This window comes from Leucopleurus acutus, assembly GCF_964270905.1.
Source record: "Leucopleurus acutus genome assembly, chromosome: 15".
NCBI classification, from domain to species: domain Eukaryota; kingdom Metazoa; phylum Chordata; class Mammalia; order Artiodactyla; family Delphinidae; genus Leucopleurus; species Leucopleurus acutus.
Genome location: NC_139157.1, coordinates 12,518,306 through 12,662,484, shown reverse-complemented (window position 1 = coordinate 12,662,484; position 144,179 = coordinate 12,518,306). Strand labels below are relative to the sequence as shown.

The 144,179-nt window shown below is 42.7% G+C and overlaps 1 protein-coding gene across 4 annotated transcripts; it reads right to left on the bottom strand.

Annotated features, from left to right (window-relative positions):
- Window positions 1–23,415: 23,415 nt before the first annotated feature.
- Window positions 23,416–125,194, bottom strand: CNKSR3 (CNKSR family member 3). Of its 4 annotated transcripts, none has more exons than XM_082855281.1 (13): window positions 124,671–125,194; window positions 60,024–60,203; window positions 53,107–53,309; window positions 52,507–52,594; window positions 47,188–47,229; window positions 44,337–44,456; window positions 42,276–42,335; window positions 37,645–37,713; window positions 37,257–37,403; window positions 31,634–31,758; window positions 28,516–28,721; window positions 27,942–28,031; window positions 23,416–25,033 (listed from the first exon to the last, which is right to left on the bottom strand). In XM_082855281.1, exons 2-13 carry the CDS (start codon window positions 60,147–60,149, stop codon window positions 24,735–24,737), a joined length of 1,575 nt encoding a protein of 524 aa, XP_082711407.1. In that variant the 5' UTR covers window positions 60,150–60,203; window positions 124,671–125,194; the 3' UTR covers window positions 23,416–24,734. The 4 variants fall into 4 exon arrangements, with proteins under 4 accessions (XP_082711407.1, XP_082711406.1, XP_082711408.1 ...); XM_082855280.1 differs by having other exon boundaries at window positions 60,040–60,197; XM_082855282.1 differs by having other exon boundaries at window positions 23,416–24,945; window positions 60,040–60,203; window positions 124,671–125,193.
- Between the last annotated feature and the right edge of the window lie 18,985 nt (window positions 125,195–144,179).

The window sequence follows — 144,179 nt, the reverse complement described above, 5'->3', positions numbered from 1 at the left end:
GAGATTACAGCTGCTATGGCCATCTTGCTGGACTGAGAATGGAGCCAACACAACAGAAAAAATAGTTGAAAGATAGAAAGAAGCAAGAGTCCCGAAGGCTTTGTTCAAACACCCAAATTCAGCTATACTTGAAAAGTATACCTCTAGGCCCAGCACTGTCCAACAGAATTTCCTGCAAAGATAGAAATGTTTCATGATTTGCACTGTCCAATATGGCAGCCACTAGATACACCATGACTATTGAAATGTGACTCGTGCAACCAAGGAGTTGATAGAGACGGTGCATTATTAACAGATGGGAAAATGCAAATAAAGAAGAAGCATCTCGGGGAGTTCCCTGGTGGCCTAGTGGTTAGGATTCTGGGCTTCCACTGCCATGGCTGTGTTTCAATCCCGGGTCTGGGAACAGAGATTCCACAAGCTGTGTGGCCAAAGAAAGAAGAAGAAGCATCTCAACTAAATTCACAGAATTGGTGGCAGAGTCAAACTAGTAGCCAGGTCTCCTAGAATCTATTCCTGTGCTCTGAATATATGAGCTGAGACTTGCAGTCATTAATTAACGAGGCAGTAATGAGGAACTAAAAAATAAGATCTTTATTTGGTGTGTGGATTTCTGACCATCTCCTTTCTGTTTTTCATTGGTTGTAGTCACTGGCACCAAATCTAAACAACAGTCTTTGGAGCTAAATTATCTCTAATTATGATGAATATAAACTAATTGGTCTTATTATGTTTTCACCCCTAAAATTGGTATGCCAAATGTTTCTTAGGATGTGGTTAGGGATCCTGTTGAGAAAACTTTAAATAATTCTGATTCCATATTCTAACTCCTAGTTTACATCAAATACTTCTGACATTTAAAATTACAGGATGGAAAATGTGATTCTTGAAAAAAATAGTTCTGGAATAGCCTCTCGAAGCTACTTGGAAGGACCTGATGCAAAGGGCTGCTAATGGTGTACTAAAGGTCCCTAGTATCGGAATCACAACATGTTCATTTTCCCTTTTATGCAGGCACTGTCCATTATCTTTTGCCTTTTGCCTTTCTCTTATTTGGGTCTATTTAGAGATTTTTTAAATATTTATAATAATATTGTGGTGTATTTAGATTATAATTCTTGGTAAAATGCCAGCCCTCAGTTTTGTTTGAGACAGAACTGGTAACTCAGGACATATCTGAAGCCCAAATTATTCACCAATGACCTCTCAATGATTATGCTGTTACGGCCTCAAATATGTCCTAAATGGGTACGCAAGCTGCAAGGAAATCTAGGTAGCCGCAAAACTTGAAACGAACTAAAATATAGCTGAGTTTGTTTTTTGTTTTTGTTTTTGTTTTTTGATGTGGCATTTCGGATTTACATTTTTGCAGACCCAAGTAAAGTGGAGAAGATTTTCACATGTTGATAATAATCGGGGGAAAAAAATGAACATCAGAGCCAAACCAGGAAGATTTAGGGCCAAGGCTGCACCAGCCAGAGAGCAGAGAAGCAGGAGAAATCCCAAAGAGACTGGACTCTGGAAAGACTATTTTCCCCTACAAGTGGGGCAGAAGAACACCCAGGACCTAACGTCATTCAACTCTCAAGTTAATTGTCAGCAATTTCTATAATGAAATCCCCCGTAGAAAAGTTCTTCCGTTTATCATCAACAGCCTTGCTATGGGACGGATCTAACCCTGTTTTCCTACAGAGTTGCCTGTGGCTCTAAGCTCTGCATTTCAAGGAGAAAAGAATTCCAGAGCACCTTCCTGAAGGCTCACTGCTCTTAGCCTTACATGACCCCTGGGCTGTGCTGCTCTGACATCCTTCCAGAGAGCAAAAAGGGAGGGAGGAGGAACCAGATGCATGGTTAAGCTCATAAAACACACCCCAAGCATCACCACTGAGCAAGAGACTGAACTGTTCCCACCAAAGGCTGTGCGAGCTCCCCAGATCTGTGAGGCCAACGGCAAACGGCCCGCCTGCAGGGTGGTCCAAGCATCTCTCACTGGAATCCTCATGTCTTGCTTCTGACGGGAGTTTACAGAGAGCCCTTGCAGGCACTGGAAGAAGGAAAACAAAGCCTGAAAACCCTGGCTCTGTTTGAAAGACTGAGTCCAAACTAAGATTATAACTAAAAGGCCATGACTGGAAGCAAAATGCATTTAGAGATAAGTTAACACGAAGTTGAATGTGGAATTCGAGATCAGATCAGTAAGCTTCACCTCAGTTTTTGAAATTAAGAGCATGGGGGGGGGTGGGAAATGCTATTGGGATCATTTTTGACCCAGAGAAAGAGAAAGAAGAAGACTGGGGAGAAATGGTGTCAGAGATTAATTAACTTATTAGCAGTGATAGCATTTTGCAAATAAACTTAAAATTTTATATTAGGATAATATAGGTGGCTTTATTGTATGATTGTCCTTATCAAAAATTAAGAAATAAAACACATCCAAATATTGCAACCTTATATACAGATAGTCCACACTTTGTATAGTTCCAATATGCATGAATTTCAGTTACTATCGTTTAAACAACACCAGACATGCAACAACGTGGTGCAAACGGCAGTTACCGAAGTGTATTAACTGTGAGCAACTGCATAAACTATAAACTTCGCTGCTAGCCTTTCAGTCCCCTAATCACTACGTAAATAGCAGGCGCACATCAAGATCAGTGTCCAAAGATGGACAAACATGTAATAGCAAAAAGTGCAGCAAAGAAATAAAAAGAAATAACGCTGGAAGTCAATTTCCAACCAAATGTAAATGGGTTAGGGCCAAAGAAGGCAAGCAACTATTCCTGATAAAGTCTTTTACAAAGAAATAAAATGCTTTCAGTCTCAATCTTTCTAACATTTGAAATTACCAGGTACTAAATATATATATCAGTTTTACTAGTGTTTCATTTCCCTATACATTTATAACTGACAGAAAGGGAGCATTTGAGGTTTTGACAAAAAAGTTTAAAAGTCACAGAAGAATTGTACCTTTGCCCATTGATTATTAAGATCACTTTGCAAGGTGTCGGTCTGCATGATCGTACTCATGGTCCTGCACTACTGTGCAAAGCAAGAACTGTCTACTCTATTTTAAATGGGAATGTAAATTCCGCTTTTCGCTCAAGACACTGATACGTATGCTCTTGATGAGAATTCCCAAGGCGACATCACCTCCTGCCTACCATGCATTGCCATGCGTCCCCCCCAAAAAGAGAAAATAAATGGTCATCACCCTTCCTCCAGATTAACATACACACTATTAAACTGAAAATCAGTGCTGTTTTTCAGGGATCATCATTCTTATTTCACATATAAAGAAAACTATTTCAGTAACCACCCCCTTGGTGATTCTCGGCAATTCAAAGACAGATTTCTAAAACCTTGGGTTCTCCCCACACCAAGCATCTTTCCCCATAAAAAGCTGAGTGTACCTGGAGCGTAGTTGCCATCTTCAGGCCAGTTTTCAGCCTCAAAACAAGGGATATGCAGGAGTGTCTCCCCTCAGTCTAGTCTCACATATTACATTTTGCACATATTCTACTTCTATCCTGAATTACCAGCTACTCACTAGAAAGCCTCCTTCTCTGGCAGCCCTGATATTCACAGAGTCATTTCCCCTCTAGAATGCCTGCCCCGCCCCCCCAGTGTCTGACTGCCTAACTCAGTGACCTGTTTATGTTTATAGCCTTAGTCTCTGCCACAGCCTATCAAATAGTAGGTGCTCAGTAAAAGCAGTTTTGAATAAATGAATGAATGACTGAATCCTCAAGTCTCATCTCAGACAACACCTCCTTTAAGAAGCCTTCCCCTCCTCTACCATGTGGACCTCGGACCAGGCCCCTCACCTCTGCAGCTCATACTTCTCTTTGTTCTCAACAACGCTTTGTTATCTTTCAAAAGTAAGTTGCAATCATTGCCCTTCTTTAAAGAAAACAAACCTCTCCTGTGTCCTCAGTATCTCAGATAAAGTTCAAACTCCTTCGCTGACTGACGTTCGTTTATTCCATCCTTTCACTCAACGAGGATATATTAATCGTTGGGTGTGTTACGAACAGGTTAAGGGCGCTCTTCTCAGAGTCAGCTGTTTGCACTGACAGATACACAAACAGATCATTATGGCACAATGCAGGGAGTGCCGTGGCAGAGATGTGCACAGGATATTTTAAAAGCAGAGGGGAGGGGCACCTAATCCATCTTGAGAATGAATGGGAAAGAAAGGTTTTTTCCTGAGAAGGCCATTGCTTGTACTCTCTTAAGGATGCATAAGAATCCACCCACCAAAGAAAGGTGAAGAGGGAAGGGGGCGAGGCATACTCTGTTTTCATAAACTTAATATATCAGGATACTTAATACACCAGGAGACGACACCCGAGCAGCGGAGAGAGAACCTCACCCCTTCTTACAGCTTGGGAGCACTCCATTATGTGGATGCACTGTAGCTTGTTCAACCAGCCCTCTGCTGATGGGCATTAATGACATTTCTACTTCTGTTATCTGCTATCATAAATAATGCTGCAATGAACGGCGCGGTATCTATTTGCTGCTTTTTGTGTTTTTACCCGTTGTAACTTTGGAATCAATTCTTAGAAGTGCGATTGCTAGGCTTCCCTGGTGGCGCAGTGGCTACGAATCCTCCTGCCAATGCAGGAGACACGGGTTCGAGCCCTGGTCCCGGAAGATCCCACATGCCGCAGAGCAACTAAGCCCGTGCGCCACAACTACTGAGCCTGCACTCTAGAGCCCGGGAGCCACAACTACTGAAGCCCGCGCGCCTGGAGCCCGTGCTCTGCAACAAGAGAAGCCACCGCAAGGAGAAGCCTGCGCACCACCTCAAAGAGTAGCCCCCGCTTGCCGCAACTAGAGGAAGCCCACGCGCAGCAACGAAGACCCAACGCAGCCATAAATAAATAAATAAATTTCAAAAAAAAAAAGAAGTGCGATTGCTGGACCAAAGGGTGAATGCAGGTGTAATTATGCTCAATATTGCCAAATAAACGCATGGGGGTTGTGTCATGTTGCATTCTCATTAGCAATGTATGAGACCAAAAGGCGATTCATAGAAAGATATTTTGAAAGGTGATGTAAAAATTCTGGCCTCAGAACTGTATTCTAGCAGCCTCCATGGGAAAGGGCAGAGTTAAAAACTGAAAAGCACTGGGAAGTCAGAGCTGTGGAGGCTTAATCATAAAATCAGAAGGTTTATTTAAATGGAAACAAGATGCAGAAGAATAAACAAGGCTTCTGACTACCCTTTGTCCTGCAAAAGAACAAAACAAATACCCAACCTGCCCTGAAAACCATGGGGAAGTGATAACCTATCTATCAAGCGAGAGCTAGTGGAAGGAATTAATAGACATTACCCATTATTAGTAATCCAACCTTCCTCTGTTCCCCAACTCCATTTTTCTATCAAGTGAATCTAACAACTACAAACGTTTTCTGTCCTAGAAGTTTTCAAGGTCTTCACCCTCGATGAGGGAGCGCTGTCATCCTCGTCCCTTCTCCTCCCAGACCCTGGAGTCCTCATTTTCCTTGGGAGGGACCTAGTCAGGGCAGCAGCACTTTAAAGCTTGGCAATTTGAACTGCATGGCTGGACTCCTATCCCTGATCTTACTCTGCTGAACTCCTAAATCTATCTTCTGGGTTCTTGGTTTGTGGGGACAGGTAAGGAAGGGAGATTGTGTTGTCTTATTTATTCATTTTCCTATATTTGGTTTAAATAAAAATGCTACATATATATATGCAAATTCTATGTAACTAATGATGCAAATACAAACACAATGCATGCCGCAATTTAAGAACTAGACTATCACAATATCCTTGAAGCTACCTGTGTGTTCTTGCTTGATCCTATCTGTCTCCTTTCTTTCCTTCTTGCCTCTGCCAAAGAGGATGTGTGTTTGCATTTGCTGAGAGTTGGGTGACTACTGGGCCACCTTTGCCTCCTATGAGTCCTACTGGTGAGACTCTGTATTATTTGGACAAGGCTTTGGCTCCACCTCTCAGGACTGATGTAAGAGTTTGCCCTCAGGAACACTTTCGTGTCCCTTGCCGTCATTCTGAGCTCACTGGTAGAGGTCCCGTGCATTTACAAATCCAGCAATGCCTTATAAAATATCTTCACGGTGATGAATGCAAGATTTATTTGTAGTGTAGCAGGAGGGTTCCTCATAGTAGCTAGCAGGCCAAACTACTCTGAGTAGAAGTCTGTGGTTTCATAATTCTAGCCTCTGGTCTTGTGATAGTATCACTCTTCCTTGCTATACTATAAGGAAGGATTACAACAAATCCTATTTCAAATGCTACTACCCCTTAAGAGTTTTATTATCTACAACAGTTTCAAATAGTTGATAGTGGTTACCTGACATTCTGTCTTGAAGGCCTTGAGATTTTTTTTCTAAACTCTTCAGGAATGCATGCTCAACTTCTACTGTGAGTAGGCATGCGATGAGTGACAGCCTAACAAGAACTTAGCCTGGACAGCCCAAGTTCCAACCTCTGCATTTTTCAGATGAATGTATGTTTCTTGGTATTTCACTCTTCAGGGATTAGTCCTTGATTACCTAGATCTACCCTCAGAGCCCTGCTGGTTAATAAGATTGTAGGAATTTGAAAAACAAACATCTTCTCTCCCTACCCTATTTCTTACCTCATCCTTCACTCATTCAAGTGAGTGCTGTAACTCATGAACTACTTACAAAGTGGACTCCTCAAACTGAAAGGCCTCGCATTGCCTTGATTTTAAATCCTGGTAAAAAGTACGCAACCAAAAAACACTTTTACCTGAGCTTGTGCTTCATCTCGGGCCCTATTCTGATCATTCTTAATGACTAATTCTAATTCCTAGTTAATAATCATCGCTTGGTATCTGTTATCTATTGCTGTGTAGCAAATCCTGTAAAATTGAACAGTTTGGAGAAGCAATAAACATTTATTTTCTGACCCCGTTTATGTTAGTCAGAAATTGCGGGATGATCAGCTGAGGGACCGCAGATTTCTTATGGGGTTTTACTGTCAGGGTGTCGGCTGGGGCTGCCGTCATCTGAAGACTTGACTGATCACAGGATCCACCTCCAAGCTGGCTCACTCACGTGGCGGGTGACTCAGTGCTAAGTGCTGCAGGGAAACTCACTTTCTCAGCACGTGGTCCTCTCCGTAAAAGGACTGCTTGAGTGTCCTCACAACATGGCAGCTGGCTTCCCTCAGGATGAGTGATCCAAGAGAGAACAAGGTGGAAGCCTCCACACCTCCCATGACCTACCTCAAAAGTCACATGCTGTCCTTTCCACAGTATCACCATTGGTATCACAAGTCCTCTCTATTCAGTGTGGGAGGGAATGACACAGGGGGTTGAACACTTGGAAATGGAGATCATTGGAGGTCTTCCTTAGGCTGCCTACTAAGCCTGGCAAATCGTTTTCCTTTGAAAGGGATGTAAAGCCAAAGATCCCCAAAGCCTGAAGGTTGATAGTTTGTAAGCTACTCCAACGTGCTGAATAAAGAGCAGGAAGTGAACTTCTACATTTCCTGTGCAGACGATGATGATTTCACATTTTTGCAAGAAATCTCCTATCTTTGGGGTTTATCACCTACATCTTTCTTGAGATTCCAAAAATGAAATGACATTTCACGACTAAAGATCAAGAAGCAGCCAGGCTGATAGAAACAATGGGGTACGGCAGAAAGTTGTTACTGGAAGGTTCCTAAGTATGCCTCCCGAGAGTCTTTTTGGTTCGTTATTTTTCCACATAATAATAAGCTCCATTTAATGGAAAAACGTCTTGCCCTTCTACTCCGGACGGTAAGTGTCATCTTAATGAATAATGGCAGACTCCATTTCTTTGCTTTGCTTTGCTTTCGGGAATGCTTGATATGATATCACCTGCAGAGTTTCCGGAATCTCCTTACAATCTTCTAAGGAGGCGGGAAGTCATAAGTCTAATTGTAAAACCATGGTAGCCTTGTCACTACTAGGTTAGCAAGCCAGAAAGCTGACAAAGTTCAACAAAGCAGTGGTTATAAAATATTTATATATAACTTTAATTGCCAAACCTCTGAAGAACTGGTGGGTCTTTCCACAAGGCACGTCAACATCACAAAGTCATCTCTTCTAAGCGCCCTCTTCCTCCTGAATAATCAAATTCAAGAGATGTTTATAAGAGAATCAACCACCAGAATGTGCCTGACATTTTTCTAGACTTCCAGGAGACAATAAGAAAGCTAAGATCCTGCCCTTCGGCAACTAGTGCATCCCTGTTCAGTGCCGGAAACTTCTCTGACCTCGCGGTGGGTTTTCATCATGTCCTCTCCCCATTATCAACTTGCAGGAAGACACAGAAGCTGGTGATACAGGAATTCAAGGAGGAAGCCTCTGCCTTACTCTTTTCCTTCTTCATCCCCCCCACTCCCCTCAGTTTTCCTGGGAACAGCACACCTGGAGAGGGCAGCCACCTAGCTCTAGGAATGATCTTCCCTCCAAATTTTAGATGTTTGGAATCTCCTTCTGTTTAAATCTTCCCCAAATCTGCTCAACATGGACTGTGAGCCTGCCCAGGCATTACTTTCAGATTTTAGACTTTTCATCGTGTCAGCGTCGTGGTTTTATGATATAATAGCATCCGGAAGCAAAGCTCAGCCCCTGGTGATTTACACAGGACGGGTGGGTCCAGGGCTCCCCCAAAGCCTTGACTGCAAGGAAAACTGCCCAAGTGACAGAGAATGACAAGCTTCCAAGGAAAGGAGAGTAGGAGTGCCAAGAGCAATGGCTTTTTCAACTAGACTCTAGAGGTTACATACATCCTAGGAACTTTCTTCTTTTCTAGAGGAAGAAAATGTAATCCTACCCCATCCAAACTAAAGACTCACTCAAACGCATAATCCTATTTATACGCATGAACTTCCTTTTTCTTATCTATCAGAATCCTTTGAAAAGAAAACGGCACAATGCAAAGGCAGCTAGGTTTATGGAGGAGAGCCCTGAGTCTATTCCATCTTGAAATATCTAAATTTCTTAAAGACAACATCTTCCTTTTTTTGAGATATAATCGACATATACCCTTATATTAGTTTCAGGCGTACAACGTAATGAGTCGGTATTTGTATGCATTTTGAAATCATCAGTAAGTCTAGTTAACACTAGTTAACTAGTAAGTCTAGTTAACACTCATCACCACACATAGATACAACATTTTTTTTTCTCAAGAACGTTTTTTTGTCTCGAGGACTTTTAAGATCTACTTTCTTAGCACTTTTAAATATGCAACATGGTATTATTAACTGTAGCCGCCATGATGTATATTACATCCCAGGATTTATTTATCTTGTAATTGGAAATGTGTGCCTTTTGACCCCCTTCACCCCTTTTGCTCACCCCCCCACCTTCCACCTCTAGCAACCACCAATCAGTTCTTTGCATTTATGAGCTTGGGTTTTGTTTTTGTTTTTGTTTTTTGCAGATTCCACATATAAGTGAGATCATGCAGTATTGGCCAAAGACATCTTTCTACATTACAGATTAGCAATCCCCAAACCTTCCATTTAAAAGTAATTTTAAGGCACGTATGGATTACATAAATGCAAAGATTCATACGAAATTATTAGCATTCTGCCCTCCTGTGTCCCTCCTCCCTAACAAAGAGCATGTGTTTCTGACACCATCCTTCCACCTGTCCATCCCCAGGATCAAAAACGGTAACAGCCATCCCCCGAAATCCAAAGGCAAGTTTCCCCGGTAGAGTGCTTCACTTTTGAAATCAGACTAAGTCCGACTGAATTATTAAAAATGTATTTACCCCTGTAGAATTGCCCTGTGAGTGTATCAAATGCTTTTTGTTTGTCCCGTCAGAGTTACCCTTCACGCCCTCGAACATCCCCCCTCCCCCCACCCTTGTTTTGGGCCAAGGATACTGCCCTCCATGGACACCCCATCAACGGGGCTCTTCAGCCCCTGGCTTCTGGTTGGGTCCTGCCAAGTGGCGGGTACTCACAGAAGGAGAGAAAGGTCAGAACACATATTCCCTCCTCTCTCTCTCTCTCTCTCTCTCTCTCTCTCTTCCTCCCTCCCTTCCTCCCTCTCCCTTCCCACCACCTCCTCTGCATTACCAGTGATCTTCTACCAAAGATCATGGCTACGGAAGGGCATCCCCTCCCCTCTCCAACTGCCACATTCTCCCTGGGTTCCCTGGACCTTTCCCTCCCCTAACCAGCCATCCTTCTTGCTGATCCTGGGATGCTTCACCACCCCTTGTGGAATCTCTACATCTCCTGACACTTTTGTAAACAGCCCGTTCATGAGACTCTCATTAGGGTCCCCTGTGAGGATGCCATGTGTTTCCTTCAATGACCATGACCAGTACTGTGCGCGACTGGCTTTTTTAGCCTTCGTATCAATATATCAAGTATTCCACTCTTTTCCAAATGAAAGTAAATTAGAAAAGAATAAGCCAACCACAGGGTGCACAACTTTACATAACTAAGAAAATAATTTAGGCACTGCTGCAAAGAAAATTAAAGAAAGCTGTTTCACTGTGCGCATTATTTAATCAAGGCAATAGGAAAGGAATGTTAAGAAAAGCTGGAATGTTTGTCAAGTTCAGGGTCCCTGATACCATAGATTGCTGCCTGTTGCAGCCACATGAGGAATTCACAATGGAGGTGAACATGCACATGCAACAATTTTTCCACTTTTAATGAAACATAAGAAACTGGCAAGCCTTAGAAGTTAGAAACGTATGTATTTAATTATTTTGTTAGGCTTTATTTAATAAGAAAGGTTTTCTATAATCAAATGTATTGTACATTATTTTTTAACATTTGAAATAATAGCTTATGAATAAAACTGGTCAAAGACTTAATAGTTGAATTTTTACTGGAGATTTGATTCCTTCTGTCTTCAAAATAGGTTTAAATTAGCTTTTCAAAATAGCCAGCTAATTTCCTGGATGTAAGGAAGAGTAAGGGATTCTCAGAATTGAAAAGCAGCCTCTATTCTCTTTTGTACAGAAAAACAAACACTCGGGAACACAGAATTGAATTAATCATAATTTAGTCTTTGATTCTTTATACATCATCGTTACCATCATTGGTCCATGCTTGTCCTTCTTTTACGTTTTAAATTTCATTTAAAAAATAATAAATGAATACCTACAGACCCACTATCCTAACCAAGGACTGGAATATTCCCGATTAGTCAAAAATCCAACTCACCTGGCTTCCCGGGTCCACGGTCCAGGGCAGATCAGCGCAGGGCATCTCCTTGACCACCGAGCATGCAGCCGGACCAACCTCCTGCATATCCAGCTCCTCCTGCCTTTTGCGGACTCAGGTGAAAAGCTACACTGCACAGCACGGGCGCTGGCATTTTGACCAGCCATCAAAGAGGCTAGGTGACGTGAAAAAGTACAGGGACTTTAACTTCTCATGGGCTGCCCTGACCTGGAAGATAAATCTCCCCTTCAGCTCCCTCCTTAGAGCGCCCAGAGGAGCCCCACTGAGTGGAACACCACTGCCCAGAGACCCACTCTGTGTCTTCCTGGCTCCTCTCTGAAGTGACGGTGGATGAGGCCATGCATCTCTCTGGGTCTTAGTCTTCTCAGGATGCTGTAACCAAGTCCCACAGACTGTGTTGCTTAAAAAGCAGAAATTTATTGTCTCACAGTTCTGGAAACTAGAAGTCTGAGATCAGGGTGTCAGCATGGTTGGTTTTTACTGAGGTCTGTCTCCTTGGCTTGTAGATGGCCGTCTTCTCCCTGTGTCTTCACATGGTCCTTCCTCTGTGCACACACACGTCTGTGTCCAAATTCCCTCTTATAAGGACACCATACTGAATTAAGGCCCATCCTAAAGACCTCATTACTTCTTTGAAGATCTTATCTCCAAATATGGTTACATTCTGAGATACTGGGGTTAGGACTTCAACACATGAATTTGTGGGGGATACAATTCAGCCCATAACACCATGTACCACTTCACATCTTCTTTTGCTTTACGTCTCTTTTTTTCTCATTCTAGTTGCCCTGAGTTTTAACTTGCAGATAAAGCATCAATACTTTTATCCTTGACTCTGGTGAGAACTGGACTAATACAAGAATCCATTACATACATCTACCTGTGGATTCCTCCCTTTCTTATGCTCTTGTCACCCCGCCGGTCATCAACATCCTGAACTGGGTGTTTTCATCCCCTTTCTTTTCTCTTTTCACTTACATGTTGTGTCTAGATGATATTTCCTTCAGTTTCACCTGTTTTAGATGTTTAAAGAGTGTTACACTACATGCTGCCTTGTGGTACTTACTTTTCCTGCTCAACATTACATTAATAAAACCCATCTCTTTGATGCGAACAGCTATAATTCATTCATTTTTCACTGGCTGCAGATTATTCCATTTTAAGAATAAACCATAGTATAAACATTATTTTGCTGATGGACATTAGGTTGTGTTGTGCAAACAAAGGCAGATGGCCAAGGAGCACAAGCAGGCCTTTTAGAGACTATGGGCTGGGGACCCTCAGGAAAAGCAGCAGCAGGAGTGCAGCTCCTGTTGTCAGTTTCATCGAGGGCAGTAGATGGAAGGTCAACAGAGCCCAATCTCAGACTCTGGGACAGAGTCACTAGACCTGTGGGGATTTCAAGCTGCATCTTTAAGGAAGCAGCAGGCCCTCCCCTGGCATGATCAGGGGTCGCGATTGCAGCTGAGTGACACTGCCAACCAGCAGCAGGAGTTGCTTCTTTAGCATCCATGGTCGGGAACAACCAGCCCTTTCCTCCCCTGGTAGCACCAGGAAAGTAGGTTCTAAGCCTTGCATTTGATCAGATTTTATTGCCCTAAATGATGGGTCATAGCCAGTTTCCATGGAGCTCTGCAGGAGCCCAACTCCTTTACTGGGATAACAGCTGATAGGGTATCAGTCTTTGACATGTTAGCATTTACATCTCAGGTAGTTACCATTTTATTCTCCAGAATATATTCCCAGGAGTGAAACTGCTGGGTCACATGGTATGAATATTCAGGGCTAATTCAATCTCACACCAGCCAATGCATGTGAGGTCCCACTGATCCTCTGAGTACACCCTCCCAGTATTTTTCAGTTACTTCATTTCTGGTGATCAATTAGGTATGGAAGAATACCTCCCTGTGGTTTTGATTTCGATTTCTCTGATGACTAATGAGTAGCTTTTCATGTGCATATGGACCATTTGTGGGTTTTTTGTGTGAAATGCTTTTTGCTCCTTTTTGTACTGGTTTATCTTTCTCTAACCAACCTGTAAGAATTATTTATATATTCTTGATGATTATCTTTAAGATTTGTTATTCTTCCTCAATTTGTAGCCTTCCTTTTATTTCCTTTACAGTGTGTTTTGATGAACAGTTCTTAGCTTTAATGTAATTGAATTTATCAATCATCTTTTTAGTTGGCCTTTTTATTGTCTTGTATAAGAAATTCTTCCCAATTCCAATATCATAAAAATATATAAACCTCAAAATGAAGCATGAACCAAGAATAAGTCATAATGGAAATTAAAAATTAGTTGGAATTGAACGATAATGAAAACACTACATACCAAACCTTGTGAAATATGGCAAAAGTAATGTTTTGGGGGAAATTTATAGCCTTAAGTGCTAATATTAGACAAGAAAAATTATATATTAATGAACTAAGTATCCAACTTAGAGAACATGGCAGAGACCATTAGCCCTCACCAATATCCCTTTCCCAACCTCCCTTGCAGTTAAGGTGGCCATGATCGTCATTTCTAGGCCAAGTTGGTTAACTATTCAGTTTCACTTTCTCATATCTCACACCCCAACCTACCAGATGGATAATGCCAGGGTAAGCTTGAAGCCCCAAGTTGGAGAAACCAGAAATAGGAGTGTGGCCTGCGTCCCTGAGTCACTGGTTGGAGCAGGGCCATCGTACAGTGTTGTCCATCCTGGAACACCCACAGTGGACTTTGCATGTGGAAAATGTAAACTCTTAGTGCGTTAAGTCACTGAGATACTGGGGTTGTTACAGCATGAGCCTAAAACAAGAAGTTTAAAAAAAAAAAAAAAAAGAATAACCCCAAAGGAAATAAAGGAGAAAAGGAAAGAGCAGAGATCAATGCAATGGAAAACAAAGAAGCAGACTCAACAGAGGGAGAGCTGTTCTTTCCTGAGCCTTAGAAAAGCCATCAGGTAACTGCCCAACTCTGGTCTTGGTCTCCTTGTCAAATGTGTTTTCATCTCTCCACACTGTTCCAAAGAACACATTGAGAGCCCACATATATAAATCTGAATAGGCTGGATTATTTGTTTCTTATTCTTCTGATTGCCAAATTGCTGTATTTTCTCAAGGCAGGAAGCGAAAAGGTTGGAGATGGACTGAGCATAGATAGCAAATCTGGGGAACAGGGGTGACTGGGGTTTGAGTGGCATCAGGAAAACACAAAGGCAAAAGAGCAGAGCAAGAGGCCAAAAGTCAGAGACTGAAGGTGAAAAAGGGCAAGAGGAAGAAAAGCAAGCAGAGCCGGAAGCAGGGTTTCCTGGAGCACGCAGGGCAAAGGCTCCCCTGCGATGAGAAAAGACACAAACAGAATAGGTATTGTCATTTGAGTGCACCAAGTATTTTCCACCGCCAAGAAGAGGATCCAATCCTATTTCCCACATTTTCAGCTAATTCTACAAGAGCTCTTTTGATAAAAGTACAATACATGGCTGTATTTATTGCAAAATGCAGCCCCACAGAGACCCAGTAATCATCATCATTAACTTCAATTTGCAGTTTACTTAATCATCTGATATTTCTTCCTTTTAATCTTTTATTACTTGTTGAACTACATCCTAGTTGAATGTCTCCTGCTACTTGTCATCTTTGTGGAGAGTCGGATTCCTGGGGGAGCAGAGTTTCTGCTTGTTTTCATACATCAACAAAGCAGAATTCCACAGACTCATGTGAGCCCAATGTAGCCTCAAGCAAAGGACATTATTTTAAAACTAGACTTATATCTCACACAGTATCAGCAGCATTGTTTGTTGTCTCTAAAACACAGCAACAATATTCTCGGTAGTTCCTTCACTTGGATGAAGGTTCTTAATAATATTTCACTGTCTGGTCAACAGCTTTAGTATTTATACACTTGGTTTTCTCAGGTCCAAACTACTTCTCCTTCAGCCAAACGTCATACAACTGGAATTGTCCTCCATCTTGCTTAACTTTATAGGAACGTCCTTTTGCCAGTACTCCCCACTATTAATTTTCCTATGGCTAATTTAAAACTGCCTGTATGATTCTTAAATGAGTCCTTTGTAGACTTTGGAAAGTGCTTACATTCTCAGCAGTTACTGTAACCCTGTAACCAAAGAAGCTACGGTTGACAGCCAAGGTTTATTCTTGCTATAAATATGATTGAGTTCTGACACCTGGTATAATGTTTTTCTTTAACATGTGAGCCAATGTAATGAAATTCTATATGTAGTTGTCCGCAAAAAAAACCTTAATATAAAATCTTTTTTTCTCACATAAAAACTTTAATAATCTTTTTCAATTTTCTCCTGACTGCAAGGTCATTAATTTTACCATCTAGTTACTTCAATAATATTGACTCTCCCTACCATGTGAGTTATACAGACCCTGCTTTAGAAAGGTTCATAATCCAAGCTGGAGAGCCAAACATCTAACAAGATGAGTCAGTGCTATAGAAAAACTGCAGAGACTAATGAATTCTGTCCAGAGGAAGGTCAAGGAGGGTCTCATAGGGACGACCTCGGAAGTCCTGTTGGTGACTGGATCTAGGATGAGTCCATCCTCTGGTTAAGAAGCCAGAACTCAGGGCTAAGTCAGGGGCCTAAGGAAGAGCATTAGCTAAAATTAACTAGTTGTTAGTTAATTAAAACTAACACACAAACCCAACCTTACACCTTGATAATTTGTATTTTATGTTGTCTAAAGAGTATAATTCAATTAACTTCCTTGAATACCCTCTAAGGGGGGGTTCAATGACATTCCTTCCTTGAGGAGAAATCTGAAAAAAAGCAGTAGCACTTCCAAGTAAAATACAGTGTTCTAAACAAGATTGGCTTAAATATTTTTCCATTTATTAAACTGTCATAAGAGCTAAAAAGAGAAGCAACTATTGAAAGGTCTAGGTTAATTTCTTTTCTTCTCTAAAAATCAGGTTCTAGGGTTTTTGTTCTGTTTTTTTGTTTGTTTGTTTTGTGGGCTTTTTTCTTTTGTTTTCTTAATTGCTCGTCTGAGCTAAATACCCTTGGCATTGCCATGAGCATTATAATGTAAAACTGCCACTCTAGTCATTCACCCACGATTGTCTTCCCTTTTTCCTAGGAATTAAACAGATTATTTCCTAGGAAATAAACATAAGTAGGATCCAATTTGAGGGTCTTCTTTGGGTGTTCAGTGAAGTGGGGGAGAGGTCCACAGAGGCAAACAGTTATTACAAAATATAACTGTGACACGCGGCACAGAACAGAATTGAGTTTTGCTAGAAAGTAAAAAGAAGAAACAAATATGATCTCTGTCCTTGGGGCATTTGTAATCCACTAGGTTGAATCACACTGACTGCTGACTATGCAGGTTTTTTATTTCAATACGTCCAAATATTCACAAATTCATACGATTCTGCTTAACAGATGAGAAAGACAAACACAAAAGTTCAAGCAGGGAAGGGCGCTGCTGTGTGTGTATTAGCTAAGCATCCTTGGTCTGTGTGCTCGCAGTCTACACGGCATGTGTCCAGATGGTTGAAAGTCAGGCAAAACTCAGTAAACCAAATGAAAGCTGAGCCTAACAACCATTTTCTAGTTCCCTTTGTCCCTCTCATAGAACCTCTTTCCCTTTTTCTCCCTGGACCTACCAAAGCATTAGTTGGGAGCACCATCAGAGGACAATCCTTTCCAGCTTCTGCAAAGGCAACACAATCTATTAGTTTTATATGTATGAAAGAGTTCCTTTTCTGGAGAATTTCCAACACAGAAACCATTTTACATGATTCCTTTTTTTTCTAGTCTTATTGAAACAGGAGTGAAGGGGGCAGGGCACCACCTCTGAAAGAATGACATAGCCCGAGGACATGACATAAACGGATTAGAACCAAATGGGTCCAAGATGGCGGACAAGTCAACTTCCACTAGATCTTGAGCCTCAGTATCGGCTCACTGTAACACTCTAGCAAGCTAAATGACACATCCACAGGCGCCATGACAGCTGAAGACCCACCAGAAGGATCAAAAAGTGGGCGGTGGCCCACTTCCTGGAAATCCCCGCCCCTTCTGGAAATAGCTGGAATACTCCTCCCACCCTTTAGCCTATGAAATCACCCACCCCTATAAAAACTGACAACCCCATACCCTGGTGCCTTTCTCACCTTCTGGGATGGCCCACACTCAGTGGAGTGTGTCTCTCTCTAAACAAATCCACTTCTTACCTATCGCTTTGTCTCTCACTGAATTCTTTCTGTGATGAGACATCAAGAACCTGAGCTTCATTAAGTCCTGAGACCAAGTGTGTGATCTCAGTCGGAAGATCATGGGTTTTGGCCGGGTTCGAGTCCCGGCCACGTGGGTTCAAGTTCCAATCTGAGGCGCACGGTTTCAATATGAAACACAGAAGTAAGTTTGGGGGTACCACTTCGAACCAGGGACGGGAGGCAAAAGTCATTCAGCCAAGTAGGCGATGGGGAAGTGCTCAGATTTCTTTTGTTTCCATACATGATTCTGTTGAAAGTTGGGGGATTAAAGAGGGAAAATATGCTGCTGATGAATCAAGCCAATATTAAAATAATGCTCTATTATTCTGAGTGTGTCCAATCATAGACTTTTATCATTTTTGGGTTCTGATTCAGCCAAAACTTCTTTGTACCAGTAAACTTTGTACCAGTAAAAGCCACATTTCCAGGCTATGGACTACACAGCCGCCTTCTGACAGTGTGGCCGTGGCATTATCTTGCTGGTGATGGACGAAAGCCTACTGGCCACCTCTGAATGCTTTATTTACTAAAGGTTAAGACGGAGCAAACACTGCTACTAGAGTGTTCCAGCAAGAGTCAACATCTCCTCAGTGCTGGCCGCTGGACTACCCTACAGGCCTTACAAAATTGTCTCATTTAATCCCCAGAAGCCTATGAATGAGATTCTATTATTATCCCCATTTCATAGATAACCGGGGAGCAAAGCGATAAGTAACTTGTTTCAAGTCACAGAGCTTGTGAGACAGCTGGATTATCGAACTTCAAAAGCTGAGCCCTCCACTGCTTCTAACTACTGGATGCATTTCCCAAAGGCAGAGACTTCTAAAGGAGTACGAATCTCTGAAATCCCTCCATTCTTATCCTGACAGGGCCTCAGCTGGAATGACAGAGAAGGTATATATGAGTGAGAAAAGAGAACCCCACACCCACGAAATTCAAAGGACAATTTCTTACTTCGGGCACCATATTACTTCATATTGAACTGCATTTTTAAAGTCTTTTCTCTTTAAGAGAAATCAAAATGTTCAGACTGAGATATGTCAAAATGCTGAAGGATCATCTTAAAGTCCAGTCTTTGTCACCCAAAAAGCAAAGTTAAATGGGAAATCTTTTCTACTGGGTCTAGTCAGTGGAAGCACAAGGAAAACAACGGGTTTTTTTCCCTAATGTTCTCTCCTTTTAAATCATTCCTTCACAGACATTTGAGTGTTTACAATGCTCCAGGCGAGGAGAAAGAAAATGATGAGACTATCAACATCCCTGGACTTGAGGGGTGATGTAGCCCTTCTTCTTTTTAAAATACCTTTGAGGTTTATTTCTTAATTTTCTCCTATAGCTTCAGTTTCAAAACTTTTCAGAGAAACAGGAAGCTTGGGAAAGGAGAGCATGTGTAATCTTCAGCTGCAAGCATGACAATGTAGGCCCGGGCTGGGAACTGTCTTCCTCTGCGCAGTGACTCCAGGGCCGTCCGATCCAGGAGAAACATTGGAAAGGTCAGCTTTGTGTTCTCTTTAATCCAGTTTTTAATCAATAGAGTTTTAAATACTCACCTTCCAGGTGATTAGCAAGAATATATCAAAAAAATACACAAGCAGGGTAGCTCCAAAGGTGAATAAAATCAAATGTCATTGGCCAACCCCAAAAGCGGCCCTACCAAATGGAGTTTTTTCATTTTCAAGGTGCCCACCTTCCATATAATCTCCAAGGAAGTAGCAGGCAGAAGTCGCATCCCAAAGGAAATGATGCAGTGATTCTCTCCATAAGAGTGGGAGCAAAGACAGTTATGAAGACAGTTGCACTGAGGTCAGGAGATGGGAGAATCTGATTAAAGCCAGTCACTGGGAAAATAACATGAGTACAGATACAGACCCTAAGAAGGACATGACAGGTACACTTTCTATAACCTTGTCTATTGCATTGACAATTATGCTCTCACCGGGCATTCTATTTTGACTTTCCAGTATATTCATAATATATTACAAGAAGTCATTCTAAACAATTCATTTGAATGATGTTCAGTTTTAAAATATGAGCTTGAAAAAACACACACACCTACTCAAATGCCCTGCTAAGATGCTGTGTCTTCAATAATCTTGAATTACCTGCACCTCCTGGCTAACGGTTCCATTACTCTGACAGCTGAAATAACATGTTCATGGCTTACGTGAGCCTTGGATGTTTGGGGTTAGGAAAAGAATGGGCAGGTTGTGCATGTGTTTTCTAAATTAACTCGACTCTGCGTTTGTCAACAGCACTACAAGGTTCAATCACATGGATGGTACCGGGGGTGGCGGCGGGGTGTTGGGGGAGCAGGCACACTTGGAAGGTGCTACTTGACTGGGTGCCACTGTCATGAGAAGCCAGGTGTCACCCCTTGTAATGTAAAGGAATCAAATAATTTAATCTTTTAAGACAGATTTGATGAATCCATTCTACCTTGAAAGAGATAAACTGGTACATAAACTGGTACATAAAGAGATAAACTGGTACATAAAACATAAAACTGGCACATAAAGAGATAAACTGGTACACATAGCACAGGGAGATCAGCTCTGTGCTTTGTGACCACCTAGAGGGGTGGGATAGGGAGGGTGGGAGGGAGACACAAGAGGGAGGAGATATGGGGATATATGTATATGTATAGCTGATTCACTTTGTTATACAGCAGAAACTAACACACCATTGTAAAGCAATTATACTCCAAGAAAGATGTTTAAAAAAAAAATTGGTACATAAAGGACAAAAAGTTAAAAAAAAAAAAAGAGTGGGAGCAAAATGTGACCCACTTCTCTGTAAGGACTAACCACAGATTCAATAGGTAGAAACATCCAAATTAGGCCTGCATGGCCATCCCATTTATGCCTCTGGTGGCAAAAAAGCAACATACTTGTGTCAAAGACATTTACTTACACCAGCTCTTTGGCAGATGAAAAGTTAAGAGTAAATACCTCTTAGAGTTTTCTGAGGGCTAATAAACTGAAACTTGGGAATACTGATGGTCTTTGGGCCAGAGGGGGCAACAAACAACTGCTTGACTTTCAGGTGGAAAAACAAAAACGAAAACAACCCTCACAAAACAGATTCTAAAACTTCCGGTGTGGTGGGGAGAGAACTGAGGAGACAGAAGTAAAGATAGAAAATTGACAAATATATAACGTGAAGACTGGAACTCGACTCAAAGATGAAACAGCATTTCTTTTAAATCACTTGTTCTCAAAGGGATGGTACTGCCCCTTAGATGTGGTTTTGGAACTGTAAGGGCTTTTGAGGTGCTAATGATAGGACGGCCACTATCTACATTCAGCAGATGGAACACGGATGCTACACAAGTTCTACAGGTTAGACCCCTCCCAGCAAGAAACCGTCCCCCATCAGCACAACTATCAATTGCCCGATGAAATATTCATGTAGATGGAAAGCCAGTCTAGAATTATCTGAGTTTAGTTGAAAATTAGAATCTAATTTTGTTTTATATATAAACATACAGGGAACCTCTAGCCCAGTTTTAATATGCATTGGATTTTTCAGGAATGCAATTATTCTATAAACTGAGGGAAAGTGTACAGCAAAGTGATGATGAACAAGGTTGCCAGAGCTAGACTGCTTTGATTTTAATCCCAGCTCTGCCCTACCAGCCCTGTGCTCTCATATGTAAAATGGGAATCACAGTGGCACCCGCCTCATAAAGTTGTCAGGTAAGTATTTAGAACAATCCAGGCGCCCAGTAAACACTATATGGATGTAACTGTTACAGAATTCTGTTTTGTCTAGAACCTGATCAAGAACTGGCCACATGTTAAGAAAAGGGAACTCTCGTACAATGGTGGTGGGAATATAGATTGGTGCAGCCACTGTGGAAAACAGTATGGAGGTTTCTCAAAAAACTAAGAATTAGAGCTACCATATGGCCCAGCAATTCCACTCCTGTGTATACATCCAAAAAAACCATAAACACTAATTCAAAAAGATACAAGCACCCCAATGTTCATAGCAGCATTATTTACAATTGTCAAGGTATAGAAGCAACCTAGGCGTCCTTCAACAGATGAATGGACAAAGAAGATGTGCAATACATACATATATATATATATATATATATATATATATATATATATATATGGAATACTATTCAGCCATAAAAAAGAATGACATTTTGTTATTTGTGGCCACATGGATGGATCTGGAGGGCTTTATGCTAAGTGAAATAAGTCAGACAGAGAAAGACAAATACTGTATGATATCATGTATATGTTGAATCTAAAAAAATACAACCAGTGAATAAAGCAAAAAAGAAGCAGACTCACAGATATAGAGAAGAAACTAGTAGTTATCAGTGGGGAGAGGGAAAGGAGAAGGGGCAGGATAGGGGTAGGGGAAAAAAAGGATTATTATGGGATTATATGAAATCACGTGTGTGAAACTTTTAAAAATTGTAAAGCGCTATAGAATTTAAAGAATTGTTCGTTCAATTAAGAAAAAAAGAATTGGCCCCATTTTAGAAAATTGCATTGCTGACATCAATCCCATTTCTGATGTTGAGTTGCCAGCACAGCAGGCCTGTGTAGCTGCCACAGGCCTGGTGATTTTATGTACAGATACAAGTGTGTGCTTTGTTACATGATTTCATACATCTTGTAATGTAATCATGCTAGAGCATTTACATATTAAAATAATGATTTCATTACAAAATATTTATATGTGTATATTTGTTTATATTCAGTTAGGACATTATATTGATGGGGATGTATAGGAGTCAGTTATAGTACCTATTTCATTTTGGAACAGCAAATAGGGATGATGTTCTTATGTATGAAAGAAAGTTTTATCATCCATGAATTTCATTTGATGACTGTAGTGATATTATAAAATATTTACTATACAAAAGGGTTAGTGTTGAGTTGGGTCTGGTAGTAATCAAAAATCACTGTTTTAAAGGATCATGTCAAAAAGTGTCATTCTACATCTTCATATGTTCACACATGTCTACCATTAAACCTGGATTAATACTGAGGCCAGCAGTTTCCATTAATTTCTAAGAAATTAGTATTAAACTATTAATTATATATGTCAACAGTAAAGATACATAGAAACTTCTTTAAGCAGCAATCTATTTCTCAAACCCATTTCAGGAGAAAATCCCAAATAAAAAAAAAAATGAAGTGGTGGAGGCTGACTGAAGGTAGAGAACCCAGAAACTTCTGTGGCCTCCCCTTAGGACTTCAGGGAACAGTCTGAGAAACACTGATTGGGCACAGTTACTGTACTTGAGTTGGGCACTGAAAATTCATCTGAGGATGGCCATTTGATCACAAAGGACATTTACTCCACAGAAAGGGGGCTGACCTCCAGCTAAGACCCCCAAAACCACTAAACTCATTACTCAGGGGATCTGGAGAGTGAGAGGAAGAGTGAGAGGAAGAGTTGCCACCCCATTTTCTGGGCCACGCTAACAGTCAAAGGGCGAGGGCTGGCTCTCCCCCGCTTTCCATAGTCCCTTCTAGTCATCAGTGCCCTGTTACCAGACTTCCCCGCCCCTGCTCTGCCCTTACACTGTATTGTCAAGCACCCAATGAATCACGCATTCCAAGTCTCTTCTCTCCTCCACTGGCCAAACCCCTTTTCATTCCCCATGAAACAACTGTATCTTCACTGCAGTTCCCTTGGGGGTTGGTTGACAGGAAAACAGCCTGACTGAATTCATTCACACTAATATGCGAGCGGTTGCCAGCTCCCTTAACCCCACCAGAGGCTTTTTTTTTTTAATATTTTGCCCGCAACGCGCAGCACGTGGGATCTTTGTTCCCCGACCAGAGATTGAACCTGCACCCCCTACATTGGAAGCATGGAGTCTTAACCACTGGACCGCCTGGGAAGTCCCACCAGAGGCATTTTAAAAGGAAGATGTTAACTCCAAGCAATCTCCAATTTCAGGGGTGAGGGGAAGATATTTTTGAATAGGAGATACCAGCTTTGCCCAGAGATATAGCTCAGAAAATTCTCCAAATGTAATTTTACTTTACACACGGTCCCTCAACGCCCCCATTTCTAATCCATAAAATCCTAAAATGGTTGGGAGGGTTTATTTTGTTTTTTTAACAATAGTGCCCGCAGTGGCAACAGCCAAGGTGGTCACTGGTAAACCTGAAAACATTTTGAACACTTTTTTCGTTAGCTTCATGTAGGACACAAAACAGAAATATATCAATTACATGTGACTAAGAGTAAGAAAAATATACAACTATATTTAAAACACTTAAATTAACAAGATAGTACTTTTCCATTCTAGCAAAATATCATACATTCAGTTTAAACAAGAGTTAATATCCAGACACACTTTTCCAAAATACCTGATGCTAGTTGAAAATGAGTGACCGTGAGATCTTCCAAGAGATTTCTAATTAGCAAAATGTGTACAGTTTTGAAGAACTGTCCATTCTTTTCTAGAAGATAGTCATTGAACAGGTCAAAATGCAAACTGATGTCTCTCTCATAAACCTAAGTATGGTTGTTTCATTTTTCTCAATGATACTTTGGCTGTCAGCAAATCTTATAGCTTCTTTTCCCTTAAAGACAATAATATACAACACCCTTCACAAATAACCATAAACGTCTTTGTGTGTAGTAAGCCCTATCTAAACATTTTCACGTGTTTCTGTATTAACTGACTTACACTGAGACTGTTATGAAAAGGGCATTAACTAAGTGTAACTGGCCTACACTCAAACCTCTGCTCTGAAAGAGCATCAGATGCTTCCCACGTGTCATTTCAAAGTCAAAGCTGCTACACTTACACATGTGGCATGGAGCTTGAAAGATCAAAACAAAACTGCTTTCTCCACTGGCTTTTTCAGGTGAAGAGGTTGGACCAAAAACCAACACATCTGTGTGACACTGGCCACGAACTGTAGTCCCACCCCCCTAAAAAGAACAATGGCCCAGATACTCATAATGACGATAACATTCCTGGCCAAGGCTCTGGTTTAGGGAGTGTGTCTCCGTGTTCTGACTCTCAAGGAAGCAAAAAGAAAAAGCGGACTCTCCCCATTTCTCTCCTTTGGCCTCCATAAACCAGCGTCTAAGATTCTCTGGATTTGTTCCCATCCAATGATTTCAAAATTCCAAGTGCAGTATACAACTTAAAAAAAAAAAAAAAGAAGAAGAAAAAAGAAAACCCACGAAATCGCATAAGGTTGCTGCATAATACTGTGGATGAAAATCAAAACAAGTTGCTGATTGAGGACGCAAGGCACTTGGTAGCAGGAGACAGGGAGGGTCCCGGGAACGCAGGCCTCAGTGAGTCAACAGTTTCAGGCGAGTAAACCAGCTGACCAGCAGGGACGGTTCTGGAGAAGAGGACTTGGCTGCTGAGGAGCTGGCTTTCTTTTTGGTCCCTTCCTCCGAGAATGGAATCGTGGCGCTGCTGTGGAGATCTGAGCTGATGTAGCACCTGCTGCCTCGGATGTAGTCGGCACCTCGGACCAGCTGCCTCTCGGTCGTGGGCCTTGAGAAACGGTACGGGGGGGATGACCTTTCTTCGGTGATCGGAGAGATCCGCTCATTACTGAAATACCGGCAAAGGCCGTCCTCACCTGTTTTCAGACAAAGTCCACAAGTAGTTCGTTAAAATACCCATCCTCTGCATGGCGCTGCCTCTGAAGGTGGCAGCACACCCTGCCCTCCTCCCAGGGATGGGCTACCAGGCCCCCCAGGCGGCCAGGCTCACACCACTGGGTGCTGAGAAAGCAGAAACGGAAGAGGTAGGTGCACACTTCGGGCTGCTTTTCCATCTGAGAGGTAACACAGGGGCAGAGCAGAATCAGAGGGCCCGCACTTCTTTTTTTTTTTTTTTTTTTTTTGCGGTACGCGGGCCTCTCACTGCTGTGGCCTCTCCCGTTGTGGAGCACAGGCTCCGGACGCGCAGGCTCAGCGGCCATGGCTCACGGGCCCAGCCGCTCCACGGCATGTGGGATCTTCCCGGACCGGGGCACGAACCCGTGTCCCCTGCATCGGCAGGCGGACTCTCAACCACTGCGCCACCAGGGAAGCCCTTTTTTTTTTTTTCCCGCACTTCTTAATCAGTGTAGAATTTTCATGATTTCACTTGAAATCAAAAAACCAAAGAGAAAATCTTATAATTCTATCAGTCCTTCCGCATCTGTCCCTGCTCAATGCCTGCAGCCCAGAGCACGTGCCCCTGGAACGGTGGTTCTTATTCGCGAGCATCCCTAAGGAGCATTTAGGAGGTGGGATGCCTTTGGGTATCACTCTGAATGCAGGGCAGGCACTCTTCACCTTTAATGGATGGGGTTCAAAGATTTTAATGCTCTGCAAGGCTTGGGACATTTCTGGAGAAGGAAGAATGATCCCACCCTAAAAGCCAGTAGACCCCCTGGGATGGGGGCAGGGGGGTAAGAAACTGAATAGAAACATAAAATGCAGGGCACCCTGGCAACATGTAGCATTCTTTTGACTCAGAAATTCCACTTTTAAAAACGGATGAAGAACTACGTACAAGATGCTTATTGAAGCAATATTAACAATTGGGGGGGAAAACGCAGATAACCTAAATGCTCAACCATAGCAGACTGAATGAAGAGGTGCTATTGCCATAAGATGGATTACTAATGCAGCTATTACCAAAAATACACCTGTTAACGTTCCCCTTTCATAGTATTACTGAATATCTATCTATTCCATTTTGCACATTTTTCTAAGCGTATAATACGTAAATATAGGAACAACTAGAAGATACACAAAACATTCAGAGTGATGATTTCTAGGTTGGGGAAGCAGATTACAGATTAGTTTTCTCGTACCTTCTAGAGGTTTTCCAACAATTTGTTTTGTTTCTGTAATCAAAGGGGAAAAGTTACGTTAAAAAGTGCCCACTGTCAAAAAGCCACATTTTGTAGGAGTCTATTTATATGAAATGCCTTGAAAAAGTAAATCCAGAGACAGAAAGTAGATTTTCAGGGCTTCCCTGGTGGCTCAGTAGTTAAGAATCCGCCTGCCAATGCAGGGGACGTGGGTTTGAGCCCTGGTCCAGGAAGATCCCACATCCCACATGCTGCAAAGCAACTAAGCCTGTGTGCCACAATGACTGAACCCACGTGCCACAACTCCTGAAGCCCACGTGCCTAGAGCCCGCGCTCCGCGACAAGAGAAGCCACCAAAATGAGAAGCCCGCGCACTGCAACGAAGACCCAACGCAGCCAAAAATAAACACATTTATTTAAAAAAAAAAAAAAAGATGACTATGAAAGTTAAAAAAAAAAAAAAAGAAAGTAGATTTTTGGTTGCCAGGAGCTGAAGGAGGAGGGAATGAGGAATGACTGCTTACAGGCGTTTTTTGTTGAAATGATAGAATATTCTGGAATTAGCACAACTCTATGAATATACTAAAAACCACTGAATCGTACATTTTAACAGGGTGAGCTTTATGGTATGCGAGTTGTCTCTCAAAAAAGCTGTTATTTTTTTTAATTGCCCATTATGCAGGTACCTTTCTTTCTAAAATGATAACACCAGAAAAAATGTAGAAGGTGGGATGGAGGTCAAGTATCTTTCCATTTTCCTGATCTCACACTCCCCACCCCTACACCCCATATCTCAACCTTAAACGAAATAAAAGTCTAAATTGGGGACTTCAAATGCTAAAAAGAATGGCAAAGAAGATGTGGACATTTCTCAATCTAAACAAAGAACTGCCCTGCCCCCTGCTGTCTGCTCCACAGCTTTTCTTGTCAACTAAGGGTATTTTGGACCTTGGAAGGCAACCTCTCCCTTTTCCAATTTAGTGTAATCCAGGTGATTTGGGTACTTAGGTGACAAACTTTACCAAGTCGCAGGGAGAAGTCAGGGGTTGATCACTTTGGAAGTTAGGCCTCCAGAACTTTTCTCTTCTTCCTTTTACAATCTAAGGCCTACTGTTCTCTAACTTTTCACCAGCTCTTTGTTTCAGTGCCACAAAAGCAATGTTACGATGTCCTGACAATCGAACGTAATCTGGCCAAAAATAAGACTATAAACATTTTCCTCAAAAGACCAGTGCTATCACCTGTAACTTTGATTACAGGGTAAATTAAACACAAGTTTCTTTTCCAATAGTAGTTACTCTCTAACTCAAGAAGGATTGGGGGAGAAAAACACCCATGTCTGTTGGTCAAAAATCAAACAGGTTCTAATAATAACAGTCATAAAATTGACGATGAGATTGTTTAACGAATAGTGTATTTCTGTGTGTTTAGAAATTGGACCATCAGTGTCTACAGCCTTTTTAAAGCACACAATACTGTTTAGGAGATTTACAATCACTACCTAGGAATATATATTTCTGCCATTCTACACGTAGATAGGACCTTAGAGGCCTTCAGCAACCCCTGATTTTGCAGATGAGAAGATGATTTTATGGTCATTAGAGCACAAAAGGGCTGAAATGAGGGTCTGGGCTTTGGACTCCAGGTTTGGTGTTTTTCAGTTTGCTTAAATTAAACTTACTTTTCCTCCCATGACTTCGAGGTCTAGCAAAAGGGTCCACAATCCCCATCCAGCTCGCATCCGCAGGCATGGACAAAGGCCGGGGCTTGCCTTCAGAGGGAGGGGAAGGAAAAGGAAAAGCTGACAGTTTTTGGACTTTAGAGAATCCTTCCCTTTATTTAGAACTAGACCCTCCCCCACCCTGACATCACACTCACTTCAGCATAAGCAAAATAACACAGTTTAAAAATAAGAAAAGTATTTTAAGGCACTGTATTTCCACAGCAAACCATTAGGACAGAGGCATGCTGGACTTGCGTCTGTGGGTCCATGGAGCAAAGCGGCTCCAAGTTAAAATGCAGGCACTGAAAGTTGGAACTGTAACATGATCTCACCCCGCTGGGCTTGCATGCCAGGCAGTGTAATGACTCAACAAGCCTTAGCTTTAGAAAGATGAACAAAGGTCTCATACTTAGAATTTCATTGAGGTTTATGTTTTCCTTGGATTACCCTTCAAGTCTGCCGAATTCATCCAACAGTTCCAAATAAGGAAGGGGGAGGGGAAGAGAAACAAAACAAACACTCAGCAACGTACCATAGGATGGTGTTTTCTCTCTCATTTTTGTGGGCAGAATATTGGTTTCCACGGAATACCCTGGCAATGGATCGGAATCAGCGATGGTAAATCTCCGTCTCCGGCTTTCCTGGTCCAGGAAGGAATTGGGGGACTCAGAACCCTTAGGGCCAGGCTGTGGCTGTTTACATTTACTGAATCCGTAAACGGAACTCCCATTCTCTTCCCTGCAAGATAGAGGGCAATAATTACGTTGCTTACGAAGATCCTCTCACACTGAAGAATTATAGGATACATTCTGCTTCTGGCACACGGAAGAAAACAAATCCTCCTCTCCCTGTGGAGGAAAAAGCAACACTTTTTCAATCACAGTTGCTTCTCAAATACACAGAGATCCTATTAAATAAGAGTAAATACCATGATCCTACTAACTAAGAGAAAATGAGACTTTTTTTCATAGTTGTTTAAGGGATACACATATATCTTGAAGAGCTAGCTCTGGTTTTCCTGTACATCTGTCCTAGAGTTGAATCTCCTCCTTACTACAGATACCACAAGTGAAGGTATGATCTATTGAACCTTTTTTCTCATGCCAGGAGTAGTCTCTTTGCCAAGATCCAGCAAAGAAGACACTTGATGTGCAATGGCAGTTGTCAGGTTTGGAAATGATGTCAAAGATTACAAAGGGGCCTTTAGAGTGGCCAATGGAAAATGTCTATTTTCTAAACAAAGTACAGAAACCAGCAAAAATTGGACCGCTGCTTGCAACTTCGTTCTTTCTAAATGTCAGCTTATAATAAAACTTAAAATTAATTTTAGTTGAGTCCAGATTACCAGCTGGTTAAATTTTTGGCACTGAGTAAATTCCATTAGGGGCTCATTGCAAAACTACTCGATAAACCCAGAATCCACTGAGTTCAAAAACAGTCTAAGGATCAGCCTTGCCTATTGGTGTTCCCAGTGAGCCTGCTGCCTGCATACCCTTTCCCCACCACGAATCTATCTCCTTCTATACTTTTAAACCTGGCATATAACTTCCCCATTCACAAAGCTTTCATGACTCACCACTTGTTCTCTGTGACCATTTGCACATTTCATTCCTAATAAAAGATGCTTCAGTGACTTCCCTGGTGGTCCAGTGGTAAAGAACCCACCTTCCGATGCAGGGGATGCGGGTTCCACCCCTGGTCAGGGAACTAAGATCTCACATGCCGCGGGGCAACTAAGCCCCCGCGCCGCAACTACTGAGCTCGCGCGCCTCGACTAGAGAGGCTGCGTGCTGCAAACTACAGAGCCCACATGCTCTGGAGCCTGTGCGCCACAACTAGTGAGAGAAAACCCGCACGCCACAACTAGAGAGAAGCCCGCGTTGCAACGAAAGATCCCGCATGCTTCAACGAAGATCCCGCATGCCACAGATCCACTAAGACCCGACACAGCCAAAACTAAATAAGTAAATAATAAATTTTTAAAAAATAAAATAAAATATCCTTCATTAATGGCGTGCGTGTGCCCACGTGTTTCCCCCAGTAGAATCAAAGCACCAGATCCCTTTCACTTTTACTACGTACGTACCCTTCTTCTTACCACAGCTCCTGTGACCCCTCACTGAGACCCAGACAAGAATATTCAGGATTAGGGGAGTCGGGGCCATCCTCCCTACAGCCTACAGTTTCTGATAGAACAGTCCACACACTGGTTTGTTCTATCAGTGAAACCCTCTGCTCTCTATGTGCAAAAGCAACAACTCCTTGTAATTTTAAACACAATTTAGACCTCGTGACCACAGGACTCTGGTCTGTGAATACAGGGAAGAGCCTGGTCTACCAACCAGAAAGCCCCTGATCACTGCAGCCACTGCTCTACATGCTATAATAACTTCTGGGCAAACCAAGACTCAAGGAAGAGGAAAATGACATTAAGTTTTCTTTGTGCCCAGGAAAGAAACACAGCAGAAGCGAAGAGCACAGCTTCAAACAAAAACAAACAAATGAAAAAGTCCACCCTGAAGTGAAAAAGCACTGTAAGTTCAGTCCAAACTGTGCCTTATGAAATATTACAGCATGATTAAGTATTTCTCAATTTATTCTTGAACAGTTGACTAAGATATTGGCAGTTCTCTGGGGGCAAGAACTACATCTGTTTTGCATAAGATGGTAAATCAGGCCCAACTCTCAGTAAATGTATGTTTCGTAAATGAGGCAGATTCTCTACTTTTACCAGCATATGTAAATATGTAAGATGATATAAATAAGCCTATATTTTCATACCTTAATCATCCCCTATATAACATCTAGCATAACCGTCCTCATTTTACCATAAACATTTAAGATAGCCATTAAGAAAGTAACGATCCTGAAGAATTTATAATAGACACACACACATAAACACACGTGGCCACGCAAATACAGCCCATCCACACCTATTTTCACATTTTTTAAGTCCTACGGAGAACACAACCCTCTCAGCAAAATAAAACTGTAACTTTAATCAATCTCACAGAAATATTTATTATCTTCTGCCCCAGAGATAAATGTACCGTGTAGTTAATGAAACTTCGATGGCCAGTGAAGAATTAGAACAATGCAGTCCCCGAGAGCACATGCTTTAATCAGCCCCCTCCCCATCATACTGGCTGGCTTCAAGGCCCATAAAACTAGATCTGTTCCTACACTTCCCCCTAAAGGATCACACTTCCCCTACCCCTGGTTTCATTGAGGTATAATCGACATATAACACTGTATTCATTTCAGAGGTGCAACGTAATGATTTACGTATGTACGGCAAAACAATCATCGCATGTGGTTACCAATTCTTGCTTTCCTGTGATGAGCACTTTTAAGATCTACTCCCTCCGCAACTTTGAAAGATACACAACATTGTTAACAACAGTCACCACGCTGTACATTACACCCCCAGGACTTCGCCTGTAACTGGAAGTCTGTCCTTTTCGACCCCCTTCACCTATTCCCCAACGCCCACGCCCAGGGCGATACTTTTTGACGGTGGATTCAAGACTCATCCCCAACACACTGGAGTGTCAGCAGCGTCTCCTCTCGAGATACTTGTGGTCTTCACACCACCACTAGCACCTCCACGCAAGGAGACGTGCACACCACAGAAATGGGCACCGACATACCGGGGGGAGTAGGGAACGGTCGGTGGAGGAGGGATATAAAGATCCAGGATGGCTGGCTTCTCCTTCTTCAGTGAGGCATCCATCGTGCTGTCCGGGGACTGAGTGGTTGTGGGCGGAGGCGAGGTCTGAAAGGGAGTTAAGTGTAAAAGCATGAACGTTACCTCGGAGATCGTTCTCCCCAAAACCAACACCAGCCCCTGGGTAAACAGGGGCCCAGGTCATTTGTGTGTCTGCAGCTACTGGAAACATCCAACGTGTATTCTGCTTTGAGACACTCAAAATGTACCGAGAGTTTTTTTGTTTTGTTTTTTTTAAAGTATGGTTGATTTACAATGTTGTGTTAGTTTCAGGTGTACAGCAAAGTGATACAGTTGTGTGTGTGTGTGTGTGTGTGTGTGTGTGTGTATACACATATTCTTTTTCAGATGCTTTTCTATTAAAGGTTATTATAAGGTATTGAATATAGTTCCCTGTGCTATACAATAGGACCTTTTTATTTATTTATTTATTTTTTTGCGGTACGCGGGCCTCTCACTGTTGTGGCCTCTCCCGTTGCGGAGCACAGGCTCCGGACACGCAGCCCCAGCGGCCATGGCTCACGGGCCCAGCCGCTCCGTGGCATGTGGGATCTTCCTGGACCGGGGCACGAACCCGCGTCCCCTGCATCAGCAGGCGGACTCTCAACTACTGGGCCACCAGGGAAGCCCGGACCTTTTTATTTTATATATAGTAGTGTGTATCTGTTAATCCCAAACTCCTAATTTATCCCTCCCTCCCTCCCCACTTTGGTAACCATAAGTTTGTTTTCTGTCTGTGAGATTGTTTCTGTTTTGTAAATAAGTTCATTTGTATCATTTTTTAGATTCCACGAACGAGTGGTACCATATGGTATTTGTCTCTGACTTACTTCACTTAGTATGATAATCTCTAGGTACTTCCATGTTGTTACAAATGGCATTATTTCATTCTTTTTTATGGCTGAGTGGTATTCTATTGTATATATTATACAAACCATTTACCAAGAGCTCTGAAAGCCTAGGTGCATAGTGAAAGAAAGGCAGAGGCCCAGGAGCCAGGTGTCAGGCAGGTTAGAATTCCAGCTCTGAGCAAATCACTTAAACTCCCAAGTCTTAGTTTTCTCCTCTGAAAAACAGCCATACTGACAGTGCCTCTCACGTAGGGCTGCAGTGAGGACAGAATGAGTTAGTTCACACTAATTACTAACAATGCTACCACTCCCTAGGAGTATGGGCTCGGAATTCGGACTGCCTGGGTGCAATCTTGGTTATACCTCTGATTAGGTGTGTATCTTCCAGGCAAATCACTCAACTTCTCTGTGCCTCTTCTATAGAATGGGAATAAACAGGGACAAAGATAGTAGCAACACAGGGTAGCTGTGAGAATTAGGTAATGTAATACATGTAACGGGCTTAGCACAGGGCTCGTCGCACAGTAAGTACCCAACCTTATGCTGTCTAATTTAGTATTATACACATACACACAAGTTAATTTTTCAAATTTAAAATCCACACAGCTTTTAAAAAATATTTTAAAATCTTGTGTGAGACCTTCAATCCTATCTCTTCTACAATCTAACAGCAATGACTGGCCTTTTCTAGTTGGTAAAGGAACAGCAAGAAAGTGAGTCAGGGCACGAAGATGTTGGGTGAAGGCCAGTGGGAGGCAGCAAGTGAGGACAGTGCTAGACCCCGGGGAGTAATAAAAGGACACCTACGCCCCATCTAGCCCAGGTGGTGATGGATGGAAGACCCCCTATCTCCTGGAAGTGAGAGTGGGAATGGGAGTCTAAGGGTTGGGAGGACGGGAGTAGCCAGTGCTCACAGAAAGACAGCCCCATTTTGGGGAGAGATGCCGAGGCCCAGAGAAACCGTCTCCCAGAGCGTACACCACAGTCTGTCAACTCTCCGAACTATATAATTGATCCACATCTCATTCTGACAATCTTGGACAATGTCTGAAAACATGGGGCCAGGAGGCCAGGAGGCCAGGCCCTCAACAAATAGAAACAGAAGAAAATTGGAGCATTTCCATAGAACAGGCATTTTCCGAAAACTCCAACACTGATGGTTACTTCTAAACAAATAACCCTTGTTTACCATGATTGTGGCCTAAAAACAGAGCGATGAACAGCTTTTCAGTGACCACATGAATGATGTGGACAAGAACTAAAGACGCTCCCTCCCAGCAGAGGTGGGCACCCAGGCATACAGACCCCTGAAGAATGACACACAGGGCAACAGCCAGGGCGGGGGCTAAGAAACTATACGCAGTACTGGTCTACCAGAGTTCATGTTCTGAAAATATCCTGGACACATCACCAGATGCCTAATAGCTAAGCTGTAAAACGGGCTCTGCATCTTGACGGTTTTTCCTCCCTGGGTCAGAAGCAAAGCTAGGTGTCTCACGCCTCACCTTCACCTCTTCCCGCAAATTACACAGTTAGTGGAACCGGGCAGGAAGGTAGACAAAACCAAAGAAAAAGGAAGCATGCCCCTTCTTAAGTGAGTTTCCATAGGTCAAGGAACTAACTCTAGCCTATACTTAGATATCATTTTCACTTCCCTTCTGAACACATCCACCTGAATTTTCCTGTCACTTCAAGCTCAGTGATGCCCAGAAGACCTGTCATCTCTGCCTCCCAGATGGCTCTTTCCTGACATTCTAATTTTTGTCACTGGTATTGCCACCCAGGTTCACTGCCACGTTTCACATCTGCTTCTTCCTTGCCTTGCCTACCTTCCTCACCCCTACCCCAAAACCTCTGCTGTCACCATGAGTAATTAGGAGTGAGATTCAGAAATACCAAATACTTAGCTGAGGTCCCACAGCTAAGATGTGGCAGAGGTGGGATTTGAACTCAAGGAGTTCAGCTCCAGGGCCCCTTCCCGTCCACTATGCTGTGCTGCTTTGTGGGTCCTCTTGATGCTTCTTCCAAATGGCCTCTTGCATTAGTCTTTCCCTAGAATTGCCCCGTCCTAGCCTCGCCCGGAACAACATTACCCATCACCTACACGTGTAACAGCTCCCAACTGGTGTTTCTTGTGTGTAGGTAGTATCATGGGCTAAACTGTGTCCCCCAAACCCCCAGTAGCTCAGAATGTGACTGGACTTTGGAGATAGGATTTTTAAAGACATGTTTAATTTAAAATGAGGGGGCTTCCCTGGTGGCGCAGTGGTTGAGAGTCCACCTGCCGATGCAGGGGACATGGGTTCGTGCCCCGGTCTGGGAAGATCCCACATGCCGCGGAGCAGCTGGGCCCGTGAGCCATGGCCGCTGAGCCTGCGCGTCCGGAGCCTGTGCTCCACAATGGGAGAGGCCACAACAGTGAGAGGCCCGCGTACCGCAAAATAAATAAATAAATAAAATGAGGTCATGTGGGAATTCTCTGGTGGTCCAGCGGTTAAGAATCTGCACTTTCACTGCAGGGGGCGCAGGTTTGATCCCTGGGTCAGGCAACTAAGATCCCACATGCCACATAGCACGCATCCCCCCCGCAAAAAATTAAATAAATAAAAATTAAAAATTAAAAAAATAATACGAGGTCATATGGGTGGGCCTTAATCCAGTATGACTGGTGTCCCTATAAGAAGAGGAGAGGACACAGACACACAGAGGAAAGACAACGTGAAGACAGGGAGAAGACGGTCATCTGCAAGCCAAGGAGAGAGACCTTAGAAGAAGCTAACCTTGATCTGAGACTTCTAGCCTCCAGACTTTTGAAGGAATAAACTTTTGTTTCGGTCACCCAGTCGTTGGTACTTTGTTACAGTGGCCCTAGCAAACTGATGCAAATATTAGTGTAAAAATCAACTGTCAACCTGTTGACAAAAATTACCTGTGAGATGAAGTCCACACTCCTTAGCCTGGGACTCTATACCCACCCATCCAGCTCAGTCCACTGGTCCAGCTTTCTCTCCCACCCTCTGCCCCAAAGAGTCTGGTCTACTTATTCTTACAGGAGCGCTGTGGTGTCTACCCAGAGCCCTGGGTCAGTCAGTGAACCCGGCTACTGTGAGCGTTTGTTACGAAAAGCTCACGGCTGCCCCCTTCTCTGGAAAACTGCCCTCAGCGGACAGCTGCCACCCCTGAGTACAGCTACCAGTGCCCGTGCTGTGTGGTTACACCTGGGTAACAGGCCAAGACTAGACTTTACCTGAGACAGCATCTGCTGGCTTAGCCTCCTTATTCTGCCTCCCTCCCTCCCGGACAAGTTTTACCTAAAGCACAGGCACTAAATCGCTTTCACAAGAATGTCTGTCACACACTCTGCTTCTAGGAAACCTTGTCTGGGCACCGCCCTTCCCTGATGGCAGCACATCCTCGGTTGGTGGGCGTGTGTCTGAAGAACAGCGTTCCTCTCCTCCACCAAACAGCCTCCCATCTGCCTCCCAAATCCCACCTAGTTTTCCAGGCTCCAAAGGGCTCCCACCTCCTCAGGAGGAGGCTCCTTCACCTACCTGTCCATACCCACCGCCCCTTCTTCAGAACCTAACATTTACGCCCCTGCACCAAGGAGCTGACAGAGTTGCTGTGTGGCAAGCACTCCATCAACCATCAGTGAAGACCTCTTCGATGTTACTTAACACACTCTGAGAATCCCAAAACTATTGAAAGATGGTGCCCCTTATACTGAGCGATGCAAACAGAAGCAGCTGGGGTGCGACTGATAATGTTCCATTATTATCTAAAAAGTGAACTTAATTACGTGCCCCTTCCTGGCTCCACCCTCCACATCCTGGTCTTTACTTTTATATGCCTCCACACCCCTAAGGTACACACATAGGCATACTTCCAGTGCCGTATGCATCACGAAGTGTCCAAATTGATGGCTTGAGACCACTGCTGTTCCTTCCATTTGAAGATGTACAATAAAATCACAGAAAGTTACATATAAATGGCAAATCTCAATCTTATGAAAGGGCACTGAAATGTGATTGCTTTTCATTCATGATTTAGGAATTAAACACTAAGAACCGATGACATAAGGAAGAGGTTGCTCAGGGTGCATGGTCCAGCCAGGTGCAGGCAGTAAGGAGTACACTGTGTGTAGAGAATTTAAATAATAAAACTCACTAAAGACCAGTGTGCTTTTTATTATCACCCAAGACTGCCAAATCTAAACAACGGAGTGATGCAGCTCCCCGCTGGGTGGGCTGTTCTCACAGTCTACACCCCTGGCTTTTTAAACCATGCTGAGGGCTCAACCCCACGCGGTCTCTCTAAGATCAGCGGTCAAACGGGATTCCTTTATGCGAGCACGTGTTTGCAACGAGAGAGGAAAAGGACCAGAAGGAACTTTCTGTAGTGCTGGCAGCCACTCGCCACCAAGTGGCTACCAAGCACTGAAATGTGGCCGCTGAGACCGAGGAACTGAAGCTTTCATTTTAATTGTTGAAATAGACACTGGTGGCTAGTGGCGGCCATACTGTTCAATGCAACTCCAGCATGGCTATTTTCATATAAGTAAGATTATAGGATGATTATCCATGCACAAGCTCCTGAAACCAATCAAAGTGTAGTCTTTCTTTTTGGAGACAAATCGGATACTGGACATTGTTCTTGCGCCGATGTCAGAGGAAAGATTTCAACCAGTGACAGTACCTGGACCAGAGGCGGCTTCCATCGTAGGTTTTTCAGGGGGGCGGGAGTGAAGCTGAAGGAACTCGTGGGCCGCTTCTTAAGCAGTAACACAACTCCTGTAGGATTCTCTCTCAACTTTCTCACCAGATTTTTTAGCTGCCATCCCACCTTCAAGGAAAGAAAATGAGGAGAGCACACTTGCTCATGAATAACGAAAACTCAAACCCCTATGAATTTATCTCAAGGAAATCAGCTATGAGCAAACAGGTAGACACAAATCTGTTCATCCTGGCACTGCTTAAAATTATGGAAAATTGGATATAAATTGAAAACTTTTTAAATGCATGCAAAACGGTTTAGAAGTTCTAGAGGGGAATGTGAAGTCGGAAGTCTCAATGAACAAACTCACCACAGTTTGCTGATTGACCTGAATCACTTCATCACCGGCGTGAATCTTCTGAGATCTGTCTGCAGGAGACTGTTAGAAAAAAACAGAGAGAGACCTGTCATATTTTTTAAACCTAATTCTTTCTGCTTCTATTTCTTCTCCCTTCTTTTTTCTACAGAAAACGAGCAATGGAAATATAATCTTCTCAGGAAACGTTACACAGTGTACTTGAGTTCCCTCAAAGTACACAGCCTGTAGAACTTGGCATTGGGTACTGGTGTTCTCTCTTCTATTAGCAGTTTGGTATAACAGATAATCTGTCAGTTGGAACAGCCAAGGTTCATCTAACCTATCGTGAAGAGTGGGACGCACTGTCCACATAATGGGCTGATCAAAGCCATTGGTTCATCTAAAATGAGACTTACCTACATCTCTATCAAAATTAATCTTGTAAAAGCCAACCAACTGCTTAACGTGGACCAACTGCTTAATGTGTAAAGATCATCATGTACCTCTGTCCTACTGTTTCCCTTTAAGCAATTATTAAAACGAAATCTTACTTTTCCTTAAACTTGTTTTGCATGTTATCATAATGCTATTAACATAGAAAGATAGCGACCATAGAAAATATTTCTTTAGAGAAAATTTAAATTTTTGCATTTTCAGGTGGAATTCTAAGTGCATGTGTGGTCACAGTATCAAAACAAAGTCCAGGCTTTGTTTCTCTCAAATAATAGTTTGCTACAAATTTGCAAATATTGATACAAATATATATACATCCACATATGTGTGTACAGACAGATAAAGAGATGTAACCTGTCTGTCAAATATTTTCCCATAGTTTCTGGTTCACTGAATCAAACTGAACTCTTTATGTTTAAGGTATTTCAGGTGATTTTAAAAAATGGTTAGAAAAAATTCTGCCAACAACCTTTACCTAAGCCTAAGATATCATTAGGTTTATTTTATGGAGTTTTGAGAACACTGAGATTCAGTGTTAAATAACTTACTATGTGTCCAGTGTTATGGACACATAGTAAGTGAAAGATGCAGAATGTAATTTTATGCTTATTATGTGGTTTTTAAAATTAAAATAGTACCTTAAAACTTTTCCCCTGACAAATTATATGTTGAAGTGATTATTTCATCTTAAAAGGAATCTGTGCCATAATTTCATCTCAAATTTTTTTCTCTCACTAATATATTTTTCAGACTTAAACATTCTGGCATTTAGTTGTACGTGAAATTTGAAAAATATTTTAGAATAAGAGTAATGTCTAATCCTTCCTAGAAGTATAAGTTTATTATTATTTAATTGCAAAAACAACAAATGCATGGAATAAAATAAAACAGAACTATGTAAAAAAAAAGATATTTCCTATGATCAAAAGAGAAAGAAAGGATCAAACTTTAATTTCAAATTATAATCAAATGTTATCTAAGTCAGAGTGTTTTATTTTGTGACTTACATAGCTGACTGAATCTTCAATTTACAACCATCCTTTAAAAATAGCATCTTTGAACACAGTGATGGGGACAGCAACTAAACTCAAGACACCCTTGCTGAATTTTCTCACTCAGCTGTTGTGGTAGGCTCAACAAAGAAATGAGCAAGTTAAAAAAAAAAAAAAAGAGAGAGAGGGAAAAAAAAAGAAAGGAAATGAGCAAATAGTGTTAAACTGTAGAAACAGTCTCTTTGATTTACCTAGGGCCAACGTAAGGCATAGGTAACTGTAACAGTTATTTTTGAAAGCATTTAACCTGCTACCATAACAACCAGCAGTGCCTCACCTGAGAGACTAGCATCGTGGGTACCACAGGGAGATGGCTTGTCTCAAATCTCTTTCTACTGAAGCACTTCTTAAACAAACGAATGTATCAAAGCTCCTTTTTGCCCCTGGTGTCAGATGCCTAACCCATGGTTACAGATCAACTTTAGTAAGTCGGATCGTAATCAGTCCAGTCCAGTTAATCTTCCTGGGCTGGAGATTCTTCTCAGGTAGCTTCACTTTCTAAAAGATGGCCCTGAGGCCAGGAAGTCCCTGTTTATAGATATGCAATCTAAAAAACAAGCCCCGGTGTCCTGAACTGACTTCCCTTCCTAAGGATCCTCTCCCATTCATTTCTCAAATATCCTACCAAGTGATTAAGAGTTGTGCTTGGCAGAACACTGGTAAAGAGAGAGCCTGATAACCAAAATTCTCCCTGGGGCAGTAGCTCTTGCCTATCTTCACCATGTGCCGGACTACTGGAAAATGATGCTTGTTCTGGTTTGCTGCAGAAGAGTGATGACCTGGAGAAGAGTGCATCCATTCTTCAGAGGCTCACCTACTTCCCAACTCATTTTGGGGGTGGGGGATAGGAGTACGGATGAGGTCCTATCAAGACGTCTGCCAAGGTCTTGAACAACATCAAAAAAGAAGATAGAGAATCACTAGATCTTGTTAGTCTCACCTTGGAATGATCCTGGCTGCTCAGGTAACCTCCAAAAAAACCCAGAAAAAGTGGACAGGAGGCCTGAGATGACCTGCTGGCATTGCTTCAGCCAGGAGTCCAAGATAGAGGGAATGCAGTTTGGGAATTCTGTCCACGACCACCCCCCAACACTAGACTTGCATTAAAACATTCTGACTTAGGGTCGCTTAAGTCAGAGCGACCTTAAGTGATAGCCAGAAAGCTGTCCTGGAGCTGGCATTTTTCTACTGTCATTTAAGTGTAAAATGTCCAGCATTAAGTGTAACCTATCCAGCCCAAGCCCTCGAGAAGTGGACTCTTACCTAACTTCCCACTTTCATCGACAAGAATTAGAAAGTATCTGGCATATTCCAGACACACAATGAACACAAGGTGATTGACTGAAAGAATGAGGGACATTTTAAAGTGGATTACCGGATGGAAAAAGACAAGTTTTCCCTTTTTTGATCTTTAACAAGATGGAAACCACCTCTCTCTAGGATGACTTGTTTACCATCCTGTACAGAAGCGGTAGGATCGACCACATCCAGGTGAACCCTGAATCTCTCACCCAGTCCTATATGATCTGGTAGGGATTCTACAGAATGTATCATTTGACATTTCATTTGATTCAAAGGCAGTTTTGTTTAGTTATCGCATCCTTAAAAGTGGCGGCGGGGGGCAGAGGGGGGAGGTGAGGGAGAGCGGCAGACAGTGAAAGGAAGAAATCTGTGCGCCTTCTGCTAATACTATTATAGTGTTCTACATGTTCTTCCGAGATTGAAATTGATTCAAAGACCCGATTGAGTCTGGGACTGCACAGGTCTGGTTGTTAATGCAATCACCAAATTGCTAGACACAAAACTTTAACTCTTTTAAAAACTGAAATGACATTCACCATTCTTTTGAATCTATCCAGCCCCCGCCCCCGCAAAATGTACTGAGTGGTACATGACTCTGTTCTCATTGTGGTTCAGCTAAAATATATAAAGTCTCTGATAAGGATAAGGGAGGATCATTTGTTGTGATTTTTTTTTCTTTTGCACCATCCCCAGCCTATAAGGAGAACGTTCTGTGCCATTATTGCCTATTAGGTCATGCGGTATAAAAATTCCCAGTGGTCTCAGTGTATTCTCAGTAGAGCTCAACAAAGAATGCTTAAAGACACTACCATCCTCTATTCATTCATCTCCCAGAACTGCACAATCAATTTATAACTCATTGACTGCCTTAAGCGATGCCACTTTTTTCTTATTACAAAAATCAAGTGTGTGTCACAAACCCTCATCAAAGATCATGCTATTTTATTTTATCAACAGACCTAGCAGCTGAAGCTCAAACTCCGATACATATTTCCACCAGATTAGAAAAGTAGTTGCTAAGTCTCTTGTTTCTTGAATTACTTCCTCTTGCCTTAATTGATTAAATAGTAACTAATTCCATAGACACATGCTTCTTTTCCACAGATGCAGGGAAGCTTTTCAGACATTTCTAGCTTCATATCAGTGTCGTTCAAAAGCTAGCCATACTGTAGGTTGCATAAAGAAAGTATTCAATTAGCTCTACTTTTCACAAATTCAAAATGTTTGAGGGGCTAAAGAAAAACCTTTCATGTAGCAGAATTTTCAAAAGGAAGATAACAGGGTACAAAGTCCCTTTCAGTAGAAGCAGCCCTGCTTTTTCTATTCAAAGGATTAGGGGGGAGAAAAACTAAATTTCAATATCATGCAAATATTATGAAATACAGCTCTATAAAAAGAATCTTTGTCATGCAAAAATCCCAAAATAGTCACTCTGGTGACATATACAAATTCCATTTTTAAAAAACTATATTTTACACATATGGTCACCAATTCCAGCTCTTATAAGAGGGATTCTCAACAACAAAGAGATCATTGTTTTTTGTATTTATGGGTTAACATTTTCAGGGTGCAAAAATAATAATAATAAACGCAAGGGTGGCGGTAAAAACTGGGCAAGGTGTGTGAACGAGAGCAATAAAGGACAACTTAAATAATACATTGACGACAGCTGGATGAGCTGCATGCTAGCCACAGACATACACAAAATAGGCACGGTTGCTCCCACTACAGATAAGACAACCGAACAGCACACACACATTTAAATGAAAAGTATAGGGACTCTGTCAACTCTGCTGGAACATACAATGGTTTTACATTTAATGGATAAGCACTTACATTTTCTGTGGTTCCAGTAATCACGTGCAATCCATCATAGGTTGATTTGATGTACATGCCCTAGAGTGAGTCAGACATATTAACTCATTAGAAATAGAGCCGCAAGTGAGACGTAAACTTATAAAACATTAAAGGCAGTCCCTTCAGAACACCACTCATTTTTCAGTCTCCTGAAACACTGCAAAGCGAGATCCACAGAGCAGGAAGGGGAACTAACCAAGGCGAAATACTGGGGAAAGAAATCAGAAACAAGATCTCTTTGATATTATAATTTGTGTACCAGGCGCACAGAATTTTGGTCTAACTCTGGGGACTCAGAAAGAATGTTCTCAGACCTGTTGAATGAATGAGGCAGTTCAAACAAGGCCGGTCCTCTCCCGACCACTTCTCTGTGTAGTGAGACAATATATTCAGTTAATTTGGTCTCAGCAGTCCCTGCACGGTAACTTATTCAAGCCACTAACAACCAGACCAGGATGTATGAGCAAAGACTGTTAAGTAACACAACATAGGAAATAAATTAGAAACAGGCACTCCTGCATTTTAAGGGGGGCGTATCGATTAATACTCTCCTTCCTCAAAGGCCCGACAGTCAAACTCAGAGGTGAATTCCTAGCGTGGAGGAAACATCTCTGTAGTTTGACACAGCATGTATAAAAGAGAAGGATTATTAAACCTTGATAAGATGGGGAAAGAGCAAAAGTAAACAGAGCAAAGAGTAGTTGCTCACCCTGGTACCAATACTGTATTGATAATAACATAGATTCTCCTCAGAAGTCATTTTGACCGTGAACTTGCCCTGCTCAGCAACATACCGCACTCTGCAACGAGCACCTCATCCAATACTAACACCTGCACGGTTCTGCCTGTCCTCTCCTTTCCCATCACTTTCATCGGCAGAGTAACTGGCTTCCCCCTCCACACAGTACTCCTCTTCCCAGAGCTTTGCATGTATAACTTTACCTTCTGAAACGGCAACTCCATTTCTGCCCACGCGAGGCAGTTCTCCGCTTCAATATGTGAATAAACCCATCTCCAGGAAGTCTTCTGTGTGTACTCCATTATAAGCCATCATTTGCTTTGAAGCCAAGCAGTCTCGGTATGTACATTTCTCCTTACCAAGAATGTGGGCTTGTCAATATTTGGTTGATTTTTCTTTTCCTATCTGAGAGCAGAGACTGCCCTGATATCTTCCCACAGCTACCTACACACTAGGCACTCCCCGTCCCCCTTCCCCTTCCCCCCTCATCAATACCAGTCACAGTAGCTGCAGCCACCAATGACTGCACACGTACTATTCGTCCAGCATCTGCACTCAGCATGCATCATCTAATTTAATACATTCAACAACCCTGTGAGGGTTATTATCATTATTATTATTCACTTTTGACAGATGAGGAAATTGACACATAAAGAGGTAAAGTCACTTGACTGCTGGGATTTGAACCACACTCTCTGACTCAAAGCCTCTAAGCTCATCAATGGGCCTCGCAGTTTCCTCACTTAAATTTCAGCAGATTAACCATATCGGCTGCATGCTAGGTATTTGGAGATGTAGGTACCTAGGTGCTGATCTAGGAATCTACCTGTATGTATTCTCAGGGCCTGTTATTACAGAGCTCATACATTACTTCTAAAGCATTTCTGAACTTCTTCTTAAGAATCATTTCTTTCAGCCAGTCTCTTCTCAGCCTAAGTGGTAACAGAGACTTCAAAGCAGATGTTGTTTCATACCCAGAGACCACCTTTCCTTTGTGGAAATGTTTTCTATCTCCTTAAATTGATAACACCTAAAAATAAAACTGTTAAGACAATTCCTTCGCGATATGAGTATATAGTTTTAAAATAGTATTTATTTTTATACTTTGAAGACATAAAACTTATCAACAGTTCAAGATGGCAAATTCCTAACTACATAATGGAAGACAGTCTAACTGAATTCTACTCTTCAGAATTCTAGTGAAAGCAATAAGGAATTTTAAAAAACACACACACATACACACCAACTTTAATAAATGATGATGTTATTTGAAAATAAACAAGTGTTGTCAGAACTCTTACCAAGCCTTCCCCAGGTTTAATGTTTGGTAAGTGAACTTCTTCCAGACATGCACACTGGCTCATAACAGGATCCGTGGTAGATCGGATTGTTTTATCACAGATGCCATTTAAAACCTTGACCTAGAGTTGGAGAGGCAAACAGGGAAGGTTCAATCATTAACCAAGTTTATCTCCGGCTGAATTTTTTTTTAATGCACTTCACCTATCATCTTTAGCTCTGGTTGTGATAATACTGCTCAGTGAACACATGGCACTTGGGTTCCACGTTTGCAATGTGTGGGAATAGTGCCACTATTTTAGCTTTGCTTAAAAAGTGCACCTTTTATATTAACTCATTTACAACCACTGAAGCGCACAGGCTGGGCAGAAACCCCCTTTCAGCAGTTAAAGAATCCTGTACTCCCCAGCCATCTGTGTGGTGTTTTAGGATTGCTCACATTCTCTGCAGACCAAATACAGACAACGTAAAAAAATATATACTTTTGCCTGCACCTTTCTTTTTTTTTTTTTGCGGTACGCGGGCCTCTCACTGTTGCGGCCTCTCCCGTTGCAGAGCACAGGCTCCGGACGCGCAGGCTCAGTGGCCATGGCTCACAGGCCCAGCCGCTCCGCAGCATGTGGGATCTTCCCGGACGGGGGCACGAACCCGTGTCCCCTGCATCGGCAGGCGGACTCTCAACCACTGCGCCACCAGGGAAGCCCTGCACCATTTTTTTTTAAATAGATTTTATATTTTAAACAGTTTTTAGAGAAAAACTGAGCAGAAATTAGAGTTCTATATACTTCCTTCCCTACCCCAACACAGTTCCCAACACAGTTATATTATTATAACAGTTAATAATAACAAGATTTTATTAACATCTTGCATTAGTGTGGTACATGCGTTACAATTGATCAACCAAGAGTGTTACATTATTGTTAACTAAGGTCTGTAGTTTACATCAGGGTTCACCCTCTGTGGTGTACAGTTCTACGTGCTTTCACAAATGCATAATGTCATATATTCACCATCACAGTATCATAGAGAAGAGCTTCACTACTGTAAAAGTTCCCTCTGCCCCACCTACTTGTCTGTCCCCACTCCCCTACTATGAACCCCTGGCAATCACCCATCTTCTCACTGTCTCTATAGTTTTGTCTTTTCCAGAATCCTATATAGTTGGAATCATACAGTATGTAGCCTTTTCAGATTGGCTTCTTTCGCTTCGTCATATGCCTTTAAGATTCCTCCGTATCTTTTCAAGGCTTGATAGCTCATTTCTTTTTATTGCTGAATAACATTCCATTGTCTGGATGTACCAGTTTGTTTACCAGTCACCTACAGGCCATCTTGGCTACTTCTAAGTTTTGGCAGTTAGGATGAAAGCTGCTATGACATTCTGTGAAGGTTCTTGTGATATAAGCTTCTTTCCTTTGGGTAAATACCTAGGTGTACAACTGCTGGATCGCAGGGTAAGAGTATGTTTAGTTTTGTAAAAAGCTGCCACAGGGTCTCCCAGTGTGGCTGTACCACTTTGCACTCCTATCAGCAACGAACAAGAGTTCCTGCTGCCCCACATTTGGCGCCGTCACGTGTTGGATTATAGTTATCCTAATAGGTGTAGAGTGGTACCTTGTTACTTTAATTTGCAATTCCTTAATGAAACATGATGTGGAACATCTTTTCATATACTTATCTGCCAGCTGCATATCATTTTCCATGAGGTGTCTGTTCGGACCTTTTGTCCACTTTGTAATTAGGTTGTTTGTTTTCTTATTGAGTTTTAAGAATTCTCTCTGTATTTTGGCTACAAGTCCTTTATCTGATATGTGTTTCAGAAAACAGTTTCTCCCGGTCTGTGGCTTGTCTTTTCATTCACAGTGCATTGATGGAGCAGTGTTTTTCATTTTCATGCCGTCTACCTCATCCGTGTTTCTCTCACGGATCACGCTTTTTGTGTTGTATCTAAAAACTCGTTGCCAAACCCGAGGTCACCAAGATTTTCTCCTGTTATTTCTAGGCATTTTATACTTTTGCGTTTTACATGTAGGTCTATGACTTTTTAGTGATGGCTCACATTCTCTGAACGCCAAACACTGAGCAGGTACAACTGTAGAGACGTAAGGATCCCTATTAAGTGGTCCCCGTGTAGAAATCACAGTGGCTACGTGTGGTTATTTCTCCCGATCAGATTCATCTAACCTTTGAAAATTAAACAACTAAGGAAATCAGGAGATTCCGAAGAGTGATTTTCTTTTTTCCCACGGGGGAGAATCCAAGAAGTGACACTTTTTACATTCCTCCAATGTGTTTAGCCTCCCTATTTATGGAAAATATATTTATAGAAGTTTCATTGCTAAATTCCTCAACACCAGTAGGAGGAAGGCCTTATCAAAAGAGCACAGGCTGGCTTATGTCAAAAGGAGGAAGCGATGATGAATAGTTACAGAATGCTCTTTAAACAGTCACAGTACATCTCCCCTCTATCATAAGGTTTTGGCCAAGATTTTTTTTTTAAACAAAATGGTCCTAAAGTGAAATTTGCACATCAGTTTCACCCTGATTAACAGGCTAGTTAGTAATTTAAGTATAATTGTACCCTGATGAAGGGTTCAGAGCAGGGAAAAAAAGAGTAAAGCAGAGACCCCAATATACCCAAGTTAAGCACAGGAATTTCCACAGGAGTTGGTCTTATTGTTAAATAGTTTTTATTCTTCCTTTTCCACCTAAATTAATAGACTCATATCCCAAAAGCCAATATTTCGAAGCATATCCTGAAATAATTAGCCACCGTACATTTACGTTAATTCATGTGATTCCCACTGTTTTGGGAAAAGGAATTTTACTGTCACTTTTAGAAGGTATACTTACTACAGCCAAAACTTTATCCTCCATTTCTGCTACAAGGCAATCCTAAAGGAAGAAAGAAGAAAATGAAAACTATAAGAGCTAAAAACTTTCAGAAACCGTCGGCTTAGCTCACTAGATATTTCCTGGGGTCCAAGGAGGTCCCTGACACACCTCCCACCCTGCAGCCTGAGCGGTCCTGGACCATCTGGAGGAGAGACCTGGATGGGAGAAGAGGGCAGACAGGAAAGGAGCTGACATTTGACTCCTCCTGAGATTTCCATCTCTCCTGACCCCGGAGGCTAATCACCCAAGGAACACATCTGACCAATTATTTAATCAGAAAGCCTACAAAAATCACCAGAACTGAAAGTCCACCTATTATCCAGACCGTACAGAGAGCAGGAAGCCAGAAAGAGTCCAAGAAAGTTGACAATGACTCTCCAATGTGACCCCAGGCTGAGCCAGCACTGGGCCAACAAGCCTGGAGTCTTTCGCTCCGGGCCTGCCCATAAGAATAGCTTTCAAATAAGGGCTTGAGTAAACTTAGCCACAGAGTTTATTTTAAGCACCACTGAGATTAAATCAGATATTTCAGTCCTTAATAGATGAAAAGCGTTCAACAAAACGTTCATTAACACACTGCCAGAAAAGTGGTCTTGAGGTATGCTATTGATGACATTAAAGAATGGGCTGGAATGCAAAGCATTGTTTACTCAGCTTAAGAACAAAAGACTCGGAACCGTATGAACCCAGTTAGCTGATGATAGGAATAACCATTGTCCGGTGGAACGTGAAACTCTCAGTTAACCTTCTAAAGCGTACCTACAGCAGATTTCAATCAACGCGGCAGAGTGCATGCAGAAGAAGAGGGAGATCAACGAGATTCTTGACAGTGTATTTGGCACCATTCAGTAAATCCCAAACTGGGGCACCCGAAGGAAAGTGAGAATTATGTTATGTACAGGAAGGATACTGATCAAGTCTGTTGGATTCATCAGACAAAGATGTTCACTTCAATCAAAATGTCATTTTAGGTCACATTTTACTGCCACTGGCAGTAGGGGTGAAAATGTATGATATTCTACCCTATGTCATTTTATAATCAGACGTTAGGTGCCTTCTTCTTAAAAGGTTTTTAAATTTTCTCTACTAGGTAAAAATGTGGGAAATAATAGTCACTCTACTGCTCCCAAAATTTACACAGACTCTCAGGAAAAGAGCAGCCTAGTGAGAAAACACTTAAAAAAAGGAAACTTAGGAATGTATTTTTGCATGTGTGAATCAGATATAAATTCAAACTCCAGGAACAACTGCTGTAAAATATGAATGATTACAGTTCAAAATTGTGCTTTTCGTCCTCCAACTTGTGCATGGAACTAAACCGTCAACTGCTGTGACGGCCCCTCTCCCCTACTCACACCATCTGAAGGACAGAATTCTCAAATAAATGTCAACTGTAGCAAAACAGAATACTTACACAGTCTCGTGCTAGAAATAAAACTAATGATTTGTGTTTATGATTTTTCACTACACATCCCAAATGACACGAGGGCTGTCATCCTCAGGAGGTAATCACCCACTGGCAGAGAGCTCCTGTCCATACACCGGGGCCCACGCACCAAGGTGCACGTGTGACCTCATGGTCGATTCCTTGACGGATCCGAGAAGCCACCAAGAAAATGGGCTCCTGTGGTGATGGAGCCAGTGGGAGAGGGGCGCGCCCGTCTCCATGAACTGTCCAAGGCAGCGTGTGAAAGCGCCGCTTTTTACCTTCCGCCCCCGTGAACGTGGGTTCCCACACCCATTCCTACCGGGAGGAAGCAGCTGCAGGCCTGACTTCATGCTATTTGGCATGAAGGCAACAGAATGGAAAAAAGAAGAACTGGAAGCAAGTCAGCCCTTATGACCCCGACAGCAGGCCTGAGCTCTGTCACATTCCCTGGTCACCTGAATCAGCAGACTCAGGCCAATCAACCTGGCAGAGACCCAGCCAGGGCAGCTAGCAGCTGCCCCTTCTCTGCCACTCTTCCTTATTCTACTCTCTTACTAACTGAGGAGCCTTGGGAGATGGGTTTAACCTCTCCAGAGCTCAGTTTCCTTCTCTGTAAAGTGAGGATGATAAAACCCGTCTCAGAGAACTGTTGAGAATTAAATGTGACAACACACGTCAGGCAGACAGTCCACACCTGAGACCCAACCAGCTCCCAGAAATGGCCTCCTGACTTTCCCTCCTCTGCTGGATGGTATGCTTTCTTTCCACGCAGTTTTTCTGGGCTCTCCGCTGCTCAGCATTTCTTCCTACACTGGAATCCGGTATCTGCCACTGCCGTGTCGTCTCCTGCCAGTTTTCACGCCCTCGCAACTTCAGGAGGACCGATTAAAGAAAGAGATCAGAATCCCTTCCCACCAGGAGACTTCACCTGAAATGATAGCCTGAAAACTGGACGGAAGGTCTATCCACGGACTCGGCGTGGGACGTAAATGAATCGCTTTGCTATACACCTGAAACTAATACAACATGGTGAATTGACTATACTTCAACTAAAAAAGGAAAGAAAAAAAGTTAATTAGCACAAGGAAGAAGAAGAGTGCCCTTTTCTTACGGAGGAAGAAAACAACAACTGTTTATCCTTCCAATCTGGAGAGGTACACACTCATCAGAGGGAAGGATGCAGAGAGAGTAACAAGAAAGAGGGGGGGAGAGTGGCAGTATGTGGAACAGAGAAAGAAGAAAGGGACAAACAAACGCCTGTCTTCACACACACGGACACAGAGAATAAAGACTCTAGGAGAACATGTTCCTTGTCACCAGAAATAAAGAGACACAGCTTTTATCCTTCAATTCTCCAGGAAAAAAAAAGCAATAAATGGAAAAGGCAGGTTTCTTCCTAAACAGTCAAAAGATCTTTTGCCAAGAAGTTTGGAGAAAAACTGCACTTCTCGCAGTTGTGAGAGGGTGTGAAACCCCTGGCAAATTCAGCCTTGCTGCTGCCACGACACCGCACGTGGAAAAAGACGTTCCACTCATCCTTCAACTGTACGCACAAATTTTACTACTTGCCAAAGCGACTACGTTCTCCAATTACTACAGAAAACACACGTCCGTCAAGAGCTAAACATGTTTTTCAAACTAAGTTCATAAAATGACATTCCCATATATATTTACACATGGCCAGTCTTAATCCTTAAAAATTGCTCAAATTTCAATAAACTAAAAAGTACCAGAAATCCCAACATGTTTGTTAACTTTGTCATCTTCTTAAGCCATCAAGTTCGGCTCCAGAAAAGCAGTACCAGAAAAGATTTTTATATTTCCTACTATAGGCTACTATTTCTTAAGTAGGCACTGTGCTATACATATATCTTATTTAATCTTCATATTCTTTTGAGGTAGGTACTACTATTTTTTAAATATTCTATACTAATTCTCTAGATATAATTTTGCATGAGTAAATGTGGTCACATACATGCTTTTTGTAAAAGAATAAGTGTTTTCTGTTCTTTGGCTTGCCTCCTACATTCTCTCCCCACTTTTCTCCAAGCCAAAGTAAACCCAACTTTTCTTCCAGCCAAAGTAAACCCAACTTTTCTTCCAAATTGCCCACTGTATTTATATATTCCTTTGTATATAGGTTTTCAGATGTACTGCATATTACAAGTACATATATACATACATTTAAAAAAATTTTGGTCACTATTTGTCTTCCTCTTACACTTTTTTTCCCTTTTTTCTTACTCCACAATAACTTGTAGAAATTCCAGCAAATCATCTGGTAAGGTAAGTGTTAGTATTCCCGTTTTACAGGTAAGAAAATTGAGACTCATAAGTTTGAAGTGACTTGTCCAATGTCCCAGGGCTAAGTAATGGTAGCGGTAGGATTTGAACCCATAGCTGTCTGTCTCTGAAGCATACGCTCAATGAGCACCAAAAGGAAAACAAAAACAAAAAATAAACACAAATAGAAACAATACCTGTTGTGTCCCTTAAGTTTGGGTTAAATTTTTCCTGATAAGTGACAAATTCTCAACAGCATATTTGTCAAAAGCATTATCTCATTCGTTGAAACACACATTTAAAAAGTACCATGAATCATGGGCCAGGCATCATGCGGCCCCAGTAAACAGGGGTAAGTGATGAGAATGCCCAGTGGGCACCCTTCTGAGTGGGATCTGTACCCCTGGGCAGCCTCTACCGCAAATGCCAGGACTTGGTGGCTACATGATGAATGCACCGTGATTGGTATCAGACTCTTTCTGTCAAGATTATTTTATGCACCATAAAAAAGAGCTGAATCTCAGAGCCACTTTACTGCTCTGAGCGTTTTCCTAAGAACATGGCCTCAAAAGCATAATGATGAAGTCCCACGTGCCTCAAGTTCAAGGGCTGCTCAGGACTGGACCTTAAACAACAGCCAAACTTCACTCTTCATGTTCCGGGAACAGACAGAAAGCACATAGCTTTTCAGAACTGCATCTATTTTATGGCATGGTTAGAACTGAGGAAAGGATGTTCTTTACTTTTTGCTAAATCACCAGTGGAAACAAATGTGCAATCACAGAATTTTCAAACCTAGTGAGATGTGAAAAAAGAACAAGTTCTTCCTTACATTTTATGGCCTCAACTCAATTCAAAAATAATTTTACAACAGTCTGCTACATGCCAGTTAATATCTTCCTGGCCTTCACTAAGATGTGAAGGTCTGGCAAATGAGCTGTGTGTGAAACTGACGTGTCACTTCCAAACCAGAACATTTGTCAGTGTGAGAATCACCCAGGTTCTCTGCACCTCTGCCCCAGAGACAAACAACATAAGATACTGGTTGTTCTGTTAGCCTACAACCTGAAGTGAGGCGAGCTGAAGCAGATCCCTCAGCTGACCCATTTGGATGTAGATAATCTAGGAATAAATTGCTCAGGTTTGGGGGCTGTTTGTTACTGAATCACCACCAAGCTCCTCCTGACTGGTAAACCTAACTACCAGAGGTCAAAATGAAAAGAAAATTAACAAGCAGATACAGTAACATACTCAGAACAAAGATTATGGTGAAATGTAGTTACTCCAGAATTTCTATTTAAAAAAAATTAAGTGCTCTAACATTTTAGAGGAAGTAAAGGGCTATTAGCTCAACTATTTTAAAGCAAAAGAAGGTAATCTTTGATGTAAAGGTCACTGGTCATTTTTCACAGAAACTATCTGTAAATTCGTCTAACTTAAAGCCCTTCATCTCTCCCCAGCTCTGATGGGGGGAGAAAGAATGGTACTTCATACCTGCATGTAAACCCTTTGAAGAAAAGGAAAAGGGAAAAAAAACTTTTAGAAAACACCAGTGACGTACTGACCTTCTGGACTGTAGTGGTCAGGTCCAAGCAAAGCTGAATGATTTTGTTCTTCGTTATTGAGAAATCAGTGACCCCTGTAAATGGAGCCCTAGGAAGCAACGAAAATTCTCTTTAAAAAAAAAAAGTGGAGAGGACGAACCCACTGGGATCCCACACTGTGTGTTAACAAGCACAGCTACACAACAGGCTGGTTTAAATTGTTACGTAACTGTTTCCTCTCAAGTAACACACAAAATAGGAATCTCAATAGAACAGAGACAGAGAAGTTCTGGATAAAAACACATCCAAAAATGAGGCAAGAGAATGAACATCCCTTCAAAAGTCAACTAACAACCTTCATACAAACAAATAACCAGTAACGTTTAACCTCAGTAAAACTCAACTTAAACTCTTCTCTAAGCTGAGGTTAATTTGTTCCTGCTATTCACCTCGGGAACTTCCAAAGGGACCCTAAAATGGACCACTGGCTCCAAACTCCTGGACAGGTCCAACGGCAAGGGCAAGAAAGGGATAAAGGTTCCTCTTCCTCAGGCAAAACACTGACTTCTATGCATCTCAGACCCTCCTTTTACAGGACAGTAAGGCACACCCATCACTTACCGGTCCAGCCAAGCTAACAAGGCCTTGGCAGCACCTATGAGCTCCACCACAGAAGTCAGGAACTCATTGGGGGGCTTGTGGGAGGTGTTCCCATCATAGGCTGGACTTTTTCTCCGGCTGCTTATGTAATTCTGTAAATTGTGGGAAGATGCTCGCAGTTTCAGAACCAAGTTTTTCATATTGTCAGTTTCGAGGCCATAATTCTGGAAAACAAAATCAAAGGGAAACATTCAAAACAATCAACAACGTCCAAACTCTCATAATAACCAAAAACCCACTGAGTTACCTGAATAACTCCTATGTCAGCCACAAAACCCTACATGATTTGCTCACAGTGTCGATCTCACCCACATGGGCCACGCCAGCCTTGCCTCTGTTCCTCTTGCCTCAGGGACTTTGTCTTGCTAGTTTCTCTTCCCGAAATTCTCCTCCCACAAAGGTTGGCATGGACAGCTCTTTCCTATCACATCCTAATTAGCCCAAATGTCCCCTCCTCTTCAAGGCTTCCAGGACCATCTGGAGCAGTTCCTCATCCTGGGCCCTAGTGACACTGAAAGCCTAATAATTGTTTGTTTGGGTTGGGGGGTGGGATTCCTGTAGATGGTAGAATGTTTAGCTGGCCTCTACTCGTTAGGTATCGGTAGCATCCAGTCCCCAGGTGTGACAAACAAAAATGTCTCCAGACACTGCCAAGTACCTCCTGAGGTCACTCTCTAGCCATCACCTCTGTCATCTCTGAACCACCTTGTTCACTGCTGTCTTTCTAAGTCGGATGCAAGGTCTGTGAGAGCTGGGCTCTGTGTGTATTACTCATGACTGCATTTCCAGGACAGCAGACGTAAAGCAGTCATTGAATGGAGGAATTTCCATCAGATAAAAGTCACACAGAAAGAGAACAGCACTGACTAAACATCAATTCACCTGGAAGGTCATTTCCATCTTGTGAGCTTCTAACCTCTGTTCTTTCTGAAAAGTGTTTGACTTACCTGGATGCTTTTAAATATTCCGTTTCACGTGATAATATTGCCCTAGACTACTCTCTTCCAGATAAAGAACAAATCCCAAGTAACAACAAGAAATGACATGTAAATCTGACATGACTTTGGGGGGAGGATGAATTTCAGTATTCAACTGCATGTACACGTCCTAAATTGGCGTTTCATCCTTTTTTTAAGAAAAAAGTGAAAATATTTCTGGGGTATATTAAACTGTGTCAATAGCATCCCAAAGCAAGAATGTGGTATCATTTAAAAATTGGTTATAATATATGGCCAACACTATTGAACACTTTATGCCAGAAACCGGGCTTAGTGCTCGGCAAATATTATCTCAGGTAAAACAGCGTATGAGGGTGGAAGTGATATTATCTCTATTTTGCAGGTAAGAAAACTGAGGCACAGAGACATTCCATCAATTCTCCGGAGTCACACAGCTAATCGGTGGGAGTCGGGAGGGATTCTAACCAAGGCAATCTGCACCGAGGGTACAAGCTTTGGATCACGATGCCCCCTTCCACACGCCCTGTCCAAGAACCGGCAAAGCGATGAGACAGAAACCAGGATGGGCACTGGACAAGCAAAAAGAGAATGGCCAGTCATCCTGGATCTAGCACAAACCAGCAAACTGTTTAACCCCCCTAAGTTCTATCCTGACCTGCTCCATCCCCTATGATGTGTTAGAAGCTTCTTTCAGCCAGCTTCGGCCAACCTGGACCTCACTCTTCTGAGAGGCCGGTGGGCCCTCTTTGGATCCGATCACTGCTTTTGTCCCCACTGCATCTAGCCTGTCCCTTGGTCCCTCCTCTGTTATAGCCCCATCTCTAATGCCTCAGGGAGGGGTGAGCCATGTCCCCAAATCAAGAGACATAAAGCATAAATAAACCAAGGAGTCTGTGAGAACTTTTTTCTTTTGGCAAGATGAACAATGGTAAGTAGCAACAGTAACAACAAAAGACAATACCCTGAATGAAAACATTGCAAACTTTCATTAGATTTTATGTGAAGTTTAAATTTATGTGGCATGCTGCTTCTTAGAAAATAAAAAATATTTTTTAAAAATTTATATAGAAAAGAGTTAAGAACAATTATAAAGAAAAAACTCTTCAGATGCATTAACTGAAATTGTCTTTGTGAGCTTTAAAAAAAATTGTAAATTTCAGAACAAAAATGAGTCTTCTGTATTAACAGTGATGTTCCGTCTAAACTTGATATTCATCCTTTTTTTTTTCACTGTCATTTTCTGGAGACCAAAACATGGCATTGTCCTTCAGTAGAGAAGACAAAAATAAAAAGATGCATTGTCACCATGGCTTTTTTTTTTTTTGCGGTACACGGGCCTCTCACCACCGTGGCCTCTCCCGTTGCGGAGCACAGGATCCGGACACGCAGGCTCTTTGGCCATAGCTCACAGGCCCAGCCGCTCCGCAGCATGTGGGATCTTCCTGGACCGGGGCACGAACCCGTGTCCCCTGCATCAGCAGGCGGACTCTCAACCACTGCGCCACCAGGGAAACCCCACCATGGCTTTTTAAATCAGAGAATCAAAGACTCAAAACTGAGTGGATAAAGAGCCACATGACACAGCCTGTTTTGAAGCACTTGTGACTATGATTAAAGGGAAGTGTCCCCTTATTCAGTCAGCCTGCCGACTTATAGCAAGAGCTCTGAACTAAAAGCAGGAAACTCAGCTTTCTATAGCCAATGACACCATGGATTACTCGGAACTTTTATTACTGTAGACAACATTTATTTCTTGAACTCAAAGAGGATTAAATTCATCTTAGTGTTACAGGAAATTTTAAACCTCAATCTTCTACAAACCTACGACTTTTAATATTAAAATAAAGGAGAATGTAGCTTGTTAACTGGTTCTTTTCATTTCCATTCAGTTTCTCTGATTCTTTTTTTTTTTTCCCAAAAAAACAAATCACGGGACTAGAAGGATAGACAGATGTAGCTATAATAGATTATAATTTTATTTCATGTTTTAAGGTACTTCAGAGATTTTAATCAGCTTTATTAAGGTATACTTTATGATGCATAAAACTCACTAATTTTAAGTGCACGACATAATCAATTTGAACAAATGTATATAGTCACATAAGCACCATCACAATCACAATACAGAACATTTGCATCGCCCCCAAAACATCCCTCATACCCCTGCATAGTCACTTTCCCCAAGCCCCAGGCCCTGGCAACCTCTGATCTTCTTTCTGTCACTGCAGTTTTGCTTTTTCTATATAGATTATAATTTTAAAAAGCAGTAAAGAAGGAACAAAGAAAGGAAGGAAAATTCCATCCCCTTCCACCCCATTCCACAATAAGAAGAGAACAAGAAACTGATTATATTAGCTCCAAAGAACCTCTACTATAGAAACATAATCAGGAAAGGATTATTGACTTATGTGTCCCACAATGAAAGACAGTAAATGAATAATTTCTCAGACCAGATCTGATTATTTTCACTAATCTTTTCCCTAATATCTGTCTCCTTCAGAAATTGCTTAACTTAAGGTATCAAGACAGTACAAACTAAGAAATGAAATGAATCTCCAAAAATCTAGACACGTACTACAAACCTTCCACTGAGATCTCACGTCATTAGAAGTTAGCCATCAGGGGTCATTTCCTGGTCTGGCTAGAGAAACAACACATGAGACAGGAGAAAAGGAAAGAGGCAGATGCTCACTCTTCTGGTGTCATAAATTGTACACATTTTAGCTAAGGACAAACCTTACACAACTTCTCCGCCACTTTCTTTCCCCATTCCTACTAGCTCTGTCTGTGGTCTAACATACATGGTGATTAAGGAGTTTCACAGTCACACAATCAAATCCATTTTACTGACTTGGGTCAATTAAGTTTCAGCCTAAGAAGTATACTTCACAGTTTAATAAGTTCATAAGCAAGATCAAGTTAAATACAAATTGCTAGAATAGATTCCTCTTCCTTCACTATTTCTCCCCATAACAAAAAGGATACCAGTTTTTAACTGTTGCCATGGCTGGGTAAACGATAAACAGTGAGTCATCTCAGGGGTACACTCAGGGGTACACGAGTGCACAGAAGCACCCAGGGCAGGTAGATACGTTACAGGTATTTCACTTAAGCACACAGGTAGGTGGCATCACTTCATACGTGCATGGATTCCAACTTTGTTCACTTTCTCAGCCTACTTCAACCTTAAAAACGAATCTGCCCCGCCTCGGTCTTTAGGAAACTAGGGTTTGGTTCATCTGGCAACGAAAATGGGTCTCACAATTACACGTTTTTACTCTCAATCCCACCCTAGAGACAAATGCTGTCCCCAGCAGAACTTTCTGCAATGATGAAGATGTTCTCTATCTGTACTATCCAAATATGGTAGACACTGGCCACAAGTAGCTACTGAGCACTTGAAATGTAGCTCTGTGACTAAGGAACTGAAGTTTATTTTTTCACTTTAATTAATTTTAATGTAAATAGTCACATGTGGCTAACAGCTACTGGAAAAAGCAGCTCTACAGCCGGTCCCAGTCACCCTCTGCCCCAGACAGAGGGAGAAAAATTGGGCTCCGACTCTGAACTCAATCCTGGGAAGTGGTCCTGGTTTGCCTCAGAAAACAAGTCACTCTCTTAAGCCACTCCAGCCAGCCAAGGTCAGTGTTCACGAAAGGGAGTTCTTCTCCTTGCTCCCTATCCAGAAGCAGCTCTTTGTGGCCCATCTGCTCATCGGTTTTGGAACCTTAATCAATAGCTAGTCCCTATTTTAGATTCCTAAAGATCCTATCGGCACTTTTCTTTCCAAAACTTTCCAGTGGTTTTTGTTTTTTCCTCCCCATCTCTTACTTCTAATGCTACTCATTTCCTGTCCATCATAAAATCAACAGCCACTAAACTGTTTACATAAAAATGTCTTCCATAATACCAGGGACAACAGCAAACACATATTAACCGTCCAGGGGATGGACAGTTCCAGGCAAAAACTTACCACCTATTTAAATACACAAAGATCTATATGGTGTGAATGGGTTAAACACAGTATAATCAATAGATGCATTACCGTAAGAATATTTTAAAAGGAGATTATAGCAAGGCTAAAGATATTTTAGTGAAATGATCTAAAATCCTCCCCAACCCAGAAAAGGCACATTCATTTAAGAACTCTCTGTGACCCTCGTGTCAAATGCATTCACTGGCACTCTGCTACACGGAACATGTCCAGAATGAGTCTGAGGTCAAAACTTTGTCTACAAAGGAAATTAGGAGGAAATTGTAAGAGATAAAACACAGCTTTACGTTCTGGCATTTGTCCAGCTCTGTTCACTTTAGTCTAATATTTTAAGAGGTAGGGAAGGGAGGAAAGCGGGGAGGCAGCTGTTATGTTAATTATCCCACTTGAGGTCCACAACGTGCCTCCAGTCCATCCTGCCTGCTCTCCTCCCACACTGTGGATTTCAAAGTCATTGACCTGCCCTCCAAGTCCTACCACAAAGTGAAAGAGACGATTTGAAATAGCAGAAAAGTCCAAAAAGTAATGTTCCCAGAAAGGACAAGACTAAACTCAAACATGTCTTACTGTATGAAAAACAGTTTTAATAATAAACAGGACTCAGATATCTTCTGGGCAGTGCAAAACACTTACAGGTTAGTACACAGCCACATCTAGGGGAGCATCACTGTACAAACGGGGAAAACACACACCACCATCTCCCTGGAGGTCACAGAGCCAGGAGTGTGCAGCAAAGCCTGGATTAAAATGCAAAAGCCTGCTTCCCAGACCAGCTCTCACATCACTTGGCCACAGCATCTTCCTGGTGGCAGCTCATTTATTAACCACAAATAATTTCCCCATTACTTTCCTAAACAAGAGTAGCACATCTCAGAGCAGAAGACAAGGCTCTATCCACTTTAAGAAGAAGAACACGCGCAATGCAGCAAGTGTTAAAGAATCAATGGAACGCGGACCAGCAATGGCAAAATAATCGGGAGCACATTTTTTCCCACCATTCTCGGTGATATAATTGTATACACCCCTTGCTCAGGTTCACAGCGTAACTAAACCAGCCTGAATGCTGCCGACTTTGCCCAAATCCTGACAGTTAAGGAAACAGCAACCTTCGCATGGCATCACAGCAGACTGACAAGGATCCCACCCTATGCCAACCAATTTATAAACACAGTACCCTTGGAGGTGGTTTTAAACCATACCTAAAAGAGCTACTACCCACACGGCCACAGATGTAATGACGAGTTGGAACCTGGCAGGATTTAACTCACTCACGTTCAAGCCAAAACTCAGTCAGCTGCGAAATGTAACTAAGTTCACATTTTTTCCCATCTAGCTGCCATTTCACAGGTTGATTATTCCAAGCACCAGTATCAGTTATTGAAATATCACAGATATCTGTGAAACATAAAAATTCTTTTTATAGTAACAAAAACAGACATGAAAATCAGAACCCATTTGTCCTTTCAATATAGAAGATGACATGTTCATTCAGGACCATCTTCATCTTTTTATTCTTTTTGAAAAGAAAATAAGATGAATACAGAAATTTTTTCCATAAAAGGCCAACTTTTTCTGTAAAGGCCAAGAGAGTAAATATTTTAGGATTTGAGGGGCCACACGGTCCCTGTTACCACTACCCATCTCTGCCACGGTAGCACAAAAGCAGCCACAGATAACACTTAAATGAATGGGCATGGTTGCATTCCAATAAAACTTTATTTACAAAAATAGTGGGCCAGATTGAACTTGTAGGCCATCGCTTGCCAACTCTACCTAGCAAATGATTTCTTTTCTTCCCTTCTGATATTATCTTCAGCTCATGCTCTACTTCCATGGATCATTAAGAAAATGATGATAAGCTAAAGTGCAAAACTGTGGAGATTTAGAAGATGAGATTCTTAAAAACATATGGTGGTACAGATCACCTTTTCCTGAACTAACCAGTGCACAGAGAAGGTCGACAGCCTCCAACACAAGTTCCTGGTGTCCAATTCGTGTGACACCCAGCTCCTCAAGATCCTGATGGGAAATCTGCAGCAGCTGCTCTCCATTTATCTTCTCCCGTTCAAACTTGTAGACATACTGCTGCAGGCAATCATCTAACCCTACCAAAAAAAAAAGCAAAAGGGTCCATTATTGTCATTTTTGTTCTTTTACTCAAAAAGATGCCCACATTTAAATCAACCTCAGGAATTGCCAATTATGCTCCACTATTTGATTGTCTATACAATGTATATTCCACCTGAAGGACCTTTCAAGTGTGTCCTCAACTTTTTAAGTAGATTTTAAATCTAATGCACAGCTTATTTGTACAGCAGAAAGTAACACAACATTGTAAAGCAATTATACTGCGATAAGAAAAAGGTTAAAATGGTCAATTTTATGTGCTGTATCTTTTACCACCTTTAAAAAATAAATAATTAAAAATGTTTTATTTTTAAAAATGCAAAAAGAGAAATTTCAAATGGATCCTACACAATTTTTTTTTTTTTTCTTTTTTTTGCGGTATGCGGGCCTCTCACTGTCGTGGCCTCTCCCGTTGCGGAGCACAGGCTCCGGACGCGCAGGCTCAGCGGCCATGGCTCACGGGCCCAGCCGCTCCGCGGCATGTGGGATCTTTCCAGACTGGGGCACGAACCCGTGGCCCCTGCATCGGCAGGCGGACTCTCAACCACTGCGCCACCGGGGAAGCCCTATCCTACACAATTTTGACAGTTACCATCCCATTCCCTTTCAGCTAAAAGAATAAACACTAACCCCTGCTGACTTGAAATGCTAGTTATCTGTGCTAGACATATGTTTGTCTGTTTGCTAAGCAGTCTTCCTCTGGAACACCATCCCTCTCCCAGCCCATGTGATCCCAGTGGACTTGCCAATCAAGATGCTTTGCCACAGTGATTGGCCACACTATTCTATCCATCAGCCAGTTATAGGTTCAGGGATGACCATGTGACTCAAGCAGAACCAATCAAAATCTTCCCTGATATTTGATATATGAACATAGGAAGACAAAGTCCCCTTCTTCCTTTCCAATTAGAAGTCATAAAGATACAAACTTGGGGATGCTGGCAGTCATTTTTCTGATCAGTTTTACAAAATAAATCTATTCGAGACAAAGAAGATGTCCCAGTAATATCCAACATGTCCCTGGATCTAACCCTACTTAAAGATACTTCTAACCCCAGCATTTTTTACTTAAATCAAAATAAATTCCCTTGTTAGCTTAAGCTTATCTGTGTTGAGTTTCTGTCCCTTGCAACTGAAAAAGTTCTGATGAATACAAGATCTAGAGGAGTAGGTACCAGCAGTGGTACCAGAGAAAGACAATGTTAAATGGGTTAGTTTATGGGAATTTTTCCAGGTCAAATACTACTGCCAACAGTGTTGTATTTTAATGTTCTTATATAATGATTAAAATAGGTAACCCTAAAAGAACTTGGGATTCTTTACTCCTGTATAGAGAACTCTCTGGTCAACACGTTAATGGTTTTACTGGAAAATCTTATACTAAATTAGTTGATCTATTTAAGCCCAAAAATAAAAGTCACCTTAGTGTTTTAAAAGGTAGATTTATATAAATTCAATCCCAACACAAAGGATGAAAACTCAATTTAACTAGAATAAAGTATGTGGAAGGCATGCTGCTGTCCCCTTCCCACCCAAACACACAAGCACACACACATTTCATTTAACTCTCACGAAAGCTCTCTATGCGGGTACTCTGAACCAGGAAAAGTAGACGTAGGTCCGGCACTTACTTCTGGCAATACTAAGGTCCATGCATCTCAAAATCTGATATCCTAGGCTAAACGATATCTCTGCCCCACTTTTTTGAAAGTTTTGAAAGCGGCAAAAGCTTTCACCTCCTGGTAAGATGTAGAAAGAGGAGCAATGTCCTGATAACTGTTTGGGACGATCAAATAAATACAGGAAGAGATTAAGAAAAAATTAATTTTATGATAACTAGTCAGAACCAACCCATCCTCCCTGGAGTGACATCTGTCTATCAGAGGGGATCTGTCACACAGCAGCAAGGTTGGGGACACTGATCACCTCGAGCCACAAGTGGCCTCCATGGCATGTGAGTGGGGCAGACAGTGGAGGCCACACAAGTCAGCAGGCATGAAGTATCATGCCACTGGGGCAGCCGGGGGCAGCTGCACAGAATCCAGCTGCAGTAGTCAACAGTGACAAGGGCCAAAAGCCGAGGAGAGCCTCCTTACAACTTTATTCCCATTTCATAGATGACTAAATTAGGGCTCGTGTAAGTTGCATAACTTGTCCACAGTCACATAGCTGGTAAGATGCCAAGAGAAGGATTTTGTCAGCCATTTTCTTCAGCTCAATACAGAAGAGCTCAAATTCAAATCAAGGTGTGTTGCCCCAAGCTCTGATCCTTTTGCATTCTACCCTGCAAACATGAGATTATAAAAATTCCTCTCCAAACACCTTCCTAAATCAGCAGTAAGGTCTAATTACAAAACAGTTATTATTAAAATAGAATCATGGAAACCTAGAGGTACTTAAAAGATACTTCACATTTTATTGAATGCAAAAAATTGGGAAAGTATGGACAGAAGACTAATTACTATGAATTTTGCCCTAAATGACTTAGCCAATTTTAAGCCAGATCAAGCCAGTATCTTACAACCTCCCCTCCTTCAGAAGGTTCTCTTCCTTTGCCTACTTTTAAGCTTTAAAAGGAATTTTTGTTTTAACTTGTCATAAAAATTTAAGACAACTATATTGTCCATTTCAACCCTGTCATGGCTGAATTGATCTTCCTAAGATTCATATGTTGAAGTTCTAATCAGCAATACAATACCTCAGAACACCACTGTATTTGGAGGTAGTGTCTTTAAAGAGGTGATTAAGTTAAATGAGGTCATATGAATGAGCCCAAACCCAATATGACTGAGTCCTTGTAGGAAGAGGAGACACACATACACAGACAAGAACATGTAAAGACACAGGGAGAAGAAGGTATCTACGAGCCAAGGAGAGAGGCCTCAGAAGAAACCATCTCTGCTAACACTGTGATCTCAGACTTCTAGCCTCCAGAATTTCAAGAGAATAAATTCCTGTTGTTTCAGCCACGCAGTCTGTGATACTTTGTTATGACAGCCCTAACAAACCAACACAAACCTACACTTTATTTCATGTTCATCCACATGCAATAAACTCTTTCCTAAAATAAACAAGGCCCAATGACCAAAAGAATTGCAATTCCTGTTTACTGTGCCAAGCAAGTTCTTTGCTCAAAATACGAGAACAAAACCAACTCATATTAGTTGTCATGTGCAGGATAAACCAGTCCATTAAGTGTAAAGCGAAGGAACCATGCACTATGGATGTTCATAAAATTTCACCCTTGAATAATAAGTAGAGATAAAGATGAGGCCAGATTTCTCTCTTTTTTTTTTTTTTTTTTTTTTGCAGTACGCAGGCCTCCCACTGCTGTGGCCTCTCCCGTTGCGGAGCACAGGCTCCGGACGCGCAGGCTCAGCGGCCATGGCTCACGGGCCCCGCCGCTCCGCGGCACGTGGGATCTTCCTGGACCGGGGCACGAATCCGTGTCCCCTGCATCGGCAGGCGGACTCTCAACCACTGCGCCACCAGGGAAGCCCCAGATTTCTCTTTTAACTATGAAAAGTTTCACTGAAGAAACAGGATTTCAGAAATAGCTTCAGTGCATTAAGGAAATATTTCGGACACAGAGAAGAAGGTTGAGATGAAAGGTGTGATGAAGTTTCTGGATAAGACAAGAGGGAACTGAACAAAACAGCAGAACATTTGCCTGAGAAAAGGCAAGAATCTCCTTGAAGATTCTGAGGAATATAAATGGTCTGATCTCAACTAATCAGAAGATCCCTGAGATGTAGGAGAATTACCAAGTAGAAACACCATGCTGCTACCTACCCAAATACAGAATCTAGAGTGGCTTAAAGACTTTCCCCTATGGAAGCAGCCTAAATGCCCGTCAACAGATGAATGGATAAAGAAGATGTGATATGCATATTACTCAGCCATAAAAAAGAATGAACTAATGCCATTTGCGGCAACATGGATGGACCTTGAGATTATCATACTACGCAAAGTAAGTCAGACAAAGACAAATATCATATGATATCACTTATATATGGAATCTAAAAAAATGATACAAATGAATTTTGAAACAAACTCACAGAAAAAGAAAACAAATTTATGGTTACCAAAGGGGAAGGGGTGGGGAGAGATAAATTAGGAGCTTGGGATTAGCAGATAAACACTACTATATATAAAATAGATAAGCAACAAGGGCCTACTGTATAGTACAGGGAACTATATTCAATATCTTGTAATAACCTATAATGGAAAAGACTCTGGAGAGGAATAGAAATACATATATATATATATATATATATATATATATATATATATATATATGTAGATATAACTGAATTACTTTGCTAAACACCTGAAACTAACACAACACTGTAAATCAACTATACTTCAATAAAAAATTTTAAAAGTAAAAAGAATTTCCCCTCAAGGGACATGTCTATTGAATATGCTAAGTTTTAAATAGTATTGTCTCCAGTTTTATTATTCCAATACAAGACGGCCTATTGTTCAGTTATCCTATTGTTTAGAATACAATTACACATTTATAAACAGCCAAATCAAACTATTACGCAGTCCCACGAAGGAGGGGAAAATCCCCAATTTCAAATAAACTGGTTTTAGAATTTGGAATACACAGTACACTTTAACCTATTTGTCAAATGTATCTATTTACCAGGTCTTTGCTTCAAGGAACTTACTGAAAGTCTAGCAGCGCTGACAGAAACACAGAATTAAATAAAATTAGATTAAACACATTCCATTTACACAAATTAAACACATAATTCAATGTGAAAAGAACCAGGAAGGCAAAGGACAGGGAGTTCCCACAGAATGGAAGCAGCAGGGAGAGACAGCCAGACTTCCTCCCCTCTTCGCAAACCTGTAAATGACCCTAAAATTTCAGAGAAATCCCAAAGGCAAAAAGGAAAAAAAAAAAGAAATATCTTACGATTTTTAAAAATACTATTTTATAATTTATATCAGAAAGCAACAGGGCAGTGGTTAAGAGCCTGTGTTCCAATCTCAATCCTACTTCTTGCTAACTGGGTACCTGGGGCAAGTTACCCAGTTGGCTCATTTGTAAAACAGAGATAATAACACTACCTACTACACAGATCTGTGATGAAAATTAAGTGTTAATAGTTATAAAGAGCTTAGAACACTATGAAGCAAATAATTACATATTTCGTTCGATTAAAAAGTGATTTATTCAGGTCGTCAGTCCCCTCGGTGTTCAAAACAAAAGTTGCTAGAGAGACACACAGACTCGCAAAAGCTTAGGTAGCCCCCTCTGGAACAGCATAAATTGGAGATAAAATAAAATCTCAACAGCTTTTCTTATTAGCTTCCCCAGAATATATTCCCAAATTTGGTCGTTTACCGTTATCATTGATCCTACCTAAAAATGTTTTAGGATTTATATTGGAATACAAGCACCATGAAAGTAGAAACTTCATTTTTATTCATTGCTATTCCCCAGCATCTAGAACATTGCTGGTGCACAATGTTTGTGAAATAAATAACTGAATGCATAAGAAAGACAAAGAACTTCATGTTCTTACCAATGCACAAGTCACCTGATTTTATTTTCCCACACAAGTGAGTAACTAAAATTAACAGAACTACTGATTGTGATATCAGGGTATTTGTTGCAAGTTTCAATGTTTCAAGATTAAAGGAGGTCACTTCTATACTGGGAAATATTATAAACAAAATGAAACCCCAAAACAAAACTCCAATCTTTGACAAGACACTTGCTCTGTACTAAGGATTAGCTTTTATTAACTAATTAATCTCTCCAAAATGTGGAAAGGATTGTGTACATGAAGATTAAGACATGAGAGTAAATGCCCCAGTGCAAAAACTCTAGAGCTATTCCCTTCTAATTTTCTGTACGAGACTGAAATCAGATTGTTCACTAGATCAGCCTCTGTCCTGGCAGGTGTGGCCCATGAGAAAGACATCCCAAAGCTATGCTTTCAGCCTATAGGCTCAAGTCAGCAAAACCTCTAATTCCACAAAGACAGTGAGCCCAGAGTTGTTCTGACAGCCCTTCACATCAAGTACTTTGATCATTAAAGTATTTTTAACCACAGGATTTTGCTTTATTTTGCTATGTTTTAAAGGAAATGTGTTGGTGTCCCGGTTCAAGATGGCGGAGTAGAAGGACATGCGCTCACTCCCTCTTGCAAGAGCACCAGAATCACAACTAACTGCTGAACAATCATTGACAGGAAGACACTGGAACTCACCAAAAAAGACACCCCACATCCAAAGACAAAGGAGAAGCTGCAATGAAACGGTAGGAAGGGCGCAATCACAATAAAATCAAATCCCATTACCACTGGGTGTGTGAATCACAAACTGGAGATCACTTATACCACAGAAATCCAGCCACTAGAGTGAAGGTTCTGAGCCCCGCAGCAGGCTTCCCAACCTGGGGGTCTGGCAACAGGAGGAGAAATTCCCAGAGAATCAGACTTTGGAGGCTAGCGGAATTTGATTGCAGGACTTCGACAGGACTTGGGGAAAAACAGACTCCACTCTTGGAGGGCACACACAAAGTAGTGTGCTCATCAGGACCGGGGAGAAAAAGCAGTGACCCCAGAGGAGACTGAACCAGACCTACCTGCTAGTGTTGGAGGGTCTCCTACAGAGGCTGGGGGTGGCTGTGGCTCACCATGGGGACAAGGACACTGGCAGCAGAATTTCTGGGAAGTACTCCTTGGCATGAGCCCTCCCAGAGTCCGCCATTAGCCCCACCAAAGAGCTGGGTAGACTCCAGTGCTGGGTCGCCTCAGGCCAAACAACCAACAGGGAGGGAACCCAGCCCCACCCATCAGCAGACAAGTGGATTCAAGCTATACTGAGCTCTGTCCACCAGAGCAAAACCCAGCTCTACCCGCCACCAATCCCTCCCATCAGGAAGCTTGCATAAGACTCTTAGATAGCCTCATCCACTAGAGGGCAGACAGCAGAAGCAAGAAGAACTACAATCCTGCAGCCTGTGGAACGAAAACCACATTCACAGAAAGATAGACAAAATGAAAAGGCAGAGGGTATGGACCAGAAGAAGGAACAAGATAAAACCCCAGAAAAACAATTAAAGGAAGTGGAGATAGGCAACCTTCCAGAAAAATAATTCAGAATAATGATAGTGAAGATGATCCAGGACCTCAGATAAAGAATGGAGGCAGAGATCAAGAAGATGCAAGAAATGTTTAACAAAGGCCTAGAAGAATTAAAGAACAAACACCTAGAAGAATTAAAGAACAAACAAACAGAGATGAACAACACAGTAACTGAAATGAAAAATACACTAGAAGGAATCAATAGCAGAATAACTGAGGCAGAAGAACAGATAAGTGACCTGGAAGACAGAATGGTGGAATTCATTGCCATGGAACAGAAGAAAGAAAAAAGAATGAAAAGAAATGAAGACAGCCTAAGAGAACTCTGGGACAACATTAAATGCACCAACATTCACATTACAGCAGTCCCAGAAGGAGAAGAGAGAGAGAAAGGACCCAAGAAAATATTTGAAGAGATTATAGTCGAAAACTTCCCTAACATGGGAAGGGAAATAGCCACCCAAGTCCAGGAAGTGCAGAGAGTCCCAGGCAGGATAAACACAACGAGAAACACGCTGAGACACATAGTAATCAAATTGACAAAATCAAAGACAAAGAAAAATTATTAAAAGCAACAAGGGAAAAATGACAAATAACATACAAGGGAACTCCCATAAGATTAACAGCTGATTGCTCAGCAGAAATTAAAAAGCCAGAGGGAGTGGCACGATATATTTAAAGTGATGAAGGGGAAGAACCTACAACCAAGATTACTCTACTGGCAAGGATCTCATTCAGACTCGATGGAGAAGTCAAGAGCTTTACAGACAAGCAAAAGCCAAGAGAATTCAGCACCAACAAACGAGCTCTACAACAAATGCTAAAGGAACTTCTCTAAGTGGGAAACACAAGAGAAGAAAAGGACCCACAAAAACAAACCCAAAACAATTAAGGAAATGGTCATAGGAACATATATATAGATAATTAACTTAAACGTGAATGGATTATAACTGATTCACTTTGTTATAAAGCAGAAACTAACACACCATTGTAAAGCAATTATACCCCAATAAAGATGTTAAAAAAAAAAAAGTGAATGGATTAAATGCTCCAACCAAAAGACACAGGCTTGCTGAATGGATACAAAAACAAGACACATATATATGCTGTGTACAAGAGACCCACTTCAGACCTAGGGACACATACAGACTGAAAGTGAGGGGATGGAAAAAGATAATTCCATGCAAATGGAAATCAAAAGAAAGCTGGAGTAGCAATACTCATATCAGACAAAATAGACTTTAAAATAAAACTATTACAAGAGACAGACAAGGACACTACATAATGATCAAGGGATCAATCCAAGAAGAAGATATAACAATGATAAATATTTATGTACCCAACATAGGAGCACCTCAACACATAAGGCAAGTGCTAACAGCTATAAAAGAGGAAATCGACAGTAACACAATCATAGTGGGGTACTTTAACACCTCATTTACACCAATGGACAGATCATCCAAACAGAAAATTAATAAGGACACACAAGCTTTAAATGACACAATAGACCAGATAGATTTAATTGATATTTATAGGACATTCCATCCAAACACAGATTACACTTTCTTGTCACACGGAACATTCTCCAGCATAGATCACATCTTGGGTCACGAATCAAGCCTCAGTAAATTTAAGAAAATTGAAATCATATCAAGCATCTTTTCTAACCACAACACTATGAGATTAGAAATGAATTACAGGGAAAAAAACGTAAAGAACACATACACATGGAGGTTAAACAATACGTTACTAAATAACCAGAGATCACTGAAGAAATCAAAGACGAAATCAAAAAATACCTAGAGACAAATGAGGATGAAAACACAACGATCCAAAACCTATGGGTGCAGCAAAAGCAGTCCTAAAAGGGAAGTTTATAGCTATACAAGCCTACCTCAAGAAACAAGAAAAATCTCAAATAAACAATCTAACCTTACACCTAAAGGAACCAGAGAAAGAAGAACAAACAAAACCCAAAGTTAGCAGAAGGAAAGAAATCATAAAGATCAGAGCAGAAATAAATGAAATAGAAACAAAGAAAACAATAGCTAAGATAAATAAAAGTAAAAGCTGGTTCTTTGAGAAGATAAACAAAATTGATAAACCATTAGTCAGACTCATCAAGAAAAAGAAACAAAATGGATAAACCATTAGTCAGACTCAAGAAAAAGAGGGAGAGGACTCAAATCAATAAAGTTAGAATTGAAAAAGAAGTTACAACAGACACTGCAGAAATACAAAGCATCCTTAGAGACTACTACAAGCAACTCTATGCCAATAAAATGGATAACCTGGAAGAAATGGACAAATTCTTAGAAAGGTATAACCTTCCAAGACTGAACCAGGAAGAAATAGAAAATATGAACAGACCAAGCACAAGTAAAGAAATTGAAACTGTGATTAAAAATCTTCCAACCAACAAAAGTCCAGGACCAGAGGGCTTCACAGGTGAATTTTATCAAACATTTAGAGAAGAGCTAACACCTATCCTTCTCAAACTCTTCCAAAAAATTGCAGAGGAAGGAACACTCCCAAACTCATTCTATGAGGCCACCATCATCATGATACCAAAACCAGACAAAGATGTTACAAAAAAGAAAATTACAGGCCAATAACCCTGATGACCATAGATGCAAAAATCCTCAACAAAATACTAGCAAACAGAATCCAACAACACATTAAAAGGATCATACACCATGATCAAGTGGGATTTATCCCAGGGATGCAAGGATTCTTCAATATACGCAAATCAATGTGATACACCATATTAACAAATTGAAGAATAAAAACCATATGATCATCTCAATAGATGCAGAAAAAGCTTTTGACAAAATTTAACACCCATTTATGATCAAAACTCTCCAGAAAATGGGCATAGAGTGAACCTACCTCAACATAATAAAGGCCATATACAACAAACGCACAGCAAACATCATTCTCAATGGTGAAAAACTGAAACCATTTCCTCTAAGATAGGAACAAGACAATGATGTCCACTCTCACCACTATTGTCAACATAGTTTTGGAAGTCCTGGTCACAGCAATCAGAGAAGAAAAAGGAATAAAAGGAACACAAATTGGAAAAGAAGAAGTAAAACTGTCACTGTTTGCAGATGACATGATACTATACATAGAGAATCCTAACGATGCCACCAGAAAACTACTAGAGCTAATCAATGAATTTGGTAAAGTTTCAGGATATAAAATTAATGCACAGAAATCTCTTGCATTCCTATATACTAATGATGAAAAATCTGAAAGAGAAATTAAGGAAACACTCCCATTTACCATTGCAACAAAAAGAATAAAATACCTAGGAATAAACCTACCTAGGGAGACAAAAGACCTGTATGCAGAAAACTATAAGACACTGATGAAAGAAATTAAAGATGATACCAACAGATGGAAGATATACTATCCAAGATATATGTTCTTGGATTGGAAGAATCAATATTGTGAAAATGACTATACTACCCAAAGCAATCTACAGATTCAATGCAATCCCTATCAAATTACCAATGGAATTTTTTACAGAACTAGAACAAAAAATCTTAAAATTTGTATGGAGACAAAAAAGACCCCGAATAGCCAAAGCAGTCTTGAGGGAGAAAAACGGAGCTGGAGAAATCAGACTTCCTGACTTCAGACTATACTACAAAGCTACAGTAATCAAGACAATATGGTACTGACACAAAAACAGAAATATAGATCAATGGAACAGCATAGAAAGCCCAGAGATAAACCCACGCACCTATGGGTAACTAATCTATGACAAAGGAGGCAAGGATATACAATGAAGAAAAGGCAGTCTCTTCAATAAGTGGTGCTGGGAAAACTGGACAGCTACATGTAAAAGAATGAAATTAGAACACTCCCTAACACCATACACAAAAATAAACTCAAAATGGATTAAAGACCTAAATGTAAGGCCAGACACTATGAAACTCTTAGAGGAAAGCATAGGAAGAACACTCTTTGACATAAATCACAGCAGTAACTTTTTTGATACACCTCCTAGAGTAATGGAAATAAAAACAAAAATAAACAAATCGGACCTAACGAAACTTAAACGCTTTTGCAAAGCAAAAGAAACTACAGACAAGACAAAAAGACAACCCTCAAAATGGGAGAAAATATTTGCAAACAAATCAACGGACAAAGGATTAATCTCCAAAATATATAAACAGCTCATGCAGCTCAATATTAAAAAAACAACAATCCAGTCCAAAAATGGGCAGAAGACCTAAGTAGACATTTCTCCAAAGAAGACATACAGATGACCAAGAAGCACATGAAAAGCTGCTCAACATCACTAATTATTAGAGAAATGCAAATCAAAACTACAGTGAGGTATCATCTCACACCAGTTAGAATGGGCATCATCAGAAAATCTACAAGCAACAAATGCTGGAGAGGGTGTGGAGAAAAGGGAAACCTCTTGAACTGTTGGTGGGAATGTAAATTGATACAGCCACTATGGAGAACAGTAGGGAGGTTCCTTAAAAAACTGAAAATAGAACTACCATATGGCCCAGCAATCCCACTACTGGGCATATACCCAGAGAAAACCATAATTCAAAAAGACACATGCACCCCAATGTTCATTGCAGCACTATTTACAATAGCCAGGTCATGGAAGCCACCTAAATGCCCATCGACAGATGAATGGATAAAGAAGATGTGGTACATATATACAATGGAATATTACTCAGCCATAAAAAGGAATGAAACTGAGTCATTTGTAGAGACGTGTATGAATCTAGAGACTGTCATACAGAGTGAAATAAGTCAGAAAGAGAAAAACAAATACCGTATATTAACGCATATATGTGGAACCTAGAAAAATGGTACAGATCATCCAGTTTGCAGGGTAGAAATAGAGACACAGATGTAGAGAACAAACATATGGACACCAAGGGGGGAAAGCGGCAGGGGGTGGGGGTGGGGGTGTGATGAATTGGACGATTGGGATTGACATGTATATACTGATGTGTATAAAATGGATGACTAATAAGTACCTGCTGTATAAAAAAAAATAAGTAAAATAAAATTCAAAAATAAATAAAGTAAATGTGTTGATTCGGAAATCGATCTAATTAACGCTTGTAGATTTGCATCTCATGTAGGTCCCCTAAAAGGGCCACCAAGTGCCAGATGATGCAAACAGGGTTCGGGTATACTGTATTCTTTGACTAGGAGAATCAATCACAGATCACACAATTCAATTTAATTCCACAACAGTATAGAGCAACAACCACATACAAGGCACTGTACTGGGGAGGAACCTCCAATGCAAAGGAGATGAACATTTAGCGGGAGGTCAGTTCTTGATGATCCGAACCAAAGGGAAGGAAGCAAGGCTTGGGTGGAACATTTACATCTCATTACAATATTCTCGGAATTCCCAACACTTCTAAAAACATTAAATGGTTAAGGATCTGACATCAAAACTCCTCCGCCTTCTCAACTTACTGACACTCCAGATTCAATGTATTATAACGTCTCCCCAAAATTCAGAAGGGTGGTCTACTGTTCGGACCTCCAAGTATCTTTTCGTGAAGTGAGACACGCAACTCTATCCTAGAATGACTTTCTTTGTCACCCCGTTTTGTAGAAGTCTGTAGGCCTTAATTTTAAAACTAGCTGATAGGGGACTTCCCTGGTGATCCAGTGGCTAAGACTCTGCCTTCCCAATGTAGGGGACCCAGGTTCAATCCCTGATCAGGGAACTAGATCCCACATGCCACAACTAAGAGTTCACATGCCGCAATGAAAAGACACTGCATGCAGAAACGAAGATCCTGTGTACTGCAACTAAGACCCGGCGCAGCCAAATAAATAAACAAATATTAAAAAACAAAACAAAAACAAAAAACTACCTGATAAAACCGGTTTAAGTACAGCAGTATGAATTCAGGCAATAACACCATGTTTGAAACACAGGGTGTACTGAGTTTTAGCTCCGTAACGTTGAAGGATTGAGGAATTCTTTTTGCCTGGTCAGACGGGCCCCTGACCCACTGGCCTTTCCTAATGAGTCAAAACTACAATCAGTGTCTCCAGGAAGAACGGTGAAGGGGGGAGTCTGTTACCGACCAGGGTTCTTGGCCTCCTTAATCAACAGAAATTGATCAGAGGCCAGACAAGAAATTCAGGCAAGGCTTTATTGGGGCCCCTGCTGCAGCAGGGGGAGCAAAAACAAGTAACAGGTTCCCTTGCTCACTCCCGGAGGTGGGGCGAGCTGGTTCCTTATATAGGGTGAGGGTGGGGGCGGGTCCAGAGGGATGGGCTGGAGGCGGGGCTTAGGTGTTTTGCCCGCCCCTTTGGAGGGGTTGAGTGCAGGGGGCATGCGCAGTGCCCTGCGTTTGCTCCCGGCTCTTCAGAAGCAGTTGTTGGGTTTTTGCTCTTTTTGTATCTTGTCCAGAACCTGCCCCAGCTGTGCATGCACGCAGTTCTTTTTAGTCCCTTGTAGCTTCTTTGTATTCTGTTGCCCGAGGAGACGTGTGTCCAGGTGCAGGCGCTGAAGCAAAGGGTCCCAGGTCCCAGCCTGTCTCAGCCCCAGCGGCAGCCTGAGACAAAAGGACACAGCCAGCTGTGTCGCTGCCTTTGCAGCTGCTGAGACCCCTGATGGAAGCACAGTTCCTCCCTCTGCATATGGAAGGACCCAATTTCCTCACAAGCCATCCTCTTTCTCCCGTGTCAGAATATCCTGTGTGCACTCTGAGGGGAGAAAACTGCAGCCATGACCTCCCTTCTTCAGCTCAGGATCCGCCACCGATCTCAAAAGGACAAGGAGTAGCAAGAAAAGCAAAATGAACTGCACACTGAAGGTAACACAAGCCCAAGCCAACTATCAAAAACGGTGAATTGATGTTGCTAATCAAAGGATGACCAGATCTAAGAGAACTACTAGAAATATGGTGTCACATCTCATGATGTAACATCCTAATGTTAATGAAGAATCGCACATTAAACATACATTTGCCTTGTGATTTTTAAAAAAGATTTCTTACCCTTTGGATATGCCTAATTCTTATGTTAGGTTTTATAATATGCACTATAGTCCAGTAGAATGTGTGTATTACTTAGAGATAAATGTCTACGTACTGTCAGTGTGTGCCCGCAAATTATTTACTTATGGAAAAGCACGATCAAAAATCTGAAGGCGGGGCTTCCCTGGTGGCGCAGTGGTTGAGAGTCCGCCTGCCGATGCAGGGGACACGGGTTCATGCCCCGGTCCGGGAAGATCCCACATGCCGCGGAGCGGCGGGGCCCGTGAGCCATGGCCGCTGAGCCTGCGCGTCCGGAGCCTGTGCTCCGCAACGGGAGAGGCCACAGCAGTGAGAGGCCCGTGTACCGCCCCCCAAAAAATTTTTTTTTTTTAAAAATCTGAAGGCTACAGAGCTATACAGTGATGCGTTCCAAATTCTACTCTCTAATCTAAAACTCAACACAGTTCAAACCTAAACTCATCCTTCTCATCAAGCCTGCCTCTCCCCCATTTTCCTTATTTTGGTCAATGACCCCAAGGCGTACAGAGCTGTCCAGCCAGAAAGTGGAAGCCATCCACCTCCTCCTCCAGATTCTTCATCCCCTGGACTTCAAGTCTTCAGGTTTTTGAGTTCTCTCCATCTTGATGTTGAGTACCCCTCCACTAGATCTCCTCTGTCTTGTCTTACTGTCACAGCTGCCCAGGTTTCTACAATCATCCAGAAACTGGTTCCCATGCTCAGTCCCTCCTTCCTCTTGGTTCGTCCTCCACAATCTCACCCGAGCAAAACCATCCCCTCCTTGACAGAGCGAAATCTGTGAGCTTAGCTGGGCATTCCAAGCGCTTGAGGACCTGCTGTCTGCCAAACGCCTCTACAATCCCACTTTTCTATAACATTCATCTTTCTGGTGAGGATGTAGAAAAACACCCATTTCGCTGAGCTTCTCCAAAAGGAACAAAGGTGTAACTCACAGATCGGCAAATACAGCGCATGGGCCAAATCTGGCCCACCGCCCGGTTTTGGAGGTGAAGTTTTATGGGAACACAGCCATGCTCTTTTGTTTACATATTGTCTCTGGCTGTCTTCGAGATACAATAACAGAACTGAGTAACTGAGACAGAGACCAAATGCCCACAAGGCCTAAAATACTTACTATCTGGCCTTCTAGAGAAAAGGTGTGCAAAGCCTTGGTATAAGTAACAGCAGCAAGGAGTACAGAGTGATGGTAAATCTGCCAACTGGAAAAACAGACTAGACTGGGAATGAAGTGAATCTGATTGTTTCTTTTCTTTTGATATTTTTGAAAGAATCATTTAATATAATTACACTGAATTAAAAAGCAGAGAAAATGTTATCTCCTTCCCTCCCTCCCCCAAAAAATCCTGTACATGTTTTAGGAGACCTCTTACAACTTTTTATCCACTTTGTATATGATAAAACTCACCAATTTTCAGTGTACCAGTCAATGAGTTTTGACTAATACATACAGCCATGTAACCACACCACAATCATGATGTGAACATTTCTGTCACCCCAGACAGTTCCCTTGTGCCCTCTTGCTGTGTCAGTTCTTTCCCTACGGCCCCTGCAGCCAATAACCTGCTTTCTACTGAAGGGAACCTGATTTCTTAGTCTGGCTTTAGTCCATGTCCTGCCATGCACAACACTGGCTAAACCACTTACTTCCGGTTCTTGGGCTCCTCGAGTGAACTAAGAGGCTTCCTTTAAAACTGACACCCACATACACTACTGCTCGCTGCTCTGATTTTCTCAGTCATCCTGCCAGGCTTCTGGTTAAATATAATTTGAATAAAGGGGACAACAACTAAATTCATTGTCTGAAAAGCAGGTTAAAAGAACTCTCAGTACCTTTCAGATCTAAAAGTCTACACTTCTCCACTTAGTATGTTACCTGTACTTACAATTGCAGAGTATGAAGAAGGAAATAAACTGCCCAGAAACTTAAATCCCAAACCTCCTCAGAGCCATAAACAATTAGCAAATGAATGAACTTGGTCCTGAGAAAAACTCTGTCAGGTCTTCTGCCCTGATGAGAGCTGTGAGCATGTGAGTCATTGCTGAGGCCTCCCAGCTGCCTTCAAAGCAGAAGCTGCGTGAAATCCAAACACAACCACAGATCCAGCCGCGAGGACCCTGGAAGCTCAATTAAGAACCAACAAAGCCTCTTCACTAAGTTTATGGAAGGAGCAACCGATTTGAAGGAGGAGGAACGTGCGGCTGTCCATTTGGGGTGGGGAGGAGGGCATCAAGCTGAAAGAACAGAAATGCTGAAGACAAAATAAAAGTCTGTGCTCTTAACCATCTGGGCAAAGCTGGTCTGCACATCATGGAAGAGCTGCAAGAGAATGCAGCAACAAATCCATGGCTTCAGGTTCTTACAAGAAGCAACAAAAAAAACAGTACTTTGTTTCTAAAGCAAACTCAACTTTCTTACTAGTTACCAGTGTCTTCTAAGACTTACCTCACTCAGAAGACATCAGAAGATGGAACCGAAAAACAGCTACTCTTTGGGTTTTACTACGTAAGTAGAGGATTTATTACTAAAACAAAACTTGGAAGTGGCAAATATGTCCATGCCAGGATAATTTAAGGAAGTGAAAATAGGAGTTCAAGGATTCAAGCTACCCAGAAAACAAGTCAGATGGACTGCTCTCGTTTGAGGTTTCTGAACTGGGAAGGAATGCATCCCAGCTGAAGATTTTAACCAGGAAAGCCTGGGTTCCAAGTTGAAGGCCTGGCAAACCCACCCGCCGCCCCCCAGCCCTCCACCCACCCAGACTCTGCACAACTTCTGATGCTGTGAAAGGGACCCAGCCTGCCATGCCCCCAGCATCCCGAGTCCAGCCACGAAGGGGAGAAGTGCCCAGAGAGGGGGCAGGGGACAGGACAGAAGCTAGTGTTATCTGAAATCGTCTTCTGGATGATCTTTAGACACTGCTCTAAATCACTGGGGAAAAAAAACTGACATGCAAATCACAATCAACCAAAGAACTGAGGGTCTAAAAACCAGCATTCAGACTATAATGACAGCCCTGAATGCTCAGCGTTGAGTTCCTCTTCCCTTACCCCCACCCCCAAAAGGTATCATGAACTTGAAAGATAACACCAAGGGCAGGGAAGAAATTGAATAGTGACGTAGACGTCTGAGGTTGTGTGTGTGTGTATGCGTGTGTTTGCGTAGACGTCCATATACGTACATATCATTGTTGTTATTCAACAAAAACTGCAAACCAAGTTTTCAGATTCTCAAAACAAAAACAAAATTGTGAAGATGAACACAAAGCATGCCACAATACTCTGGTAAAAGAAATGTGTACTTTCCAAGGTTGGTTGTTGTAATTCAGTAACCAAACCATTGTATCCAATTCTGGAACACCTGGGCCAAGGGGGGAGGGGGGCAACATGTGAAAGAGGAGGAAAGAATGTCCTTCACCCAGTAAATTGTACTCTCCACCACCCCCAGCACAGTTTATTTTTCCAAAACTATAAATTAGATTTGGTCTAAGAACCAAACATTGGCCACAAGTATTGTCACTGGCATGCCTACCCTGAATCAAAGGAAGAATTAACTAGTTCCCTGGACACGCAGCAAGTTTAAGTTCATAGAACTGCAGACGATCAACTCAGAGTGTGGACCATGCGGTGGCCACTGCAACAAACCTGGAAGCTTCGCCCACTGCTTGGGTGTCATTACTGCCCAGGGGCAAGTCCCATCTTGAGATGAACGTACAATGCATCAATCACCTCCAATTCACCTGGGTCCATCAACATTTCCATGGGAAAACTGCAGTCTATTCAACCATCTACCAACACTGCACAGTCCAAACAGCTGGGCTGCATAGGAAACTGAACTCCTGCATTGCTAGGGGGCTTCAGGGTTTACAGGGCGCCTGCCCATGCGATGATGTCTCATTGATCCCTGCGAGGAGCCGGGGGAGGATGCTGGCCAGGTCATTACTATCTCTACTTTACTGACTGAGGAAACGTAAATGCAGAGCGTGCCTTCCCCGTGACATCATGGCCCTAAAAGGCAGAGCTAAGGCAGAGCCCAAACATCAATGGGGCACCCAAATCCTTGTGGGGTCTGAGGTCATCAGTAAAGAAATGGATGAAAGTGACTTAATTAAGTACATTAACTAAGTACAGACTATGCTTCAGGCACCATGCTGAGCACAGCAGAAATGGTATAAGGTATAGTAATTGAAGATCAAAGGATCATAAACGAAACAAGGGAAGGAGCTTAGATTAAGCCCATTTTACAGGCCAGGAGAGTACCTGTGACCATGGAGGTAGAGCGTTTGGGAGCAAGGCCTCTGGAGCCCGACTGCCTGGATTCAGTTCCACTACTTCCCAGCTGTGTGACCTCATACAAGTAACTTAACCTCTCTGTGCCTCAGTTTTTTCACCCACAAAATGGAGAAGCTAAGAGTACCTACACCTCGTGGGGATATCTGGATGAGTAAATGTGTTAAAATTTGTAAATAAGTTAATATTCTTAAAGCACTTACAGATATTATTGATAGGTACCTAGTAAGTGCTAGTTAAGTGTTTGTGAAAATACAAAGTTTTTGGTTTGTTTTTTTTGCGGTACATGGGCCTCTCACTGTTGTGGCCTCTCACTGTTGTGGCCTCTCCCATTACGGAGCACAGGCTCCGGACGCGCAGGCTCAGCGGCCATGGCTCACGGGCCCAGCTGCTCCGCGGCATGTGGGATCTTCCCAGACCGGGGCACGAACCACGTCCCCTGCATCGGCAGGCGGACTCCCAACCAGCGCGCCACCAGGGAAGCCCACAAAGTGTTAAATTTTAAAAAAAAGAAATGAAACTGGGGCTCACGGACCCGTCGAATAACTGGCCTAAGTCACACAACCAAAAAGACGCAGAGTCAGGATTGAAAACCATTTCTGGGCATTGTGAAAGGACAGCGCAGAAGCCTGTACGGGATCGGAAGACATGGAGGTTTGATGCAAGAAGCTGACATTATCAGCAGCTGATGCCTTTTACTTGGTGAGGTCGCAGGAGAAGGGACCGAAGGAGATGCTCACATACCAGGAGGGTGGAGAAAGGCCCTCACAGCTGCTATACTGGGGACAGCTGCCTCGAACAATGAAGCAGGTTTGTCAGGCAGCAGTAGACTTTTTTTATTTTTTAATAACAGCTTTATTGAAATACAATGTATATACCCTACAAGTCACCTATATAGAGTGTACAATTCAATGAGTTCTGGTATATTCATGCCACCATAACCATAACCAATTTTATTTTCAACACCCCCCCCCAAAAAAAACTCCCTGGGCCCAAAATCAGTCACTGCCCATGTCACACAGCCCACCGCCTACCACCGGGCCATCACTAACCTATTTTCTGTCTCTTTGGGTTCGCCTGGCAATTTCACACGATGGATTCCGCACATTGCACATAAATCGGGTCATACAATATACGCTCTTGGGCGATGGGCGTCTTTCACGTAGATTAACGTTCTGAAGACTCATTAAAACCTTCTCAACACACAGTTTAAATGTTACTCCCTTGCTCCAAGCCCTGTGGGATCAAAATCCACAGCCAGCAAAGTCCAGGCTAGTCTGTCCGGGTCCTGCCCGCCTCTCCAACTTCGTCTCCTGCCACATTCTCCCCAGACCACCGCGTTGGACACAGGATATCTGGCCCTTTCTACCTCAAGGCCTGTCACTGTGACGCTCCTTTAACCTGGAACGTTCGTGCCTTCTCACCTCTCAGTCTCAACTCAAATATCACATCGCAGGGATGCCTCCGGTGGAGCCCGGTACGCAAAAGAGCCCCCAAATCGCTGTTCTTCCCTGTGTGTCCCATTTGCTTCCTTCACAGGACTTAGCAAGCCTGTGAGTATTTATTTGTTCATTATCCTGCATTTGCCTCTCTCCCTCTCTAAAATACGGGGCTGGGGCCACGCCTGTGCTGATGACTCAGCCTTCCACCTCATGCATTGCCTGGCACAATGCGACGCTCAAATATTGGCTGGATAAAAGAGAGAAAAGAAAAGAAATCCTGGTTGAGGTTGAAGATCCCAACTCTGACAGGGGTGAATTGTTGAGGTTGTAGGACCCCCTCACCTGTCACATTCCTCTTAGTGACCCTGTCCGGTTCTCACCTTCTTATCTTTCTTTCATGAACCCCCTGAGACCAGAGCTACAGTTAGTCCTGATGGGAAAATCGATAGAGAAGGTCCTAGCCCTTGCAGCTTATGGTGTGGCGGGGGAAGAATCTTCTAGATTCTTCAACACAAATTCCCCACAAGTTTACCATAATTGTGGCTTGAGAGAACGTCCACTCTGGTTTCCTGAGTGATTAAAGTGAAGCTTTTTCCTCGTCCTCCAGAAAATCCCATTGTTACTGCACTCTGGGGAAACATGAAATGCCTCATGTCCTATGCTACTGAGTGACATTGATCTCATAGGTCCTCATCTTGCAAAGTCGCCTTTATGTTGTGCAGGGGCAACACCAGGTAGGCCTGTGGCTCTAACCTTAGGAGCTATGTGACCTCGAGCAGACCTTGTCCCCTGTTCTCCAGTGTGTAAAGGCAGGGGCTGGAAAGTTGACCCCATGGCCAACCAGCACTGAATTTCTACCACTCTGTAATCTTTTTGGCTTTTCTCTTTGGCCACGCCACGCAGCTTGCAGGATCTTAGTTCCCCAACCAGGGATCAAACCCAGGCCCACGGCAGTAAAAGTGCCAAGCCCTAACCATTGGACCACCAGGGAATTCCCATACGGATCTATAATCTTCCGTCACTGCCTTCTTCCCATCTCCAAATTAATAGGATACCACCATCATCCAACCTCCTATTAACAGAAAGGGCAAGGGCCCAAATACCAAAGCCGGCTCCCATCCACAGGGCAGGTAGTTGGCACTATTTGTACACAGTAACGGACACGAGGAAAAAATAGTACTTTTGAGGTTAATACCATATAAGATAATATAGGCCCAGAATGAGGGCAGAATTCAAAAGTATACTTCTTGTTTTTGAATTATACATAATTTAAAGACTGGCCCTCTGCTGGCTCAGCAAGCACTGACTCAGGATGCGGTGCAACTAGCCTCCCTGGATCCGCTCCCTTCTCATGAAGCAGGGCCGGCAGCGCCCGCTCTGTCTCCCTCAACGAGGGACCAGACGATGGCTACAGAGCTTTCTGAGATACACAAAAGAAAAAAATCTACACATGGAAACATTCACACTGACATACAGTACAAATTATAGATTTTAAGAGAACATTAAAGAAAGTCAAGGGCCAGCACTCCTCTGGTGGTGCAGTGGTTAAGAATCCACCTGCCAATGCAGGGGACACGGGTTCGAGCCCTGGTCCAGGAAGATCCCACATGCCGCGGAGCAACTAAGCCCGTGCTCCGCAACAGGCAAAGCCACTGCAATGAGAAGCCTGCGCACCGCCACGAAGAGTAGCCCCCGCTCGCCTCAGAGAAAGCCCGTGCGCAGCAACAAAGACCCAACGCAGCCAAAATAAATAAATTTATTAAAAAAAAAAGAAAGAAAGAAAGTCAAGGGCCAGACTGAGCCATAAAGCCTAACCTCCCAGGATCCTCTCAGGTGTGGCATCAGGATACGGGAGGAAACGCAGGTGAACACCCTCCAAGAGGTCTGTATTTGGTGAACAAACAGAGGAGTTTCAGTCTTAAGACCTGCAAAATTGATGGCTTCCAACAAATTCTAAAGCCTTTAATGCAAAATAAAATAGGGTTGATTTCTCTCACCAAATACTATGGCTGAGAAGATATCAAGTTTTCTGTGATACAAAATTAAGAAGAAGAAACTTCTTAAAATTGGGAAAAATAAATATATAAAATTACAAACAGTTAAATGTCACTTACCACATGGCAGGCACCTTGCCAAAATTTAATATATATAAACCATTTAATCCTCCCAGTGTCCCCAAGATTGGGTACTATAAGTGTCCCACTTCGGAGCTGAAGAGCTGAGGCACAGAGAGGGGAGGTGACTTGCCCAAGGCCACACAGAGCCAGGCTGAGAGCCAGGGAGCTGGCACCAGGGTCTCTGCTCTTCACCACCATATAGTGCCTCTCTATCCTCCAATGCAGAAGATTCACAGACATCCCTTTAAATGGTCTAAAGAAAGTACAGTGTTATATACCAGGAAATTATTCAAGTCATTTAAGCTGACTTAGTTTACTGTCTATGACTACCATCAGAAATTTTAATGGTAATGTAAATATAAATGGCTCTCCCACCTAGATGGGTCGATGAGAAAATTAAGGAACTTGGGACACCAATGCCTACAGGCTTGTTGTTGATAACATCTTGAGTTGCTGTCCCAAGTTTCTTTTTTTTTTTATGCAAGTTTTTTTTTGTTTGTTTTAGATGTTGGGGGTAGGAGTTTATTAATTAATTAATTTATTTTTGCTGTGTTGGGTCTTCGTTTCTGTGCGAGGGCTTTCTCTAGTTGTGGCAAGCGGGGGCCACTCTTCATTGTGGTGCGCGGGCCTCTCACTATCGCGGCCTCTCTTGTTGCGGAGCACAGGCTCCAGATGCGCAGGCTCAGTACTTGTGGCTCACGGGCCTAGTTGCTCCGCGGCATGTGGGATCCTCCCAGACCAGGGCTCGAACCCGTGTCCCCTGCACTGGCAGGCAGATTCTCAACCACTGCACCACCAGGGAAGCCCCTGTCCCAAGTTTCTTAACAGCACTCTAAAATACAGGTGAGATGGATTCTATTTTTTTTCTAGGAAATCTGAATTGAATTCTTTTCTAGTTCTTCCACTTCCGAAGGTGACTCAGCAGTGACTATAAGAGGGTGGTGATACACCAATAAAAATGACTGCCTTTAAAGGATTAAATATCTGCAGAATTCATAAAATTCTCTACATACCTATATTTCCCAGAGTAAGTTTTCAAAAACTTGAATTTAGAAAAAGGCAAGCTATCTCTTTCCAGGATCAAATAAAAATAGGGAAGATTAGGGGGTATACTTCAAGATTTCCGCATGCCATTAGCATCCCAGGAAAAGACAAAGGCAGAGAGAGAGAATACAAAAAAAAAAAAGAGAGAGAGAGAGAGAAAACAAGAAGTAGCTGTCAGTGCAGGTCAACACCAACCTGTATATCCTGAGGGCTACAGAAAAAAAAAAAAAAAGACATGCATCCCAGCATTCATAGCAGCACCATTTATAATCGCCAGGACATGGAAGCAACCTAGGCATCCATCAACAGATGAATGGATAAAGAAGATGTGGTGCATAGATACAATGGAATATTACTCAGCCATAAAAAAGAATGAAAAATGCCATCTGCAGCAACATGGATGGACCAAGAGATTATCATACTAAGTGAAGTCAGTCAGACAGAGGAAGACAAGTATCATATGATATCACCTACATGTGGAATCTAAAAAAGTGATACAATGAACTTATTTACCAAACAGAAATAGACTCACAGACACAGAAAACAAACCTGTGGTTACCAGAGGGGAGAGGTGGGCGGGCAGGATAAATTAGGAGTGTGGCAGATAAACACTACCATATATAAAATAGATAATAAGGACCTACTGTATAGCACAGGGAACTTTATTCAATATCTTGTAATAACCTACAGTGGAAAAGAATCTGAAAAAGAACAGAGGGAGATATATATATGTATAACTGAATCACTTTGCTGCACACCTGAAACTAACACAACGTTGTAAATCAACTATACTTCAATTAAAAAAAAATCAGCCAAGTAAACCACAGGAGAAAAAAAAAAGAAAGAAAAGAAAAAAACCCGCGTGTGGTACGCTTTCTAAACAGAGAGCAGCTCAGTTCACTGGGCTCCTGTACTGATTTGCATCTACGATACACACAAAAAGAAGCACCTGCCCTCCAGAAGCACACGCAAGCATGAGCAAGGATGCTGCAAAAACTGGGAAATACCGTAAAACTGGAAGTTTCTACCACAGTCTGGGACCCAGGCTCTGCTCTCAGGGCAAGAATGGAGAACTCCCTGGGAGAAGCCTTTGTTGGGGAGCGATGGGACTGGGGGAGGGGGGCAGAGATGTCCTGAGCTGTTGTCCTCCACTTGTATTTTTTTACAAGGGGAAGAAAATGTGGAAGGGTTGCTCTATGAAAAGAGTTAACTGCAGGGCTTCCCTGGCGGCGCAGTGGTTGAGAGTCTGCCTGCCAGTGCAGGGGACACGGGTTCAGGCCCTGGCCCGGGAGGATCCCACATGCCACTGAGCAACTGGGCCCGCAAGCCACAGCTCCTGAGCCTGCGCTCTGGAGCCCGCGAGCCACAACTACTGAAGCCTGCACGCCTAGAGCCCATGCTCTGCAAGAAGGGAGGCCACAACAGTGAGAGGCCCGCGCACCGCAACGAGGAGTGGCCCCCGCTCACTGCAACTAGAGAAAGCCCATGCGCAGCAACAAAAAGACCCAACACAGCCATAAATAAATAAATAATTAAAAAAAAAAAGTTAACTGCAAAGAGAACATACAGTATAGGGAGGTACGGAAAAGCAAGGAGGCAGGTGAAGCTTTGAGGAAGAGGAATTGAGGTTCGACAGCGGCTCTGTTTCCACTGAGAGCCCCAGAGAGCCTTGACAATCAGCACCGAGACCGGTTCTTAAGGGCGATGGCAGCTACTGAAATCCTTTCCACGGAACCTCCTACCTCATCCTCCCCAAATGCCACTGCAGTCGCCACCAGCCACCTCCCACCCCGAAACTCACAGTATTTGACCCAAATCACCTCTATCCTTTCATCGGCCTGTTTCTTATTTTAGAATGCATGGCACTACCTAAAAAACAAAAGCTTGGGCTTCCCTGGTGGCGCAGTGGTTGAGAGTCCGCCTGCCAATGCAGGGGACGTGGGTTCGTGCCCCGGTCCAGGAAGATCCCACATGCCACAGAGCGGCTGGGCCCGTGAGCCATGGCCGCTGAGCCTGCGCGTCCGGAGCCTGTGCTCCGCAACGGGAGAGGCCACAGCAGTGGGAGGCCCGCGTACCGCAAAAAAAAAAAAAACAAAAAAAAACAAAAGCTTTCTGCTTGGAAGTTCTGAAGGAATGACATCTTCCCTGGAACAAAGTATTCATTCCATCTGAGCCAACTCAGATCTATTTATTTAGCATCAAATAGACACTGCCTGACAGCACTTGTGTGTGTAGGGTTTGCAAATGCCTTCAGGGAGTCTCATGAAATATATGGTCAACAGGTGGTCCTGAGGAGGGCCAACAACTGGAGATGCCACCTTCTTCTCATGGTCATCACAACAACTGTTTAGTCACCCAAGCAAAAACCCCAGGTCAGATTCCTAAGAGGGAATCACTCAAAGTGATGTCGCAAAAGGCTTATGCCTGATAGGAAAATCACACCTTTATTTTCTACTGAAAAAGAAGTACTTAATTTGAAATTTATTTTTATAATTGTTTATTTATACTATGTATAATACAACGTGTGTTACATCTATAGGTACATACACACACATGCTATATTATACATATATATATATATATAGGTATATACACATACACACACACACATACATACACACTGACAAAAAGTAGAAAATGACAGATGTGTGTACAGAAGAAGACCAGAACAATGGTTTAAATTCAGGACTCAGAAGTCGATTCCTAGAAGGAGCATTAGAAACGCTGGGGCTATGCAGAACACTAGATGTTCATCTTTCTAGAAAAATCTTCTGCCGGATCTTTGCCTGGCTGACTTTTCTCAGGTCCTTCTGGTCTCAACTCAAATGTCACCTTTCAGAGAGGTGCTCCCTGACAATCAAATTTTAAAAAGTCCTTGGACATGTCTCAGTCCCTTCTGTCATACCACCTTCTTATTTTCTTCTTAAGGCATCACTCTTTGAAAGTACCTTGCTTTATTAGGCCAATGGTCTCCAGCTGGGCCCCTCCCTCTAAACCATCTGCACCATAAGATTTAGGGTCCTCGTCTAGCCTGGCTCCAGCTCCGAGAACAGATTCTTACCCCTACGAGGCACTCAGTAAGTAACCGTCAAATGAATGGAGAATGAATGGATCCACACGTTCCAAACAAAACAACGGGAGGGCGTGAGGAAAGAAAGAAAACACAGCAGGCATGGAGTCAGACAACCCGGCTTAAAATCCAGCTTGATTTCTGACTTGCCTGTGTGTCTAGGGCCAGTTACTCAACTTTCAGACTTTGGTTTCCCTAGATTTAAACTAAGATAACATGAAGTACTGTGTTTGAGAGTGCTTTGTAAATTATGAAGTATTCTATTACTGCTGTTTAAGACATCTTGAGTCAATATTTACAGTGGCATCAATGAAAAGGTTCACGAGAATACATCCTTACATAAGTGAGTTAATCTGGCAAGAGTGAACTTTCTCATCTTCAACCCCATTTTGCAACTGTGACCTTGGCCTGCTACCTCTCAAGTGTGTGACAAGTTGTTTACAGATTATAGCAGAAAGTATAGCACAAAGAACTGGTTCAAGGCCCTACCTACTCTACCACCCAACTTCTTTAGTCTCATCTCCCCCATTACATATGAGTAATATATGTATTCATACATCCATATACATATTCAGTTAGGTATATATAGGTATATACACATACATGTGAATAGCCCACAGATCTCAGAGTACTACTGTGAAGATGGAGATGTAATGTTACCCTTTGCACAGCATGTTAGAACTTACCCATGTTGGTCTGTGTTAGGATTCTGGCTCCAAAGGCCACGTGGGCACCACTGGGAAAAGCATAATCCTAATAACAGAGGGGCAATGTCATTTTACCGGCAGCAGTAGTAGTCAACACTGCCACGTAAAGCCTTCATACGGACAGCTACACTTTTTTATGCTGCCCAATTTTATTATTGAGATACAATTCACGTACCATAAATTCTATGGTATTAGGAATTATATCCTAATTTTAAAAGCGTACGATTCAGTGATTTTTAGTATATTTAATAGCTTGTCCCTCAACCTTGTGAGGATACAAAGAAAAGTCTGCAACTCAGAAGAGGACCCTCACCCAACCATGCCGGCACCTTGAACTTGGACGTATGGCCTCCAGAACCGTGAGAAATAAATTTGAGCTGTTTATTAAAAAAAAAAAAAAAAAAAAAAGGTTGTGTGACCACCATCTAATTTGAGAACATTTCCATCACCCAAAAAAGAAACCCCATACCCACTGGCAGCCACTCTCCATTCCCTCTCCACCCAACCCTTGCAGTCACTAATCTACATTCTACCTCTACTGATAGGCCTGTTCTGGACATTTCCCATAAATGGAACGCTACAAGATGTAACCTTTTGTGTCTGGCTTATTTCACTTAGCATAATGTTTCCAAGGTTTATCCAAGTTGCAGCATGCGTCAATACTCCATTCCTTTTTATGGCTGAATAATATCTGCATGGATGGATACACTCTACATTTTAATCCATTCATCAGCTGATGGACGTATGGGTGGTTTCTACTTTTTGGCCATTATGAAGAACGCTGCAATAGGCATTCGGGTACAGGTGTTTACCTGAACATAGGTTTTCAATTCTCTTGAGTATATACCTAGGAGTGAAATTGTTGGATCATAAGGTAACTCTATGTTTTAACTTTGTGAGGAACTGTCAAACTGTTTCCCAAAAAAATTGCACCATTTTTCATTTCTACTCTCAATTTATGAGGGTTCCAACCTCTCCATATCCTCACCAACACTTACTATTATCCATCCTTTTGATTAGAGCCACAGTGAGAGTAACATAATATTTTATCGTGTCATCAGATTTTAACACCCAATTTTTATAGGCCCTCAGAACCAGAATACAAATGCCAGATAGCAGGGGAAAAGTCCAGATTACGCCAAGGCAGCGTTCCCAAACTTCAGTCATTCGAGAACCACCTCAATGATTTTGTCAACTCTGAGTGCCATTCCTACTATTATGTACTTTATTTTTTTAAAAATCAATTCATTTTTAACATCATTTTTGAAAAAGTCTGTAAATCACTGCTATAAATTAGTATCACTTGCCATAAACAGAAAGTCTCATAAACATAAGTATAATGAAAACAAAGCAAAGTTATTAATGTCCTAGGGTCTGCTTCTTGATGTCAAAAGGGAAATCACAAGTGACAGGTGTTGAAGAAAGGCTAGCTACAAACACAGTCTTCCCTTGACCTAGTCAGGCAGTCTAAAATCATCTCTAATACTATCATGGGCTCATCACTTTGGAAAACTCTGCTGTAATGTTTCAGGAAATACCTTTCCTGAAAGAGGTCAGAAAATGGGTTCCATTGAGATGATTATACTAGGGGAAGCAGCGGGGAGGGGTTTAAAGGACTGTTCCTTAACAGCTATCGTATTTTACTAGCCCGTTACACTTGGCTGAAGGGGGTCCCTTCTTTGTGTTAACAAACTTCATTCAAATTTCCAAAAAGTTGGCCCATACTCTAGCTGCAAGCACCTGGCTCTCCAAGTTCCAACAAACAACAACTTACAGAGCAAATATACGTAATACAAATTACAATAAAGAGCGCCTGCCCTTGAGCAGGCAAGCCCAGACAGCGCGACCCGCAACGTGACAAAGTGCCTGGGTGAGCCTGACTGACAGCATTGGCCCCGAGTGTAATGAAAACACGACGCCTGACTGTGCTCAAATACATTCAGCCTCCCTCTCCCAGCCTGACACACACACTATTTACGCACAAGTGAGATAAAAACAGTCAGTGACAGCATATTTAGGCACCCCCAGGTTTGCAAACTAATTATCATCTGTCATCATCCAAGCTTCACAGAACACTAAATAGCATCTTACATTAAGAGAATAAGAGTGAGTATTAAATCTGAAGGTTTCCCTTGCCTCCTTCCTTGGGCTCTCGTACTCAGCCCTCAGATCTCAGCTCAAACATCCCTTTCACTGGGAACATTTCCCTGGCCTTCAACACTAAATCCCCTTAGCATGTATCTCCTAGCACCTTTGCTTTCCCCTCATAACACATCCAGCTTTATAATGTAATATTTGCATGGCTGGTGTCTGTCTCCCCGGCAGGACAAGCTCTGTGAAGACGAAAACCAGGCTGGTTTTGTCCATCATCATACCCTCGACAGCTAGGACATTTCTTGGCACAAAGTAGGTATTCAAGAATCATTTGTTGGGCTTCCCTGGTGGCGCAGTGGTTGAGAGTCCGCCTGCCGATGCAGGGGACACGGGTTCGTGCCCCGGTCCGGGAAGATCCCACATGCCGCGGAGCGGCTGGGCCCGTGAGCCATGGCCGCTGAGCCTGCGCGTCCAGAGCCTGTGCTCCGCAACGGAAGAGGCCACAACAGTGAGAGGCCTGCGTACCGCAAAAAAAAAAGAATCATTTGTTGAATTAATGAGTCCAAAGGATGTCAAAATTTTGTTACACAGTGTAAAACTTGGTTATGTTTATAAGGGACCACCAAGAGTACATTTCAACAAGACCAAAGGGCACAGGGCAAGCGTTCTTCAACTTAGAGTTTCCTGCTACTGGACCTCAATCCAGTCCTTTCCATACAGTAGAAGCCTCCCTTTCTTCCATGTAACTTCCAAACAACGAAGTTAGGACTTGAGTCTGTCAATGAGCCTTTATGGGGGCCTGCTGGTCTGTCGGTAGAGGAGGAGTTGGTGACAAGGGAGGGAAAAAAAGGCAAGAAAACTAAAATTAACTGAGTGCTTACAATGTGTCACATACTCCTTCTTTACTCCACACAAAGAAAACCCTTTTTTATCACCATAATACAACTGAGACTTGTACAATGTAGTAACATGCTCAAAGTCACGCAGCTAATAAATGGTCAAAAAGAAGCAAGTGTCTGGTTCTTTGTGAGCTGAAGAAGTTACACAAGTGTCAGACGATGCGAGTTGAGATAGGCCTAAAAGAAAGACAAAAGTGAGTTGAAAGGGGCAGGGGAGGGCATGATTCTACTGCTTACAAGAGCTGATGTTTATGGACCCTTTTCCACGTGCAGGCACAGGACTAAAGCATTTGACACACGTTACTTCATTGATTCTTCGTGTAAACTTTATGAGGTGGCGTTACTATTATCCCCATTTTGTAGAGGAAAACTGTGGCTTCAGAGAAGTGACCCAACCAAGGTGAAATAGTGGGTAAATGTCTGAGATATGAACCCAGGTTGTATGAGTTCATATCAGACCACCAACCCCTTCCTGAACCTCCCGCCATGATGGGGGGAGAGAACGGCGTGAACTAGGGCCCAGAGAAGGAATGAGGAAATTATGCAGAGAACGCATTCAGTGGTGTCTACTATATGTCCGGACAAGGCACGGAGTGTGGGGAGCAGTGATAAGTCACGTGGCCCCTGCTCTCTAGGAGTTTATACGGATGGAAGCCAATGAAGATACACAGGTCTGAAGAGGGCAGGCTCTGAGGACTTCCCTGGTGGACCAGGGGTTAGGACTCCAAGCTTCCACTGCAGGGGGCGCAGGTTTGATCCCCAATCGGGGAACTAAGATCCCGCATGCCACCTGCTGCAGCAAAAAACAAAAAAAAAAGAGTGAACCCAGATTGCCTGGGTTCAAACACTGATTAACTGTGCAACGTTGGGGGCTGAAATAAAGAAAATGGTCTAATATAAATAAAGTCCTTAACACATACCTGGCACACACGCAGCATAAATAAATGTGTCTGTTATTACTCTAAGAACTAATGAAAAACAAGGTTAGATGGAAAAGGTACGGCCAAATCAAAGGATTATGGAAGGACAGAGGTATTCAGTGGTATCTAAAGAATGTGCAAGCTGGACAGGGCTGACCAAAGTCAGAAAGCTTCTGAGCAATCCATTCATGACATGGTGTGAGCCCCCCGGAGACGGAGACGATAACATCGCAAGAGAAAGAAACGGACAGGATCAGATGACGGACTAGAAATGTCACATGAAAGGCAAAAGTTAACCAAAGACGACACCAAGGGTTTGAGCTGGGTTAACTGTAAGAATTCAAACGCTAACCAGATAGAAACAGCAACAGGGAAGGGCAAACAATTGAGATCTGTACCTCAACTCAGATCTGTATCTGAGTTGAACTGTACCTCTAATTGAGTTAGTAAGCGGACGCAGCCTGTGGGCATCAGGAGCTCAAGGCCCTGAGGAAGGGCTGGCCCGAGGAAATTACCAATGACTGAGCACACGCTATGTTTATATAGCGCATGGTCAAATATAACTCTCGTGTATTCTTCCGAGGAGTCCACAGATCGGTCTTATTATCTCCCTTCCTTTTAGGAGGAAGCTGATGTTACAGGGAGTAAGAAAGCTGCTGAGGATGACACAACTAGAAAGTGGTAGAACTGGTCTGGAGACCAGTTCATCCAACTCCAGAACCCATTGTCTTCCCACTGGGAGGCTCAGAGAGAGAAGTCTTCTTCTCGGGAAGAGAGCAGAACAGAGTTATAACACACACCTGGCCTTTCGGCACCCCCCACCCCCCATCCCAGGCAGTCTTCTCCTCTTGGCCAGCCTTCTCTCCCCTTCTGCAATTCAGCAATTGTACTCATTCATCGAGATCCAACAGTCACCCTCCCATTCCATGCGGTTTTCATGAATCACCCTCCTCCCCACGTGGACGTGATCATCTACCCCAACTCCCGTGGCCCTTGCTGTCCACCCCGCTCTCCTGGCACGTGCAGACAATACGCTGATCTGGCCACGATGTGCCACCCCACAGATGGACACGGCTGATTCCGCTACTGGGCCTTCCCTGGGGCTGCTTCATTCCCCTCGGTTCCATCTGGGTTGCCTGTATTCTCAGTCAAAGGTCAACCTTCTGGAGAAAGGACTCTTGTTCAGCCCTGGACTTTCTAGGGGTGTACTACGCTGCTGCATCCCCTGACAAAATCCAAGTACTGTAGTTGTTTCTCTTCCACTACTTCCTCTTCCAAACTAGGATTTAAATTTCTAGGAAGAAGGCACTCCCTGTGTTGTTCCCAGTGCCTTACATATGACAGGTGCCCAGTAAGTAATCAAAGATGATGACAAACTTTAGTATAGGAACACCTCCAGTGACCTCACCTCATACACCTTGGACCCAAAGGGAAGAGAGGAGGCCTCTGGACAGACACTCTAAGAGGCTTGGGGATTTTTCTTTCACTTTGCAAAGCCAGCATCATTGACAGTAGCAGGGGAGATATTCTAATCTTTTTTTTTTTCAGATACGGATAGTTTAATGTTAGGAAGACTTGAAAAATACAAAATGAGTCCTCTTTCTTTGAAATGTTAAAGATATAATAAAGCCTGTGCAATAAAATCCGTTCACTTGACTTACACAGGCCTTCTCAGCCTCCCCCAAGGCATATTTACTCTCATTTTACAAAGCGAGTAGGCTATCTTGTTTCCCAGGCTTCAAGAGACAAGTTGAATAAATTCAAGAAAGGCACACGTGGGTATGCTGCTGGAAGCACCCACTACCTAAAAACTAAGGGCAGTAATGTTGAAAACATGGCATTCTGGGGTCACTTGGCAAGACACTCACAAGTGCCAATACAGTATCACATACTTCAATCATTGTGCAAAATTCTTTCTTTCCCAAGAAAGGAATGTTGAGTTCACTCTGCTTATGAGCACAAGAAAGTAAATAATTTTAGAAAGATTTCCATCCAAAATTGAAGAGAAAAATTTTAAATATCCAGGTCTTAAAGTGATGAAGTTCCGTTACCAGGAAAAGTTATATATGGGGAACTGTTCATTCCCTCCTCAAGCCCAGCCGACAGGATGATACATCATATCAATTCCCTCAGAAGAACTGCAGAATGTCCACTTTCTTACCTCATTTTTAACCTTCCAGACAACCTAACTAGTGTGACCCAAACAGCTATGAGGTCAGCCATCTTGAAACTATTAAACCTATTTTTACATAAAGAATCCATTTTATATCAAAGCATTCAATGCATTGCAAAGAAAGACAATTCATTAAGATTTCTCAAATCTATCATGGAAGTAGCAAAAAATGAAGAAAATGATTATCACGTATGACATCGTGACATCTGCTGGAATGCCTGGGCAGCTACTGGGTTTGTAGACTAGGGAAAAAAAATTCTCGGAGCGTCTCTGTAATGTTTAGCAAAGTTTCCAAACATGTGCCAGAAAATGAGATTGACACTGGCTACTGATAATTAACCAGGTTGGCAAAGCTGGGCACCATCCAAGGTAGCCAAGGAGTAAGATCAGTACCTCCTTCCTTCTCCTGCCCCCCGTATGCACCAAGGAGCTCGCTTCCTAAAGACCTGTCATCGGCTATAGGCGACATTCACATTGAGCTTCCTAACACCCCAATGTACTCATGGGACCCCACCTCCACTCCCACCCCTATTTAGCATCTGCAGTCGTTCTCCAGCCCTCAGAGGATGAAGCCAAACTCTATAACATCACTGATGCCAGGCACTGGGGACACAGCCATCCACCCAGAAGAAAGTCCCTGCTCTCCTGGGGTCTTCATTCTAACAACGGGGCCCAGGAAATAAACTCACAAGCCTAAAACAGGTCAGGGGTAAGTGCTAGGAAGAAGGCTAAAGCAGGGAAAGGAAATAAGAATGATCCTAGTCAGAGAAGGCCTCTCACACGAGGGGAGCAAAGTCCTGAAGGCGACAGCACGACCCTACGACCTGCAGAGGCCTCCGGAAGTTGGTCCTGGGCTTCCTGGGCGCGCCCCTCCCCTGCTTTCTCCCTCCTGCATGCGACTACTCCGGCCTCCCTGGGCTGGGGTTCCTTCTCCCAACACCCTGCTGCTTCACAGATCTGAGGCTCTGCATTTGCTCTTCTTCTGCCCGCAATGCCGACCACACTCCTCTCTGATCCGGCAAATTCCTCCTGATCTTTCGAGATTCACTTGAAGCTTCTCTTCCTTTATGAGGCCGTCTCTGGACACCGGCCATCCAGCACCTCCCACCCCAGCCAAGTTCATCACCCACTCCTTCCTGCCATCTGGACCAGGTATTTTGACTCATGTCTCTGGCTCCTGAGTAAAAGGGAGCTACTTAAAGGCCAGGGGGTGACACTCATCCCTGTATCCCCAGCACCTGGTCCTTCAAGACAGCTGTACCTTAAGGACTCAGGTAATGCATGAAAGAAATGTATGTCCTCTTTTTACAATTTCCATCTTTGAAAAGATCTGCCTGTGAGGAAAGCATAAACCCATGAATGCCCTTTTATTTAAAACTCTCTTGGTAAAACGGACTTTTTTTTTCCCCGAAAGCTGCACGTTTTAAAAGTCTTTTTGGGTTTTTCGTCCCATAAAATGATCTTGACACCTAGCCATGCGTCATGGCACATGAAGCAGCTCTAACTCTGCAGTTGGAAAAACATTACACTGCGAAGGAAGAGCCGCTATCTGCCAAGACACTTTACAAGGATTGCCAACGATGCAGTGAGAATGTGGTGTTGGACCCAAGGAAAGCAGCTAATCCTCTCTTTTATAGCCTGGGATCCTTTTCACCAGACTTTCTTTTTTAGGAGGATAAATTGTTCAGAAATGGGGAGGAACACACACTTTTTTTTTTTTTTTTTTTTGGTTCTTCTTTTTGTACAATTAAACTCTGGACCTTTAACGACTCGGCCTACACCTTCTCCATCCTCATGGTACCCAAGCAGTTGAGGAGAAGGAAAAACAAAAAAAGGCAAAGAGCAGGACACAAGACATATGGGTCTTGATAAAGAAGACAAATTCAGGGTAAAAAACTCTTCGTTCAGTGAAAATTCCTCTACCCTATTTTAGTTTCCAGTTGGTTTTTAGGGTTGGACAAACCAAAGTTTTAGAAAGGAGAGCCTCCTGCTTCAACGTAAGGATGCTGGGTTCAGAGCCAGATCTCACGAGGACCGGCCTAAGCCACACTGCCAGCTATTCTGCTATTCTGCTCAAGCCCCGAGTGGAGCTCTGAAACTGAAGACCCTTTAAAAGTAACAAAGGAAAACAACTCAGCGGCTCCATCCCAACTCAAGCACAAAAGAAAGAGGGGGAAGAAATCGTTTCCATATTTCACATAAACACAGATCTTACTGTGGCGGTGAGGAATGCATGAGTCAAACCGGGGCTGACAGAGATCACCACACAAATTGAGCCCCCTGCTGAAGATTAATACGGAGATGTACAACCCACAACTACAGCAACGACCATCCCTATTGCGAAAAGTTTGTGTTCACGCATTTCAAAATGGCTTTTTAAAAACTGAAGTGTCCTTTTCTGTGGAATTCTAACTTCCTCAGTCTAGAGGAAGCACCTGGAAGAGACTTTCAAATGTAAAACCTGTGCCAAAGTAATCTGAGATTCTGTACATGCAACTCACTGTAACTCTATATTGTTGGTTCTCCCAGCCCCCAGACTCCTTCACTCTGTGGTTAAAACTAGTTCTGCCCTTGCACAGATCTGGGGTTTACTGCACTGCGGAGGTCAGGGTGTGGGAGGGACGGAGGCAAACAGATGGCAGAATGGCTGCAACTCCAGAAGGGTAATTTTTGGAGAAGTCAACTTTCTTTCTGTTGACTGTCAACAAAAGAAAGTTATCCCTGGTGAATGAGAACCAAGCACCAGAATGTCCGGGGCTGGGACCATCTCATTTCGGAACAGGGAATACGAAAGAAAAAGAAAGGAAGAAAGAAATCACCCAAGTACCATTTCCTAGGCCTTTCTGTAGTGCCCAGCATGGGCTGGGCACTCACTCCCGGGTCTGATTAATTCTCAGAAGGACCACATGACGGATTATGATCCTCGTTTTGCAGATGAGGAAGGAAGCTCTGAAGGGCTAAGTGTGCAAGGTTATCCCACCAGAGAAAGCACTGGAGTGAGAACTCTGCACAGGCTTCTCTGCTCCGCCCCAGGCTGGCTCCACCTTCTCCCGGCAGCAGGTGACAGCACGGGAAGCTCCCTTCCTGCAGTGCGACCTCCCCAGGCAAGTAATGCCCTCGAGTGTGGGAGGGTCTCAAGAGCAGGATGGATCCAGGGAAACAGAGCTGAGGACCTGACTGGTCCTCAATGTGATCAAACTGGCTGATGTTTAAGTGATGCTTAAGTGAAGAAAGGCAGTGGGTGAAAAAAAAAAAAAAAAACAAATGTGTGAGCCTGTCCCTATTAGCCACAGTGACATGACACCACGGAGCTGGAAAGAGCAATTTCACAGCCAACAGAAGAAATACCACGTTCCCAGCCTCTTAATCTCCCACAAACCCCAACTTCCCTGAAAGCCAGATTAAAACAGTTCACTGCGCACGTGCCATTTTATCTAGAGATTACGATTTCTTTATAAAGCCACGACATGGCCACACATCGTCGAGAAATTTGAAGGTCATTTTGATGCTTATTTGATAACAGTTCGTTCCGGTAAAAGATCTGAGGAACTTTCCCTGAAAGTCTATCTCTCCTCTAGAATTTCCCTCCTTAAGGCAGCAACTGGCCACGTGAAATATAAGAGACCCGATGCCTTCAAGAGAAGAGATGAGGAAAATAGGCACCCATTGCCATGTGTCCTCTATAATTACATCAGCTTTTTGGATTTTGTGATTTTATACGTGCCTGCGTTGTTATTTATAAAAGAGGCCTGATGACCAGATTCTGGCCACTTTCAAAGCACTGAAGAAAAAGAATGATAGCAGGTGGTTGGCAAATTGTCAAGCCGAGAAGGCGTCTTCCCCTTTTGTCTAAACAACGTGTACCGAGGTTACAACGACGGCATTCCAACAGCTCCTGGGACAACTGCTGTTGCACTTTGGGGAGCAGACACAAATGCCCGTGGTCTGTTTGGGTGTGGCAAGCTCAAATGTACAATTTTAGCAAGATGTCACCGACTGCTTCCCATGTCAGCAGCCCATGAATATATCAAAACAATGAGCTGTCCCATTTCTCCTTCCAAAGGGTTCCCCCTCATCAATTCTGGGTCCCACTTCTCTGGGTTAAAATTCAAAGTCCGCTTGTCTTTTGGGTCAACTTCTCTTAAACAAGCTTTACAAGTTTATAAAGCAAGCTTTGGAGAAAGATTCAAGTCCCACATTCTCCTGATGCTTTAGTCGGAGATCTCAAAGATTATATATCAGGCCACCTCTCACTTTAATATGATTCTGGCAAGAAAAGACTAAAGGTGTGCTTGAAGCAGAGCTGGTGTCACAGTAATAAACTCTCAGAGCAAGAGATCAGTTCTCTCTCGTCAGGCTGATCCAAGGTATTTTGCCAGGTGCCAGCCAGTCTGCCGTAAAACATCCTGAATCCTTGTTCGGTACCCATGTGCGTAAACCATCACATCCTCCTGTTCCTAAGAGGCACCCACATTTCCATACAGCCATTCCTGAATTACTGACAAAGGTAATTAAGTTTGATTGTATAAAAAATTACTTCTGCAATGGTTGAGGATTATCTAAACAGAGTGATGTGGAAAGACCTTTAAGACAGTATGAAACTTAAAAAGAAACTTTGGATCAGATTCAAGCTACATGTGAATCCATTTATGTAAATGAAAATAATTATACATTAATCTGTATAAACATGTATGCAAATATCTAGGAAGGATTCTGGAAGGTGCTCACACCCAACTCTGAAAAAAGTGAAGAGTTTAAATGAGATATCATCTCACACCAGTCAGAATGGCCATCATCAAAAAATCTACAAACAATAAATGCTGGAGAGGGTGTGGAGAAAAGGGAACCCTCTTGCACTGTTGGTGGGAATGTAAATTGATACAGCCACGGTGGAGAACAGTAGGGAGGTTCCTTAAGAAACTAAAAATAGAACTACCATAGGACCCAGCAATCCCACTACTGGGCATATACCCTGAGAAAACGATAATTCATAAAGAGTCATGTACCAAAATGTTCACTGCAGCTCTATTTACAATAGCCAGGACATGGAAGCAACCTAAGTGTCCATCATCGGATGAATGGATAAAGAAGATGTGGCACATATATACAATGGAATATTACTCAGCCATAAAAAGAAATGAAATTGAGATATTTGTAGTGAGGTGGATGGACCTAGAGTCTGTCATACAGAGTGAAGTAAGTCAGAAAGAGAAAAACAAATACCATATGCTAACACATACATATGGAATCTAAGAAAAAAAAAAAGGTCATGAAGAACCTAGGGGTAAGATGGGAATAAAGACACAGACCTACTTGAGAATGGACTTGAGGATATGGGGAGGGGGAAGGGTAAGCTGTGACAAAGTGAGAGAGAGGCATGGACATATATACACTATCAAACGTAAAATAGATAGCTAGTGGGAAGCAGCCACATAGCACAGGGAGATCAGCTCGGTGCTTTGTGACCACCTAGAGGGGTAGGGTAGGGAGGGTGGGAGGGAGGGAGATGCAAGAGGAAAGAGATATGGGAACATATGTATATGTATAACTCATTCACTTCGTTATAAAGCAGAAACTAACACACCATTTTAAGCAATTATACTCCAATAAAGATGTTAAAAAATTTTAAAAATTAAATTAAATTAAAAAGTGAAGGGTTTAGCAGGAAATCAGATTTTTAAAAATTATCTATTTTTTTAATTACTCTAGATAACTTTCTTGTAATACTTTACAAGAAAGTATTTCTGTATGATTGGACAAATAAAAATAAAATCTGCAGACAACAGAAAGACAATGGGGGGAGGGGTACATATATGAAAACAAACCACATTCCACAGCTCCCAGTGTTTAATCAGAGAGGACTTTCCATTAATATTCTCGTGATTACCACGTTGCTCCATGAGGCTGCATTTCTGGCTGCCACGTTAGGAGCAGCTGTTTCCTATCATTCATTATCTGTTTCCTCCAAGGCCGTGAAAACTGAAAGGCAGTTGTGTCTGGTTCCAGAAGCTGACCATGTAAACCTGCCTCCACCCCTTCACCCCAATGGCACCATGGAGGAAGGGCAGGAAGGCTCCGGACAGAACCTGTTGCCTTTATATTTCTGAGTCCAAAGCAAAGCACTATTCCTGAACTTTCTTCCCTGATCACACCTGAGTCACAGAGCCTCCAGGCACCTGGCAGTCCACACTCGTCACCGCCTCTCCACATCATACCTACTCAAAGACATTTCATGTTCTTTAGCCCGAAAGAAAACAGAGGATCACTGATGAACTTTCAACACCTCTCTCCATTCTGAAACAGGTTGGAGCAGGTGAACGATGTGAGTACAACCTATAGACGTCAGCAGGGGGCCGTGATCCTACCACCAAGTTCACCCTCCAGCACTGCCAATGGACTGGTTTTTAGTTTCCCAAATCTCTTCACCTAGAGGAATCCATCTTCAACCCCAATCTGGCTGGCAAAGTCCCCTTTATCCTTTAAAACCCTCTGCAAACTGCCCCCTAAACTACATGCGTGCGCACACACACACACACACACACAATGCATTCTATGCTCCTCTGAACGGCTCCTAGACCTGTAAACATGTCCATCATCGAATGCACCACACAGTACGGTATCATAATCAGTGTTGCCACCTACCTCCCTGCTAGATGGAAAGCACCTCCCCACGGGACCCCCATAAGCCAACACTGAGTCTGCATCACAGATGGTTAACCAGGCTCACTGCGTGCCCTGGATGGCAGTACAGACGGGCAAGTGACGCTCCACACTAATGCTGGTGGGTGGGACCTACAAGGCCAATAAGTTTTATAGGATTTGGGGGTAGAGGGCAATTCGGGTAAGGTTGGGAAAACAGTATAATCAGAAACAACCAGAACCGCGAGTCTGGAGAATTCCATTCCAGTCTGGGTCCTGCCATTCCATCTTAGCCGTGGTACTCTCTGGGCCATACTTTCTTTAGCGTTAAACTGAAACAATTTATTCACTCAAAAGAACACGTATTTGGGCTGCGTGACCTACGGTTATCACCAACACTCAAGATTAGATAGTCAGCGATGGGAAAAAAACATGGAAATCAGAGTGTTGGAACCACAGCCCGAGGAAAAATGCCCTTGCCTTTCCCAATAGAAGTCAAGAAACACCCCAATTTTCCCAATACACAGGCCGTCTTCCAGTTCACAAACCGAAACAAGATGAACATCTTAGCATTTCCAAACACGTAATAGTTCTTCACTAGAAAGGTCCTCCTGGTCTCCCTTATCTCAAACCTAATATGATTTTCCCCTACACCTTCCTCCAAACAAAATGAAGAAAAAATATGAAAATAAACCGCTAATATCTTCATTGCGGCAAAGTCCTCTGTTGCAATTTTAAGCAGCAAAGGACACTGACAGTGATCCCTGGGTCTTTAAGGCTTGTAAACAGATGGTAATGTAGGCACCCAGGCCTGCTGGCTGCTCCCAGCCTGACTGCTTCAGGCCCCTGGATGGGGGATTTTTAGCTTGAGTCATCACCCCTGCTTTCTTCGAGAGCAAAACTGCAGTTCCCCTGAAGACAGTGCAGCCGATTAACACAGATTTTTAACTCTCTCTTTATGGGATTTTCGGTGGATTTTTTTTCAACTTTTAAATTCAGTGTACACTGTATAGCACAGGAAACTATACTCATTATTTTGTAATAACCTATAAGGGAAAAGAATCTGAAAAAGAATATATATATATGTATATATATATGTATATAAAACTGAATCTCTTTGCTGTACACCTGAAACTAACACAACATTGTAAATCAACTATATTTCAATTTTAAAAATAATCTTTTTTAAAAATTCAATGTATAAGCTAAAAATGGATAGCATCTATAATATGCTGTGCATTCATTCATTAACAATGGATTGCATCTCTCTACACAGAGTTCTGAAGCTGTAATGCGGGAGCGAGGTGGGGAGTAGTATAGGTAGCTTACAAACACATATTTTTAAAGCAATAATAAATAGAAACTAATTAAGCAAGTATATTAAGTTGGAAACTGATCGAGAAGAAATCATGTGACAGTTTCTCAAGGGGGAAAGGGCCTTCTCTGGCTAATAGAGATTAATCTAGTTTTAAGACAATTTGTCTACATTCAACACTGCTGAAATCCTGTTCCGGAAGCAGGTACACATGGACTAAAATATAAAAACACTTATTCCCTCAGCTCAAGGACGTCTTACAAAAAGTACTCCATCTATAGATAAGCAAGTCAGGTAAACTCTGAAGCTCTTTCTTTCACTCCCTATGCCTCCCAAAGAAACATCAGGGATGAGTCTTGCCCATAAACCCGGGTCTGCTCTAGCACTAACGGCAGACTCCACATCACTCCAGGTGCCTACCTGCAAAGGTGCCTCTTTGAGACCTGTGGGGACCATTCTTTCTCCCTTTGCAGGTGTAACCCTAAATAAAGGTCCTTTGAGAAGTTTGCAACTTTCTGAGGTTTTGAAACTGAGGGAATCAACTCTGGTGACTAAAGAACAGAAGTAATCGCCATTCCGACAGCTATTCCCACAGTGCTTACAGGAGCACATCTTACGAAATAACTTCTTGGCTCCCAAGAAGAAATCGGGCTGGTTTCCTCAATTGGACTTGGTGAGACAGACTGCCTTCCATCAGGGGCTAATGGGCCAGTTGATCACAGAAGATGATTACTCAGAGGAACACACACTACACCAGGGACACACCCAGGGATTACTGTCACACCCACCGGTTATCGAATGCCACAGCAAAGCAGGAAATGGAATAAGCCTCCGCGGACATTAATTGTGATAAAACAGGAAATACAGACTTGAAGGGCCTGACTTTGGCGACAGCCTTCCCTCTGACTTCTAGTGACTGTATTCTACAGATTACTATTAGCAGCGGTCAAGCCTCAGAACACTATGTTAGTGGAATAACCAGGGAGAGAGATTTAAGAAATCATCCATATCTTACAATTTAAGAGGTATAATTGGCACCTCCCCTTTTTCATGCCATGTGATGTCGACAAACTCCCCAAAGGGTATGTGAGCCAATCTTTCTCTTCACCATTCTTCTCACTGAGTTGTAATTTACCATCTGTAAAAGGCAGCGTATGTGTTCACTTTGAAACTATTCTGTCAGAAATGTGAAAATTTTTCCCCAGGATATCCCTGTAATGGATGCAACAAAACAACGGCTAGAGTTTTTTTCAGCACTTACTATATGCTATACAGTTTATTTTACCATTTATTGTGGTAACTGCTTCACCTGCATTATCTCACTGAATCCTCAACATAAACCCTCAAAGTTTAGTAACGGCATGACCCCAAATTTAAAAATAAGCTAGTTGACTAAGCAATGCATAGAAATTGGCCAACGTCACACATCTAGTAAGTGATTGGTAAAGGATCCAAACGTAAGCAGCCAGCCCTGGTCTTAACCACCATGTACTACCGTAGCAGCCACAAATGTTTTTAGAATGAGGAATGGCCCAAACACAAACACACAAATTTAGACAACCGTAACAGACAGAAAAGAGAGAGACGGGGCTTCCCTGGTGGCGCAGTGGTTGAGGGTCCGCCTGCTGATGCAGGGGGCGCGGGTTCGTGCCCCGGTCCGGGAGGATCCCGCGTGCCGCGGAGCGGCTGGGCCCGTGGGCCATGGCCGCTGGGCCTGCGTGTCCGGAGCCTGTGCTCCGCAACGGCAGAGGCCACAACAGTGAGAGGCCCGCGTACCGCAAAAAAAAAAAAAAAAAAAGAAAAGAAAAGAGAGAGACTATGAATGGATACGTGAATACCTTTTCTCTCCAGGCAAAATCCTTAAAACAGTTATTCCTCTGTTGCAGGCAATTAACTACAGGCATCCAATGTAGACACATTCCATTGAGACCCATGATTTTTAAACACTAATTCCAACTTTGTTAGGGAGACTCCCAGGTTTTACCTTCTCCCCCATCAAGTGCTGACCAAAGGCCTTTATTGCACGAGCCCTGATTTGTGCAGATAAACAGACACCATCCCTGACCACCTCAAGTGCAAATGTTAATCCTGTCACTGGGCTTTGGAATGAAAATGTTTGTTTGGGTTTTTTTTTAAAGAGAAAAATAATGTTAACTGCATGGAACAAAAAACCAAAACAAAACAACTCTATTCCTTACATCTCACTGCAACAATATGTTACTTTCATTATATTGTATCTTTGGATCTATAAAAAGCAAACAAAACCAACAATTATAATAAAAAGATCTATAATATGAAGTCTGCTTTTATAAGAAAAAATCTTGTAATGTTTTTAGAACATTATAGTCATTATAGTTACCACCAAGGATGATAATTACGTACCTTAACCCACAAAACTGTTTTTAGATCTTCTGGTGACAATTAAGTCATTATAAGAGATTGATTTCACTACACTCATCACTTGCAGAAAGTCTACCACAACTACATTTAATAAGATAGCTTTCTCTTAGATCCTCAGCATTCTCCCTGAATTCCTAAGGTTGCTTCTAGGCATTTATACTTTTCTTTTTTTGTTGTTATTAGTTAGTCTTAAATGTTTCTTTTCTCCCTGATTCATTAGAACATGATTTTAGGAGATGGAATTTCTACAGCTGAGCTGGAACATTACATCTTATCTAACATTAAGTTAGTTTTAAAATCAGAAAATAGGAAAAAGGTACCAATATGCATGCTACCTTAATAAGATATTTTTTTAATTTTTATTTTATATTGGAGTAGAGTTGATTGACAATGTTGTGTTAGTTTTAGGTGTACAGCAAAGTGGATTCAATTATACATATACAAGTATCTATTCTTTTTCAAATTCTTTTCCCATTTAGGTTATTACAGAATACTGAGCAGAGTTCCTATGCTGTACAGTAGTCAATCAAATACTTTTGTGATATCCATTCTAGGGCTTTTTTTAAAAAAGATGAGGGAGAAACAGAAACACCCTCAGTGATGCAAGAAGAAGTTATCAAACAGAATTTCAAATTGCTAAAATATACAGAGAAAGGTGTTAAATTGATTAAAGTAATAGCTATAAATATCCTCCAAGGGATCACACGCTCAGAAATCATGGGGAAGGAGCGAGGCGGACACAGAAGCAGAAAAACTGCCTGGTTTTTTTAAGTGGTAACTACTAAAAAGTAAAAATTTACCTTGTTAAATTATTTTTAAAACCACATTCCCCTGAACTGTCACTGTGGACGGTTGAAGGTGGAAGCTTTCCCAGAACTGAGTATATGTTTAACCCTGGGAATGATGTGGCAATGGCAACCACCCACAACAATCTGGGAAACAACGCAGAGCAAGAGAAAGGGCAGCCACGCCCTGCAGAGGTGGGTCCTCAGGTTTTTTTCATCCTATCATAATCTAGTCCCATTAGTTTTAAGTATAATCTGTGCGTTCTTCCAGAGTCCAGGACCTCAGAAATGAATACCCATGCAGCTGCTTCTGGATCTGGTAGAGCCAGTATGATTCATCTGGGCCTGGGTCTGAAATGCTCAGAGTATATATTTTTAAGATTTCGGTACACCATGCACCAAGCTAAAAGTGGAAATGGGAGTAGGGGGCAGTGTTTCTTACATGCTCCAGCATCCTTCTGGGGTGGCAAGAGTGGGGAGACTTCCAAACACTTGGATTGGGACTTCCCTGGTGGTCCAGTGATTAAAACTCTGGGCATCCACTGCAGGGCTCGATCGCTGATCAGGGAGCTAAGATCCCACACGCAGGTGTGGTCAGAAAAAAACAAACAAACAAACAAACGCTTGCATGTTATTTCTGACCACTTCTAGAGCATACATTCCTACAAATGCTCTGCTATTGCTTTGGCTCAACCACTAGAGTGAAGACTCTGAACATATAAAGACTACATTATATGCGGAGCTAGGAGCGATGGTTAATCATTGATCAGTCACGGGCAGCAGACGGCAGGTGCTAACACACAGGACACCCACAGCTGCAGGCGTGACCTCCAGGCCACACCCCCTCAGCCCTCACTTCCCGCAGCAGCCTCCTCTGCAGACACCTTTCCTCTCCGGTCCTCACCGCCTTCTCCCTCTCCCACCTGCACTGCCTGGCAGCCCAAACTCCTCTCTCTTTTTTTCACTCTAGTCAATGTTTTAGTAGTTCCTCCTTTTTTCAATGAAGAGGTTTTATGTTTCCTTATGCTATAAAAGTCCAGTCAATTTCACATTTCACAGATCAAAGGAAATAAATACTCAGGAAGTCAAGTTAAGTTTTGCACAGAGCCTTTGACTGGTTTTTCTCCTTGAGATTCAGGGGCTTCCCCTACAGTAGAAGGCCCAGTTCACTCGAGGTCTAAAACCCAGTAGACTGCCATGTTCCTTAACAGAAAGGCAGGTGCCACCCTAATAGAATCCTGAATCAAGTAACATTCAGGAGCCTGAAAAAATTCATATACATATGTGTATAGTTCTATATGTGTGTGTGAGGATAGATAGGTAAATAGATATAGATATTTACATATGTATTACATATGTATACACACACACACACACACACACACACACACACACACACGCACTTCCTCCACAAAGAAAGGCCACTCAAAAACATAAAGTCCGGGCTTCCCTGGTGGCGCAGTGGTTGAGAGTCTGCCTGCCAATGCAGGGTACACGGGTTCGTGCCCCGATCCGGGAAGATCCCACATGCCGTGGAGCGGCTGGGCCCGTGAGCCATGGCCGCTGAGCCTGCGCGTCTGGAGCCTGTGCTCCGCAACGGGAGAGGCCACAACAGTGAGAGGCCCGCGTACCGCAAAAAACAAACAAACAAACAAAAACATAAAGTCCTCCATTGGCCTCTACCTACTAAGAGGCATAAACAGGGCCTTGGTGATGTAGCCCACCTCCCCACACAGCACCCCTCCAGGTTCACCTCTCTCCACCCGACCTCAGGACAGGCCCAGCACAATCAAGTTCTTTCAGTTGTGAGCAAATGCCTTATCTCTCTTGCCTCCCAGTTTTCTCCCAAATCTTTTCTTTCCCCTCCTCTAGGCCTGGCCACCCCCGCTCATCCTGCAGGTCTGGATTTGGATGTGGCTTCCTCCAGGAAGCCCTCCGTGCTGTGCCTGTTCAAACTCTGAGTGAATTACTCTTCTGCTGACATACCTGTGGGCTTGTCTGTGTTCTCCACTCAATGGAAGGTGCCAAAGACAGGGACCCTGTCCACTTCACCGCACCTAGTAGAGACATTACACATGACAGGTGCTCTATGTATGTTTGATGACTTATATTTAAAGCAGTTAATCTCTATTTGCACCAATTTTCCTGCTAACAAATGGCTTCCACCTCTGGGCTGTAATAGACATTATTTGTACAAAATTTCACGGCATTCAGAATATTTCAGATAAATCCTACAATATATGAAGGTAAATCAAAAGCAATAAGGTATTCTTCCAAGGTTTTGGGGCGTCCATAACAAATCTTTTCTGCCTAAATGGTTAAACTATGGAATAATACAGAACCCAGGTAGAGACGCATTTACTCTCATTTCAAAAAAAAAAAAAAGTGGGAAAACTTGGAGTAGAGAGAGAGTTTCTGTGGAATAACTCTTCTCTATAGAAGCCACTAGTACATAGTCATTCAATGAATGAATAGCTCTGTTAGTATTAAAGTAAGAGAATGCATAATCTATGGTGTTCTGTTACCCAGTTCAGGGAGGGCGGAACATGTCCCAATTCATCAAACATCTACTTTACCAAACAGTCATCTATTCCAAAAGATGGCTACAGATTTTAAAGAATTCAAATAAAATGCATTCCGTGCTTAAGTCATGCTGAGACTGTGCTGTGCTCATTCAGGAAGATGCTTTAACACAACGTGATCTCTTGGGACATCGATGCCTCTTCTCCCATTTGCTCTTGGATCTACTCAGACGTTTGCACCCATCAACCCACCAAAACTAACTTTCAAGTTCAATGTCCTCCACACACTAAATACACTGGTCAATTCTCAGTCTCCCCTTACTAGCCCACCAGCAGTACTGGGCCCAGTTGACCACTCTTTCCTTCTGGGAGCACTTTCCTCACTGGCCCCAGGACATCACCCTTCCCAAGATTTCCTGTACTTACAGGCAGCAACTTGCTGGTTGCTCAACCCCCAGACTTGTAAGGGTGGGAACGCCCTAGATTTCTTCTCTCTCCTTGTCTCCCTCTGCCCACTCATTGGGTGATATCATCCAGTCTCAGAGATTTAATACCATGTATATACCCCAATGGCCACCAAATTTCTATCTAGTCCCAAACTCCCCCATTAATGCAGACACACATCTCTACTTCACTTGGCGAACTAACAAGCACGGATGTTTCGAACCCAAATATCCCCTTCACCGTCTCCTCCCACGCTCTTCCAGCTCTTTGCGGACGGCAACTCTAACCTTCCAATTCCCCAGACCAAAGACGCCATGGGTATCCTCTCACACCACCACCCGATCTCTTGGTAAATCCCACTGGCCTTTCGGACCACCCAGAACATGGCTACCTCTCGTGATGGTGACCACAGCTGCCACCTGGTCCAAGCGTCATCTTTCAGATGGTTATTGCCCCAGTATCTTAACTGGCTTCCTGATTCCACCCTTGCTAACTTCTGTGTACTCAACACAGCAACCACTGTAATCTTAAAATGTAAATCTGGTATCACTCCTTGGCTCCAAAGCCTCCAATGGCTCCCCAAACATCAAATTAAAGCCAAAACACACATAACGGTCTCTAAGGCTCTGCACCATCTGGCCTCAACCCGTCCCGTGATCTCATCTCCTGCCGCTCTGCCCTTGGCTCCCGCTGTCCCAGCCACGCTGGCCTCCCTGCTCCCTCCATGTGTCAGGCTCTGGCCTGTCTCAGGGCATTTGCACTTACTGTTCCCTCTGCCAAGAACATCCCTCCGTCTGTTAGCTGAGTGCTCACTGAGAGCTTTCCCCCAGCCATCCCGGTTAACACTGCATCCCCGCTTCCCTCCTGCATCCACCTATGGCCCTTGCCTGCAACATGTACTACAATCCATGTGCTACGAGTTTTACTTACTGTGTGTCAACCCCCACTAGAATGTCAGATCCGGGAAGACAGGAACTACTTACCGTCTCTTCTATTCACTGCTGTATCCTCAGCTCTCTCGGAACAGCTCCTGGTACAGGGTCAGCACTCAATAAGCACTGCTGAATGAATGCATGGTGACTAGCTACTTTCATCAGACTTAGTGGAAGTGTCAGTTAAGAGGGCACTCTAGTTAACAGGCGACAAGTTAAATGCAAAGAGTTAGTTCTATTTCTCCTAATGTGACCTGGTGCACTACTTCATCCAAAACTTCGTTTCCCGAATTAACGTGAAAGACAAGCGCATCATTTCAGAATACCAGGTTGTGCAGTTAAGATTACTTTAAAAATCACAGACGAGAAATGAGCAGAAAAACCTTTTTCTTTTGGCCGCGCCGTGCGGCATGCAAGATTTTAGTTCCCCAACCAGGGACTGAACCCGTGCCAACCTGCAGCGGAAGCGAGGAGTCTTAACCACTGGACCGCCAGGGAAGTCTCAGAAATGAGCAAATTCTAATGGAAACGTCAGCTGTGCAGAATACCGGGGAGATGTTATAAGAAAAATCACCTATTGTTTTATAGCTGATCCTATTAAGAATCTGTTCACTTTACCTGAAACTCACAGACGAAATCACAGCTACTTCTAAGGGTTGGATGGGCCAATGACGAACAAGAAAACGGGCCCCATCATGCCTGTGAAGGACGGACCTGCCACCCCCTTGAGCGCCGCACCCTGGAAGAGCCCTCCACACCCTTGGCTCTCTCCCAGCCGGTACGACCCAAAGGAGGCACTAATCTCAGGGAAACGGCTCCCCATCCCACAAAGCAACTGCAGCCAGAACTGCTGATCTCACTAAGCACTGGGCAAGACTGCAGGGACTACTCTACGATGCATTTATCAGCACTGATTTTGTATCTCCATTGACAAGCTTCCTGTAGGACCCTAATCTTCTCTACTTCACTACGTGTTCTATGTCTTAGACTGCGATGTACAGAAATAATTCAGCGTGCCATATTCATGTATATTGCATCATTTCACACTCAAGTTGGAGGACCTGAATTTCAGCTAACACTCTCCTATTTTGACACATTCCATGTGCCAAGCTGCGTGATATTTACACCTCATTAAAACATGAGACAATCAGAGTGCTGCAGTGAGAGAGGGCACTGAGTTTTCTGAAGCATTTGAATCATGCAAGATGCTGGTACCATGCAAGATGTCTCCTCTACAAAGTAGAACGGCTTTTGAGGTTGCTACCCGCAAGGTGTGCTCACTCTCGAACCTGCAAAGCAGCTCCTCCTGGAATTCAGCACACTTCAATGGTACTGCCATGCTAAGGCCCTGAGGCACAAACCGTGGACACGAAAGTCCCCTTCTCTCCACGCTCACATGCAGAGCCTGCCAGGCTTCTGGAACACTCATGGGTGGTGCCTCTCTCGGCAGCCCTTCTCCCGTCTCTGTCTCTCTCAAGGCCCCTGCTCTTACTCAGGCCTCTTCAACTCTCTCCAAGAGACCACCCCGAATGCCTCCCAGAGCTGGTCTCTCAGATTCCAATCACTCCTGCCTGCAAAGCCCTCCCTCTACATCCCACAGTTCTGCCAGCAACACACCTCCTTTCAAACCCCTCTATCATTTCTCCATGATCCACTGAATTAAGTACAAACTTCCTAAAAGTCAGTGGCTCTCAAACTGTGGTCCACAGAACACCTGAAACAGATTCACGGTTGGCCTGCTAAGCACCCAGCACCCAGGGCCTCACCTACACCCACACCTACGGCAGCAGGCTCTGGGGAGTTAGGGCCGGGAATCATTTGATCCTTATTAGTGAGTGACTCTCAGGCCCACTAAAATCTAAGTGCCAACACCCTACATCTTGTATTCAAGCAACATGGCTGGACACATCTGGCTGTGCTGGCTTAACGCATATCAAACCAACCTGTAAGAGTAAAAAGGAAATTTTTTTAAAGATGGGCTAGCAGTTTGAAGGTAAGAGAGAGCTGCTAAGGCTGCCAAACTTAAGGGTTCAAGATCCTGGAGAGAAAGACAGGAAAGTAAGTCCCACATTCTCTCCCATGTGGCCCTTTATGGCCTTTCTGAGTCCCCAGCAGCCTAAGGATGAGGCCAAGCAGAAAGGAGCCCTGGCTCTGAACACAGCAGAAAAATCATCTGATTACCCTAGAATGTACAAACAAGAGAACAAAAGCCATCTCTAATCCCATCATCCATAGAGAACCAGTGCTGCCATTGTAATATATTTCCTTCTAGTCTTTGTACGTATATATTCATACAACCTCGGAAATTTAACTTAGGCAAAACTAGAACGTGAAAACATTAAGTGACCATCCAAAAGTGCATAATCCCTATTAAGTGTATTTTTAAATCCCTCTTCTTCCCTTTCCAGTCACCCTATCAAATATTAAAAAGAGAAAAAATATAGATACAGTATTCCCTACAATTATTTTTATCGAGTGGTAAAATTACAGGTTAAATTTAAGTAGAGCAATTCAAACCATACTGTTAGTAACCTCCGTGTTCTCCTCTTGCCCTCAAAACTTATTATCAGGACAAACTTACGTCGGTGCCTACCCAAGAGCAGCCAGGTAAGGTCAGGTTCTAGAATCAAACGCTTCTTGACTCAAACCCCATCTACTGTGTACACAACCTCAGAAGGACTGGGGCCTGGCCTCCTTCACTCTGAAATGAAGACGATAAAAGTGCTGCCGTCAAACAAGTATTGTGAGGACCAAACGAGATAATTCACGAAAAGCCATAGCAAGGGCCGAGCACGTGAGAAATCTCAGTAAATGTCACCTGCTAACGGCTGCCTCCCCGACCAAGGAGCGTGCTTCTTCATGACAGGCTTGTTTACATCTAATTCATCTTTTTGCTCCTAGCATGAAGCAGAGGAACTGGTACTAAAAAGGAAATCTATATATTTTTTCATTTTAAGTTTCTAAAGGGAATAAATGGTTGAAAGAAACACCTCATGAAGGTTTAACAAAATATCATCCATAATGAATATACGCGTGTATATATATATGTAAATATAGTCTGTATACTTATATGTGTGCATGTGAATACAGACACGTATATGGACTGTTCACTTACAAAACAAGCTGAAAAGTTAAAACATTCTGAAATTTTTTTTTAATTTCTTTCTTTCTTTATCTATTTATTTATTTATTTTTGGCTGCGTTGGGTCTTCATTGCTGAGCGTGGGCTTTCTCTAGTTGCAATGAGCAGGGGCTACTCTTCGCTGCGATGGCTTCTCTTGTTGCAGAGCATGGGCTCTAGGCACACAGGCTTCAGTAGGTGCGGCTCGTGGGCTTCAGCAGTTGTGGCATGTGGGCTCAGTAGTTGTGGCATGTGGGCTCAGTAGTTGTGGCTCGCGGGCTTAGTTGCTCTGCGGCATGTGGGATCTTCCAGGGCCAGGGTTCGAACCCGCGTCTCCTGCATTGGCAGGCGGATGCTTAACCACTGCGCCACCAGGGAAGCCCAACGTTCTGAGATTTTTACTGAGAAGTTTTGCAGATTGTATCCTGGGGTCAGTACCACTCCAGTTTAAGTATTAAAACTAGTGCTTTTCCTGTTTGTTTCGTCTCCCAATTCAGAGCACCAGGAAGATAGAAAGACCTTGAGTAAACTGATAACTTACTATTTCAAACAGGACCGTACAAGCCAGCACGGAAGTTAGCAGCACATACCTTATTTCCAAGGTATACGCTTTAGTTTACATATAGAATCTTTCTGTACAAACAGAAACAGTTCCTGCCAGGGACCAATACCACACAGCCAGTGAGCAGCAAAGTAAACGCGCTCAGAAAAAGCCAAATTCTTGCTTTTATACTGAAGAGCACCTACTCAATGGCCTGCTGGGCTCAACAAGGTATTGGCATTTCTGGCTTAACAATACCTGCAGGGACTCACATGTTACAATTGTAGAAATAAGGTAATTAGTTAAGTAGCAAAATGAAATTATAGGTTAAGAAACAGATTTACTAAGTAATCAATGAGTTGCTCTCTGGCTACTTGTATTCACATATCATAGGTCTGTTTCTCACTAAGACAAACCTGACCACAGCTGTCCACAGTGGGAATCAACACGCTAGTCCACAGATATGTTATGCTTGGCCTATACCAAAAAAAAACTGACCGATTTCTAAAAACTGGAAAATGTCACAGAGAAATACAGACACCCAACTTCATCTGAAAACAACAAGAACAACAACAAAGAAGCATAAGATCCTAGAAACTGTAGGTCCATAGTCAGCAGAAACTGAGCAGTCCATGTATCTTTGGGTTCGCCACAGTCTGCACCACTCCCTACTGTCTCAGTTGCCCCTACATTTCAATTTCTGACATTGCCTCCTGGCCCCTGTAGGCGTCTAAGTTTGCAACTCTTGTTGCAAGTCGCAGGGCCATTCCCAGTCCTCAATGTTCACTTCTGTAGCAGCTTTTTTTATTTTGGACTCTCTTGGCCTTTGTTGACTGTGCAGAGGGCGGGGTGGGGTGGAGGGGGAATGGGGAACTCTCAAACTCCCTCTGCACTGATTCGATGTCCATGAACTAAAACCAAAGAGCTTTTCACCTTGGACTGCAGCATATTCGCCACTCTGAGTATTTCTCTTTTCTGCTTTTTCTTCCTCTCATTTCCCTTTGCATCTGCATGCATTGTTCAAAGCCAAAACCTGAGTGCTACGTGAAAGAGAACAACTATCCACTCTCCCTCAAAATGGAACGGGGGACGGGGTGTCACATTCTACTCTTCTATGAGAGCGAGGCCTGGAAATTCCACACAAAACCTAAACGGGTCCCTTCAGGCGGTGAAACATTCCCCTCATTCTGTTTTCCTGGGGCTGAACACTCATAGAGATACACAACAAAAGGGTCCCCTGGGCCTGGAGTGGCACAGCTGTCTAGGAGCCCATGGGGACAAAGGTTTTTAACTCTTCCCTGCCCACTCTGTGGGAAGGACACTTACAGACCTCCGTGCATTAATGTACCTACTGAAACATGCAACAACTGTCCCTACTAGAAAAGGTCTCCTTCCTACCCAATCACTATGTATTAGCTGAAAACCAACTGCAGACAAGAATTATGGGGGATGGTCTGACATACATTATTTATTTTTCTAGGCTCCACACGAGTGGTATAGACTGGTGGTCCTCAAATTTCAGCCAGCACTAGAATCACTGAGGGACCACAGCTTCCTGCATCCCACCCCCAGAGTTTCTGATTCTGTGAGTCTGGGATGGGGCCTGAGAATTTACACATCTAAGCTCTAATGTTGAAAAAGGAAGGTCCATGGATAAACAACAAGGTCCTACCGTATAGCACAAGGAACTCTATTCAATATCCTGCGATAAACCATAATGGAAAAGAATATGAAAAAGAATATATCAACATATATGTATAACTGAGTCCCTCTGCTGTACAGCAGAAATTAAACACGACATTGTAAATCAACTATACTTCAATAAAAGTTTGTACAAAACTGACAAATTAAAACAGGATCTAGGTTTTAAATGGGTATATTTGTTTAAAACAAAGTAGATTACGCTTTGCAAACACTAAAAAAAGAGGAAATTCAAGAACAACGGTGACAAGATGTTGAGCCATATATATGTGGCTGGGAAAGGGTTTCTTGAAAATCTCCATTTAAAAACATCGGGACTCAGGGACAACTGTCATAGGTTTACAGTTGCTCATTAAGTATCCCGATTACATGGCGCCAAATAAGAAGAACAAAGAGTTTCTCCACCTCCAAAAAGAGTCTTTCTTTACACATCAGTTTTAGATGAGATTCTTCAACTTGGCCTAGGGGTGCTTGTAACCAAACCACTTCATACCATCTGTCTTTAGATGTCTTACTCACAAGCAGTATTTGTGTTTTTTATTTAACACTTATTACCAACAATTTTAGGCTTTAGTGTAGACAGCCATCTTCATAAATGCTACTCACAGCTCTGTCATCTGCTCATGGCTAGTTTAAGACTCCACCTGGAATCCATGTTAAGATGGTGCCTCGTGAAATCTGTTCCACTCTACACATTAAGCTAGTTTTCCTGTTTCAAAGGTCATATTCCAGGTAGACTTTTGACTTGCTTCTCCCTAAGACATGGTAATATAAAATTACCCTGAGAACATGAAAATCTGTTCAGTTAACACAGGTTAAAGTTAGAAACACATAAACACACACACACACACACACACACATACACACTCATGTACACACACATCCACTCCTAAACCCAAAAGCACTGGATTTCCCTTCTGCTGCAAATCTCTGAAAATAGGAAATAGAGTATTTCTTTTCACTAAAAGGTTTTCCTCAGGAAAGCATGATTCAGATGACCATAGTCACTGCCTTTTCTGATTGATGACACGTAGGGGTTTCTCCTCTAAAGTCTGAAAGATACTCTCCTTATAGGGGGCGACATGAGGTGTGTGTTGTAAAGTTTCTAGGTTATTCTAACATAAACCTACCAACCTTCGATTCTCTCCCACTCACTCCTACCCTGTTGATAAGTGATGCACTGAGTGTTTAAAAACAAAAAAGAATGTGTTCAACTCCTACCTGTTGAAATTTCTCAAAATACCATCTATTCAATCAAAAAATGGTGACTCTATTTTCCAAAGTAAAATTAGGACAGTCTATCAGTGGAGCAAAATATTTTAAATTAGATCTATTGACCAGTTCCTTTGACTCAACTATTTTTCACTTTCATAAAAACATTTTCTAATTTTGACAACTACTGATCTGCATTCTAAGGAACTGCTTTGCTCTAGTAAACACACTGCAACTGCCCTTCTGATCCCAGGTTAAAAACTGTTCCATCAGCCACCTGATGTCAAAGAAAACAAACTAGGCTAAGTCCACTTTCACAAAAACCCTATTCATAGATGAATAAACAGCTTCAGAAACTGTAGCTCCCTGCAAAATGTGCCAGAAGAGAACAATGATGTAAACAAAGCATGTGAATGCAGAAAGACAGACTGTGTTCTGCCTTTCAAATGACAAGAGAGTAATCGGGATGAGGGAAGGGCAGGGAGAGCTCTTAACCCTGGCAGAGAAAGAAAAAAATGAATCTACACCCCAAGTTCAAATGTAGTTTTTTGTTTTTTTGCGGTACGTGGGCCTCTCACTGTTGTGGCCTCTCCCGTTGCGGAACACAGGCTCCGGACGCACAGGCTCAGCGGCCATGGCTCATGGACCCAGCCGCTCCGCAGCATGTGGGATCTTCCCGGACCGGGGCACGAACCCGTGTACCCTGCATCGGCAGGCGGACTCTCAACCACTGCACCACCAGGGAAGCCCACAAATACAGTTTTTTAATTATCTGGATGTGAAGCTATCAGTGAACCAACTCTACCTAGAACTTGGCTTCACAAATGCTAGAACCACCAATACCTTCGTTCAAGACACCATCATCTCCAGAATACTGCAATGCCTTCCATCTGGGCTCCCTAAACTCATTTGTGCCCCAATAACCCAAATCAGATCATGTCACTCCCCTGCTTTTCATGATTAGAAAATGTTGCAAATGCCTGTCCAAGACTTATAAGACCCTCCATGATCTGACAGCTGTGTCTCTCACCCCACCCACCACAGCCCCACTGTCCTTGCTCATGACTCCACTGCGCTTCCTTTCCTCAAACACTCCAAGCTCATCTGCACCTCAGGGCCTTTGCACTAGCTGTGCCTTCTGCCTACAGTGCTCTTCCCCCTAATTTTCCAATGGCTGGTTCCTTCTTGTCATTCATACCCAGTGTCATCTTCTCAGAGAGGCTTCCCCAATGACACCATCCAAAGAAGTCTCCCACCCGGCCACTCTCCTTCACCTCTCTGCTTCACTTTCTTCTTAGCACTTATCACTAGCGAATATTTTCTTGTTCATCTGCTTCGTTGTGGTGGTGGTTTTGGTATTGTTGTTTGTCATCCCCACATCCACCATATTAAAGGAGGGACCCAGCTGAAACCCTGCACCTAGAACACAGCTGGATTTCCAGCACCTGGAACAACACCTGGAACTTAGCAGGTCCTCAGCAATCACTTGTTGAATGAATGAAACTCTCTCATTACTACAGGGTGGAATTTGTCATCAAGGAAAGTGCTCCTCTGAAGCTGTCTGCAAGAGAACTACTACTAAACCTTTCCATGGCGTCACCTTCCTCCAGGACATCCGAGGTCCTCAAAGGAAGTGAGGGAAAAGTGTCCAAGGAACCAACGAGGAGAAGACAAAAAGTAGAGTTAATTTAACTCACCACCTATCCACCAATACAGAGAAGGATGGAATTGTCGTAAATTATTAGTAAACACGTGAAAGGTGACTATCAGACACAGCAGCATTAAATATGTAAGCAACAATAATCCAATTATACTACATATTAACTTGGAGTTATTATGAATTAATCAATAATGAGTTTGTCAACATTTACATTATGCAAAATGCTTTCCCTACGTTACCTCTTTTAATTCTAACAAAAACAGAAGAGTTATCAGTTAGTAACAGTTATCAGTTAGTAACAGTTAGTAACAGTTATCAGTTAGTAACAGTTAGTAACAGTTAGTAACAGTTATCAGTTAGTAACAGTTAGTAACAGTTATCAGTCACATTTCACAAATGAGAAACCTAAGGCGGGCTTGGGGAAGTTAAGATACTTTACTAAGTTTTCAAATCGGTTAGTATCAAATACAAAATCTGTTGTAAAGCAACTACACCTCAATAAAATTTTTTTTAAAAAATACAGAATATGAATCCAGCTCTATTTTATTCCAAAGCCTGTGTGTTATTCGCCATGCCCAATCTCTCCCTCAGCAGTTAAAATGAAAATGCTGTGAAGAATCAAAGGCAAGCAGGAAATGAAGCCATAAAAATCATTTAAGAAAGTTAAATGGATGGATGGATGGGTGTGATTCCACCAAATAGAAATGTTAATTGTACCAGACGAAAAATCTGCCACATGACACTCAAGATAAAATAAAAATTAGATTAAGAGAGTCAAAAAGAGAAATGATTCATTACTGAGTAGCATTCTGAAACAATACAACACAGTCAACAAACTACAATAAAAATAAATGACTGGCAAGAAGTGTCTCAAATGCTAAAAGGTCAGCTTCAGAATAGTAGGGCCCTGCTTAAGCTATGTAATTTTAAAAAAGAAAGAAAGAAAAGAAAAAGAAAGAGAAAGAAAAGGAATGCAGCCCATGAGTGTAAACCCCGAAGCGATAACCGGGAAACACAAAAGTCAAAAGTTCTTTGAAGTTGCCCCTCCCAACACTTGATGAAGAGAGAACGAAAAGCACCACCTTGACCAGAGGAGGAACCAGGGGCTGCACAGAACAAGAGGACAGAAGCCTGTGGAGTCAGGTCCCAACTCCTGGCCTTCTGACCTTGGACAACTCACTTCATGTCCGAAAGCCTCTATCCTCACTGGGCCTTCACTGTGCTCCTCTCGGGCTTGTGAAAATATCAAATGAGAACAAATATGGAAGAGCCCGCGTAAATAAAACTTGCTTTAAAGCCTAGCTAATGGCTATACCAGTGGTGAAAACACCAGAAACCTCACAAAATGAGAGCAAAGAGGGAAAAGGAGGTGAGAACATGGAGGTCCCAGAGCTAGAACACAACAGGCTAGGAATGAACAAACATCGAGGCAGTGACACAGAAACAGCAAGACAGAGAACTGAGGTGCCCACAGCTCTCCACAATGATGTGGACGCAAAAGGGAAGCGTGCAGGTGAGGCCTGAACAAGGACAGGTCACCTCCCAATCTCCACCGACACAGAACTCAGACACCCGGCCTCCGCACAGCATGTACTTCCAAATTTTGAGAACTGCCCTGAATGATGTTCAGTGTCACTTTCCAGCAACAATGAAATCTCCCCCCAAAATCATCTAAGTTTGATAAACCCGGTGCAATCACAGACTACAGGACCATGCGGCTGGCCAAAAGCTCAGCTCATCCTCCAAAGTCCACCTAAGGATCCTGAGAACACACTTCAACCACACAAGCCCACTGACCACCCCATGACTCCCTTCTTCCTACTTGGCTTAAAAAAAAAAAAAAAAGGATTGTTCTGAGAACTCTTCAAATCCCAAGAAATATGGAAGACAGCTCAAGGGAAATGTCTCATTTAGTTTACAGAGAATCACCTGATGTTGTCGCTAGGTGGTGCTTATAAATATATAAATATAAGCACACACCCTAAGATTGCTTTTCTGTTTTAATTAGTGGCCAAGTCAAGTGTCGTCACCAGGGAACTTAAATGAAATAGGTGGAGCCCATGTCAGATCAGACAGCAGGACCTACCAGTGAAGCGCGAAAACACATTTGCAGTGGCGGCTAGGGCAGAGCTTCTCAAGCTGCAACGTGCACATGGATCACCAGGGGATCTTGTTCGAATGCAGAGTTAGCAGGCTTGTGCTTCTGCATCTCCAACAAGCTCCCGGGAGATGCGGGTACCACTAGCCATGGACCAGGTGCCACAGAGCGGTCAACAGTCCAAAGCAAGAGCCAGTCCTAACGCCATGCTCACTGGAAGTCCAGTGACTATAAGAAAAAAGTTGAGAAAATACGGTTTGAACTCATTTACCCCAAGAGGGCTCATGATATTGGCAAGAGGCATCTACCACTCAGCTCACCAAGAACCTTCCCCTGATTAGTGATGTTGAGCATCCTTTCATATACTTGTTGGGCATCGGTATGTCTCGTCACTTTTTATTATTTCTGCTTCTTAGTATTTTTAAAAGAAATTTGCCTAAGAGGAATTAATAGAATCCTTCGTATACTTGTTCTAATATTTTTAAGTTTGCTCTTCATAATTAAGCTTTAGATACACCTAGAATTTACTTTGCACAGAGGATGCCATAGTATTGTTGTGAGTATAATATGTAAAGAATTTAATAAAATATCAACATAGAAAAAGCAAAAAACCAAAACCAAAAACAAGAACCTTCCTGACCAGCTGCAAGTCCCACCCCGGGTCCTCTGAGTGGTTGGCAAACGGCAGGGAAATCTCCACGGCACTGACTGGTGTCCCTGAATGGTAAGAATCAACCTTATGACAGACCATGAGGCTCAGAGAGAATAATTTATGTCCTGGAGCTATAGGATAAAAAAGGAGAGGAAGCAATAAAAACAAGTAGTAATTTATTGAGAGCTTACATAAGATCACACAGGCAGAGGTGGTACCGGGATACAAAGCCAGAGACTGATTCCAGAGCCCACACTCTCACCTTTAAGTTCCAATGCCTGGTACAAGCCACGGGAGCAATGAAGTGATGGAGGAGAGGAGAGCATTTAAGAGCACCAACGCCTATCAGCGCGAGACCAGAGACTCCCTGTCTCTGCTTTAGTTTCTTCGCCTTTAATACGGGCTAATAATCGTTCGCACACCTCACCCGGGTTTTCTGAGGAGTAAATGAGGGAGTCTAAATAAAGCACTTAGCCCAGTGTCTGATACATAATAAATACCTCAATGAATGTTTTTCTATTATTATGATTAAGAAAACTCTGTGGCTGGAGTCCAGGAGACAGAACTGGCAAGAAATTGGAATGAAGAAAAGAGTTCTTGACCTATAGCCAAATGGTGGACCTACAACTGCCAAAAGAAACGACCTCCCTTTTTCAGCGACCCTCGTGGCTAAAGGAAGAAGGACAACCTAACTGGAATCAGAATGACAAAAAGAACTGGCCTTTGACCAGGCACGAACAAGATCTCTACAGTTAACGTGAGAACTCCAGCTCCTCTGTGACCAGATAGTGAGACACTTTAAAACTGCTGACCTGCCACATGTTACAGACACATCAGGAGAAAAGCAGTGCCCAAGGCCAGATATAGAGAATGAGCAGATGTCCCGAGCACACGCTCAGACCTCAAACAAGAAAGCTCCCTTTCCTCTTGGTTGGTGATGGGGAAACATTAACCACACTGGCAGCACCAGAAGGTGGCCAGAGATACTTCTGTTCTGGGACTAAAGCTGGTGTTATAGATGTGCTCCCCCAACAACAAACACACTTATTTCGAGACTGTCCGTCGCAGACCGATCAATGACCAAGGGCTGGACGGACGGGGCTGCAGGGACAAACCAGTAACCGTTCCTCCTTGCTGAAGACACTCCCCCAATGGCCTGAAAGCAGAAACACAACTTGGGACGCGGCATTTTACGATGCAACTTCTAATATTTAAATCAAGCTTAGAATGATTTGGCTTTAAGCCAGACTCTTTCCAACTTTTCCCATTATTACAAGGAACTCCAGATGTGAATTTTTTAATTTAATTCTTTACCATAAAGTTGCAATTAACTGTTGTCAATGAAACATCTTTGTAAATGAAATGAGCATATTAAATATAACAAGAAAAAAAAATCAGGCTTAGAGACGAAGACCTCATAATCAGCTTAAGGTTCTGACCTAAGAAAAAGTAACAGGGATGAAAATACAACACTATTTCTAAAATACGGCGGACCCATGGGCTTGAGGGAAGTGGGAAATTGCGACATGTGTCCTACTTTGAGAGCTGATCTATGAGTATCAGGACACGTAAATTACCGTATGTCAGACACTACTGGCTGCCTACCAATATCTATTCTCCCCCTCTTCCTTATTGAATAAACTCCAAATTTTTTTCAAGGCCACAGTGTACGAAACTTTAAAAAAAAACAACAGTGACCAGCTTCCCTTGTGGCATGAGGTAATCACGTGACAGTTGTAGCAACTACGATGTGAGCCAAGGCATTTGATGGAACCTCTAGGAGAGCTCTTTGAAGGGGAAGACTTGGCTACCACCAGCGTTTTGTCTCCTCTGGGTCTCCTTTCTCCAGCCTGGAACAAGAATATGATCCTGCTGGTGGAGCATCCATCCTGCACTGAGGCGTTTGGTATAAAGGGTTCAGCCCCCTGCTCAGGATGGCTGAACACGATGACAGAAGGAGCCTGGAGTCCTGATGGCGCCACGGAAACCCCACACAATCCTGAACTCCCTATTTCCAGACTTCTTTTCCAAGGAAAACTCAAAACTCTCATTTGGAGAGTCCACCAAAAACTGGGTTTTCTGTTTTATGCAGCTGACCCTATTCTTGCCTGATACAAGTTCATCTGCTTTGCAGAAGCCTTCACCAAATCATTTGGAAGGCAAGGTGTCATCAAACTATGAATTAATTTGATTAACAAATAACTTTCCTGACATATACGGAATAGGGAGAATAAGACACACATATAGCGAACGACTCTCCTCCACTAACACGTGATCTGTAACTCATCACAGGGATCCTGATGGTCTCTTCATCAATGTGGTGAAGGTGCTGAGCGTCCTCTGGGGGTGACCCTGGGAAGAACCTCCCAAGAAGATGGAAGGAAATGAAGCCAAACTGTCTGGGGTCAAACGGTGCTCTGTCACTTCGTGGCTGTGTGACGCTGGTCAGAGTACTTAACCTTCCTGTGCCTCGGTGTGCTCAAGTGCAAAATGGGAATGATAGTTCCTACCTCAAAGCGTGTTTACGCCTTGAAATGAGCTCACACTTGTACAATGCTTAGACCTGCGCTAACACGCACTGAGGATCTACTAATATTATAACACTGGTGTTGACAGAGCTAGTGATTAATATAAATAAAAATTATAATAATAATAAATACTACTACTAATAAAAGCCAGATGAATTACTTCATTCTGTAGACAGCAACCTTTTTCCTAATATATGCATCTGCCTAACAACATCAACATGAGAGCAAGTTGGAAATTGTGGCCGGATTTAGACAGTTTTAAGTCTAAGGCTTTCTACAGTGGTCACGATCACCACTGCCACACTCACGCGATGCCAAGAGTGGCAATCTACAAGAAGAGCTACTTATCAGTAGGATGTATTTATAAAATGGGGGTTGGGCAGGGAGGTTAGCAAAGACAGCTAAAAATAGTTCTACCAGCAAACAAGTTTGCATAAGCCAATAGTTCATGAAAAAGTCAATATTTTCACATCATGACTATGAGAAATATTCAAGTAATGTGTTACCCAATTTGGGAGAATGTAGCCTCTCGTCTAAGAGTTCACCACACACTTCCTCCTTTTATCTTCTCTAGATTCTAACACAAAAAGTATCCAGGTCATTCTATGAGGCTGTACTTAAGGGTCCAAAAGGGCACATGAATTTTGTATAAAGTTGCCACGTACTACCCACAGGTATTTAACCTAATCAGTATCCAATGCTCCAGACACCAAGATACTGAACCACCCATAATTCCTCTTTCAGGTCAGTAGAAAACTTTCCCTGGGTGAAAGTAATCTCAACTAAGTCACAATGTCAAGGCACGGGATACCAAAAACAGTTTAATCTGCTCTGACTTAAATGCTAAACAAACATAACAGGATGTGAATTTATGCTTCTCTTCTCCCAATCCCAAGAGGGACCAAAAAAAAAAAAAAAAGACACAAATCTTGAGGGTGTGAAGATCTCACTCCATAATCTCCCTGTTTGCCTGTTACTGGTTTTCTGGTTGTACCTTATCAACTAGGCTGGCAGCAGCTCAGAAAAGCCAAAGAGTGATAAATTGTAACCCTTTCTTTTACTCAGGAGCAGTACTGTCCAGTACAAATATAACGTGAGCTGCAAAAGTCAGCGCCTGTGTAATTTTAAATTTTTTCGGAGCCACCTTTCAGAAGGTAAAAATAAATAGGTGAAGTTAATTTTAGTAATAAACTTTATTTACCCCAATATATTAAAATATTATCATTTCAACATGTAATAAGTATAAAAATCTAGCAATGAGATAGTTTATATGCTGTTTTTCACACGAGTGTGTATTTTACACTTACAGCACATGGCAATTTGGACCAGCCATATTTCAAGGGCCCAAGAGCCACTTGTGGTCTGGTTACCATTTTGGACAAAGCAGCTGTTGAGGTCAAAAACCGCTGAAGTCATCAGTTTCTTAGTTTGCTTCTATGACGGATACACTGGTAAAATAGATCAACCAACTCAGACTGGGCAAGTCGCTAGACAGGGGACCTAGTAGTATCTTGAATGGGGGAACACACCCCATTTCAAAATAGGATCTGGGTCTTCATAGCTTTTTTAAGTTTATGTTTCGTATCAAGCGTGACATTGCTGTTTACACATTACTCAGTGTACAAGTACTTGGTGTTTTCATGTTTGTTTTAAATAAGAGCCCAGGAAATTTTGGTCCCTGGGCAAACCTCTTCTCAGGAGCGATGTACCCTGTCCCTTCTCCCAAAGGAGCAGGAAATGGTCAGACATGCCCCGCTGACAGGTGCCATGCCTCCCATACATCTGGGACATCCCATTCCACGTGGTCTGTGTGTACTACGCAGGCATGAGAAATGAGATACAGAGATGACCAGTGTTTGTGATGCCGCAGCCATGGGTGAGACAGTTAGAAAGACAACCTGATCTTACCAGTGTTACCTACCTCTCAGGCTTACTGAAGACCAAGGGCAATAACAGAGAGAGAGCTCTTAGCAAACCGTAAAGTGCTATACAATTCTAGTTATTATTATTGAGAAAGGACACCATTCCTCTCACCTGGAAGAGCAGATAGAAGAAAGTAAAAAATAAAAAAAAAATAGTAACTTGAAACAGAGATGCTGAGCTGGGAGAGGGGTAAGGAACCCATTAAAACACTAGCTGTTCTTGGAGGGCTTGTGCTCTTGGAAGGGTTCAAAGAGGCTTGAGGAACCTCCGTCACTTCTCCCTCGAAATCTTGGCAGGTACTTAAAAGTAACCGTGACAGCTCAGGGTCCAAGCTTCCACCCACCCCTGCTCCAGCACTCGCTGCCTGTCCAACCAACCCCCTGCTTTTCCTCATTCCAAATGACGGCATAACTCAGGGAAAAGGTTCCAAAACAGTTAGACTTCTTCTTTCCCGGGTTTAAATATGGCCTAAAAATGCGGCGCCACCGGGGGTACTGGCGCCTTCCCGGAGCGAAAGTCGCCGAGTCCCGGGGAGTCTGGCTCAAGGCTCGTCGCCGGCGCGAATGCCTCAGTGTTGATTCTTGCGCTGCCCTCTCTCCCTCTCCGACAAAAACAGGCTCGCCGAGCCGCCGGGGTCTCCCTTTACCTGTCCAACCGCCTCGTCACGCCTGCGAACTGCTCTGGGCAGGCGGCGTTGACGACGTCCGAGGGGAGTCACCCACACAAAGGCGCCTTGTGCCTCTGCGCTCCGGGACAGGCAGCCCGGGCGCCGGGAAGGGCAGGGAGGGCGCCCCGCGTCCGAGATCCGCACCCCCGACCCCCATCCTCCATCAGAGGCCACCCCTACTCCGCCTCAGGTTTAAAGACGGGCCTCTCCTCGTCTTGCCACCACCACTCGCACCCCCGAAAGCAGGCACAAGAGCTAGGGGCGCACAAGCCACTGGGATGAAGTTTGCATTGTCACCGCGCTGCGCTCTCAACGCCTCTCGCCTGCAGGAAGGGCTGAGCACCCCCTACCTCAGCTCCCCGCCAGCCAATGCCCGGGGTCGGAGACGCCGGGCCCCCCCAGGCTCGCTCACCTCTAGTCCAGTCCACCACTTGTTTGGGGCTCCACTTGGTCACGGGCTCCATGGTGGATGACTGGGCACCCAGCGGGGCTGGAGTCGGCGGTAAAGTCCTGCTGCCCGCGCCCGTTGCCCCCTTCCCGGGAGGGCGCGCCCCGCGGCTGGTCTCCGCGCCCGAGCGCCCCGTCAAGGCTGCATGACTGCCGCGGTCAGCGGGACATCCCAGCGCGGCTCAGCCCGGGAGGCGCGGCCCCTCCTCCAGCTGCCACCGTCCAGCTGCAGCTCCTCCTCCCGCGGCCGCCGCGGCCGGGACCCCGGGCACAGCTGCTGCTCCTGGGCGACGGCAGCTGCCGAGCCTCGGGGCCGTGAGCCCAGATCCCCCGGCCTCGGCTCCGAGCGGGACTCTCCCGGCCCTGCTGCTCCCCGCCGCCCCTCTGAGCCTCCGGCCGGGACCGCTGCCTCCGGTTCTCGGGCCGCGCGCTCCGCTCCCCCTCCAGCTCCTCCTCTGGGCTGCGAGCTCTCCCGGGTCCCCGCTCCTCGCGCGCCGCCGTCCGGAGTCTTCCCGCCCGCAGGTCCCACCTCCTGCGCCTCCCTCGCGGGCTGCACCGGGGCGGGGAGGAACGCAGGGCGAGCGCGCTCGGGTTACAAAGTTCCAGCTCCAGGCTGCGCGCTCGGAATAAAAGAAGGGGCGGGGCCGGACACCCAGCGAAACTCGTGGGAGGGGGCGGGGCCGCCCAGCCAGCCGACTCCGGTTACTTTCCCTCTCTCAGCGGGTCTCCGCACACTCGCAGTGGCCCGGGCCGGACTTTCTTTCTCAGGGGCGGGTTGTAGATACCCGTGCATCCTGCAGAGCCCGTCGGCTTTGGTGAGGCCCGGGTCCTATTGGTAGCTGTACAGGCTGGCTGTGAGCAACAGTGCACTAAAGAAAGTAATAATAAAATCAAAACTAAAGTGAGACCTGCACGTTCTGTTCGTTTTAAGTGCTGTGGGTCAATACAGCTATGCGATTAAGCCCTCCTGCTTTTAAATTGCTTAAGGGAAAATTATTTTATTTTATTTATATTTTGGATGACATTGTGACCATCTAATTCACTTCTTTTTAAATTTATTTTACTGAAGTATAGTTGATTTACCATGTGTTAACTTCTGCTGTATAGCAAAGTGATTCAGTTATACATATACATTCGTTTTCATATCCTTTCCCGTTACGGTTTATCACAGGACACTGAATACAATTCCCTGTGCTATACAGTAGGACCTTGTTTATCCATTCTCTATACAACAGTTTGCATCTGCTAATCCCAAACTCCCAATCCATCCCTCTCCCACCTCCCCTCCCCCTTGGCGACCCGTTCTCTATGTCTGTAACTCACTTCTCTTTTAATGCTACTGCGATATTTCAACTTCGCAACTAAGATGAATCATAATAAACTGGTAGCTTTTAGCGTTCTATATTGCCATACTGTAATTTCATATTTGCAAAGTGAGCTAATGCTCATTTGAATTAGTCATCAATCGTGAAGGGAAAGTTGTTAGCCAGCTCCAAAAATAAAAGATACTGTGTGCAGTTTCAGCAACTGACAGAAGGGCCCTTTTACTTTCAGGGGCTCAATCTGGGTCCAGAGTTAACCCCGAACCGGGGGAAAATCCTAAATTTGAAAACCTACCTCTCCTCCTTCAAGCCTCACTTCACCCCCTCCTCTCCAGCCCCAGTGCGCTCTACCTCCCACTCACAGATGCTCTGGGACTTAGTGATTCTCACCTTCCATTGCGTTATTTATTTACATCTTCCCCTTGGAGACTGTTAACCCCTGGGAGGCAGAACTTACCTGATATTATATAGAGCTTTTTCTCCTCTCCCTCTTCCTACCACCTAGCTGGTGCCACCTAGCAGGGAGTCAAAGGTGCGGTTGGTATTTATTCTTTCATTTAACATATATCTGGATGCCTCCTGTGTGCCAGCCACTTCATTCATGAAATATCTGTTGAATTAGTATGATATGGACTATTTATACAGGTCAACTGGGATGCACCTGTTGGAAGGATGGCTAGCAGAAGGCCTAAGCATCTGTTGCATAGTGTGATGATCTGGAGTACCCAAGAAGAAGAAACCTACTTTAAAAAGTGAAACATCGGACTCACCTTCCATGCAACTCATCTACAGCAGAGGAGCCACAACAACACAAAGACATGCAGTTATCAAAGCCAATAATTTTTTTGCTGTCGTTTTTTGAGCAAGAGTTGCTGGTTGACTAGGAAACTTGGTAAAGGCAGTGACAAAATTCCAGATGGCGTAGTTGTCCTTCAAAAGAGAAATGACTTTTAAAACTTAATAACATCAATTGTTAACCGTCTTTTCTTTATGGCAGCAAGTAGGGAGCATCTTAACATCTGTCACTGGATTCACTGGAAAATGTAACCCATCTTACCCACACCTTTAGTTACAGCAATCACTGTATTTTGTATCATCTTTAATGATGATTAGTGTGACCACATAATTTATCTCCAAACCAAGATATTCCTGAATCTGAAAGGGGATTTATCAATACTTACACTGGAATAACATGAATAGATTGAGCCATATGGTCCCTGTAACTATGAAGAAACAGTCAACTGTTAATGATTTTGCCACAGAATTTTACTTGATATTTTCATGACGTTTTCAAATTCATTTGCATTCATCATTACCAGAGAGTTAAAAGCTAAAATTCTGAGAGTCAAACAAGAGTTTGCAAAATTTCACTGCACTCAGTCAACACACTATCTGTATGTTGATGACAAATACATCATTGCTGAAGGGGAAGGCCATGCTAAGATCTCCAACCCAGAAGACCAATTAACTATCTAAATGAATTAGCATTCTGTTTACACCTTAAGTCTTGAAGGCTAATTACTACCTAAATAAGGCCTTCTACCTTAATTACAGCTGTTAGCACGTGAAAGTTTGAGGGAGGCCTTCTGGTCTGAAATGCAAACTTGAAGACATCCAATGTCACTAATGGCAGATAATAAAGGCAGAATCTTAGGTAAATAGCTTTGGAAATTAAAGTGGATACAAAATGATCATTGACGAATGTGCTTATTTTTCTTCTCTGCTAGCTATCATCTTTGCCATCCTATTACATTGTATATGCATGTGCATTACCAAATGACAGCCAGGCCGTCTTCCCGAGAAGCAGAATTCCTCCTGGGCAGCCTGATGTTTTACCACAATCCCTGACACAGAACAAAGAGCTGAAGAAATCCATTTTTTTTTTAATTGAATTGAATTTGTAGAACTGATACTAGAGCCCAGGTTCCCTAGATTTCTCTTTTCAGCACCTTTATTTTTCTGACTTGGGGTTGCACATTTAGGTCATTTATTTATTCTGTACTTGTAAGGCACTAAACTAGGCACGGGGAGGGTTCAGAAACAAATGCCAAGTCGCCTTTGTAGATCAAAGATATCATGTGATTTTCAGAGGGTGGATTTTCTTCTTTGGTCTTTAATCAGAGGAAAGTACCCTGCTAGACCCAGGTGGAGAGTTCTAAGGATCAATGTGATATCAACATTTTGAGCCAGTCCATATTTTATTAATTTTTTGAGAACTAGGAATGGAGCATTTTGAATTCGTAGTTATTACCATACTTTGTTTGATAAACACAAAAGGAGCAAAATAAGCAAACTTTTAAATAAATTAATCTGTAAAGACCCAGGCTCCTTCCCCAGTTCAAAACAATGTTTTCCAGAATGAGAGAATAAATGAAAAAACGGAGCTGCTCCAAATAATCTACTTTATCTCACAACCTATGATCTTTCTCTTTTTTTTTTTTTTTTTTTTGCGGTACACGGGCCTCTCACCGTTGTGGCCTCTCCCGTTGCGGAGCAAAGGCTCTGGACGCGCAGGCTCAGCGGCCATGGCTCACGGGCCCAGCCACTCCACGGCATGTGGGATCTTCCCGGACCGGGGCACGAACCCACGTCCCCTGCATTAGCAGGCGGACTCTCAACCACTGCGCCACCAGGGAATCCCAATCTTTCTCTTGATTATCACTTTTTTCCCATCACATTGCTTTTTAACTCTTTTCAGAACATTCAAAATTACTTAACATTCTGTGCACATATTGTCTCGTGTATGTCTCTTATGCCATCTTTTATCTTGAAAGATCCCAAACAATTCTTCAAAATGCTGCCTGGGAAATATCCTACTTGGTTTGCGTTAAGCATTCTTATCTGTGACATTACCTCACTGCAAAGTCATCAGGTAAGTAAATTATCCAGGCTGTTGATGATCTTGTCTTTCATTCAATTCCATTTGGTCTGAATTCTTCACACCATAGTCATGTCATTATCTTCCTAAATATGCCAGGTCCTCTATCAGATAATTCAGGTGGGAAAGTCCTCCAACTTTTTTTTGGTTTTTTTTTAAGTCTCACAGGGGCTGCTGTACGTATTCAAATTCTTCTGATCAGTTATATTAATTGTCCTCCTAACAGTAGGAAAGCTGATATTTGGCTTTCTTTTACTGAGCCCTATTTGTAACTCAGAGATCGTGATTGGATAAATGTTCAAAAACCTCACCTATTTTAAATCAGACTTGGAGAAGTTGATGACGCTTTTCTTGCACAAAAGAGAAGCATTTGACACCGTTAAATCCTCTTTTCCAGGATTTATAGCTGTATTTTTGAAGAGTTGTTATATGAGGCCATACCCGGAAAAGAAGTTGAGCTTCTTTATGTGCAACTGTTAAAGTAGCTAACAGGGGAGCGTGCTATAGACCAAAAAGAAACAATCAATCCTACTCATTCCCCCACAGATTTATGCTGCCTTTCCTTCCAGCTATCAAGTTGCGGAGTGTCCAGAAAGAACCAAATTCCATTTGCACCAGTGGCTCTTACAGTTTCAGTTTAACATTGTGGGGCTCAGCATCTCTGAACAAGTAAATCTAATGCCAAGAGTTTCAGACCCAATGACTTCTGTTTCAAACATAAGTTCCATGTTGATAATGACACACAAAAGCTCAGGGTGAAAAAAGATTAATGTTTGTCATGCTAAACCTAAAACTATAAATTAGGCCAAGTAAAAATATTTTTTAATTTTTTAATTTAAGTATAGTTGATTTATAATGTTTCAGGTGTACAGCAAAGTGATTTAGTTATACACACACACACACATATATGTATATATGTGTGTGTGTGTATATATATATGTATATATATGTATGTATATATATTTTTTTCTTTTTCAGATTCTTTTCCATTCTAGGTTATTACAAGATTTTGAATATAGTTCCCTGTGCTATACAGTAGGTCCTTATTTTTTATCCATTTTATATATAGCAGTGTGTATCTATTAATCCCAAATTCCTAATTTATGCCTCCCCCCAACCCTGCCTTCCCCTTTGGTAACCGTAAGTTTGTTTTCTATGTCTCTGAGTCTCTGTTTTGTAAATAAGTTCATTTGTATCATTTTTTAGATTCCACATATAAGTGATATCACATGGTATTTTTCTATCTGTATCTGATTTACTTCACTTAGTATGATAATCTCTAGGTCCATCCATGTTGCTACAAATGGCATTATTTCATTCTTTTTTATGGCTATGCAATATTCCATTGTACATATGTACCACATCTTCCTTATCCATTCATCTGTTGATGGACATTTATGTTGTTTCCATGTCTTGGCTATTGTAAATAGTGCTGCTTAGAACTTTGGGGTGTATGTATCTTTTCTAATTAGAGCTTTGGTCTTTTCTGGGTATATGCCCAGGAGTGGGATGGCTGGATCATATGGTGACACTATTTTTACTTTTTTAAGGAACCTCCATATTGTTCTCCATAGTAAACCAAGTACACTTTTAACATTAGAAATAAAAAACAGATTTGAGGGTCATAAACACACTAAGCCACAATTTTACAAAATTCTCTAAAGTGTTAACAAGAAGAATGTAAAAATAATTTGTTTACTATTTTGTATTTTCCTAATTTGACATTGGCATAACAGAGATATTTTATAATGCCACTTCAGATCAAATAGGAATATTTGTGGTCCAGTGGCTAAGACTCCATGCTCCCAATTCAGGGGAGCCCAGGTTCAATTCCTGATCGGAGAACTAGATCCCACATGCTGCAACTAAGAGTTCACATGCCACAACTAAAGATTCTGCACGTCGCAACAAAGATCCCACATGCCACAACTAAAGACCTGGCACAGCCAAATAAATAAATAAATATTTTAAAAAGAAAAAGAAATATAAATTCAAGTGCTCCAGACTGTAATTAAGCACTTTAATGAACTTTGAGTTCAGTCTAAAGGATGCTTGGCTCTTTCATTACATAGTTACACTTGCACACAGAAGAGGAAACTTTCTTCTAGTTGTAACCTATCAAGGGTATTTAAATTCTGCAGCCCCTGCTATTCAACACACCCACATTTTCACTAAAAGCACGTTTACGCCTCCCATTTGGGATCCTTAGAAATGTGAGCCTGTAACAGGAGCCTATTCCTTAATTTTCCACAACAGTCCCTTGTACTTGGAAATACTGTAATCATTGGGGATGGGGGAACGGTGGAAAGAAAAAGAACATATTAGAAAAGCAGGAAGTATTTCAGTCTACTTCGGCATCAAAAGGGAAAGGATGAAAGTTAACACCAATCAGTGTTTTCCCAGAGGAAGTCAGATGATTCCACAGGATTTTAAGAGCACTCCCAAAGGTCTAATTGAACAGGAAAACTCACACTTGCTGCCTAAAAGTCAGCAAAATGGTTGTTAAAACCCACAACCAACTAACTCACAAATGCTAGCCACAGTAATTGTTTTACAGTAATCATTTTACAGTATGCATTCCACTCTGGAAAAAAAACTCCCAGATCAAATCTCTTTTTCCATTTGCATTCTATATAAGTTTTGCTTTGAGTTACAGAGGAATGGGGTTGTATTCGTTCCTTTTCCGCATTGTTTTCCTTCTCCTGGGCTTAGTCCCAGTAAAACAACTGTGGGGTGAGGGTGTGGGGGATTCCAGGAGCTGGAGGAACCTCAGTTCAGGGGCCAACAGAAAGCTCTTCGGTGGTTGAGCTCGTGCTACCTGGGTCCTAGGAAATCCTTGGTGCTGGGAGGAATGAAACAAAGGGGGGACCTGCATAACACCAGGGAGGCAAACCAGCAGGCCTCACCTCTGTCCTGCTCCAAATAATGTCCCCTGTGGATGCCACACAGTCACCAGCCAGGTGGAGCAGGAGATAAGAATAGGAGAAATACGATGCTGGCCTCACCTGCGAGGACCCAGGCAACATGGTCAAGGAGGCCAAGTCTGCCTCCTGTAACACCTCTGCTCCCAGGGCCTCCTCCCCCTTTGTGTCCATGTCTTGTGGTTAGACAACTTCATCTCTACTAAGATTCTGGCCTAAGATGGTTCCTTTCTCAGAGAATTCATCTTGAAGGGAAACTCTCTGAGATCCCAGCTGACTTTATGATCCCAATCCTGAAGCAGTCTACAACCAGCCCTGTAACCTTGAGAAAACCAGCTTCTTTGGGGCTATATATTGAGGATTTAGGTCTAAAGGAACTCTGAAGATCCATCTAGCTTCAAAATTCCCTTTTCTGGGACTTCCCTAGTGGTACAACGGTTAAGAATCCGCCTGCCAATGCAGGGGACACGGGTTCAATCCCTGGTCCGGGAAGATTCCACATGCCACAGAGCAACTAAGCCCGTGTGCCACAACTACTGAGCCTGCGCTCTAGAGCCTGCAAGCCACAACTACTGAGCCTATGCTCTAGAGCCTGCACACCACAACTACTGAGCCCACGTGCCTAGAGCCTGTGCTCCGCAACAAGAGAAGCCACTGCAATGAGAAGCCTGCACACCGCAACGAAGAGTAGCCCCCGCTTGTCCAACTAGAGGAAGCCCACGTGCAGCAATGAAGACCCAACGCAGCCAAAAATAAATAAATAAAATAAATAAATTTATTTTTTTAAAAAATTCTCTTTTCTAATGCTGCAGTATCAGTTGTTGAGGGCAGACCCGGGGGAAGGCTGTTTTGCATGAGGGACCTGAGCCCTTCCTTTCTGACTACTGTAAATCTGCAGGACTCACCATGGTTGTGTAAACTGACTTGCTGACATTGGCTTTGAAAGCAGGACATGGAATAATGATAAGAGGAGAAAACAGAGATTCAGTGTTCTGTGTATTGTTTATAGATTTTAACACAGAGTGGAGATATGCAATTTGTCAGAATGAAGTTTTGCCATTTGTGAGAAGCTATGAATAATGTAATGATAGCAAATCACACTTTGGTTGTCAAACCAAGGGTCTCACTTCTGTCAGTATCAAAACAAAATAAACAAAAATATTAAATGCACAGAGAAGTACTTATTACTATTGCTAGTCATCAGATGCCACCTCTGACTCCTCTGGAGGGTCTGGCTCCCCAAGAAAGAAATGTCACCTGGTGTGAAGGGAGCTGCCCCAATTTCATTTAGGACCCAAACCACTGTCTCACTTCCTGTCCCCTTCACCCTGCCTTCTTCCCAGTCCAAGAGGTCTCATAGGCAAACACTGTTTGAATTATAATTTCAATGTTGTTTTTTTTTTTTTTACAATTCTTATTCTATTTAATTCTGTGGCTCTTGGTCTTTTTTTTTTTTTTCCTACCCCTCAGATGAAAACATATCCACAAAACAACCTCTAATTAAATTACTGTTTTACCAAATGTAAAAATCCAAAATCAGTGGTTCGGTTTTTCCAGAAAAAAATGTACTGGAAGTTTCTAGAACTAGCTCTGACCACATCCCTTCACCAAGTAATGATTCACCAAATCATTTCATCTCTCTGGGGTCAGAACCAAACCATCTACAAAGTCTCTCCCAGCTCTGTGTCATCATAAATTTAACCATTGCAACGCTGCCTAACAATGGTTAAACATCAGCATAAATACATTTGAGGAGTGCCTCCTCCTACCCAAAAGAATTCCCAGATCCAAGCATGGCTTTAATCAGAACTTGATTTCTTTTTTAGTCTTCATTTCACTCTCACTGTGTAAAATAGTATGCCTTTCCGAGACAACAAGCTTCCATCCTTGTCTGTACAACTAGAAATGTCTCAGATACTCAAGACGCTAAACTCCCACGAATGCAGGCGGAGAAAAATACCTCTCCTGCTCCCCCTTCCCCTTTAACACCTGACTCCATCCACAGCTTCCTCTATTTAGGGCAGGATCTAGGAGTAGGAATAAAATCTCCACATAAATGACAAGGTCTGAAATTTGATCATCTTTTATATGTTTTTTTCTTATTTCTCCTTCTGACAGCACTTGTTTCCATTGTTATTTGTTGTAAAAGTGGGAACAATTCAAAGAATGGTGCTATTTTCAGTTACTAATTAATCCACTAAGAAACTTAAAAGCATTCTTCCCTTCTGAGAAAGGAGGCCTTATACAGTTGACAAGAGTCCTTTATCTTTAAAGGTCCAAAGGTTAAATCATTGTCAATCTCCAGTAGAGCTGCCGTACTTTTAAAGATTCACTAAAGGCTTCCCATGGAAGACTGTCCAAAGGGGAAGTCCAGTCGTGGAGAAAAGTTAAGTTTGAGGAATTCCAAATTTATCATTTCAGTCATTAAGAGATAAGCCCTGGAACTGTCATCATACATGAGCCACAAAGGGGAGCCTCTCATCTATTCTAGTCAAATGTACAAATATTATAGCCAAGTAGCCAAAGAATTATCCTTCACCCACATTTCTCTATATGTTATTTCTATCTTCTGAACAGCCGTACACGATCTCTCACCAGCTTTCTAAGCTAAGGTGGAGCTGACTGCAATTTTAAATGGTCATCCCATTGTACAGCATTTATGTGCAGACAGGCTTAAGTGGATTCCACACAGGAGCTACGTTTCTGTAGACTTTAGATGCCCCACCAAAAGTAACTTATTTGAGAACCAAAGGGGATTTTATTTTACCCCTGGGCCATGAAATTCCATTCTCCCAGTCACTTAGACAATTCATGTTCAATACAAACATGAAGTAATATAAATAATCTTGAATTCATCAACTAATCCCAGAAATGAAAAAAAAAAATCTCAAATAGTTTCATCTATGGAACCCTAAACAATGTTGATAGCATTGTAGCAAAGCAACCAAAGCAGGAAGAAAAGAGTAAGAAGAAACCTAAATTTTCAATGATTCTGTGTCCAAAAGTAACACTAAAAAGCAATTAAAAAAAAAAGCTGCAAAATAAGGCATAACAAGGCATTATATACTAACAAACAGTGAGTATAAAACAAGGTATAATTCATTGTGAAATATCTCTGAAACATACCATTTAATTTGCTTAATTTGCTCTTAAATGTATCTAAGTAATTATGGTGGTTTTTTTTTACAATGTGCAAATTCTTTGATACCACACCTTCGAAAGGCAGACTCTAAATTCTCCTCTCCTAGAGTGAGTGACTCTCTTCTAACAGAATATGGCAGAGGTGAAGATAAGTGATTTGGAGACCAAGGCTTACAGGACATGTGGCTTCTGCCTCTTGCTCTTGGATCACTCTCTGGGGTGGTGGGGGGGAAGCCAGCCTCCATGTTGTGGGCACCCCAAGCAGCCATGCAGAGAGGTCCAGGTGGGGAATAACTGAGGCCTCCTGCCAAAGACCAGCACCAACTTGCCAACCCTGGGAGTCAGCTTCCTTGAAAGGAATCCTTCAAACCCAGTCCACCCTCAGAAAACTCCAGCCCTGGCCAGCATCTTGATTCCAACCTCATGAGAGACCCTGAGCTGAACCATTAGCTAGGCCGATCCTGGATCCCTGACTCATGGAAAGTAGGTGAGATAATAGGCATTTATTTAGTAGCTAAATTGGGGGTTTAGCTCTGCAGCACTAGGTAACTAAAGAGAATATTTGAACCACTTTTACATTAAGATTTCTTTCACATAAATATACGTCACTATCTCAAACATTATTAATTTTTCCATTGTCAAACCCATTTCAATAGAATGTAAGCTGCCTGAAAGCAGAAAATTCCTGTTTTGTGCTGTGCATTTACAGTGAAAAACAGTGCATGGCACAGAGTGGGTGCTCAATAAATATTTCTTAAGTGTATGACTCACTTGATGAATTTGTTGTAATCTCTATCAGATGAAGGGTTCAGGTTAAAAAGAAGTTTTCAACTACTGTTTCATCAGTAGTAAACGAAATAAAGTTCAGCAAGGGGGCTAAGTGGTAATAATATTTATAGTAAAGGTGGAATAACCTTTCTAATGTTAAGATAATTTTCATTAGATAGATATAATATCTGTGAAATTTGTTGGCAAAAGGAAGAGGCTCAACTGGAGATAAATTTTATAATCTCTCCACGTAGTGTTAACAAACAAATAAGTATGAGAAGAGAATCAATTAAAAAAATACAGGGCTCCCCTGGTGGCGCAGTGGTTGAGAGTCCGCCTGCCGATGCAGGGGACGCAGGTTCGTGCCCCGGTCGGGGAAGATCCCACATGCCCTGGAGCGGCTGGGCCCGTAAGCCATGGCCGCTGAGCCTGCGCGTCCGGAGCCTGTGCTCTGCAACGGGAGAGGCCACAGCAGTGAGAGACCCGCGTACCGCAAAAAAAAAAAAAAAAAGAATTAGCAGATGAAGCTCAGATTCTTGTGAAGTGACCATCAAGGATCAAACCCGAATGATGGGATGGGATGCATGCAGTAAGTAATCATATGGATATTAAGTTAAGTAGGAAGTGAGTAATGCATTCAGGGCAGGAACATACACAGAATCAAAACCAGAGGAGCCGGAACTTAAAAATTTATCCTAGCTAAGAGAATAATCAAGAAATAAAAATTTTACTAAAAATAGATGATTTCGGGCTTCCCTGGTGGCGCAGTGGTTGAGAGTCCGCCTGCCGATTCAGGGGACGCGGGTTCGTGCCCCGGTCCGGGAGGATCCCACATGCCGCGGAGCGGCTGGGCCCGTGAGCCATGGCCGCTGGGCCTGCGCGTCCGGAGCCTGTGCTCCGCGGCGGGAGGGGCCGCGGCAGTGAGAGGCCCGCGTACAGGGAAAAAAAAAAAAAAATAGATGATTCCAAATCCAATATATGAATGACAGGGCAGAATGAAGCACGTTCAAGCATAAAAAGGGCAAAAAGCCAGTTCAGACTGGCTGGCCTAGAGCTAGGGATTCTGCCGTAAAGGAAACATGGACCTATGAGCCAGGCCCAGGTTAAGTTTGACCAAGGACATGTGTGAAGCATAAGATGTATGATTATGCACAAACAATACTCGGCAGAAAGATGAGAAGATGCAGTCAAAAACTGATAGACTAATCTGGACTTTTTAACAACCCCTCAAAGAGCACATCATGATTGCAAGTTCATTGCCATAGTTGTCTAATGAAACTTCAAATCACCCAATAACAGGAAAATTAAAGAATGATTAGTGACTTTCAAAATAAGCCTTTGATTCCTAAAGTGATGATAATTATGATTAGCAATAATAAGTAAAACACACGCTTCTATGGGCCAAGAACAAGATATTATTTTACTTTCTCATCTAATACAGTAATCTTATGAGGTAGATACTAGCAATAACTTCAATTTACAGGTTAAAAAAAATGGGTAAGAAAGAGGTCAAGGGACTTCCCTGGTGGTGCAGTGGTTAAGAATCCGCCTGCCAATGCAGGGGACACGGGTTAGAGCCCTGGTCCGGGAAGATCCCACATGCCACGGAGCAGCTAAGCCTGTGTGCCACAACTAATGAGCCTGCATACCTAGAGCCTGTGCTCCACAGCAAGAGAAGCCACTGTAATGAGAAGCCCACGCACCACAATGAAGAGTAGCCCCCACTCACCTCAACTAGAGAAAGCCCACCTGCAGCAACGAAGACCCAACGCAGCCAAAAATAACTTAATTTTAAAAAAAGATGTTATTCTAAAAAAAATTATTTTCATGATAAAACGAAGTTATTTGCCTTTTTTGCAGTAGAGTTTTCCAGAAACTACATGATGTGTGATATTGCAACAGACTGAAGCAGAAACAGATATGAGAATTCAGCTGTCTTCTATTAAAGCAGATATTGAAGACATTTGCAAAAATGTAAAACAATGCCATTCTCATAAAATTCTTTTGGTTTGGTATTTTTTTATTAAAAAAATGTTACTTCTGTTAAGATTATTATTGCTATTTTAAATGAATTATAGATAAATATTTTGCAACTTTCTTAGTTTTAATTTCTATTACGGGTAAACATTGGTAGATATACCCCAGAAAAACCCACATAAGAATTCTCTGGGGTTGTTTGATAGTATGAAAGATCCTGAGACTAAAAAGTTTGAGAACCACTGATTTGGTCATTTACAGATCTGCTGGTACATTATAAGTAACATAAACCTGTCTCTACTCATAGAAAAATGATCTGAACATGGAATTCAAAAGGCAAGAGTAAAAAGCAAAAGTCCATAAGAGCAACTGTTCCCCAGCTGCTAAGAGTGGGCTGAGAATATCTTGCCATATAAAAACAACAGATTTTTTAATCTCATTTAAAAATTAAATGAACCTCTTTTCTTATTTTAAAATTAGAAAAGAGTAGGATTAGCAGGGAAGCAGTTCAATATTTAATACTCTGTGGTAGAATATTTTATAGGTGACATTAAAACAACAGAACTCAGCTATTCCAAGAGAAAGAAAGCTTCCTAAGATGTCTCATAGAAGCAATATTTGATGACAGATGTCAGCAAGTTGAAGGATTTTTATGGTCCCTTCAAATTCATTATAAACAGAATGTGATAATATGACTAGAATGAAGACTGTAGGACGCAATTTCCAAAAATAGGATAGTTTTATTTTCAGTTTTTCAAAATTGCAGCTAATACTTCTTGCTGAGATGAAAAAGTAGACCCTCCAAGGGCCCAGTTCCCTTTTGTGACAGTTCTCTCTCTTTTTTAAAAATTAATTAATTTATTTATTTATTTGGTTGCACCAGGTCTTAGTTGCAGTTCTCTGGCTCCTTAGTTGTGGCTCACTGGATCCTTAGTTGTGGCATGAGAACTCTTAGTTGCGGCATGCGTGTGGGAATCTAGCTCCCCGACTAGGGATCAAACCCGGGCCCCCTGCATTGGGAGCGCAGAGTCTTAGCCACTGCACCACCAGGGAAGTCCCTTGTGACAGTTCTTAACTGACTGCACAAAGATGAAGGTAAATTGAGGCCAGCCCAACAAAATGGGGAGTGGGAGAGACAAATCACTCTTCTTGGGCCCCCATCTTCCGTTTTCTTTCCCTTCACCTTCACAGCATCTCCTCTGAGTTCCCTGCTTCATGAGTCAGGGTTCTGGCTTGACCACCGGCTAACTATGGGATGGCTCATCTCCGAGCCTCAACTGACTTGTTTAAAAATGGGTATAATTGGGGCTTCCCTGGTGGCGCAGTGGTTGAGAGTCCGCCTGCCGATGCAGGGGACACGGGTTCGTGCCCCGGTCCGGGAAGATCCCACGTGCTGCGGAGCGGCTGGGCCCGTGGGCCATGGCCGCTGAGCCTGCGCGTCCGGAGCCTGTGCTCCGCAACGGGAGAGGCCACAACAATGAGAGGCCCGTGTACCAAAAAAAAAAAAAAAAAAGGGGGGGTATAATTGAAATTTGCTAAGAGAGTAGAACTTAAGTGTTCTCACCAAGGGGGGAGAAAAAAGATAAACATGTGAGGTGATGGACATGTTCATTAACCAAATAGGGGGAATCCTTTCACAATATATGCACGTATCAGATTACCGTGATATACAGTTTAAGTATCTTACAATTTTATACGTCAATTATAACTCAATGAAGCTGAAATTTAAAAATTATTTTTTAAATGGGAATGATAATAATGCCTACCACACAGGGTTACTGGAGTAAAGTGAGAACATCTTTTAAAATTATATAGCTCCAAACACAATAGGCATGGTATAATTATTAACCTACTAAAGTTCACATCCATGTAGAATACTCACACTAGGCGTGCCCCATGTGAGTACTGAAGGGGAGCCAGGTTACAAGTCTGTGGCTTCGGGTCAGGGTGGGAGGTGATGCTGAGAGGAGGGTTGACACGGTGCTTGCGACAGGCCCTCGTCTTCCTTCCTCTTCCTTCCTGCCACGTCTCCTTCAGCACATGTGATCACAATTCAAGGATTCTGGGGAGTCAGCCCTTAATCTCAATGGATCCTTTTATTCTTATATGACTGTCCCTGAACTTCAGCCTCCTGTCCCTTTTACATCGGACTGTTACCTTCTTACTCACCCTTTTACACTGGATTATTACCTTCTCGCTCAGCCACTGTGGAGTCCACAGCCCTCTGACCTCGTGCTCACCCCCTTGGCTCTGGGCGCAGGGAGCATGGTGTAAGGACCCCGTTGGTGTGAGTAGTGTGGGAAGACGGAGGAGGCTGGGCCAGGGTCCGAGTGCACAGACAGGACATTGGCTTGGGGATACAGGAGGGATGCCACAGAAGGCAAGGGGTCCCAGGTACTCTGTGAGCAAATGCAGTTGGATTTGGTGATGAGGATGACAGAAAGGAATGGTAGGTTTTACAGGGAATATTCTGAGCTGGTTACAGATACACCCAAGCAAAAAATTAAAAACCTGTGTTTTTTGTAAAAATAGAATAATTATTATAGCAATTTATATAAAATGCTGAACATTTCTGCTTAATTACCATGCATCTCTGTGACAATTATGTTCACTACTAGGCATGTGTGAGTGTACCTGTATTGTTTTCTTTGACAACAATAGCACACAGCTGCATCTGGGTGTTCACAGGTCACCATGTGGTATGGTCATCAGTTAAAGGCCATAAAACACCACATGAGCCCGCAGGGCCGTCACAGAGGCAGCCATTTGTTAGTGTGCACGTGTGTGTGTGTGTGTGTGTGTGTGTGCCTCCTTCTCTGTGTCTTCCATCTTGAAGACTTGCCCACAATAACTGCATCTGGAGTAGTGATTTAAGAGTTCTTTTAATAGCAGCAGCAAACTAAAACATTCAAACAAAAAAGATCCCTGTGTGATTTTTTTAGCTAGAAAAGGATCTGGAGACACTGTCCTGATTTTTCATCCTCTATTCTTTCCCATTGAAATAAATGACTAATTGGCACAAATTAAATTTTATTTCTTTTTGGAGGGTATACGCTGACAAGTGACCTTATTACTTTTTGCAAATCATCTTCCAGGAAGAGAAAAAGCAGCGATGAGAAAGATTTTTCCCCTAATAATTTATTTGACAAGTTAAGAGCCAGGGGGAAATGCAAAAATAGATAAAATCCAGCCCTGATTTCAGAGGCATTGCAACATAGTACAAGGGTCAGACAGTCGTGGATACTATAACTGTGATATAAGGAGATGTTATGGTTTCCCATTTAGCAATGCACTAGGAAACTGCAAAACAAAAGGTTTTATATTTTCCTTAAAGTTTAAGGTTAAAGAAAAGAAAAGGAGGGCAAAAAATGCCTATATTACAGTACATTATCAAAATCTTCTGAACAGATTTAGCAATAATCAATGATAATTTTTTAAGTAGCACAACCTGTATTAAGATGTTAGTGAAATGAAATTTTTTTGTTTTGTTGTGTCTATTTGTCAATTTGCTTTTAGTTTTTTTTAATTAATTAATTAATTAATTTTATTTTTGGCTGTGTTGGGTCTTCGTTGCTGCACAGGCTTTCTCTAGTTGCGGTGAGTGGGGGCTACTCTTCATTGCAGTGCGCGGGCTCAGTAGTTGTGGCTCAGAGGCTTTGGAGCACAGGCTCAGTAGTTGTGGCTTATGGGCTTAGTTGCTCTGTGGCATGTGGAATCTTCCTGGACCAGGGCTCGAACCCACGTCCCCTGCATTGGCAGGCGGATTCTTAACCACTGCGCCACCAGGGAGGTCCGGCTTTTAGTTTTTAAATACTAAATTCCTTCCCCAGCCACACAATCCCTGATGCCATTTTCAGGTACAGTGGATTCACTTTTATGTGGTATTTAGATCACAGCAAGGATTGATGCAGTACACATGAATTATAAAACTTTTTTGGAAATAATTAGAAAAGCAGATACTCTGAGTTAAGAACAGAAAAAATTAGGTAAAGCAGAAGCTAAGGTTTTTGTGATCAAGTCCAGTACAGACCAGGAACGTAACGTGGGAGTTTATGGAAATGCAAACCTGAGACTCAGAAGAGTTAGATGGGCTAGAGAGATTCAGGCACATGGGCAAGAAGTGATCACGGGCAGAGCTAAGACTATAACCTGTGTTCCGGGAAAAGTGAGGATGGGGGCTTGGGAAATTGAGAAATGTTTAACTATATCAGATAGCTTAAGTAAAGTTTTCTCCAAACTTCTCTCATCCCAACTATTGAGGTCTGCACCTCCTGGGATCATACTGGGACCCCAGAGACCAGCATTAACAGCTCTGGAGGGTGAAGCCAGAAGAGGCTCTGAACGTGTGGATGGAGGACCAGAAAGGGGAAAAACTACTCTTAGGATCTATTTTGTTACAGAGTAAAATTAATTTATTTAAGATGCTAGAAAAGGAGGAGAGAAAGAAAGCTTCTAGCTAGAGTATATGACAAGAAATGGTCCCTTACTATTAGTGTAACGTGTACAAGCTGCCACCAAAAGCATTTTAATTTAGTGTACTCTTTTCTTTTATTAAATGTAAAACTACGAACAAAGGGGTGTTTCCCTGGTGGCGCAGTGGTTGAGAGTCCGCCTGCCGATGCAGGGGACACAGGTTCGTGCCCCGGTCCGGGAAGATCCCACATGCCGCGGAGCAGCTGGGCCCGTGAGCCACGGCCGCTGAGCCTGCGCGTCCGGAGCCTGTGCTCCACAACGGGAGAGGCCCACAACAGTGAGAGGCCCGCGTACCGCAAAAAAAAAAAAAAAAAAAAAAAAAACTACGAACAAGGGACTTGGTAAAGACTACGTAAATTGTCATCACACAAAGACTGTGTCTTAATTGGACCTTCATCTGCTCTGTACAGAATTAGTTTTGCTTTATACAGAAAAGCCACTCTGGGCCTCTCCTATAGAGGTGGCAAGCACGGACATTCCAGTATTAAGAGAATAGTGGTGAAAATGCCTCCACTATTTAAGGTGAAAGCAGAATGTTGATACTTGGCTCGTCGCCAAGTATTAGGACTATAAAAAAGATACTCACATCCCATACATATATAATATTTTTTTAGGTATGATAGTGACAACAGTAAACCATTAATTTGACATCCTATGGTTATAGTAATTTTCTTAACAATAAACAACTTTTACTTCAGCTATTTCCTACAATGCATTTAAAAAAATATATATGTTGGTAAAAAACCCAGCCAAGATTTCCTTACAAAAGTTCCTAATGTCAGTCTGCTAAGAATTAGAATGTGCCACCTCCCAGCTGCCACCCTTTCCTCCCAGGGAGTCTCCTCTCTTTTAAGGATGCCAGCAAGACACGTCTTCTGGGGTTTAAACAGCCAGCTTGGGAGCACCCAAACTGGCACACCTTGCAATGATCCCATTTGCCACCATGTTCGAAAACATCTGTATAGCATGTTCTGAGAAACTTTGTAAAATGTCCTATCGTTCTCCAACTGTAAGTGATCTTACAACACCTGCAGAAGTTTGGGCTGCTTTTGTGCTGATTAACGTTCCAAATTTGATTGTCATTAGCTAGAGTTGGTAAATCTGAGGATAGAATCTATTGCATCGTGGCCCAGTCTCCCATCTCTGTTTTGTTTTCCCATAAGGCATTATGTTTCTGAACTGTGAATTCTTTCATATTTTCTGGAACTCAGGTCTAGGGGGAACTTTAAGTCAAGAAAGGCACAACCTGCTACTATGATCACAACTAACAGAAATAAATTGATCTACAAGTGAGCCCCAGAGTTGAGGCACCTGCCCAAGTTATGATCAGGGGCAGGGGAAAAATACTCCCACTGAATACATTTTAAAGAAGACAAAACAAAGCTATATTTTGGAATATATCCTGTGCTCAATGTACTTATTTTTGTTGTTTTTATTTTTGGCCACACCACGAAGTTTGTGGGATCTTAGTTCCCTGACCAGGGATAGAACCCAGGACCTTGGCAGTGAACGCATGAAGTCCCAACCACTGGGACTGCCAGGGAATTCAGTTCGTTGTTTTTAAATGAAGTAAATTGGCCGGGCATAAAATTAAATTTTCTCATGATGGCTAAATTGTATCCACTTGAAATACCTAGGAATTAATATTTTCATATATAATATACTGGAGAAATAAATTCACTTCAAAATGACTGTCTCCTTAATGCTAAAAACTGGGAACAAAGTTTGGCTGTTGCATGATTCCTAATGCATTTGGCTAAGGTGGTGCCTTAACTTTAGTGTATTCTCCACAGACCTAGGCCTCTTTCTTGGCTTTTAGGGATCTCTTTCCTACCAGGGTGACACTTCCTTATTATCTTGAGGCCAGGGACCACATCTTATTCATCGACAGAGATGATGCCCATATTACATGGTACAAAGTGTTATGCAATCAATTCTTAATAACTTTTTATTAAATGAATTTTCTTTATATCTAATAAGTTTTTTAAATGAAT

What these genes read in the sequence shown, in the direction of transcription:
- CNKSR3 (XM_082855279.1), bottom strand. Translation starts at nt 124,722, where the DNA reads ATGGAGCCCGTGACCAAGTGGAGCCCCAAACAAGTGGTGGACTGGACT. An exon ending in TTACTGGAACCACAGAAAAT is followed by an intron (nt 37,714 to 42,275) that starts GTAAGTGCTTAT and finishes TTTTTCTAACAG; the next exon opens with TCTCCTGCAGACAGATCTCA. An exon ending in TCGAAGTCATGGGAGGAAAA is followed by an intron (nt 25,034 to 27,941) that starts GTAAGTTTAATT and finishes GTCTGAAAACAG; the next exon opens with GTGAGGACGGCCTTTGCCGG.